Source organism: Dermacentor andersoni, chromosome 5 (genome assembly GCF_023375885.2).
Source record: "Dermacentor andersoni chromosome 5, qqDerAnde1_hic_scaffold, whole genome shotgun sequence".
NCBI classification, from domain to species: Eukaryota; Metazoa; Arthropoda; class Arachnida; order Ixodida; family Ixodidae; genus Dermacentor; species Dermacentor andersoni.
The window spans coordinates 54131969-54276147 of record NC_092818.1 but is presented as its reverse complement, the minus strand read 5'-3'; the positions used below and the strand labels follow the sequence as shown (position 1 = coordinate 54276147).

At 48.8% G+C, this 144179-nt stretch overlaps 2 protein-coding genes across 2 annotated transcripts; one reads left to right on the top strand and one right to left on the bottom strand.

The window, feature by feature from the left end:
* The first annotated feature begins 65355 nt into the window (after nucleotides 1-65355).
* On the top strand, nucleotides 65356-127264 carry LOC129384668 (solute carrier family 28 member 3-like). The gene is made up of 7 exons (XM_055070270.2): nucleotides 65356-65477; nucleotides 67994-68121; nucleotides 87490-87658; nucleotides 109316-109462; nucleotides 113655-113835; nucleotides 121522-121584; nucleotides 126697-127264. The coding sequence occupies exons 1-6, from the start codon at nucleotides 65367-65369 to the stop codon at nucleotides 121539-121541; spliced, it is 756 nt and encodes a 251-aa protein (XP_054926245.1). The 5' UTR covers nucleotides 65356-65366; the 3' UTR covers nucleotides 121542-121584; nucleotides 126697-127264.
* Nucleotides 99818-108355, bottom strand: LOC126530276 (uncharacterized). Its single transcript, XM_050177590.3, has 6 exons — nucleotides 108228-108355; nucleotides 108074-108138; nucleotides 107301-107360; nucleotides 106174-106269; nucleotides 104448-104576; nucleotides 99818-101645 (listed from the first exon to the last, which is right to left on the bottom strand). Exons 1-6 carry the CDS (start codon nucleotides 108353-108355, stop codon nucleotides 101341-101343), a joined length of 783 nt encoding a protein of 260 aa, XP_050033547.2. The 3' UTR covers nucleotides 99818-101340.
* Nucleotides 127265-144179: the final 16915 nt, after the last annotated feature.

The window sequence follows — 144179 nt, the reverse complement described above, 5'->3', positions numbered from 1 at the left end:
TCAACCTCGGCCAGCTCCCGCACCGAACGGCAAGATCCTACATCTGGTTGACAGCGGTGGGATCACCTCCAAATCCTGACAGCCGACACCATTTCAGTGCGCTGTTGAGGTAAGAATTAAGTTTGCCTGTTAGAACAGACAGTGAATGGTCAGTAGCTTGCTTTGTGGTATCATGTGCCTATAAATATGTCTCTGTGCTATTAATAATGAAGATCACTGGTGCTAATTAAAAACAAGATATCTTGGAATGCATTTTTGAAGCAAACTCTTGTGTATAGGGAAGCAATCCGGTAACGTTGTGCGTATAGATATTGCCTGTTATCGACCCGACAGAAAACTTCCAATTAAAGGGAATGCGTACCAGTAATGCCTATCGCAATTAGTTTCGTAAATGAAATGTAACAAAATATTCAATGAAATGCTTTTAATAAGTACCCGAATGTAGCGCCAGCTAAGGTCCACGTGTGTATTGAGCTTTTATTGTGTTCTGTAAATGAGATTAGTGCTAGGTTCGAAGATTATACCTAGTTTAAAGTACAAATTGATGGTATATAAAATATTAAATTTAGTTAAATATTTTGTTAGACATTTTTCAATGAATTCATTTATTGATTTATTCATTTGTGAGGCCATTAAGGTACATAGTTGTACATTGCAGAGGGGAGGTGAGAGAATACAATGTAAGAGTAAAAAAAATACAGGATCAGTTCTAGGAATTTACAGTGCAGAGAACAAAAGAAGCTATTGAAAAAAGTTGTTCAATGATTTCACTCAAATGTGGCAATATTGCGATGGGGCGAGAGTTAGTTTCGCAAGATCTGTCTCCTTTCTTGTATACTGGTATTACCTGGGATGATGTCAGTGCGCTTGTATATGTTCCTGTCTTAAACATCAGGGTAATATTATGCGAAATATGAACAGCTATAAGGAGAGATATTAAATTAACAGAGCCTGGATGTACTTCATCCAGTTCTGCTCAAGTTAGTGTTGACTGTTCTAAAACTGCCAGCACTTCACGCTGTTAAGAACCGCCCGCTGAGGTGCAAGTTTTGCCAGCCTGTTGCGACAGCGGCGTCAACTTTTCTGGGACAATGCGCCACGTCCGTCACTGTGCGTCGCGGAATTGCCGAGATGAGTTCGACGAACCAGGCTTTGTGACGGAACCCGCCACCGCCGACCTGGTCTGCTGTGAACAAGGGAGTCCCCGAGGGAACGTAGTTCGAGGCCCCTTCCCACGCACCGTTCCTGACGTCAGTCCCGAGTTCTGCGAAGACCGGCGGACCTCGGTGGGCTCCGTGAAACCGGTGCGGAAGTGTGTGTGTGTAAGCCCTCCCGCAAAACGGCGGCTCGGCTGCGTTGAGTGGTCGGACGTTTCCCTCACCTGGGGATCGGGGGAGGACCAAGTGTTTATAAACCGCTGTTGTGCGGCTGCTCAGTGCACTTTCTCTCGCAGTCATGCTAGACTGATGAGCTGCAACGTCCTTATGTAGATACTGTAAATAAACCCATATTCCTCGTTCTCGATGAGAAGCAGTCCTTCCCTTCAACAACGTCCTCAGCGTGGATAAGTTGGACGACGGCATGGGCCAGCTACCATCTAATTCATGCCCGACTCCAATCTTTACAACTGATTACGAGCGATGGGATTGACCTCCCAATCCTCACAACGCATTGGCGGATAGAGTGACTGTGGAGAGCGTTGTAGCGATTGAAGAAGGGTTACTCTAGGGATTGTGTTATGGAAGAAAAAAAAAGTTGTTGAAGGTGCTTGCTGTGTCATTAGGACGCTTGCAAAGAGTCCATGAAGTTACTATTTCATTGTTAGTTGTGGCATTACTTCTTTTATTCAGAAATGCCCTAAGTATTTTGTATAGCTTCTTGGAATCGTTGTCACCTTGATTTACTTTGGACTCATGGTATTCTCTTTTTGCTTCTTTAAGAATTTCTTGAGTATATTACAGTAAATAATGTAACGAGACTTTAATGGGGCGGAAAAGGGGATTTTGATACCTTTTTATTTATTTATTTAATTATTTATTTGTAAAATACCTTACAAGGCCCCTACATGGGGATTGAGTAAGATCGGCATACAATCAAGTACATACAATCTAGTAACAACAATAATAAAAGAAAACAGCAGCCAAGTGCACAGCCTAAAAGTCAGAGAAACATATTAGCTACATAAAGCTGCATATGAGTACAATAAAAAGGAACTATTTAAGTTTGTAACAAACGTATAACAGTGCAAGAAAAAGGTAGAAAAAATAACACAGAACAGTGAGTGTGATATTAATGGTTAACAAGGATTAAGCGAGTTCAGTGAGTGCTTGAATTTTTCACGGTCAGTTCCCGCAACGATGTTGTCGGGGACGTTGTTCCAGAGCCGAATGGCACGTGGGATTGCAGACGAGTTAAATGCTTCTGTTTTACCATAGATGCGCGTGAAGCTATGATGATTGTATAATCTGTGCGACGTGTGCGATGACGTTTCTAGGTGTAGGGAACGTTTGTTAGTGTGGTGGGCGTACTTATGAAATAATGACACAAGGGCTATGTCGCGACGATTACTTAGCAGCTGAAGTGAAAGGTGAATCTTTATTTGAGTTACGCTAGAACGGTAGTCATAATTTCGGGAAATGAAACGTGCGGCTCTATTTTGGATTGATTCCAGCATAGTAATTAAGTAATTTTGGTGGGGAGACCAGACTGGAGCGGTGAACTCAAGTCGAGGGCGAACAAATGTGTGAAATGCTAGTTTGCGGATAAGTGGAGGTGAGTTCCGAAGGTTACGTCGCAGGTAACCCAGTGATTGAGAAGCACTGGCACAGATTTGCGGGATTGCGGTTACAGGTTAGTGTTTCTTGAGCGCGCTTCTCAGTAAGGAGTTAGTCAATCACGGGCTTCAGGGAGCACAGGTTCGTTTTTGAAATGGTACATCAGTAGTACACTCATTTATGCAATCTTGTATCGTCGAAGAAAGCGTGTTAGGCTCTTCCTCAGCAGCAGTTTCTTGCTTTATTAATTACGAGTTTAGATTACCCACGCAATAAACGAAATGTTCTTTGTTAAGTATAGCTTGTTTGTATGCGTTGCCTGTCTCATGTGCAAAACGTTCAAAGCGAAAGAAAATCGGGCAGTGGTTAGTAAATGCCGGATTCTATAATGCCGCACTTTTCAGGAATAATAAAGTTAGGCAGAATGTAGTCTATATTTGCGCTAGTAGATCCAGATACGCATCTGATAGGCATATTATTAAGGTGTCACTAACCAAATCCAAGAAAACAGATGGCGTACTGGAAGCAATGTGGATGCGTATTTTCTAACATTTTTACGTCCATACCACGCATAATTACTACATTCTTCTTTCGATAAGGCAAGGTTGAAAGAATAGAATTAAATTCATCACAAAAGCCATTTAATGAAAATGATGGTGAAAGAAAGTGCAACCAAGAATGAGTGATGGATTTGTAAGCTCGATCCACAAATATTCGAGTGGATACTTAGGTCGGCTCTTCTCTTGTACGCAACATCAGACGATAAACATGGCCGTTCTCCCATGGTTATTCGAAAGACATGAGCGGTACCCTGGAATGTAGGAAAGAAAGCAATACAAGTTGTTCTCAATTGATGATAACCACGTTTCCGAAATATCGATAAAGGTTCACTGATGGTTCAAAGAAAGCAAGAGAGACTCGATGCTATCAAAGCTTTTCCTAAGACAGTGGGTGTTTAAATCAATTCTCGATATGCAAGGCACAAGCATGATATTTTAGTTGCTCTGCAGAGAAATAATACACCACGGTTTGAGATAGTTGAAAAAATTGGCACATTAGGAAGAAGAAGGGCCTAATGGAACACCGATACGTCCTCGTTAGAAGAAATACAATAGACTTGGGTGTCACTCGATTGCTTCGCTTTGATGTGGCAGTTATCTATCCAAATATTATGCCAGTTTTTTTTCTTTAAAGATAGGGCCTTAGAGAAGAGCATCTTGCTTTCAGGCGTCAAGTGATCGTTGACGAATGTTGGATAAGTGCGTGGTCTAGCGAAACCGCTGTCATTCGTGCTCAGTTCAAACTCATGGGCCTTGCCAAGGAATTCCTGTTTCTTTTTTTTTTTTTTTTGACGTGAGCAGAAGCGAGAGAAGATGCGTTTCAGCTCTCCTGTTTAGTTTGGACACCGAGAACGGTATCCAAATCAGTATTGCTATTATGACATCCTACTTTAGTAGCTACGGCTTTCACAATGACAGCGCAAATTTTACCTTGCGAGCATGGTACTCCTTTCAATAAATAATTGACCCGGGAGTATTGTTCCATCTCGGAAACGCGCTTTGTGGGAGAATAATTTGTGTTAAAGCCTTGTTGGTAGAAGTCAGACTTGCATTTTCTGCTCGGCATTCACAATGGCATTCAACGCATCGACACCTGAGCTAGGTCACCTATGTCAGCCTTCAGTGCCAGCACCTCAGAAGCTGAATCGTTCAGTTTCATTTTGCACCTTTGATCAAGGTTGTCTGCAAGCTCATCTCGTCTGCTTTCGGACCGTGTTTTCAGTTGGGCAATCCTTTTCTTCATTTCAGCGACAGTAAGCATGGTGACCTACTATCGACATCTCGAAATGCAGCACTTGTAGTGGCAGTCACGACAAAACTATATCCCCGAAACCGGGAACAAGGAAATAGAAATATACTGACCTGCAAGGTGAATAAAAACATCTAGCTACCGAAACGGAATGCCGAAGCTGCTGCTGTCAAGTGATGTAGCGCCAGGGTGAAGTCCATATTTAAGCGCGCCAGGAATTCTGTAGTTCATGGGCTTGGTCCACGCGGCTGGCGCACGCACACAGTCCACGCACTCAGTTAACGGAGGAAGCTCTGGTGGTCGTCGCAAGAAAACAAATCCACATGAAAGATTACGCCGATGATGGCGTACCCTGTATCACTGCAGTGTGAGCGAAAGCGTTTAGCCCCAGAAGCAGAATGCCGAATCTGGTGCTGTCAAAGTTGCGGCCCATCACTGGCGGCGCCTGACCGCCAACGTAGCTCATTAGGTCTAGACATGCCGAACACTGTCTGCGACGTAGAACCCTCATATCAAAGCCAAGCAGCATTGCTACAATCACTTGGATCACTTTACCGACCATTCCAGCAGATCGGGATGGACTTCTCGGGGCCGTCTGCGGCGTCAACATGGGGTAATGCATCGATCATCGTGGCTATCGACTACCTCTTCTGCAAGGCTGAAATGATAGCCTTGTCCAAAGGTACTGCCGCTGTAGTGGAAAACTTTTCTTCAAGAATATCTTGTTATGACATGGTGCCCTAGAAGTCCTGATTACCGATAGAGGAACGGTTTTTACAGCGGAGCCCACCCAAGCCATTCTGCAATACAGCCAGGCAAGACACCGCAGGACAACCGCGCACCATAAACAGACGAATGGGCTTACTGAGCGACTGAATAAAACAGTATGCAACGCACTAGCAATGTACGTCGTCGTCGAACACAAGACGTGTCATGTCGTCCTGCTGTACCTAAGCTAAAAAACTTAATTCTAGTGTTCAAATTCGAAAAAAAAAACTTGAAGGATGCTTGAGCTTCGCCTTTAAGAGTGGAGCGCCATAGCCTTGCGCTAGCTGATTCCAACTTGTGCTTGCAAATTACCTCATGTCATCCCCTCATCTAGCTTTCTGCCGTCCTCGACTGTGCTACATTTTCCTTGGCATCCATTCTGTAACTATAATTGTCCACAGGTTATCTGTCCTACGGATTACATGGCCTGCCCAGCTTTATTTCTTTTTACAGCGTAGCTATCTATGGCTAGGATCCTGGGATTTGTTTGTGGCGTAACGTCGAGAGAAAACAGTGGTGGGCCGATCCCGGCGGCAGTGTAGGGCAGAGCTACGCCTCATACCCCCGTAAGGCAGAAGTTACAAGCAGTGACCCATCGCAAGCAAAAAGGGGTTTGTGTGCGCATTTCCGCGCAACAGAATTGTGTTTTCTCGTGTTGGAAGCTCGCTTTCGCGGACGCCAGTAATACACGTTTTGACAGCTGGAGAACAGAGAGTCGACTAGCTTTATTCTAAAGTAAAAGCAGCTTTGCCGAGTGGCTCTGGTGGCGCCTCAGTCGGGCAGCCACCTCACTTCTGAGAAAGAGCAGGAGACAATGACCCCCACATGGAGGCAAGGCGATGTAAAATGGATTTACCAGAAGTGGGGACAACGTATTGTGACGGACGGTTACTACCGGGATTCCTCCCTAGAATGCCGGAGGCTTAGGTGTGAACGGCGGGAGGTATGGAGAGTTAATGTTCAAGATAGGCTGGTTTCAAGCGATCGCACGACACTGTCTCTTCTTTGCTGCGCACGTGAATCTGCAAGGTTTTCTCTGAACGCGAAACCACACGAAAGTGGCCTTCATAGGAAGGATTCAATGGTGGCTTGAAAGAGCCGCGTCGCAGAAAGACGTGCGCGGTTGTGTCCATTGCCGGGAAACATTGCCGTCACCCAGCAAGGCAGAGTGCATTGCTGGGTGACGAAAAACTGGCCTGGAACGCGGATTGCTGACCTATAGAGCATCTCGGCCACGCTGACTCCGAGGTCATCCTTGATTGTTGTTCGCAGCCCCAGTAGCCTTCAACCCAGTGCTGTCTGTCGAGCGTGTTGATCAATGACGTCTTCAGTTGTCGGTGTGGACGCTCGACCATGCCTTTGCACTGCTGGTGGTAAGCCGTGGTGTTATGAAGGCGCGTACCGAGCAGTTTCACCAGGGCAGAAAAAAGCGAGCTTTGGAATTGTCGGCCTCGGTAAGAAGGTATTCGCAAAGGACAGCTGTGCTGCGACACTTACGTAGCAACAAATGCTTCCGCCGCTGTTTCGGCCGTGATGTCTTGTAGAGGCGTCGCCTCAGGCCACTTTGAGTGCCTGTCGACACATGTGAGGAGGTAGCTGAAACCTTGGCAGGGCGGAAGGGGCCCCACCAAGTCCAAATGCACTTGGTAGAAACAGCTCGCTGGTGGTCGAAAGGGCTGCACCGCTGAACGCGCGTGCAGGGTAACTGTCATGGCTTGACAGGCTTGGCAGCTTCTTGCCCAGCTTCGAACATCTTTTTTGATCCTTGGCCAGGCGAAGTGGTCTGTAATAAGCCTATGTGTCGCTCCGATGCCGGCATGGCTTAGCCCGTGCAATGAATCTAATATTGGCCGCCGATACTGATAGGGCACTAATGGGCGAGGAGCTGCCTGCGATGTGTCGCACGTGACCAATGTTATTCTGTAGGGAAGTGGCACCTCCGCAAGGTGGAGCGACTAGCCTTTTTCCCGCAGTTGGTACTGCTCGGGGTCGTTTTGCTGGTGTCTGTGGTGGCGCCCCAGTCGGGCAGCCGCTTCAGTTTCAAGAAAGAGCAGGGGGCAACGGCCCCCACAGCGAGGCACGGCAAAGTGACAGACGGTTCCCACAGGTTATTTCAGGGACTCCGCGGGATCAGCATTTCTGACGACACTCCCAATTCGGCCATTGGGTCAATCTGTTACTAAATCTAGATAGACACGGAGAGCAGAAAAGACGATGTCATCGAGGAAGGATATGAACGAATTGAGCTGCATGACTTATTGTAAACATATACACTGAGGTTGCTAATGAAAGCCGTCTCCTTTTCAGTAAGTGGTAAGCGCAGCTGCGAACGGCAAGAGAAATCGGCTTTTGTTACGTGCCATTGCAAAAAGCACGTTTTGCTGCTTTTCCAAGTGGAGTACAATGCTCTTCGAATTCTAGAAACTATTAGTGGGGCACAATGTGCATGTTTTTGACTCCTTTGTCCGCCAAAAATCAGCGGAAGACTGCGCGCCGCCTGTGGATGTGCAAGAAAAAGTGACGTGTCCTTCAGCAAGAACCTTCCTGCTTCATCGTTCAGATGCACCAATGTCCTCACCTGTTTATAAAAAAATTCAGTGCCCGAGTCACTGTGAAGACGGGTGACCAGAGGAGCTGTGAATGTGGGCCCCTTAATGGGGAACATGAGCCTACGCCGCGGGCCTGCCCGGTATTGCACTATCTTTGGGATCTGCCCACGTATGGGGCGTGCTTAAAGCCTGCTCCACCTCGGCCGTGGGTAGGCCCGGCTTTGCTCTACTTCCGGATCGGCCCACGTATGGGGAGAAAGAGAGAAAGAGAAACGTTTTTATTGGGGGAATGCAGCTTTGGAGAGGCGCCCTCACCCCAGAATGCCTTGAGCTCAGGCCGCGTCCAGGGCCTTCGCAATCAGCCGTTGCTGATCCTCGAGGTCGGAGCTAGCCAAGGCTCTCTCCCAAAGCTCGTAAGTAGGGTAACGGTTCGGAGGATTTAATGGTGCCGCTTTGCAACCCCCTACTGTGTGCGTGAGGGACCCGGGCTCTGCGCAGAAGCGGCATTGCGGAGAGAATTGTGTAGGGGCTATGAGGTGATTTCTGGTTGGGTGGGGGAATGTAATAACCTGTAGAGCTCGGAGGAATCGTTCCTGCTCTCTAGGTAGTAACTTGTGTGGGGGGTACATATGTTCTGCGGGTTAGCTTGTAGTGTTGTGTGATGTCTTGGTACGAAATTAAAGGGTGCATGCGCTCGGGTTCAGATTCTTCGGCGTCGGCTCGGTGGGTCAGATCTCGAGCCACGTGGTTGGCGACCTCGTTACCAGGAATACCTTGATGAGCTGGCGCCCAGATGATCATGACTGACCTCGTTGGCGGCTTTTGATTGATGATCCGGAGCGTAGCGGTATGAATTCTGCCGCTAGCAAAGTTGCGGCACGCCTGTTGGGAGTCGGCCACTATGACTTCAACCTCTGTTTGGGAAAGCGCGAGGGCTATGGCCGCTTCCTCGGCTTGTAGGGGATTGTTTCGTGTGAGCGAAATGCTGCTCCGATGTTCTTTGTTGACGACTACGGTGGGTGTTGTGGCTGCGCGTCTGGGGTAAGAAGCCGCGTCCGTGTAGGCTGTAGAGGTTAAAGTCCCGTATCGCTTGTGTATGACCAGGGCGCGGGCCTCCCTTCGCTCTGCGTGGTGCACTGGAGGCATATTGCGAGGTGGAGGACGTACGATGATGTTGCTCCGGATGTCATGGGGTAAGCTTAGTCTGAGGCGGCGGATGGCTCAGAGGAGATGAGAGCCCCAGGCATAAGAGAATGAACCTCCCCGCTTCCGTAACCGCCAGCCTTGTTCGCTGACTTGATAAATGTGCCTCGATCAGCTCCTCGGCCGTGTTGTGCACACCTAGTCGTAGGAGGCGTTCTGTGGACGTACTGATCGGCAGGCCTATCGCCTGCTTATATGCCTTTCTGATCATTGTGTTGATTTTCTTGAGTTCCGTCTCGTTGAGTAGTGCGTATGGAATAGCGTAAGTTATTCGAGACACGACGAAGGCTTGGACAAGCCGGAGCGTGTCCGCTTCCCCCATGCCTCTTGTCTTGGTTGTTATTCGCCGGATCATGTGGGTAACGTGCTGTTGTATTCTTAAGCTTCTGAATTAATATTGTATTGGTGCGATCCGACTAGAAAACCATTCCCAATATATTTACGCTCTGAGACGGAACGATCGTGTGTCCCTCCAGTTGTATGTTGATAGTGGGTGAGTCGGATGTGTGCTTCTTTCACGGTGAGACCAGGAGTAGCTCCGACTTTCGGGGGGCGCAGCTGAGCCCGCATGACTTAGCATAGTCGCTCACCACGTCTGCAGCTTCCTGCAAGCGGCTCTCCATTTCCCCGATGGACCCTGTGGACAACCACATGGTAATGTCGTCGGCATATAGGCCATGCCGGATCCCTGGGATGTTATCGAGGAGCGGCGGTAGGCCTATTAGGGCGATATTGAAAAGGAAAGGGGATAACACTGCGCCCTGTGGTGTGCCGCGCCCGCCCAGTAGGAAGGAGTTTGTGGCTTTGTCCCCGACCTTTAGGATGGCTTTTCTATCTGAGAGAAAATCTCTGATATAGGAGTACGTCCTGGCCCCACAGCCCAGCGCGTTTAGCCTCTGTAAGATTGCTGTGTGCTTGACGTTATCGAACGCCCCTTTAAGATCTAAGGCAAGGATAGCCGTGGGGGAGTGGCGTGTCTCTGGTACAATCACCTCCTCTTTCAGCTGAAGTAGGATGTCTTGAGTTGAGAGGCGTGGACGGAATCCTATCATCGTTGTTGGAAGTTTCCCGGAGTCCTCCAGGAATGGTTGTAGCCGGTTGAGAACGATGTGCTCTAGAAGCTTTCCTACACACGAAGTGAGGGAGATCGGTCGTAGGTTCTCAATGGATGGTGGCTTGCCTGGCTTCGGTATCAGACGAACCTCGGCCATTTTCCAGTCCTCGGGAAGGTTTCCTTTCCTTCATACTTCGTTAAGATGAGTGGTAAGCTCTAGTAGCGAGGGGCTGTCAAGATTTACAAGTGCCTTATTGGTAATTTGGTCCATTCCCAGGGCTGTGTGGCGTCTCAAGCCCATTATCGGCGCTGTTACTTCATGTAGACGAATGTCCTCATCTAGGAGCTCGTTAGGGGTGCCGGTGTAGGGTGCAGAGGCTCCGATGGCTGTGTGGGGAAGTACTGGGCTTTGAGAGTCAAAAGAAGGTCCGCCTCGTTTCCAGGAAATTGAATTACTCGGGCCATATTGTGGTGGGATTCAGTTTTGCTGCTGGCCGGGTTGATTAAATACCTCAATAACTTCCACGTCTTGGAAGTACTCAGCCTTCCTCAGCCTGGTTCGCCTCCGCCGCGGGGCGGCCCGCGATTGCACTATCATCGGTATCGGCCCACGTACGAAAAATTGTTGGTCTATGTCCACGGAGACGAGATCCGCCAGAACCTAGTCATAAACAGCTGCGCTGTAAAAACTGAGCAAAATATTAAATACTGGCATCTTCCTTTGCTTAAGAATGAAAACTCGTAGCTGTAAATTATGTAATGGAAGGTGAATTCGCGCTGTCTTCGGGGCACCGGATATCACGTGCCAAAAGTGCAGAAAGTTGACTTTGTTAGTTATTCATGACAGTGGGTAGAGCGTGACGTATACAGGATGGTCTTGTCGATAGTACTATGCACCTATCGCCATGGGGCAAGATAAAATGGATTAAGCCGAACAGGTCAGCGAACCATATAAATATTAAAGCGCAGCTCTTAGGCGTTCGTTCCTGCGGCGAGCGTTGGCGTAACTAAGCGAACGAGCAGAATAACGAAGAATGGAAGAATGAAAGAGCAACGCGGAGCGCAGCAGGAAAAGAAAGGTGGTCATAGCAAAGAGCGCGAGGCAAAAAGCGGAGGAGGTGCATGTAGCGGAATCATGATACGGAAAGCGGAGGAGGAGGGCATGGCGAAACCGTGAGAAGAAAAGCGTACTGCTGCGCAAACGCGTTCTGCGACGATCACTATCAGCTGGAAGCAGAATACAATGCGTCGTCTGTCCACACCTTTATCTTTATTCAGACACTGCTTTCCACCGGCTAACTGACATCAAACGTTATCCCTCGACGCTTGACCCGCCTGCCTGCATGAGAAGTTTCTCGAATGTTGTCGACAGTTCTATTCATTGGCTGTTGTCACCAAAGCTTTTTGTAATCTGATCGTACGCGCGACGCGAATCGTGTAGCACTTTCTGGAAGCCACGGGGGCACCAGCGATTACACCGGAACCTCCGACGAGTCATGTATATGAAAGCCGACGCGCTTGGCACACTGATAAGGTTTTCAACGGTCGCCGGCTCCGCTCGCCGCTGTCGTTGTGCTTGAGGGTTACTTGTTTTGCTGGGCACAAGTTCGCTCAATAAAGAGTTAAATTTGTAACTCAAAGTTTCGACACTGTCGCTCTTCACTGCCACCACGACGTGGCACTATAATCACAATACAGAATAGTGTGAGCCATTTCTTTCTGTACAATGAGCGACGCAACCGATGGAAGCGCTTCGTCTGCCCCAGCTGCTAAACGAGCTGCTCGAGCAGAGGCCCAGCGCCGCCGCCGATAGGACCCTGTCGTTCAGAATAAAATTATTTGCCACTTTCTTGCCAAAATTCTTGCCACTGAATTCTGTTCGATATCGCGAATTCAAAACACCCTTACAGCTGCGCTCAAAATTCGCGTTATGGAGTATCGTAATCGTCGGTGAATTTTTTCGCCGTTTTGTTTTTCTGAACAGGGACTGAACCGGAACTATATCGGAGCGGGTCGAACCCGAACGGAACCGGTATATTTATCGGCTTGACACCGTGACTCGAGCTTATCCGTACGTCATTAGGTGCGCCCTCATTCAAAGCGCATCGCGAAACATGCGAAGAAGGCGACACGCATAGCGATGCGGAACAGAACTCAAGCCGTACATTGTGAGTCATACAGCGCACGATGTTCAGCCGCCGCGCTCGGCCCCGTGATACAACGCCCCGCAGTGAATGCACTAAACCAATCACACTATAAGTCCACATCCCTTAAAATATTTACTCTTTTGCCCGAAGGGCGTATCACTGACTGCGACAGCAAGATTTAGCGTTGCGCTTGAATTTCTCAGGCGGTGTTCGAACCTTACGCGTGCCCGACTAACACAGACGCGATATACACCGGCGCGGCAAAATTTCTGGCAAGCATTGAGGCTTTAACATGCCGTGTAGGCCACGAACTGACATCACGCAGGCGCTACTATGCTGTCCGTAAAGAGTCGCGCCAGTGAAATTAGGTCACTTTCAGATTTGAAGACTGGTATTGTTTTGGACATTTAATATTCGTTTAGTCCCAGAAGATTTAAAATAAAAAAAACGTGCGTTGTGAATGTTATCTTTTATAGAACTTATTTGTCAGCTACCATTCCAAAATTCCGAGGGCAAGTCAAGAATGGAAGACCTGGCATGGCCAAGTTTAACGGCTATATGTAAGAATATAACTGGCATATACGGCATAGATAAGTATATAGCATACATATACCGAAATATATTCCGAGCCCGACGGTGACGCCGACGATGATGACGACGGCGAAATCGCTATAAAAATCTGAATCGAACCATCTGAATGTCGGGTATCCTTTCCCAAAACATATCTATACTAGCATGTGGCGTGACTCGACACTGAATCTCTTTAATCGAAGAGGGTATGCGACACTGAAACAAATAATTAATGTTGAACATCTCCTTGAGTCTTGCAGGCCACACATAAGAGCGGCAAAACACCCCCGATCTTATTTAACTATGCAGTGGCACGCCCTGGCCCTGCGCGGAGAAGACGATACAGCAGGGTGGCTTCTGGCTCTCGCAGCTCCTTCGTCACGCACGCAGGACTTGTCAGGTCTTGACCACGAAGACCCGAAAGTGACATATGATGGCTTTGTTTATAAGAAGTGGAAGTCTTCTAAAGGTCTTCTTTCTGCGAATGGAGACTTTACGTGGTCTGCGAAGGCGGTCTTTACTTCGACTGCGAAGGTAGACTCATGATGAAGTGGACTCTACGTTTAGCCTAGTTTCCCGCCATGAGTGTAAACAGGGCTACGACGAAGACAAGATGCCGTGATGATTAGTGGGGACTTTGCCGTAGTTATTCACAAACCCTAAAATAGGTGCATCCTCAGTTTAATGAGGGCCACTTACGGCCTCAAGTTGATATCTGCTCGTTAACACACCTAAAATTAGCTTGCCTCTCGCAGTCAGTCCGCAGTCGACCACGTCTTTGTTCGTGTTATGGATGCCAGGAACCTCTACCTCTCGTACTACTACACACACCAGCGCATCTACAGCTTTTAGCCGCCATCTGCGCACGCTTTTTTGCCCGAAGACGAGGAGGAAATTATGCAAGGCATGTCCACTGTTTATTCGTCATTTTATCACACCCTCTAACGCGCCTGTTTCTTCGAAGGTGAACCCACTAAAGTAGAAACTCCGTGCCCAGAGGACATACTGCATGTGTAAATATTTCGCTGACGTGAACTGTAAGAAAGACACACCTTACATTATGTTTGGAGATATAACCTCGTACTTTTTTATACACCAAGTTGCGTAAAAAACAGAAGACAATACAAACACGTATACATTGACTTTCAACTCATGGTTCCTGCGTTTCAGTGAAGATCATGCATTTGCAACCATCAGGTTTCTGCGTGCGACCTCCCCAGTCGCCTTGCATGAGCTTGAGTTAAAAAGGCACTAAAACGCCGCGGGACCAACCTAATACCTACTCTACAGTGTGTTCTCGCAAACAACACGATATCTTTAACTGTGAATGAAGATCAACGGACACTCATTATGCAGCTACTTAATGTCTGGACAGAGCGCCGTCCAAGTGAGCTTCGGGCTAATCGCAACACTATTGATTCCGATGTTCGTGCCTTGGCAAATCGCATTACCGTGTGGGTAACACGACATGATAAGACGCTGTCACTTAGCCCGTGGCACCGCGAGAAAATTCAGTTGCTCCGCAAGGAAGAAGTAGCTCCGAGAGGAAAATCAGCGCTAAGTTTTCGAATAGTCTGGCGGGAAACCAAAGGGTATAAAGAATGTCAAATTTTGTTAAATATTTCCTTATGCATCCTTAGACTATTTTTCATTTATATTACCGAAAAATAGAAGTGTGCAAATGGGCCGACACTTATATAATAAAGCAATATCACATATTTTTAAAAGAGGTTTATTTTTCTACGCTTTAGTTTCCGAGAAGAGACACCAGTTCTCAACATACAAATTAATACAAAGAATACAACGTCACAGATTTCATGCACTATCATTTTAATGTCAATTGGATTAATATTGTCCAGTCCAGTATCTGTTACATTTAGATTTCTCATAATACTAAGTACTTCACGATGAGTGGAACACATTGTAGGCCAAAGGTGCTTAGGGAGGCCAAACTAAAGTTCAATATTCCGGAGGACTTTACATGTTGATATCGAACAAGTGTGCGAATTCATTGCTACAGTATCTGCACCAAAAAGGGTTGCATGCATGCATTTATTTGGCGTATTTTGATAATTTTTTGCACTTGTCCCGTGCGGCAAGTCCAACCAAATAAAGAGAGAAAAATGCAACAGATCCAACTAATTGGAATCTATATACAGCGGAGTTTTGTGTGAGTGTATAAAGAGTCGGAACACGAGTACACGCATGCATGCATGCACGCACGCACGCATGCGCCCACATACACGTGCGCCAACACAAACACGCGTGCGCTAGCGCGGGCGCACACAAATTAAACGGAGACTTTTGTTAAGCGTAGTTGTAATACTAGCGACTACAGCGGACGCCTTCAACGCATCATGGTTCTAGAGGCAGCATGCGCTAATGCACGTAGCGTAATTCGAATCCAGTCTATCCGCAAGAAGCGTTTACTACCTTATTACGGTGCAGCCGCGGATGCGCGAAGGCGAGCTTTCTGGTTCTTTTTTGTTTCTTCCCCCACACGGCTGGCGCCGCCACTGCCACGGATGCGGGGAGGCGAGCAACATCTGGAGGTGGTGCAATGAGCCCAGAGGCTCGCACGCAGCGTGAGCTCCGCTGTGATTGGTTCGCCTATTCGGCAAAAAAAAAAAGATAGCCAGGCCGTCGTCACGGTTACGATACCGGACATTGTTCGTTAAGAAAAGCTTTGCTTTTAAGAAGAAAGCTTCGTTTTGTTCTGATGCCAACGCTGCGTCAGGTCTGCATAATTTCTTCCTTCTTTCTTTCATTCTCTCATGCGCCTTCCCGGTGCAGGGTAGCGAACCGAAAGTACGTCTGGTTAACCTCGCTGCCTTTTCTTGTTTTCTGTTGCTTTCGCCTACACCGTGTCGAATATGCGGTAGTGGGTAAGTGTCATTTGCCCGGAACAAGAACAAGAACGGCGATGCAGGACCGTAAGGAACAACCGGCGGCTGCCACCTCTAAGGCCGATCTCAAACCCCAAAAGAGTGACGATCACGGTTTAACGACGTCTCCGAGACTTCGGGCCAACAGAGTTCCTGGCGAACGGTCGACGGTGAGCTCTGTCATGTTGCCTTTCCCACATAGGCCTGCCTCACCAGCCATCTAGGTAGGGGGAGGGGCGACAGAAAAATTGGGACACCATGCACGGTAAGAGTCGCTGCGGACCGTCGGCATACGTTGCAGCCTCGGCCGAGTAAGATCTCGTAAGATGAGCCGTTAGAGCGTAATACGGGAAGAAGTTCGGGCTCTTGTTCGACCTCCGTAGAGAAACACATGCAGCTGTTGTCCGAGGTTATAGAAGGTTAGATTACTGTGGTTCCCCTCCAACTTGTGCGCACGCGGCTCTGCGCAACCGTGGTAACGCAGCACATGCCAGGAGCTGCGGGTGTGTAAACACAGGGGTTCTTTTCGCTGCATCTGTCAACTGGCATGTCTCAGTCAGCTCCTCGGTCGTGGCACATCGTCGTCCGCGTCTCTTTGAGGCGTTAGTTGTGGCGCTTAATCTCCTTGCGCACGATTGACAGTGATTTGTACGACAGACACTCTCCTCTTCAGTACCCGCCCGTCTTCCCGCCGTATTGGCAACTCCACCGCCGGGGAACTTCAAATTCGACCGAACGTTGGAGGAGCCTGAATGTGCTCAGGAGTTCGGTGATTACCGATACGCCACAGGCCTCAACGAAAGAACAGAATAAGTCCCAGTCCGGACGCTGCTTTACGCCGTGGGCAGACAAGCCAGGAATATCTTTCAAACGTTGGGTCTCTCGAAACAAGAATAAAAAATATCTATGATATTGTCTGCAATAAGTTCTCTGTTCACTTCGTGGCCACAAAGAACGTGGTGTACGAAAGCGCCTGTTTCCACTGTAGGCAATAGGAGCCCGGTGAGACGGTCGTCGTAACCCTTCTACATGCCCTGGCAGACTGCTGCAATCGTGCTGGTTCCGCACATTTAAAAATTAATTTGGGGAGTTTTACATGCCAGAACCGCTTTCTGATTATGAGGCACGTCCTAGCGGGGGACTCCGGAAATTCGCACCACCTGGGGTTCTTTAACGAGCACCTAAATCTAAGTACGCGGGTGTTTTCGCATTTCGCCCCCACCGAAATGCGGCCGCCGTGGCCGGGATTCGATCCCGCGGCCTCGTTATCAGCAGCCTAACACCAAAGCCATTGAGCAACCACGGCGGGTCCGTTTCGCACATGGTTTATGCGGGACAAATTCGTCGTGAGACTTGCAGATGCCGCGCTGTCGGAGTCGCTCCAAATGGATTAGAGTCAATCTAGAAACAGCGCTGGCGAAGGCTCGACTGAAGGAGATTGTTCAGTAACGGAGGAATCAACGCTCCACCCCCGACGACGTCAGAGGAAGTCGGGGCTGCAGCTCAACGGACTACGCCTAGGGCTTCGACCTACAGCGACAACAACGTTCGCCAACCTCTTAGTCACGTGGCGCTAGGAAATCAACGACTTGCAGCAGTGGCACTTTTGTGGACGTTCGTACCAACCTAGGTGTCCAAGTGCCCTGCTCTGGCAGTGCGGTGTCATAGTTGTAAACAGAAAGGACATCTCGCTGCGGTTTGCGGGAACAGCCCCCAAAACCATGAGGCAAAAATTTCTGCACTAAATTCAGAGCAAGAAAGTTGTTCTGTTGGCATGTTCAGTGATTCAAAGGCAGTATTTGTGCAAATGACGATAAACAGCGTATCAGTGATGGCTAAGATTGATTCCGGAGCTTAAATAAGTATCTGTTCCTATGCCTAATTTCTCTGAAGTTCCTTTGCAGTTACAGCCGTCACGCTCATTGTCGACGAGGGCAGGCAGGCATCACTTCCGCTTGAAGGGGACTTTTGAGGTGAACATGGTCTGGAAGCAGCAAGCCACATGGCAGACACTACGTTGTAGGTTCGATCCACACATGGCTTAGATATGACAACATATGTGAGCAAAAAGTGCGTAGTTTCACAATGCCTTGTGAGCGGTGCGCTTTCGTAAAAAGTCTACTGCAAGAAGTTCAGTATTCATTTCCACAACCAATAACCAAAGACTCTGCGGGAAAGATTTTTAGTTAGATTTTCGGAAGAGCAGTTCACGAGTATAGCATATTTCGGCATAAACATTGTAGTCCTTCTGTTCCATTGAGAACTGCGATAACGTTTCAGTAACCTGCTTGACGGCTACCTGCCCATACCGGCTGGTCCATCGCAATGACACGTGTGACCACAACAATGACCTACAACAGCTAACGGTACTCGAGATGTTCAAAAAGAAAACTGATTTATCGCGCAGCCTGGAACATACTCACGAATTTGAAGTTTCAGTTTGTGGCTTCAGTTTGTGGCTGTTCTCGCCACCTACACTGCGATCACTTAAACTTGAAGCGCCACCAATTAACCGACTATTTGTCGCGGAGCCCCCTGTGCTCCCCGCATCTTTCGTGACTGACTGCGCAAATTCTTCTCCGGCAGTCGCATACCGCGGCGGCACAGGGTCCTGTCGACGCGTCCCGTCCTAGCGGAGGTACGACGACGCGCGGGAGTGATGCGGTCGCCGTCGAGGAAGGATTCCCGACCACGGCTTCGGCCCTGTTCGCGCCGCTGCTCAAGGGGGCCCAAAGACGAGTGTACACGACCGCGGCGTGCGCCGTGCTCTACCACGCGTACCTGCTGTTCGCCCTCGTCCGCCACTGGAACGCCGACGGGGGTCCCGACTTCTGCCGCCTCGTGTGGATCCTGGCGCTCGTCACGCTCGTCGTGCACGCCTTCTTGGTGGGGCGCGCTCTGGCGCGACGCTTCGCGCCCACGATTTGGGCCACCACAGCGGACGCGCTGCGCTACGACAAAAGGTAGGCGGCACCGCGGGGCGCCTGTACTAACGGACTGCCTACCATTGTGACCCTGCTCGAAGCCAACAAACAACGAAGGCCAATGAAAGCATTGGTGTGTAGGCTGCCGGTGTAGTTGCGGGCCGTCTCTACCTTTATCGCGAGCGTCGATGTCCATTGCCGGCTGGCCAACGGTGCAGCCTGCCGTCCTCCTGACGCTGGCGGCTTGTTGTTTCCTTATAAGCACGCACCCGGCCGGTCACCATCTTCGTAAGCCGACATCGGGGGCGGACACTATTGGCTCCTCTACAGGGGATACCGAGTGTTTCATTGAAACGAAGCATGAATAATGGATGATCAATGATGGTTGGCATTGTGAAAATGAAAATTTCCTTGAACCCCTTCTTTATTAAGAATACAAAGCGTATCGTAAATTTAACCTCCTTAGTTTTATATGGTTGCTAATAGAAATCGAGCCCCTACGTTACCCTCGCTCTTCTCCCTTATTAGAACATTCTGCGTGACATCACCTCTCGCATGCAACTGATGATAGCTTTCTTTCTTTCTTTCTTCCTTTCTTTCTTTCTTTCTTTCTTTCTTTCTTTCTTTCTTTCTTTCTTTCTTTAACCTTTGCAGCCAATTTTTGCTTTCTGAATTAAAGGTTGACGACCGGAGACATCCTCTAGCTGTCCGGCCGGTTCTTGATGTGTGTATATACAGCGTGTCTCGCGAAATGCGTGTTCAATTCCTCAAGGATAACGAAGATGTGGCAGCTAAGTGATTACCCCAGGATTTTTTTTTCACTACAGAGACAAGTGTCTCAATGTAGCATTAGACAATATTTCATGAAAATAATGCACTATAATTAATTTTTGAGCCAACCAAGTCGGACGATTGATGCTGACGCAAGACTTGAAGCCTGATGAGACCAAAATGGTGACTCTGGTAATATCTGAAACATAATATTTCTCGAAAATTACTGAGACTCCTTCAGGCGACGATTTCTTGGAGTAAGTGTGACCAGTCATTGGCTGGCGTCTTTGTCTGTCCTTGTGTACGGGGAATTAACAAGTTAGCTTAGTAATTGCCACAAGTATGACTGAAAATTGCTCCAAAATAGAATTTACGTGGGACAATAATTACGAAGATGGCGACGCCAATAAGCATAACCTTCCGTTTCTATGGTTCATGTAAGGTGTGACAAGCTACTTTGCTAGCCCACATAAATAATGGTATATACTTTGCTGGTCAGTAAAAAGCCCCTAATTTAGCACCTTTCTATTGCAGCGGCTTAGGGAGAAGCATCCTTTCCAGTGGTTTCACCCATTGTCAGTGAGCGTTCGCTTCACGCCTTGATGTGTTGTGCGAGAGGCAAGAAGAAAGCGCCATTTGTGCCCAAATCTCGCACTTGAACCACTTCCCGCCCAAAGCAAAGTTGTGATGATCGTAGTGATCGCTGTAGGAGCGCACATACAGCTATCTGTCACTATACGTGCAGAGTCTAAAATTATGACGGATAGATAGCTCAACGAACTACCTTGTGAGCAATTTATGCGGAACTTGACGCGAAGCTATTCTTTTCTGTTTTCTTTCATAGTATCTTTTGAAATTATTCTCGCAATATTACAAAAGCTCTTATTTTCAACAGAAAACTCGAAAGGTCAGTTGGTAAACAATCATTGGGCTATGAAACTGTGCTATGAAAAACAAGTACGCAATGAAGTATTTGCATACCTTGCCTCACTTCAGCAATTTCACCCATTGAGAAATGAGCTTGTTTGGTCTGCGATGAGGCTAGGCATGTTTTTTGACAGCCATATGTTATGGACTCATCACGTCGACTTCCTTGGAGGAAAACTTGCGCAAGTCGCTGGAGCGCTCTTCAGTTTAAGACCGCTGCCACGTAAGGTCAAACTTATTTTGTACAACGCTCTCTTCCTGAGTCAAGTACACTACTGCTGTTCCGTGTGGAGTACGACGGTTGCTACAAATATAAACCGGTTATTCTTGCTTCAAAAAAATGTAATACGAAGCATCTGTAATGCTCCAGTAGACGCTCACACTGCACCTCTATTCAAACAGTTGAAATTACTCACACTGCATTCTCTGTTAGAGTTCAGGCTGTTACTAGCCTATCGTAAAGAAGTAAAACAAAGCCAGTGATACATAACGTCGTTAGCGTAATTAATTATAAACAGAACAGAATACAGTACACGGTCACCTGAACACTGGTATGTGCCGCATCCTCGCACTAACTATGCTCTTCAAATGTTACACCATCGCTTGCCACACCTGTTAAACACGCTTAAACGTAATAACATAGATGTCACTTCTTGTCCCATACCGCGTTTATATGAGTATTTCAGTGATTTTTGAACACGACTTAATTTGTTGTTTGTGACTGTTTCTGAGGTAGACTGTCGTTACACATCTCCGTTTGATATTAGCCTTTGTCAACGGCTGAATCATGTCTTATTTCTTTCCTTACAATGTTTACTTGGTTAGTGTCTATCACTGCTTTTGTTGCTCTAGTGTACATTGTGAATTGCTCAGCTTTTATTATGGTTTGTAATTTTTTTTTTACATTGCGTTTCTGTTTGCTGGCATAATGTCTAAGCCAACTTGTCATTTCTTTTTGCTTATGTATTGTTTTTGTCGGTCCTGAATCAGTGCCTGTGCCTTCTGCTGCTGCCCTCAGACCGGGTTTAAGGCCCGTCAAGTTGCTGCGAGCAACTTTTTCCTTAAATCCCCCATAAATTGCATGGAAATAAAGGCAAATAAAATAAATTTTGTATTGCACTTAGCCGATATATATAATTCTCCAGATCTGGTAATGTACGCTGGCGACACAAATCTTTTCGTCCCGCTCATTACCCGCCCTCCAAAGTATGGTTACTGAAGTACTGTTACTAAGTACTGAAGCTTCCTAATTGGTTACACGCAAATAAGCTTTGTTTAATATAAATAAAACACAATATATTATTTTCAAGCCGATCAACACCGTGGAACGTTATTTTATACCGATTCATTATGGTAATACAAAAATAAGTCAGGTTTCTTCACAAAAAATTCTCGGCGTGTGGTTCAATGAAAATCTTTCTTGGTCTGTACATACCTCAAAACTTGCTTCTGAACTAAGCAAAATGGTTGCTCTGCTTTTTAGGATTTCTAAACTCTTGCCTGTTTGGTTAAATGTGTTAATGTATAACGCACTGTCTTTCTCAAAACTGTCATATCGTAATCTTGTATGGGGTACGACTACGTCTTCAAATTACCAACTACTACTGCTACAAAAAAAAAGAGCCTTGTGTGCTATTTAGGGCTATTACGGTGCACCACAAGAATTACGTACACAACTCTTGTTTGTTGAACATCGCATTCTACAAACTGACAAAGTGTATTATCTACGGTTGTTGCAAAACATTCATCGAAACCATTTGTACTCTGTTACTGACAGTACTATAAGTTACAACCTTCGTGAGGTAAAACTACGAGATCCGCGAGCGCGCACGAATTATGGTAGACAAAAGCTAAATTTTCAAGTACCCAAAGCCCTCAACAAATTTCCATTTACTGATGATTTCCTTTTATCTAAAAATGTGTTCAAGAAAAACACGAAACGACGTTTGATTGAAGGCGAAATTCAAATGTAAAAAAACGTAATCTACCATTTGTTTATATATATGTTTCTTTCTATCTATCTTTGTTGCGGACAAGTACTGTAGTCGCATTTTTCGTGTCTTAATTCACCAGTCATGTACGCAGTGTATTTGTACGTGTATGACTTAGAGTGCCTAGGTATTACCTTGCACATGTTTGTCTTTTTCCCCAATTAAGTTTCACTGTGTGCATTGTAGCGTTGTTCTGACATATGTGTCGCGCCTTCTATGTACATTTCCTTGGCCTTTATAGGATGACTGCCAACTGTATGGGCACAGGGGCCTCGTCAGGCCTTACCGCATATTGTCCTGGTCCTCTCTTTTCCTTGAAAAGAAGAATATGCTTCACTTCATTTCAGTTCACTTCACTTTTCACAAGTCAATTTTCAAGCATTGCAGCTGTCGGTGTGTGTAGTGACTTTTGAAGGAGAGGAAGAGAGAAGTGCAGTGCCGTAACTGTCTCTCAGAGGAGGACATCTCAACAGCACTGCACAGGGAAAGGGGAGTGGGGAGATAAAGATCAGGGAGAGAAGGAAAAGAAGGCGGAAAAAAAATAACAAGAAGGGTGAAGAAGCAATGCGGGGCTACAGCCGCGCTCTCAGCTGCGTGTCACAGCAAAAGTCAAGTAGGGCAGGAAGAACTTTCTTGACAATGGAAGGGTGGGCTGCCGGAAAGAGAAGTGCTCCCTCCGAGTCACAGGGCAGTCCCACACGACGGTATGATGCAAATAGCGCAGTGCGCTCAACATCGAAGGCCGGGCAGCGGAGCAGAAGGTGCTCAAGCGTCTCCTCCTCGCCGCAATCCAAGCACGCGGTGCTGCCTCTTCCGTGCAGTCTGTGCATTCTGGCGGCCGTGTTGTAGCAGCCGACGCGCAGCCGAAGGAGAAACGAGCGGTCCCAGCGGGAGAGACCCGTGGGGGGAGGAGGCGAGGGGGCGTACCTGTAGCGACGCGCGGATCCGGTGCTGCGTGCGGAGAATGCGCAGTATCGCCGTCTTGCCACGTCGAAACGGGTGACGGAGCTGGTGAGGGGGAAGCGAGTCGAGAGAGCTTGCTTCGCGAGGGCGTCGGCCACTTCGTTCCCGGGCAGGCCAATGTGCGCGGGGACCCACTGCAATGCCAAATCGCAGCCCTGATTTACGAGATGGCGCAGTTTTGATCCCACGCGCTGCACAAGAGGAAGACCGGCATAGTCCTTCCTCAGCATGCACAGAGCCGCACGCGAGTCCGACAGTATCGCGGCAAACGAGACACAGCACTGCTGAAGAAGTAGGTCAGCCGCGAGGTCAATCGCCGCGAGTTCGGCGACTGTCGACGAGGCAGGAAAACGAAGGCGGCACTGTCGAGACGCAGAAATGTCCGGTGCCGTGCACGCGGCAGCGGCGGAACCGTCACTGGACACGGATCCGTCAGTGTACACTAGGAGGCGGTCGCGTAGATGTTCTAAGATCAATGCAGCCGTCTCCTGTTGCATGGCACACAGTGCTCTTTGTCGCTTGCTCTTGACGCCCGGGACAGTGATGTTTACGTCGAGGAGCGCGGAGGCGTGCGGCGAAGGCGGCAGGGGGAGGAGCTGAGGCAAAGAGGCGATGCGAGTGCTGAACTCGGTGGCACGCTGGCCCATGCCCGAGCCCTCGAGGGTGTGGAGGCGGCACACGAGACGCTGACCCTGTGGCGACCGTAGCAGACGCTCGATGTGGTGAAGCGCTTGTTTCCGCGCGCGAAGTGAGGGCGGCCAATTTCCCGCTTCGGCGAGAGTTGCCCCCACTTGCGAGAAGCGGGGAAGCGCGTACATTTGGCGAACTGTGGTGCGATGCTCGAAGTCGACGGCCTTCCAGTTGGCTGCACTGGCGTTGGTGAGTGGGAGCGCGTAGAGCGCTCGCGACGTTGCAATCGAGTTGTAAACTCGGAGCGCAAGATACGGTGTGCAGCCGCGGCCTCGGGCGAGCAGGGAGCGTGCGGCGCCTGCGACTTTCCTGGAGTCCCTGCAGAGTTGTGTGGTGGCCGCGTTAAAGTTGAGGCGGCAGTCGATGTGGAGGCCGAGGTATCGGACTTTTCTCTGTCACGAGAGGGGGCTTCCGCGCAGCGAGAGAGTTGGCACTTCCAAGCGTGCACGGCTCGCGCGGGGGTGAATTAGTAGCGCCTCGGTTTTTGACGCCGAGAGCTGAAGCCCTATGCTGCCGAGATATTCGTCCACGGCGTTGATCGCCGACTGAAGTGACTGACGCACTTGGTAGCCATGGTCCGTGGGCCCGCAAGCAAAAAGAGCGATGTGATCAGCGTAAATCGCCACACGGACTTCGAAGGCTGTCAGCTTCGGGATGAAATCAGGGAGCCTAGCCAGCGCCAAGTTGAAGAGGAAAGAGCTGAGGACACTGCCCTGAGGAACGCCAGAGGTCACGCTACGGGGGGGGGGGGGGGGGGGGGGGTGCTGAGCGCGTCACCCACGCGCACTCTGAGCGTCCGGTCGTTAAGAAAGGCCGAGGCATAGTCCAGTAGGCGGCCGGTGATACGTAGCTCGCGAAGCGCTTGAATGATGGTGCCGTGCGGGAGGCCGTCGAACGCGCGTTCCACATCGAGCAGCACCAGGTATCCGGCTTCGTGGCGGCTTGCCGCGTCCTCGAGCGTAGCGACAACGTCCGCGATGGAATCAGCTGTCGAGCGCAGTCGGCGGAAGCCGCTTTGTTCAGGGGCAAAGGCGTCTAGGGCGGAGGCAATCCATTCAAGGCGGTGCAAAGCCATGGACTCCATTGTTTTGCCGGGTACCGAGGTTAGCGATACTGGGCGATAGGAGTTGATGTTCGAGGCTGGTTTGTCGCGCTTGAGAATGGGAACGACGATCGCCTCTTTCCAGTCGGCGGGAATGATGCCGCTGCGCCAGACCGAGTTGAAGACCTCGAGAAGTGACGGAAGCTGTCTGTACAAAGGGGTGCAGGCATTAGTCGCAGTTATTTACAGTCATATATTCTGTTTTCTTGGGCACTGCTCAAACATTTGCAATCCCATTCCGCCACCTCTCAGCCTTATGCTCTCGTCTCCTATATATGTCTAACTTTTCGCAATTTCTGCACATGATTTCTGACAACCGTACATGTTTTTGTTTTTGATTTTTGACAGCCATACATGGGCAGCTTTACAGGCATCGTTAAAAGACCAAACTATCGCGGTAACAGGACAGGACTGAAAGAGTTATTGAAACGGCGCAAGATAATAATAGAACAGGGTGCAGATCGTTCGTATGTCCTGTTTTAGTCAAGACAGACGCACACTAGAGCCGACGAAGGAATGCTCTTTATTTCACAACGCACGCGCTTATGTAGCTTTCGCCGAGACGCTGGCGGCGCGATGACAATGCACCCCCCCACCCCCCTTTTTTTAAAATTTATAACCCCAACGATCTGGCTGCCGACGCTCTCTTGTGCTTTCGGAGATGGATGGGCCTGGGTGATTCTGCGTTGTCAATGCCTGGTTGGCCGATGTCGGGGGACTGACATGGAGTCGCTTCAGGTGTGTGGCAAATAGTGCCCTTTTTTACAGCGAAGGTGTATGTGGTTAGCCGATTCGTCCGTCCGTCTGTCGCCTGTACGCCGAAAGCTCCTCCGGCGCAACCCCATGCGCATGCGCGAAAAAAAGAAAGAAAGGAGGCGCGCGATTGGGTGAGCCAGTGGTGACGTCGTTGCTCTCCGTGGTAGCCGAGCATGCGCGCAGCAGTTTCTATCCGGCTCCGAAATGGGTAGGCCGCGCGTCATACGTACTTCTGAGGAGCAGGCAGCTTTCGACAAGCAACGCCGCGAGCAGAACCGGGAATGAGCCCGCCTACGCCGTACCGGTGCTGCAGCGCGGGAACAAGAACAGGCTCGTGCGGCGGAGAGCAAGCAGCAACTGCGTACCGAGGATCCGGCAGTCTACCAAGCCGTCGTTTAATGAACCGTCGGGATTAACCCAGTGATAAACACTGGGGCCGCACGTTTCGGCTTCCCTGGTTAACCATCTGTACGGAATGTTTAGGCGGTGATTTTTAGTGGGATAAACTTGCATTTCGAGTCAACAAATTCACCTCTCATCTTTAGGCATATGTGCCAAGCGGCTGACCTGACTGAGGATCGGCATGCTGGAACGTGTGAGCGCACGCACTTCTGAAAAAAATCAGTCGCTACGGACATCACTTGGACATCGAGTGTTGATATCTGCATTCGTCTGTAATTGTTGAACATATAATAGTGTAACGGAGATACGAAAGGCAGTGAGGAAGAAGAGGACGAGAAGAATGAACAGCTTTAGAGCCCAGACTGCGCTACGACCATCATCTATATAATAATAATAATAATATAATAATGATTCCTTCATTTTCATAATGAAGATGAGGGAGGCTAGGAGAAAAGCTGGAAAGCTGCTGGGCTAGCTCCGGCCTCCCGGAAAATAGACTGGCAACCGCAGACTTAGGTCTCGGCTGGTTTCTTTTCGAATCTTATCAGCCGTTACCGCAACTGATCTGCCACCGCAAAGAACTCGGCGTAGTCGGGGATGCCATTCATGCTTTTTCAGTGGGATGAGTGACAATGCGTGTGCGTTCGCCACTGCGCTGCCTTTGCGGTGTGCCACGTGTAGCGATGGGCTGCGATCACAAGCAACCATCTATGTATGCGGGATATACTGTTTAGGTATGTATCAGTTTATCATGCCCGACCAACCCTTTCAGAGGAACTTGGTCCGAGAATATCCTAAATTCGCGGCCAAAAATGAACTTGCGGAAGCATCTTATCCCAAAAACAACAGCCAATGCGTCTTTTTTCTATATATGAATAACCCGTGCCCGCTTTGCGCAGGGCGGGCGAAGCGTATGCATGCTGTCGGCTTCTCGTGGCAGTTCACAACATGAAAGAGAACCGCTCCTACTCCGTAGGTAGATGCGTCTGCCACTAATCCTAGTGCTTTGGAGGCATCGCAGAATAAAAGCGCCGTCGCTTGTTAGCCATTGCTTGCTTTCTTGGAAGCAACGTTCTTCCTCATTTGACCAATGCCAGCTTTGATCGTTTTCAGTACAGGTTATACAATTGGTTCAGCTCAGCAGACATGTACGCAGTGAATTTGGCGTAAAAAAGTGAGCATGCCAAGATAAGCCTTTAGTTCCGTCTGGTTTGTCCAGGAGCGCTTTTCACAGCACTAACCTTCTCTGTTCAAGGGCGCACGCCAGAATTTTCAATAACGGGGCCAAAATACTTCACAAAGGGTTGGAAAAACATTTGTCTTGCTTTCATTTAACTCCGTGGAGCTGAGACTTTGCGAGTACAGCCTCCACCCGATTCTGACATTTCACGACTCGTTAGATGCTCAGGCTATGAGGACATCATTCAGGTCGCACACGACTCCTTCCAGACCCTTCAGCATCTCGTTCATAACAGACTGAAAAATAGCTTGGGTACTTGAACTACCGTACGGCATGCGCAGACACTTGAACAAGCCTAGGTGGGTGTTAATAGTAAGCAAATTCTGCGAATCTTCATGCACTGGAACCTGCTGATATGCCGTGGGTAACTCAAGCACGGTAACGACTTTTCCATCAACCAGCACTGCAAAAGTACACTCTACGAGTGGCAATGGGTAGTTTTCAGTCTTTATGACTGAACAATAAAAAAATTTGCTTAACGTGACTTTATAGTATCCGCATAGTCTCACCTTGTGCGCATTCTGTGGGTCGACTACAAGTCGCTCTGCATGACTGATTGCAAAATCCTCCTTCCTTGAGTGCCAGCAATTCCTGTTCAACGACATTTTTCAGTGCATAGGGAACAGGATGAGCTTTGCAGAATAGTGGATGAGCCTCTTCATTCCATACTATTTTCCCTTCATAGCCCTTTATCAAACAAACTTGCGGACTGAATACGCCAGGGTACTCCTGCAGCAGGATTTTTACTTTTTTTGATCTGCTTGCACATTCAAAACGCGATTCCAGTTCTACTTGAGATGCGCAAGCCAGTCACGCCCTATTAGGCATGGTTGAGTTCCAGTAGCGACAATCACTGGCAAATTTTTCTCTTTGATCTTCATACTCCACACTTAGATGTGTCTGCCCTTTCGTCTCGAGCGGCGTGCCACCATAACTTTCCATTTCGAGAAGGCAGTTTGTCAGACCTGGTGTCCGTGGCAGTCCAGCGTAGATCTGCTGGTTGATAATAGATACGGCTGCACCAGTATCCATATCCTTGCTCACAGGTTGACCCGCGATTGTCACTTCTACCCCATAAGGTCTTTGAATTTGCTTGTTTAATTCAACTTGAAAAAAAAAAACGCATGTTGTCCGGCTCGGACGGTGCCTCGAGCGCAATGACCACTTTGCCATTTTGTTTCATGCGCACGTTACCTAGATGAACTACTTTCTTGCACCGGTGACATCGTGTGATTACGATATTTGCAATCACTTGCGTCGCGCTTGTCTCCGAATATGTGGCGAGTTCCGCTTAGACAGAAACTTTGTGGTGTGCTTACCCTAGGTGTTTATTGTGGGCGGCCTTTCTTGCTGACAGCGTGGATGGCTTCGTCCGTTTGTGTATTTCCATTGGACGGCCGGAAGCTCTTCGACTCCATTTCGGCGAGTTCCGCTGCTTTCGCCGCCTCGCACGCTGTTTCAAAGTTGAGCTCTTTCTTCTTGAGCGGCGTCGCTTGGATGGTCGGGTTTTGGAGCCCCATAACAAGGCGGTCACGTAACGCGTCGTCCAGAACAGTCCCGAACGCGCACTTGACAGTCATGTGTCCGGGGCCGATGACTAAACCTGAAATTCTCTGCTATTACTCGGCTACCTGGTGCATAGTGCTCGTTCAGGACTTGTCCTGAATCTACTTGTCGTCCGATGATCTGCTTGTCCTCCGATGTAGCAGGCAACAGCAGGTCCTTCAGGGTCTTGTACGGGCGTTTTCCGAGGGCAGTGACGAAAGCGGATTTCTTCAAGTTTCCGCCTTCAATCTGCGTTATCTTCCATTAAGTGTCGAAACGCTGCACATACGAGTGGACGTCTTCATCACCGCCTTCGACGTAGGAATCGAATTCCCAAAACTTCGAAATTTTCAGCCGCTTTGCCCACCCTGCTTCGCTCGATGCCGGTGGCAGCCAGACAGGTGCTATACTCACAGACGCGACAGGGCCGCGATCCTATCCCTCGTAGCCAGATGATATAGCAAGGCAGACGCACACTGGAGCCAACGAAGGAATGCTCTTTATTCCACAACGCGCGCGCTTACGCAGCTTTCGTCGAGACGCTGGCTAGGGGCTTTAGCTGGCGGCGCGATGACACTGCACTATACGTGCCTAATTTTTCGCCATTTCTGCACCTGATTTCTGTCAACCATACATGTTTCAGTTGGATAGGCAGTTGGGCAGACATCGTTAAAAGATCAAAATAGCGCGATAACACACGTGACTGAAAGAACAGGGCAGGACTGGCATATGAACAGCGCTAAACAGTCCTTGAAAAAGGCAAGATAATAACAGCAAAGGATGTAGATCGTTCGCATGTCCTGTTTCGGGCGCGTTTCTCCTTATTTGAACAATGTATTTATTAGAGCACTCAGTCTAAGGTTATTGTTGGCAAATTATGATATTTTTGGGTGCTGTAACGGCTGTTTCAAAAATCACGCTAGCACTTCTTCAGATCACAAACATCTCTCCGTGCAACGCTTCGTTTGGATGGCTGCTCGGTTTGGCATTTGAAAACGTCTCTCAGCATGAAAAAAATTGTTTTTCTTGCTTTGTGGCGAAATTCCAGGTTTTGCTGCTGCGAGGCCGGTGTTTAAATCACTGCACCACAGCAGTTCCTTTGCAGGGACGAAAAAGTAGGAGCATTTCACAAACCAGGATGATCTTGTACTGACAATATTAGGCACGCCATGTTGCCAGAGCTTCGCTAAAGAATTGAGCCTGGCTTTAGAAACATGAAAGCACTTGGTGCGACAATAAAAAATGCTGATTTCTTTTTGTATGAAGCCACGAACTTTTGGCAATAAATAATAAGCGTCGGGCAGTTCTGAGAAAATGTCAGTGGGTGAGAATAGTTTCTACGCACTACCATGTAGTTTAGATGCGTTGTATGTACTATGTGTAAAAGTAGTTATAAGAGGAAACGAGTCTTCTCATGCATTGGCTTCCAAACCAGCTGCCAATCAATTGTTACGTTTAACATATTGTTACGAAGAGGAAGCCGGATGGAGAAATGTATTTACAACTATTTACACGGGGGCAAGTTACATGGGGGAAAGATGGGTCAGCGAAGGCGGCAGCGCAAAAGAAAAAAAGAAAGTCTTACGAACGTAGCGTTTCGTGAATTCGGTCCGTCGTTCGTTCACGAAAGCGAAGAGTCTTGTGCGACTTTTTTATTGCCTGAAACAGTTGTGGATCGGGTGGTGATTCCGAGTCATTTCCTCGCACGCAGGATGCCCGCCGTACGGGTGTGTGTTCTAGTGGTCGGCCTGTGCTTGCTGGTGTACGACGCGCGTGATCACCTGTCCCGGCTGGCGTCCTTGTGTGGCATCGTGGTGCTGCTCGCTATCAACTACCTCCTCTCGCGCAACAGGGCGAATGTGAGTCCCACACGCTCAAAGCTTCATGCGTGAAAGCACTCTCTACGGTCTTTCCATGCTCAGAAAAAATAGCTCGATGCAGCCCGTACGAAGAGTAAAAGAAGGAACTGCCGTTGTTTGTTTTGCGCAGTAACAATTAAAGGGAACTTGCTTCACGCTAGTTCAAAAGACCTCCGGGTTATACCCACGTGACGAGCGGGGGCATGTGTATCCGCAGAGCAAGTTCGCCTTATTGCAGGAGCATACCTGCGAGACCAAACCACTTGGCCTATTTTTTTGCGCGAGTCGTCCTAAACCTACACGTGGGCTGGATTTTGGGAATGTGCAGTCATCATAAATGGAAAAGGGAACAGCGTTTTTTTTTTAAAGACTACAATAACTCGTGGTCCATGGGTTCAAATCTAGGCATTTGGTCGCATAACAATACGTTTCCTTGTTGAACTTTTGGTTTGATTGAACACTTTTATGGAGGGCATGTGTCTTTAGCCCCTAAGGGCGTTTGAAAAAAATTAGGTGTTCCCTTCTATATTGGAGACGACTGTACCTTGAAAAATGTGACTAGGGATAATTCTGTCAGCACTTCGGAGGCGCTCTGAGCGCCAACATTAGATTAGCTGCAGTGCCGAATAAAGGTTCAGATAATTTGGTGCTGAAAGGTCTTCTTGCCATTGACACCTTCTCGATTCGAAACAGAGCGTAAGGCGTACCATCTTGTGTCCTTTACATTAGTAAAGTTCTCGCTGACAGAACACCACACGGGACAGAGGGCAGTGACATCCTATTTTTCCATTTTGCCCTGAGGTTCTCATGGGGTCCATACGCACTAAATCAGCCGCAAACATTCAACCCCAGAAACTGACAAGCGAAAGGATTTTTAGTCAAAACGGCTTTTTTCTGTTACTTCTATGCTGCTCACTTTGCTGCTTCATGCACTTGTCCGCATAAGCTTCCCCAAAGCATGTGCCCTATGTCGACCTTTCCCCGTTAGAAGATTCATCAGAGAAAATGAAAGCACGAGAATGTTTTCGCAACGAGAATTTCTTTTTCGTAATACTTGAGAAAACATCCGCGATATCGCAGAACGAGCCCGAATTCGTAAACTTTAAAGCGGAAATTCGGTAGAATTGGCAGGTGCGCCTTTATTTGTTTACGGGCGTACATGTTTACCAGTTCGGCTCGCGCGTGCAGGTTCAGTGGATGGTGCTGGCACGTGCCCTAACCCTCCAGTACGCTGCAGGTGCGCTGATGCTGCGCTGGCAAGCGGGACGCACTGTGGTCGTGTGCTTGTCCCAGCACATCGCGCGCTTCTTCGACCACGCCCAAGAAGGGAGTCGTTTCCTCTTCGGGCACCTGGCCGACGGCTCCAGCCTTTCCTTCCCTAGTGGAGCCCACGTGACAATGCTGCCGGAAGGGCGAAACAGCTCCATAACGTTTTTGCCCATACTGGCCTTCAGCGTGAGCCCGCCGAACGTTTAGTGTTATTTTACTGCGATAACGATTTTATAGCTTGTTAGCGCCATTGGCGTCATGTTTTGCATGGTATATTGACTGCGCGCATGCGCAGTCAATTCCATGTTGCTGCTGCTGCTGCTGCTGCTGCTGCCGCCGCCACCGCACTTGGCGCAGGATGAAGGGCACACTCCCGGCGGTCTCCAATTACCATTGTTTTACGCTAGCTGATTTCAACTTGCGCCTGCACATTTTTAAATTTCGTCACCCCACCAATTTTCTGCCGTCCTCGACTGCGCTTGCCTTCTCTAAACACCCATTCTGTAACTCTAATGGTCCGCCGGTTATCTACCCTACGCATTACACGGCTTGCATAACTCCATTTTTTACTGTTAAAGTCAACCAGAATATCGACTGTCCCCGTTCACTCTCTAGTCCACACCCCTGTTTTCCAGTCTCTTATAGTTACGCCTAACATTTTTCGTCCCATCGCTTTTGTGCGGCCCTTTATTTGTTCTGGAGACCCTTCGTTAAATTCTAAATTTCTACCCCATATGTTAGCACTGGTAGAATGCAATAATTGTACACTTCTCCTTTCAATGACAGTGGTGAGCTCCCTGTCAGGATTCGGTAATGACTCTCGTATGTACTCCAATTCATTTTTATTCTTCGGTAAATTTCCTTTCCATGATCGAGGCCCCCTGTGATTAATTGACTTTGATAACTGTACTCCTGTACAGACGCTAGAGGCTGACTGACCATCATGGATTCTAGTTCCTTTGCGAGGCCTTTGTCTGCTGCATACTAATCCTGAACCCCACTCTCATACTTTATCGGTGAAGGTCCTCAACCATTTGTTGCAATTCATCTCTAGTGTTGCGGAACAGGACTACGTCATTTGCGAACCCAAGGCTGCTGAGATATTCGCCGTTGATTCTTATTCCTAAGAATTCCCGGTATAATAGCTTGAATATTTCTTCCAAGCATGCAGGTAATAGCATTTGAGAAATTGTGCCTCCTTCTTTGACCCCTATCTTGATATGTAAATTTCTACTTTTCTTTTGGAAAACCAAGGTAATCTCTGTAGATATTTCGCAAGGTATTCTCGTTTGACTCTTGCACTCCTTGATTACGCAGTGCCTCCAGCCTGTTGGTATCTCTACTGAATAAAATACTTTTCAATTATATTATATACTTCTCTTACATTCTTGGAGGCGAAGAAATGTTTGTTATTTGATTGGATATTCGAAGGCAGGATATTTCTAATATTCGTTTTGCATTCCATTAATATAATTCGCAATCTCATAAGCAGCCTTTACTAATGGGTAGTGTGCTTTAAAAAAAATTTCCCTGCACATAAACAAAGGGAAAAAAGTATGTGGATCCAACGCACTGGAGAATAGACGAAAGCGAAGCTTTTTATGCTGTTTGCTTTGATTGACGATAATTAGCGATGGAGATTCTAACGGTGAATGTTTCATTTCTACAGCGTTTAGTGCAATACGAAAGTGGTGAGTTGATGGTAATAGTTATGGGCGCGGCACTTCCGGGTTCCAAGTCCTCTTCCCATCTAACAACGGACCCTTGCATGCACCACTGCTGTTTGTCTTCGTAGTACATAAAACCCACAGTGAGACGTGTTTACTTGAGGCGTTGTTGTGCGCCATTGTTCATAACCTCCCAGAGGGTTAGCATTCTCATTGCCTCACACGGCACATCACATTGCGGCAGAAGCGTTAAACTTTAGATGAATTATGGGACTGTACATGCCAAAACCACAATCTGATTGAGGCACGCCGTACAGTGGCAGACTTCGGACGAATTTTGACCTCTGGGGTTCTTTTGACGAGCACCTAAACCTAAGTACACGAGCGCTTTTGTATTTCGCCCTCGTCGTAATGTGGCTACCATGGTCGCGATCGAACCCGCGACCTCGAGCAATGCCTTAGCAGCAAAGCTACCACGCCGGGCACAGATGTGTTGAAGTGCGACGCCGGAACACTGAGGTGCTTTAATGCGGCTTTTAGTCTGCAAGTCACACATCAGTTGTTCGCTTGAAAACAAACTTACATGGTGTTTATTTACAGCGAAGCTGTTAAGCGCTGGTTCCTCCAGGATCGTGTCCGTGTGTTCACACAAAACTGTCATCATCAAGATTGGCTCCTGCGTCGTCGTCGTCTTCCACAGCTGGCTCGTTGGCGGCCCTTTGCGCTACCGCGCCAACGCGCTCGTGGAACTGCCGCCGCGTTCGTTCATCGTCATTACTTAAGAAACACAGAGATGTAACCAATTTTGCAGCGAATTACAGCGAAGCTCTTAAGAGCTAGTTACCCCGGGATCGGTGTCCATATGTAGAGACGAAACTCCCCATACGTGGGCCGATCCCGAAGATTGTGCAATACCGGCCGGGCCGACCCGTGGCGGAGTTGAAGCAAGCGTTAAGCACTCATACGCGGGCCGATGCAGAAGGTAGTGCAAAACCGGGCAGACCCGCGGCGGAAGTGAAGCATGCGTGAAGCACTCCACATACGTGGGCCGATCCTTAAGTTAGTGCAAAACCGGGCCGACCCGCGGCAGAAGTGAAGCATGCGTGAAGCACTCCACATACGTGGGCCGATCCTGAAGTTAGTGTAAAACCGGGCAGACCCGCGGCGGAAGTGAAGCATGCGTGAAGCACTCCACATACGTGGCCCGATCCTGAAGGTAGTGCAAAACTGGGCAGACCCGCGGCGGAAGTGAAGCATGCGTGAAGCACTCCACATACGTGGACCGATCCTGAAGGTAGTGCAAAACCGGGCAGACCCGCGGCGGAAGTGAAGCACGCGTGAAGCACTCCACATACGTGGGCCGGTCCCGACGTTAGCGCAATGCCGGACCGAGCCACGGCAGAGGTGAAGCAGGCGTTAAGCAATCCTCATACGTGGGCCGATCCCGAACGTTGTGCAAAACCGGGCCAACCCGCGGCGGAAGTGAAGCACGCGTGAAGCACTCCTCATACGTGGGCCGGTCCCGACGTTAGTGCAATGCCGGACCGAGCCACGGCAGAGGTGAAGCAGGCGTTAAGCAATCCTCATACGTGGCCCGATCCCGAACGTTGTGCAAAACCGGGCCAACCCGCGGCGGAAGTGAAGCACGCGTGAAGCACGTGCTTCACGCGTGCTTCACCGATACGTGGCCCGATCCTGAAGGTAGTGCAAAACTGGGCAGACCCGCGGCGGAAGTGAAGCATGCGTGAAGCACTCCACATACGTGGACCGATCCTGAAGGTAGTGCAAAACCGGGCCAACCCGCGGTGGAAGTGAAGCACGCGTGAAGCACTCCCCATACGTGGACCGATCCCGAAGGTAGTACAAAACCGGGCCGACCCGCGGCGGAAGTGAAGCATGCGTGAAGCACTCCCCATACGTGGACCGATCCCGAAGGTAGCGCAAAACCGGGCCGATCGCGGCGGAAGTGAAGCATGCGTGAAGCACTCCCCATACGTGGGCCGATCCGGAAGTTAGCACAATGCCGGGCCGACCCACGGCGGAGGTGAAGCAGGTGTTAAGCACTCCCCATGAGTGGGCCGATGCCGAAGATGCTGCAGTGCCAGGCCGACCCGGGGCGGAGGTGAAGCATGCGTGAAGCACTCCTCGTACGTGGGCCGATGTCGAAGATGCTGCAATGCCGGGCCGACCCGCGGCGGAGGTGAAGCAGGCGTGAAGCAGCCCCCATACGTGCGCCGATCCTGAAGATAGTGAAATGCCGGGCCGACCCGCGGCAGACGTGAAACAGGCGTTAATACCTCTCCATACGTGGGCCGATGCTGAAGATAGAGCAATGCCGGGCCGACCCGCGGTGGAAGGGGCAGTTCGCCATTAAGGGGTCCACATTCACAGCTTCGCTGGTCATCCTTCTTTACAGAGTGGAAGTGCACTGAGTTTTTCAGGAATAGCAGGAACGTATGGCACTGTATCTTGAACTTAAATTTATCCAGTGTATCCGCAAACGCTGTCGTGTCTAGCAGCAGCTAGGGTCCCTCGAGGGCAGCTGTATCGAGGCATCCAAGTAGTAGCGTTTCCTCGCCTCCTGACGTTACCTTTTGCCTCTCACGCCCTCTCCCCATGTATGCGAACTGCGAGCGAAGAGTGCCAATAGTTCGTGGTTGCGTTGGTTCTACCCATTATCTCCCTGCTCGGCCTCCTCCTCTGTGCCATTCTATATACCTCCCCTCTGGACTGTTGCTCCTTAGTACAACGGTAAGCGCTGCAGTTTCTTCAATGCTTTTACGGGGAGTCACGGATAACTACAGCCGTCAAGAGGGTATTGTGGTGACGCCCAGGGATCTGCGGAGGTATTGTGCACATTCGGCGTGGTGCAAATGGCCAAACGTCCAAACGAGTTTCTCACGTTGCCTGTCCTCTCTGCCACACTCCTAAGCGGCGGCGGCGGTGGCAGCAGCAGCAGCTGTAGCAGCAAAGATTATGCAAGGACTAAGGACGTAAGCAAGGACTAAGGGCGACAGTACTGCGCATGGGCAGACCCAGACATAGGTGCCTGCGCTTGCGCAGTACTGTGGCCCCTAGTTCGTGCGTACGCAAGCCGCTTCCGTCCCCTAATCTAAAGCTCTCTAATAAAGCTTATCGGTGGTGCGGCATTTATCTTTCCTTTTGTTCTCGAGGAGTTAGCACTTGAGTGACACATTCACTTTCACTCCAGTCACAAGGTGGGGTCCACGTCGAAGACGAATGTGGTGAGAGGCAGCGCATGGCTGCCACCTAATAGAAGACAACCACGGATGCTTCAGCTGCTTTGGCTAGAATGTGCTAGAAATTTCACTCTACTATGACAATATCTGTCATTTCTCCGAACGCAGGCAGACAACCAGTTGCGTTTTTTAGTAGAACATGCATTTGAATTGTTCGTTTCCGGCACTTCTAAATTCTCAGTGTAACGATGATAAGAATGTGACCTGCAAATGAGAGCACTTGACTAACTAATACTGTTTCTACGGGCCTGCGTGTACGTTAGCTACACCATGCAATAGGGATGGTTTTAATGCGGGACGGATGTACTACGAGTTCTCGAACAGGCTACTAAGTTATATACCGGGTGTTTCAGCGAACACTTTCAAAAAATTTTAAAGGTCGCCTATGACAGATAGCACGAATCTTGTTCATGAGCTAGTCTACTCGAAGAGGCGGGCATTACTTGAACGAAATATTTAAATGCACAATCGGCTAATTAACAAAAAAGTATCTAATAAGGTTTAAGCTAATAACTTATGGCGCATATTGCAATTTACAAATTCTAGCCGTGGAATTCCCAAGGCGGATCCACTTCGAACGAATTCTCAGGATGGCACCAGTTTCGAGATGTTAGTTCCCGAACTTTGTGGAGAAACGCGGTGGCGTTCCAGTTACTTTCTTAACAAAACGTCGTTTTGTGCATTGAAGCACAAAAGGAACGGGAACGCCAATGCATTTCTCCACAAAGTTCTGGAATTAAGATCTCGAAACTGGTGTCATCCTGAGAATTCGTTGTAAGTGAATCCGCCTTGCGAACTCCGCCGCTGAAATTTGTGAATTGCGCTATGGACCATAAGACAATCAGTTAAAAACTTAATTAGTGTTTTTTTTTATTAATTAGTCGGTTATGTGTTTCAATTTCTTGTGCAAGTAGTGTCCGCCGCTTCGAGTAGTAGACCCCTCTTGAACTAGAATTTGCTATCTGCCACAGGCAACCTTTAAGGTAAACACGGGGAAGGCGGGAGATGGAAATCTAAGACGATGAGCAAAACTAGAACAACGTTTCGACAAGCGGAGTTTTATTTTTCAAGGTGACATACGCTTTCCTCGGCAAAGTATATATACGTGGGTAAGGCGACTGTAAAGAATTTTTGAAAGTGTTCGCTGGAACACTCTCTTTCCATATCCCCAATCTATGTGCAGGCTATGCCGGTGATCTTCTACGTCGGCTTCTGCGTGAACGCGCTCTACTACTGGGGCATCATGCAATCCGTCGTCACTAGTCTCGGAGGCTTCCTCAACCATGTAGTTGGCTCCACCGCCTACGAGTCCACGTGCGCTGCCGGCAACATGCTGTTCGGATTGGTACGGGAGCACTGTTTGTAATAAGTGTAGCGTAAAAGAAAAAAAAAAAACAATTATTTGCAGCAGAAAAAAAATCGACGCTAACGTAAGCAGAGAATGACAAGAAAAGCGCTCAATAACAATGCAACACACTAAATAAACTCACAAAAAATAAATACAAAAATATATGCTGATCTAAGGTAATGTTGGAGTCTATGTGAAGTTAACCTTTAATAAAGCAGTTACATAGATGCTATATCCTACACAACTAACAACGATGCCTCCGGTAGTGCCTACATTCATCCCATATATTCAACTTGTAGTTGCGTGCAGTGGTTATGCTGATACACCGCGACAGTCACAACTGCTGCATCTCTTGTGTCATATTGTCACGTGGTGGTGACGTAGAAGAACACAGTAGCAATACTGTGAACGAGAAAACTAACTTTTTATTGGGCGAACTTGTGCCCACAAAACAGGCTACACTTATAGCACAACGAAAGCGGCGAACACAGTCGGCGATCGTCGGAAAATCTGATCAGCGGGTCAAGCGCGTCGGCTTTTATAGAGCAGTCATCGAATGTTCCAGACTAATCGTTGGGACCCGCGTGCCTTCCACATAGTTCTACATCATTCGCGTCAGGCGATGAAAATCAGATAACACAAGGTTTGGCGACAACAGACCGCGGATAGAAGCATCGATAACTTTCCAGAAACTTCGGATACATGCAGGTGCGTCCCGCGCTGTGTGATAGCATTTGTTAGGCGGCGAAGCGTGGTCGCCCGATAAAGATAAGTACACGTGTTAATACCCCCCTCTTAAAAAAGCATCGACCCGATGCTGCAAACAAACGAAAGTAATACAAAAAAAGCACTCGTAGCAAAGAAAACAACAAAAATAACGAAGTTCGTCAACGTCCGTAAAAGGGTTTAAGGCGCACCACGTGGACCACTTCAGATCGTGCGCGGCGCCGCTGTGAATGCGAAATGCCGTCTGGCACGACCTCATAGTCCAGAGCGCCAATACGTCGGATGACCTTGTAGGGTCCGAAATAGCGTCGCAGTAGCTTCTCACTGAGTCCTCGTCGGCGTATCGGGGTCCATACCCAAACACGGTCGCCGGGCTGGTACTCGACGAAGCGTCGTCGGAGGTTGTAGTGTCGGCTGTCGGTCCTCTGTTGGTTCTTGATCCGGAGGCGGGCGAGCTGTCGGGCTTCTTCGGCGCGCTGGAGATAGGTAGCGACGTCAAGATTCTCCTCGTCAGTGACGTGCGGCAGCATGGCGTCGAGCGTCGTCGTCGGGTTCCTGCCGTAAACCAACTTGAATGGCGTGATCTGTGTTGTTTCTTGCACCGCCGTGTTGTAGGCGAAGGTGACATACGGCAGGACCGCGTCCCACGTCTTGTGCTCGACGTCGACGTACATCGCTAGCATGTCGGCGAGGGTCTTATTCAGCCGCTCCGTAAGACCATTCGTCTGCGGATGGTAGGCCGTTGTCCTCCTGTGCCTTGTCTGACTGTAGTTCAGAATGGCTTGAGTGAGCTCCGCTGTAAAGGCCGTTCCTCTGTCGGTGATGAGGACTTCTGGAGCACCATGTCGCAACAGGATGTTCTCTACGAAAAATTTAGCCACTTCGGCTGCGCTGCCTTTCGGTAGAGCTTTAGTTTCAGCGAAGCGGGTGAGATAGTCCGTCGCCACGACAATCCACCTATTTCCGGAAGCTGATGTCGGAAACGGTCCCAACAAGTCCATCCCGATCTGCTGAAAAGGTCGGTAAGGAGGCTGGATCGGCTGTAGTAATCCCGCTGGTCTTGTCGGTGGTGTCTTGCGTCGCTGACAGTCGCGGCATGTCTTGACGTAACGGGCGACATCGGTGGTTAGGCGCGGCCAGTAATACCTTTCTTGTATCCTCGATAGCGTCCGGGAGAAACCTAGGTGCCCAGCGGTCGGATCGTCATGTAGGGCGTGCAGTACTTCTGGACGTAGCGCCGACGGAACAACAAGAAGGTGGTTGGCGCGGACTGGTGAGAAGTTCTTCTTCACGAGTAGGTTGTTTTGAAGCGTGAACGAAGATAATCCACGCTTAAATGCCCTTGGGACAACGTCGGTGTGCCCTTCCAAATACTCGATTAGGGCTTTTAGCTCAGAGTCTCCTCGTTGCTGTTCGGCGAAGTCTTCCGCGCTTATTATTCCAAGGAAGGCGTCGTCATCCTCGTCATCTTGCGGCGGCGGGTCAATGGGGGCGCGGGATAGGCAATCGGCATCTGAGTGTTTTCGTCCGGACTTGTAGGTTACAGTGATGTCGTATTCTTGTAGCCTGAGGCTCCACCGTGCCAGCCGTCCTGAGGGGTCTTTTAGGTTAGCTAGCCAACACAACGCATGATGATCGCTGACCACCTTGAATGGCCTGCCATATAGGTAAGGGCGAAATTTCGCTGTGGCCCAAACGATGGCGAGGCATTCCTTTTCGGTTGTAGAATAATTGCCTTCTGCTTTTGACAATGATCGGCTAGCGTAAGCTATCACGTGTTCATGTCCATCTTTTCTCTGGACTAGGACGGCACCGAGGCCTAGGCTACTGGCGTCAGTGTGTATTTCGGTATCGGCGTGCTCGTCGAAGTGCGCAAGTACGGGCGGCGACAGCATGCGTCGTTTGAGTTCTTGAAATGCATCGGCCTGCGGCGTTTCCCACTTGAACTCGACATCACCTTTGGTTAGATGCGTAAGCGGCTCCGCGATGCGTGAAAAATCCTTGACAAAGCGCCTGTAGTAGGCACACATGCCAAGGAATCTACGCACTGCCTTCTTGTCGGTGGGCTGCGGGAACTTTGCAATGGCAGCTGTTTTCTGCGGGTCGGGGCGTACTCCGGATTTGCTGATGACGTGGCCTAGGAATAGAAGCTCATCGTAAGCGAAGCGGCACTTTTCTGGCTTCAGAGTGAGCCCTGATGACTTGATGGCCTCTAGTACTGTGGCAAGCCGCCTAAGGTGATCGTCAAAATTTTCGGCGAATACAACGACGTCATCCAAGTAAACGAGACAGGTCTGCCACTTCAATCCTGCTAAAACCGTGTCCATCACGCGCTGGAACGTTGCAGGCGCCGAGCACAGTCCAAATGGCATAACCTTGAACTCGTAGAGGCCGTCTGGGGTGATGAAGGCGGTCTTTTCACGATCTCTTTCGTCGACTTCTATTTGCCAATAGCCAGACTTGAGGTCCATCGACGAGAAGTATTTAGCGTTGCAGAGCCGATCCAATGCGTCGTCTATCCGTGGGAGAGGGTATACGTCCTTCTTCGTGATCTTGTTCAGACGACGATAATCGACGCAGAAACGAAGGGTTCCGTCCTTTTTCTTCACCAGCACAACAGGAGATGCCCACGGGCTTTTCGACGGCTGGATGATGTCGTCGCGCAGCATTTCGTCGACTTGTTCTCTTATAGCTTCACGTTCTCGCGGCGAAACTCGGTAAGGGCTCTGGCGAAGTGGTCGAGCGTACTCCTCGGTGATTATGCGATGCTTGGCGACTGGTGTTTGTCGAATCCTCGATGACGTCGAAAAGCAGCCTTTGTATCGCCGGAGCAGACTTCTGAGCTGCTGTTGCTTAATCACGGGGAGACTTGGATTAATGTCGTAGTCTGGTTCGGCAACCATGGTCGTCGGGGTAGATGCGGCGGAATCCGAGAGGACAAACGCATTGCTGTTTTCCAGAATTTCCTCGATGTATGCGATCGTCGTGCCCTTGTTGATGTGCTTGTACTCCTGGCTGAAGTTTGTCAGCAACACTTTCGTGTTTCCTCCGTGCAGTCGAGCGATCCCTCTTGCGACGCAAATTTCACGGTCTAGCAGTAGACGTTGGTCGCCTTCGATGACACCTTCTAAGTCAGCGGGTGTTTCGGTGCCGACCGAAATAACAATGCTGGAGCGAGGCGGGATGCTCACCTGATCTTCGAGCACACTCAAGGCGTGGTGACTACGAGGGTTCTCCGACGGTATCGCATGGTCTTCCGACAGAGTTATTGACTTCGACTTCAGGTCGATGACTGCGCCGTGTTGGTTGAGGAAGTCCATGCCGAGAATGACGTCTCGTGAACACTGTTGGAGGATAACGAAGGTGACAGGGTAAGTCCGGTCGTGAATGGTAATTCTTGCCGTGCACATTCCAGTCGGCGTTATGAGGTGTCCTCCGGCGGTACGAATTTGAGGGCCTTCCCACGTAGTCTTAACTTTCTTCAACTGGGCGGCGATGTGTCCACTCATGACGGAGTAATCAGCCCCTGTGTCGACTAAGGCGGTGACTGCGTGGCCGTCGAGAAGCACGTCGAGGTCGGTGGCTCTTTGTCTTGCATTACAGTTCGGTCTTGGCGTCGGATCACGACTGCGTCGCGTTGACTTGTGGCTGGTATGTGACGTCGTCAGGTCGTCTTTCGTCGTCGCATTCTTTCCTTCCAGATTTCGTCGGGACGGCGGCGTGTCGTTATGACGTCGAGGTAGTTTCTTCGGCGTCTTCGTCGGCGGCGGAGGATCTTCGACAGTTCGACGGACAGCAACCGCACCTCCATCGGTTGCTGCTTTTAGTTTTCCGGATATGGGCTCGCTGACCGGCCCCGAGCTGGGCCAGTGTATGGTCGGCGCTGCGGCGACAGGTAGCGGCCTGGTGATGGTGAACGCGACGGTCGTCGAGAACTCCACTGAGTAGCCGCGAGGTAGTCAGCGATATCGCGAGGGCGTTCACCTTGCTGCGGGCGCGGAGCGTTGACGGCGAAACCTCGCAGTCCCATTTCCCGGTATGGACATCGTCGGTAGACGTGACCCGCTTCCCCGCAGTGGTAGCAGAGCGGGCGGTGGTCAGGAGCGCGCCAAACGTCGGTCTTCCTCGGGTAGCTCCGCTGGGCGACGGGTGGGCGCGCTGTCGGCTGCGGCGGCGCTGGTCGACGGAATTGCGGCGTTACAGGGCCCTGGCGCGGTCGCTGAGGAGGGCCTTGACGGCGTACGACGGCGGCGTAGGTCATCGCTTCGGGTTGGGGTTGCGGTAATTGAGGTTGCACCTCCGGAACTCCAAGCGACCGCTGAACCTCATCTTTGACGATGTCAGCGATCGAGGCCACTTGAGGCTGCGACGACGGGAAGATCTTCTGAAGCTCCTCTCGTACGACTGCCCTGATAGCCTCGCGCAGGTCTTCGGAGGCCAGTGATTGAACTCCGGCATAGTTTGTCGCGTTGGTGCGGCGGTCGAATTGCCGGTTTCGCATCTCGAGTGTCTTCTCGATGCTAGTGGCCTCGCGAAGAAACTCGTCGACAGTCTTCGGTGGGTTTCGTACCATACCGGCGAAAAGTTCCTCCTTAACACCACGCATTAGCAGCCGGACTTTCTTTTCCTCGGACATTTCCGGGTCGGCGTGGCGGAATAGGCGGCTCATTTCTTCTGTAAAAATTGCGGTGGTCTCGTTGGGCAGCTGCACTCGGGTTTCCAGTAGTGCTTGGGCTCGTTCTCGGCGTACGACGCTTGTGAATGTCTGCAGGAAGCCACTTCGGAAAAGGTCCCAGGTCGTTAACGTGGCTTCTCTGTTCTCGAACCACGTCCTGGCAGCGTCTTCCAATGCGAAGAAGACATGTCGTAGCTTGTCGTCCCCTGCCCAGTTGTTAAACGTAGCAACCCTCTCATACGTTTCTAGCCAGCTTTCCGGGTCCTCAAATGTGGAACCGCGGAACGTCGGTGGTTCCCTGGGCTGCTGCAGCACGATGGGGGACGCTGGGGCTGCCATTGGGGTTGCCTTGGTCACAATCTTCTTGGTCTTCTCTGGTAGAAGTCCGTGCTCCGGGGGCAGCTGTTGAAGACGGCGGCTTGCTCGATGGTCCGGGACTACGTTGGTGTTCTCTTTGCGGTCCGGGCTTGGGTCACGGCTTTGTGGGGGCGTCCGGTACATGAACGCAAAGCACCTCCACCAGATGTCACGTGGTGGTGACGTAGAAGAACACAGTAGCAATACTGTGAACGAGAAAACTAACTTTTTATTGGGCGAACTTGTGCCCACAAAACAGGCTACACTTATAGCACAACGAAAGCGGCGAACACAGTCGGCGATCGTCGGAAAATCTGATCAGCGGGTCAAGCGCGTCGGCTTTTATAGAGCAGTCATCGAATGTTCCAGACTAATCGTTGGGACCCGCGTGCCTTCCACATAGTTCTACATCATTCGCGTCAGGCGATGAAAATCAGATAACACAAGGTTTGGCGACAACAGACCGCGGATAGAAGCATCGATAACTTTCCAGAAACTTCGGATACATGCAGGTGCGTCCCGCGCTGTGTGATAGCATTTGTTAGGCGGCGAAGCGTGGTCGCCCGATAAAGATAAGTACACGTGTTAATATTCTCGTATACACATACATTTAACGCGCTAGGGGCACGCACAAGCACCGGCTAGCGCTCGGCATGTATTAAAGCATATAGTCCGGGACACCACTGACCTGTCCTGTCTACTCTTTCCGGAGGCCTGTCGAGACCTACGGGTTCGCACTGTCGCTGCAACACTTTTCTGGCCCCTGTGTCGCAGGGGCACATGACCATTCTAGAAGATTAGCCAAGAATGAGCAACACCCAGTGGGACAAGCCGAATGCCTAAAGCATTGGGAATTGAGCAACTCAACGAAGCAGCCGAATATAATGCGCCCTTCCATTAAGAGGTCGGTGGGCTTTAAGAGAGGCTCATGAACCGGCATTATGAATGAGCAGGTTTTATGTCAGAATTCGTTTATTCACTTAAGCAGAACGGAGGTCTGCTTACTTTTGCTAGTATGGTGGTACATACGCGCATTTACTGGTACTTGCATTCCGAGTATCTATATGCTACGTATGTATCTGCACAAATATATCCGGCGAGCTAGAAACCAACGATCCACTCCGAGCAGTGGGAATTGGCAAAGGAAACGGCGCTTTAAGGGTTCCCTGAAACGGTTCGGACAAAGTTTGTATATATATATGCGAAGGGTAAAGCTGCAGTAAAACATTAGCACCACTATTTATGAGAAGCGTTTCATATTAGCAGAGCTAAGGACGATTAGAAGTTACCCTCCTCTCTAGCCATGTTTTTTCTCCTTAACTCGTTCGCCGAGTGATCGGGGCTAATCCCCACCTTCATTGGCTCTGCGTCATGATGTTACGTCGTGTCGTCAACTTGCAATTGTCTTTGGAGCCAGCGCGCGAAGGCTCCCCAACCTCTCTGCTATCCGACTGGCCGTCGATCCCCCGCGAGAACTATCCAATCAGCGTGCGCTGCGAGAAGCGCCGAGCGTGTCCGGTATTCGGCTAACCTCAGGCGAGCTGGACGTTCTGACGGATTGGCGTTAGCGCAAATTAAAGCCCCTCCATACTACTACCGCTGTGATGAAGGGGCATTAGCGAAGACGTGAGTGGCCTGAGCGGCTTTCAATGTGCAGCTAGCTGGTGGCGCAGAGCTTAACCAGCCAAACAAAGAGTTACTGTTGCTGCAACCAAGTGTAAATCCTTTTAAACACTTAAAAAGACAACGTGTTCACGATTACACTCCTGCTGAAAATTTACACCCGCAGCAATGTAGAATACATTTGGTTACTGCTATATATAGCAGTGTTTTTCTGGCTGAGCTCGGCGCTACCAGGTTCTGCACCGTGAAGGCAGTTCTCGCTGGTGCCTCCACTCAAGCGGCCGAACGCCTAGTCAGCTTGAGGTAGCGTTTAGCCGAATAACAGACACGCGTAAAACTCTCCGTTGCGGTCGTAATCCTCTCGCGTGAAGTGAAGGCCACAAACGCGTAGCTGCTGGCGCCGATCGGATACCAACAAGCCGATGCGCTGCATCCACTCCGCTTGCATGCTGCCGTGCAGAGGGACACAATGCCGCACCTTGACATGTCCCCGATTGCTGTATTTGCAGCCCTACCATGTAACAAGATCTATCCGTAGTGCTCGCGAAATCAAAGCTCGACCCCAACAGTGACCGCGTAGCTCGCATTAACACGGCGAACGTTGTAACACAAGCAGACGACACTTGCTCTGCGCCGGAAGCGCTTGAGTGCGGTGATCAATTGTCGTTGTGTATTCCCCTTCTGTTAATTTTTATTGCGAGTGGACAATGGACAATGCAGGCGCATTTCTGCATTCGCCGTCAGCTTCGCCATGATGTTTTGTATGAAGTCCAAGGGTGATAACATCGTCGCCGAGCGCCGTATGCTGCATGTTCGAGTTAAAGACTGCGAAAGTGAGCCGACTATTGTGGTTCAATCTCCCGTGCGTAAGGACGGAAAGCGGAAAAGCAAAGGGGGGGGGGGGGGGGTTTACTCTGGTGGCGGCTGCGTATGGCGCGGCCGCGCGGGCCCTGTCTTAAAAGCGATTTGCGACAAGGACACATTGCCCCGAGTGCTGATAGATTTGTATGCACTGTGTTCTCACCGATTAGCTCGCGTTGAAGCGAGAGGCAGCACGAAGGTCAATTCGCTTGCTGCTGCTGCCGCAGTACCCCACTCCAGCATTTTGACAGCGAGTGTGCGCGGTCATCGAGTACATGTGTTCATGATTGATTGCGCGCACAGGACAGCAGGCGTGTTAATTTAGTTAGTAAGCGAATGTTTACAAGATTAAACGACCGATAGAACTATTATCCTTACTTCGTATAGCTGTCTACTAATTTGCTGTCGCCGTCGATGCTTCGCCTTTCTGGCCAAACTGCGAGTTTTTTATAGAAACAAGTTAACCAACATTCCAAATAGTACGAACCACATTTGTTCACCATAAAAAGGGAAAAAAAAGTTATTGCTGACGCCACCTGTATAGTAAATGGGACAGCTTACCCAACTGACGTCACTTGGGTTAACTGCGTCAATTATGAGGGAGTGGCTGAAAACTGGGGGAGCGGCGCCGCTGCGATAGGTAGCGATGCGCATTATTAAAACCATAATAAATTCTATGCTTGCCACTTAATGATCACGAAATGTGTCACTTAATGATGAGTAGGACTTACCCTAACGATGCAATATGCAATACGTTTTTACATCTTAATGCACATCGTTTGAACTCTGCGCTCACAAAAACTACCAATTCAGAGCTGGGCGCACAGCCGCCAACCCCAACGGACAGCGCGAGGGATTCTTGCCGTGCAAGCCGCACCTTGGTTCATGTGCACCGCTTCCAATTCCTTAGGACAAAGGAAGTCAAGCTAATCAACGACGTGTCTCGTACGTTCGTACAACATAGACAAAATCGTTTCAGCGACCCTTTAAAACACCTGGCAAATATTTTGTGCTATTGTGAAGACAGTATCTACTTCGCGTTTTTCATTTGGAGGTGTTCGGATTACTATGAGCATGAAGTTATTTAGCCTGATTTAACTTACCATTAGTTATTTCACACACAATTGCTGTAACTTATTTGTATTCGCGCTGCAGTGTTGCAAAGTAACAAGGGGTTGGGACCCCAGACGAGCCTAAGCCGTTGCTTTTAGTACCGGCTTCCCTTCTCGCGGAAGTAAAATAAGTTGTCTTGAAAAAAAATACACAAACCAATGAATGTGCGAACAAATTCATCTCGCTCTCCAAAAATTATATATAAGGGACACGTCCATGTGTATAAATCATTACTATATGCGTGTCATGCGTGTTTTGAAAATATGCGTCTGCAAAACACGGTGTAAAACACCTCCAGAATCTCACATTCCTAGGTATCCCTAATAATCTTGCTCTCAAAGGCAACAATCTAGGTGTGGCCTTATCTAATATATTGATACATGCATATTGCGTGTTCTTGTGGACGATGAACGCGGGCGCCCCTTCGAAGACGACGAACGCTCTCTGGCTATCGAGCTGTCGGCTGAACTGGCCAGCGCTGCATTATCCTTTCAAAATATACTTTCTAAATAGTCTTCAGTTCTTAATCCTTTGTTCGCGTAACATTTTGGTCGAGCGTGCCGTTCCCCGTCCTCGCCACGGAGCTCCGCAGCGGCTGCACCGTCCTGCTTTCCGCCATGGCTCCCAGCGACGACACCTTGTCTGCTTGTACTCCTGGGACCCCGCCAACAACCTAAATTACGCTTACCAATCCCCGCGATCCTGGAATATTCTCCGGCCAAGATAATGTCGAAGTTGAGGACTGGCTCAGCCTGTATGAGCGTGTTAGCCAAAACAACCACTGGGACCCTACCATTAGGCTAGCGAATGTCCTATTCTACTTGGGCGGAACTCCTCGTGTCTGGTTCCGGACACACGAGGTTGAGGTCGCTAGCTGGGATGCTTTCAAGAAGCTCAGCGACCCCTTTGGAAATCCCACCGGTCGGCAGCTGGCTGCTAGAAAAGAGCTTGCTACCCGAGTTCAGCCTTCTATCGCTCACCACTGCCACACCTCCTGGAAGTCGCCGTATTCGAGCTCCTTTTCCCCGTTTCCTCGCCCATGTGCCGCCCCGCGCCGTTACTTGCCTCGCCATGTGCCTCCTACCACAGGCGTATACGTCAATGACAGTCGTCCTGCTAACTCGCCGTCACCTCAGCGCCGTCGGTTCCCGTCGCCCCAGCCGCGTCGCTATTCGTCGCCGACCAATTATGGACCCTCCCGGACGGAAAACTAGACCATGCAGTTCCTGGGGGTAGTGCTGCATTATCTTCGTCGTGTCGAGATCCTCCATTGACGCTCCCAACGAACCAGAACTTACTTGATGTTCACGTCGACCGTGTCCCTTTGACGGCATTAATAGATACTGGAGCCCAGGTGTCCATAATGAGTTGTAACCCGCGTTGTTGACTGAGAAAGGTCCTCACGCCTGCTACTACACGAGCCGCACGCGTGGCAGATGGCAGCACTGTTGACGTCACTGGAATGTGTACTTCCCGTATAAGTATGCCAACCGCCACGTTCCCGTTCTTATTACAATGCTGACCAATTGTTCCCATGACCTAATCCTGAGACTCAACTTTCTTACGGCGCATTCAGCATTGATCATCTGTTTTGCCGGTACCCTTTGCCTCGAACTTCCTCTACTCGCGCATATTCGTACCGAACTGCCGAACAACTTTAGTACGACCGCCCTCGTCCGCCTGTGCTTAAATCCTTGACTTTCGTCGATTTGCTATAATATTTTCTTGTGCCAGATGGTGATTTCGCCGCCACACCTGTTCCTGATGTCCTTTTGATGCGAAATATCACTGTGCCCCACTACGTCGTCACCGTCGCCGATAATCGAACATGCCTCCCCGTCGGCAATTTTGGCCTGACAAAGGCAGTTCTACCCCAGGGCATATCGGTTGCAACGCTGCGCGCTATGGGAGATGACCACGTCACGATATTTTCAGTAGACATCTGCTCAGATTGTTCACCATATCCACAGGATGCTATTTGCCCTGACGCAGCATTTTGTCCTATGATTGCTGCGGACCTATTGCCTGAACAAGCAGCAGCTCTGTGTCGCCTTTTGGTTTCCAACCACCACATCTTCAACCTCAACAATCGCCAATTGGGCCAGACGTCAACTGTTAAGCATCACATAAATACCGGTGATGCTAGTCCTACTCACCACCGGTCATATCGAGTTTCTGCTTCAGAGCGTAAGATTATTCAAGGTGAAGTGAACAAGATGCTTGCCAAAGGCATTGTTGAACCTTCGGCGAGCCCTTGGGCGTCGCCCGTGGTACTTGATAAAAAGAAAGATGGCACATGGCGTTTCTGCATAGATTATCGTCATCTAAACCGCATTACCAAGGAAGACGTCTACCCTTTGCCTCGCATTGACGGCGCCCTCAATTGTCTCCACGGTGCCAAATACGTTTCATCAATAGACCTCCGGTCTGGTTATTAGCAAATTTCTGTGGATGAAAAGGACCAAGAAAAGACGACCGCGTTCGTCACCGCTGATGGTCTATATCAATTCAAAGTTATGCCATTCGATCTATGCAACGCCCCACCAGCGTTCGAGCGTATGATGGACTCTTTGCTTCAAGGGTTCAAATGGTCAACATGCTTCTGCTACCTAGACGACGTTCTTGTATTTTCGCCTACATTTGAGACACACCTTAAGCGATTATCAGCGGTTCTTCAAGTCTTCCGCCAGGCTGGGCTCCAACTAAATTCCTCGAAGTGTCACTTCGGTCATCGGCAGATTGAAGTTCTGGGCCACCTCTTCCATGCTTCTGGTATTCAACCAGACACACAAAAAATTCGGGCTGTCACGTTCTTTCCTATATACCTCAGTCTGTCAAAGACGTCCGAAGCTTTGTAGGACTCTGCTCCTACTTCGGACGCTTCGTTAAAGACTTCGCCGCGATTGCCCGACCTCTTACTGATCTTCTGAAGAAGGACGTGCCGGGTACGTGGGGCCCCGCTCAAACTGCCGCGCTTGCCCACCTCACCAACATTCTCACCGCGCCACCTATACTGGCCCACTTTGACCCGTCTTCTCCTACAGAGGTGCGTACCGATGTCAGTGGTCACGGTATCAAAGCCGTCTTAGCCCATCGCCAACAGGGTCAAGATCGTGTTATCGTCTACGCTAACCGCCTCCTCACAGCAGCGGAGCGCAACTATTCCATTACAGATCGAGCTCTCGTCTGGATGGTTTCCAAATTCCGCCCGTACTTGTATGGCACGCACTTCTCTGTAATCACGCACCACCACGCGCTCTGCTGGCTTTCCTCACTAAAGGATCCTACCAGCCGGCTTGGTCGCTGGGCTCTGCGGCTCCAAGAATATTCTTATGCAGTAGTGTACAAGTCGGGCCGCTTACATCAAGACGCAGACAGTTTATCACGCTATCCAGTGGACGAACCACCCGCCGACCCTGACCCCGATGCCAACGCTTGCGTTTTCTCAGTTTCTCAGCTGCTACACGTTGCCGACAAGCAACGCCGCGATGCCACCTTGCGCACCATCATTGATGGCTTGGAATCTTCGTCTTCAGATTCGTTCGTTCATCTGTTTGTTCTCTGGGATGGTGTATTATACCGCCACAATGTACGCCCCGATGGTCCTGCCCTACTCCTCGTCATTCCTAAGCACCTCCGCTCAGTTGTTCTCCAAGAACTTCATGATTTACCAACGGTAGGTCACCTTGGCGTCTCCCGCACCTACGACCGGATTCGCCGACGTTTCTTTTGGCCAGGCCTTGCCCGCTCCGTCCGGAAATACGTTGCGGCGTGTGAGAAATGTCAGCGCCGAAAAACACAATCGACGCTCCTTGCCGGGTACCTTGAACCGCTCGACTTTCCTTCAGAGCCGTTCTTTCGCGTTGGCTTGGATTTACTTGGCCCTTTCCATCTATCCACATCTGGCAACAAGTGTGTCGCTGTGGCGACAGATTACGACACGCGCTACGCCATCACCAGAGATTTTCCAACGAGCTGCGCTGCAGATGTTGCCGATTTTCTTTTACGTGGCGTGATTCTGCAGCATGGCGCTCCACACCAACTGCTCACTGACCGTGACATTTCTTTCGAAAGTCATCGCTGACATCCTGCAGTCCTGCTTACCCAAGCACAAGCTGACTACGTCTTACCATCCACAGACTAATAGTCTCACGGAGCGTCTGAATCGTACCCTAACAGACATGCTTGCGAAGTATGTCACGTCCGACCATACCGATTGGGATCTTGCTCGACCCTACGTCACTTTTGCATATAATTCGTCGTGCCACGACACTGCCGCTTATTCCCCGTTCTTTCTGTTGTTTGGCCGAGAACCCACATTTCCACTGGACGCATTCCTTCCATCCGCCGTAGCAGAGACCAGAGAATATGCACTTGACGCCATCACCAGGGCAACTCAAGCACGTGAAATTGCCCGCGCTCGCCTCCTGACCTGGCAAGAGAAGCAACGGCGTTTGTACGATCGCCAATACAGAGACGTCCACTTCTTGCCTGGATCTCTGGTACTCCTGTGGTCCCCGACTCGTCACTTTGGCCTGTCAGAAAAACTCCTGTCTCGGTACGCAGGCCCATATCGAGTACTGCGTGCAGTGCCTCCAGTTACGTACGAAATCGCCCCAGTCAGTACCGGCGCCTCATCTGCCCCGAATTCCACTGAAGTTGTGCATGTCGCACACCTCAAGCCATACAACTCTCCTGTTATCACCGATATTTAGACGCACCGGGACGGCACTTCTGCCGCCGGGGATAAAGATACATGCATATTGCGTGTTTCTTGTGGACGATGAACGCGGGCGCCCCGACGAAGACGACGAACGCTCTCTGGCTCTCGAGCTGTCGACTGAACTGGCCAGCGCTGCAATTATCCTTTGTACAGTTGTAAGGAAGAAGTGCGCCGTGCCGAGCTCCGTAGCCGGATCGCCAGCGCTACTGAAGTGGGGCTCGGGCTAGACGCTGTTCCTGGTGTGACTGGCTAAGCCTACGCTGCTGCGTCTTCTTGTCCGCGTCCTTCGTGTCGTCCGCAGCCATGTCGGACTTCTTTGCCATAATTGATGGAGGTTTGCTGGGTCTCCTGCAATCCTGGAATTGCCCAGTCGGACTCTCCCTGCCATCATGACCACCGAAAGCGCCACGAGCTTACCACCACCTGCTCCCCAGTCTACCGTATGCCCCGGCACGTTCCGCCTGCGGGACCCTCCTATCTTCAGCGGCACTGACGACCACGACGTTGATGACTGGCTCTCATCATACGAACGGGTCAGTCGGTACAACAAATGGGATGACATCACGAAATTGACCACCGTCCCTTTCCAGCTCACCGGAATTGCCCACTTGTGGTTTCGGAACCACGAAAGTGAAGTCCCAAGCTGGACGGTGTTCAAGACAAAGTTCAGCGAGGTCTTCGGCCGCCCTGCTGTTCAAAAGCTTCGTGCCGAACAGTGTCTGCAGTCGCGCTCTCAGCAGCCTGGTGAGAACTTTACCAGCTACATCGAAGATGTCATCGATCTCTGTAAACGCGTTGATGCATCCATGACTGAGTGCAATAAAATCCAGCATATTATGAAGGGTATCGACGAGGACGCGTTTCAGATGCTCATCTCAAAGAGCCCCTCTACTGTTGCCCAAGTTATTGAACTGTGCCAAAGCTATGACGAGCTCCGCCGTCAACGCCTCCTCACCCATCATCCTGTTCCCCATCAGGAATCGTTGTCCAGCTTGACCTCTCCTTTTCCAGATGCCACCCTCCTCTCGCAAATCAAGGCTTTCGTCCGGAAAGAAGTTGCTCGCCAGCTCTCCCTCATGTCCAACCCACCGGAGTCAAGTTCGTCCCTTAGTCCGACCCTACGACACGTTATAGAAGAACAAGTGTCCGAGGTCCTTCCTCTGGAACGGGCGCCTCAACTCACCGCCCCATTGACTTACGCCGGCGCCGTCGCACGACCACGACCACCGACCTTCCGGGCTCCGCCTCCGATGCCTAGCCCTGTTTTTATCCCCACGCCGCCACGACCTCCAGTCCATCGAGTAATTAATCCCTGGCGTACAGCGGACAATCGGCCCATCTGCTATTCGTGCGGTATTCCCGGTCACGTTGCACGCATGTGCCGCCGCCGTCCACTTCATCCACGTGACGACCCACGCACAGCCGCGTACGACCATCCGTTGCCTTACGCTCCTAACCGCGATTTACCCTTTCCCCGCCCAAGCCTTCGTCAAGTTTCTGACCGCCGTTCTCCTTCTCCTCGTCGTCGCTCGCCCTCCCCGATGCGTCGACGTCCCTCTCCTGCTGACACGGAAAACTAGGTGGCGCAGTTCCTGAGGCAAGAACTGCGTCATCGCCGCAACGCTTAAGCCCTCTTCTTTCGCCGCCTAACGTTATTGATGTCGCTGTTGAAGGTGTCTCTGTGCTTGCCCTCATTGACACAGGTGCCGCCATATCTGTAATTGCCGAAAAACTTTGCCGCTCAATACGAAAAGTCACGACGCCTTTCTTCGGTCCTTTACTCCGCACGGCCACAGCACAGCACGTCCAGCCGGTAGCTGCGTGTACCGCCAGACTTGAAATTCAAGCAGTGGTCTACACAGTCGAGTTCGTCGTTCTTCCCCACTGTTCCCACGATATTATTTTAGGTTGGGTCTTTCTCTCCCGTCACCAAGCTGTTATTGATTGCTCCCGTGCAGAAGTCGCCTTCTCTTCGCTTGGCAAAGCCATATTTGATGACGTTTCGCTTTCCTGCACCAAGTTGTGCCTCACTGACGACATCCTAATACCTCCACACGCATCCGTTCTGGCATCTGTATCCTGTCCCGTTGCCTCCGACGCCACCGTACTCTTTATACCTTCGACTGCTTTCGTTCGTCGCCACCTCTCACCACTCCCAACTGCGCTGCTTGGCCTTCAAGCTGGCGCGACTCACCTTCCTGTATACAATTACTTCCCGTTCCCTATTACGTTGCTTCGCGGTGAATCTCTCGGCACTGTGGAGCCTTACGACACCATTACCACGTTGCAACTTCCTATTGGATCGTCAGAACTCAACACCCTCTACTGTAGTCCCGTGGCTGCCACATCGCCTGAAGACGTTTTCAACCATGTCATCGACAATGCCTTAGACCCCAAGCAACGCCATGACCTTCTTCGTCTCCTCGAGAAATTTCGTCCTGCTTTTGACAGCCATACCACTTCTCTGGGCCGAACGACGACTGTATGTCACCGGATTGACACTGGTTCTCACTCACCGCTACGGCAGCGACCATACCGCGTATCGTCGACCGAACGGCGCGTCATTGACGAGCAAGTAGGTGACATGCTAAAGCGTGGTGTCATTGAACCATCCGACAGCCCATGGGCGTCGCCAGTCATCATCATCATCATCATCATCATCATCATCATCATCATCAGCCTAGTTACGCCCACTGCAGGGCAAAGGCCTCTCCCATACTTCTCCAACTACCCCGGTCATGTACTAATTGTGGCCATGTTGTCCCTGCAAACGTCTTAATGTCATCTGCCCACCTAACTTTCTGCCGCCCCCTGCTACGCTTCCCTTCCTTTGGAATCCAGTCCGTAGCTCTTAGTGACCATCGGTTATCTTCCCTCCTCATTACATGTCCGGCCCATGCCCATTTCTTTTTCTTGATTTCAACTAAGATGTCGTTTACCCGCGTTTGTTGCCTCACCCAATCTGCTCTTTTCTTATCCCTTAGCGTTACACCCATCATTCTTCTTTCCATAGCTCGTTGCGTCGTCCTCAATTTCAGCAGAACCCTTTTCGTAAGCCTCCAGGTTTCTGCCCCATATGTGAGTACTGGTAACACACAGCTGTTGTACACTTTCCTTTTGAGGGATAGTGGCAACCTACTGTTCATGATTTGAGAATGCCTGCCAAACGCACCCCAACCCATTCTTATTCTTCTGGTTATTTCAGTCTCATGATCCGGATCCGTGGTCACTACCTGCCCTAAGTAGATGTATTCCCTTACCACTTCCAGTGTTTCGCTACCTATCGTAAACTGCTGTTCTCTTCCAAGACTGTTAAACAGTACTTTAGTTTTCTGCAGATTAATTTTCAGACCCACCCTTCTGCTTTGCCTCTCCAGGTCAGTGAGCATGCATTGCAATTGGTCTCCTGAGTTACTAAGCAAGGCAATATCATCAGCGAATCGCAAGTTGCTAAGGTATTCTCCATCAACTTTTATCCCCAATTCTTCCCACTCCAGGCCTCTGAATACCTCCTGTAAACATGCTGTGAATAGCATTGGAGATATCGTATCTCCCTGTCTGACGCCTTTCTTTATAGGGATTTTGTTGCTTTCTTTGTGGAGGACTACGGTGGCTGTGGAGCCGCTATAGATATCTTCCAGTATTTTTACATATGGCTCATCTACACCCTGATTCCGTAATGCCTCCATGGCTGCTGAGGTTTCGACTGAATCAAACGCTTTCTCGTAATCGATGAAAGCTATATATAAGGGTTGGTTATATTCTGCACATTTCTCTATCACTTGATTGATAGTGTGAATATGGTCTATTGTTGAGTAGCCTTTACGGAATCCTGCCTGGTCCTTTGGTTGACAGAAGTCTAAGGTGTTCCTGATTCTATTTGCGATTACCTTAGTAAATACTTTGTAGGCAACGGACAGTAAGCTGATCGGTCTATAATTTTTCAAGTCTTTGGCGTCCCCTTCCTTATGGATTAGGATTATGTTAGCGTTCTTCCAAGATTCCGGTACGCTCGAGGTTATGAGGCATTGCGTATACAGGGTGGCCAGTTTCTCTAGAACAATCTGACCACCATCCTTCAACAAATCTGCTGTTACCTGATCCTCCCCAGCTGCCTTCCCCCTTTGCATAGCTCCTAAGGCTTTCTTTACTTCTTCTGGCGTTACCTGTGGGATTTCGAATTCCTCTAGGCTATTTTCTCTTCCACTATCGTCGTGGGTGCCACTGGTACTGTATAAATCTCTATAGGACTCCTCAGCCACTTGAACTATCTCATCCATATTAGTAACGATATTGCCGGCTTTGTCTCTTAACGCACACATCTGATTCTTGCCTATTCCTAGTTTCTTCTTCAGTGTTTTTAGGCTTCCTCCGTTCCTGAGAGCCTGTTCAATTCTATCCATATTATAGTTCCTGATGTCCGCTGTCTTACGCTTGTTGATTAACTTAGAAAGTTCTGCCAGTTCTATTCTAGCTGTAGGATTAGAGGCTTTCATACATTGGCGTTTCTTGATCAGACCTTTCGTCTCCTGCGATAGCTTACTGGTTTCCTGTCTAACGGCGTTACCACCGACTTCTATTGCGCACTCCTTAATGATGCCCATGAGGTTGTCGTTCATTGCTTCAACACTAAGGTCCTCTTCCTGAGTTAAAGCCGAATACCTGTTCTGTAGTTTGATCCGGAATTCCTCTAGTTTCCCTCTTACCGCTAACTCATTGATTGGCTTCTTGTGTACCAGTTTCTTTCGTTCCCTCCTCAAGTCTAGGCTAATTCGAGTTCTTACCATCCTGTGGTCACTGCAGCGTATCTTGCCGAGCACGTCTACATCTTGAATGATGCCAGGGTTCGCGCAGAGTATGAAGTCGATTTCATTTCTAGTCTCACCATTCGGGCTTCTCCACGTCCACTTTCGGCTAACCCGCTTGCGGAAAAAGGTATTCATTATCCGCATATTATTCTGTTCTGCAAACTCTACTAATAATTCTCCTCTGCTATTCCTAGAGCCTATGCCATATTCCCCCACTGACTTGTCTTCAGCCTGCTTCTTGCCTACCCTGGCATTGAAGTCGCCCATCAGTATAGTGTATTTTGTTTTGACTTTACTCATCGCCGATTCTACGTCTTCATAAAAGCTTTCGACTTCCTGGTCATCATGACTAGATGTAGGAGCGTAGACCTGTACAACCTTCATTTTGTACCTCTTATTAAGTTTCACAACAAGACATGCCACCCTCTCGTTAATGCTATAGAATTCCTGTATGTTACCAGCTATTTTCTTATTAATCAGGAATCCGACTCCTAGTTCTCGTCTCTCCGCTAAGCCCCGGTAACACAGTACATGCCCGCTTTTTAGCACTGTATATGCTTCTTTTGTCCTCCTAACCTCACTGAGCCCTATTATATCCCATTTACTACCCTCTAATTCCTGCAATAACACTGCTAGGCTCGCCTCACTAGATAGCGTTCTAACGTTAAACGTTGCCAGGTTCAGATTCCAATGGCGGCCTGTCCGGAGCCAGGTATTCTTAGCACCCTCTGCAGCGTCACAGATCTGACCGCCGCCGTGGTCAGTTGCTTCGCGGCTGCTGGGGACTGAGGGCCGGGGTTCGACTGTTGTATTCATATAGGAGGTTGTGGCCAAGTACTGCACCAGGGTGGCCAATCCTGCTCTGGTGAGAGAGTGCGTTACCGGTTCTGGTCACCGGGATCAGGCCGCACTCCAGGCCTGTTTGTGCAATTTTCTCAACACACGTTTTTTTTTTGTTTTTTTTTGTATTTTCCGGTGGAGAATAGCGCGGCACCGGGATTTGAATCACGGTCCTCTTGCACTGGAGACGGATACTCTACCGTCCCCGTAGGAGTTAAATTAAAAATTAATTTATGGGGTTGTACGTGACAAAACCACTTTCTGATTATGCAAGCCGTAGTGGAGGACTCCGAAAATTTCGACCACCTGGGGTTCTTTAACGTGCACCAAATTCTAAGTACACGGGTGTTTTCGCATTTCGCGCCCATCGAAATGCGGCCGCCGTGGCCGGGGTCCGATCCCGCGACCTCGTGCTCAGCAGTCTAACACCATAACCACTGAGCAACCACGGCGGGTCCCGCAGGAGTTGTACGCCTCATTTAACCTACAGTGGTGCCCTATTTGGTCAGTCAAGGTGGACCAATCTGAGCTCGGTTATACCGCATGGATGGCACTCGGCTAGAGAACCTGGTATTTATGACCTGCACATGTGAGTGTGAGGCCATACATATTTGAAGATATATATCTTTCTTTTTCTCTTCTTTTTTTTTAGGAGGGTACCCGTACAGTGATAAAATAAAGGAAAAGACATTAAAAGAAAGAAAAAAAAAAGAAAAAGGGGCGAAAAAAAAAAGGAACATAACAGGTAATTTGAACTCGAGACCCTTCGATGTTGCCCGGAAAGATAGCTCAGTCGGTTGGTTCGTCAGGCCCCAGGCTACTTTCAAGCGCCACAGCTCCTGCTCCGAGCCTCACACTTACGTGGAAAGAGACTCATGTTGGCATACTTTCTAGGAAAAATGGCCGCTCGAGGAGAAGAGCGAACTCGAGCGGCTTGAGAGGCTAGGAAAACTGCCTTAAAATATTTAGACTTGAGGGAAAGCTTCGTTAACAAACCATAACACGGCAATCAGCACTTGAATACGACGAGAGAAATTACTGAGACGTGGAAAATTCCCTTGAAAAAAAATCTGGTTTGCGAGACAAATGCTTGTATGTATTGAACCTCTTAAAAGATGAGGGGGGGAAATATGCGCTCACCGAGAGGGCATCGTCAGCACGAGACATCCACAAGGCACCTTACAGAGATGTGGAGAGCTTCGCGGCCGGAACGAAGCCTCCTTTCTCCGCCGGCCAAGAGGGGGAAACGCGCTTTCCGATCGCTCAAGGTTGCGCGGACAAAGCATAACTCTAGCGTCTAGGAAAAGCTTAACCAGGTGCTATGGCGGCACGCATAGCGTGGGAAGCTAGCCGCCAGAATAACTATACCAAGGACTGCTGCTGATGAGGGCGAAATACCTTCGTGTAATTATAATAACCCTAATAGGACTACTTTCGAAAAAAAAAAAAGGAAACGGCCCAGAGGGCTATACTACGAGAGCTATGACTGATAGTTTTCTATATATATATATATATATATATATATATATATATTCATCTCATCTATGGGATCGCATGCGCGCGCTGTTGCTTTGTCTCTGCGTGTAGTATAGTTAAGAGAGCCAGTTTAAGGGCGGAGAAGAAGAAAGAAAAGAAAAGGAAAAACTGCAGCGCCGTGGTTTTAAAGCGCACCCGTGGTGGAGAAACGGAATGCGATATAAGCGTGCGTAGCCATGATACGCACACGACAAACTACCTTAAAATATTTAGACTTGAGGGAAAGCTTCGGTAACAAATGATAGCACAGCAATCAGCACTCGAATATAATTATAACCCTAATACTAATTGTAAATATTCATCTCATCTATGGGATCTAATGCGCGCGCTGTTGCTTTGTTCTGTGTGTAGTAGTTAAGAGAGCCAGTTTAAGGGCGGAGAAGAAGGGAGGGAAGGAAAGTCTCTGAAGCAAAATTACAGCGCCGTGGTTTTAAAGCGCATCCCGTGGTAGAGAAACGGAAGGCGATATAAGCGTGCGTGGCCATGATACGCACACGACAAACTGCCTTAAAATATTTAGACTTGAGGGAAAGCTTCCTTAGCAAACGATAGCACGGCAATCAGCACTCGAATATAATTATAACCCTAATAATAATTGTAAATATTCATCTCATCTATGGGATCTAATGCGCGCGCTGTTGCTTTGTCTCTGCGTGTAGTGGTTGAGAGAGCCAGTTTAAGGGCGGAGAAGTGGGAAGGAAAGGATAGTCTCTGAAGCAAACTTGCAGCGTCGTGGTTTTAAAGCGCAACCGTGGTAGAGAAACGGAAGGCGATATAAGCGTGCGTGGCCACGATACGCACACGACAAACTGCCTTAAAATATTTAGACTTGAGGGGAAAGCTTCGTTAACAAACTATAACACGGCAATCAGCACTCGAATACGACGAGAGAAATTACTGAGACGTGGAAAATTCCCTTGAAAAAAAAAAATCTGGTTTGCGAGACAAATGCTTGTATGTATTGAACCTCTTAAAAGATGAGGGGGGGAAATATGCGCTCACCGAGAGGGCATCGTCAGCACGAGACATCCACAAGGCACCTTACAGAGATGTGGAGAGCTTCGCGGCCGGAACGAAGCCTCCCCTCTCCGCCGGCCAAGAGGGGGAAACGCGCTTTCCGATCGCTCAAGGTTGCGCGGACAAAGCATAACTCTAGCGTCTAGGAAAAGCTTAACCAGGTGCGATGGCGGCACGCATAGCGTGGGAAGCTAGCCGCCAGAATAACTATACGAAGGACTGCTGCTGATGAGGGCGAAATACCTTCGTGTAATTATAATAACCCTAATAGGACTACTTTCGAAAAAAAAAGGAAACGGCCCAGAGGGCTATACTACGAGAGCTATGACTGATAGTTTTCTATATATATGTATATATATATATTCATCTCACCTATGGGATCGCATGCGCGCGCTGTTGCTTTGTCTCTGCGTGTAGTATAGTTAAGATAGCCAGTTTAAGGGCGGAAAAGAAGAAAGAAAAGAAAAGCAAAAACTGCAGCGCCGTGGTTTTAAAGCGCACCCGTGGTAGAGAAACGGAATGCGATATAAGCGTGCGTAGCCATGATACGCACACGACAAACTGCCTTAAAATATTTAGACTTGAGGGAAAGCTTCGGTAACAAATGATAGCACAGCAATCAGCACTCGAATATAATTATAACCCTAATACTAATTGTAAATATTCATCTCATCTATGGGATCTAATGCGCGCGCTGTTGCTTTGTTCTGTGTGTAGTAGTTAAGAGAGCCAGTTTAAGGGCGGAGAAGAAGGGAGGGAAGGAAAGTCTCTGAAGCAAAATTACAGCGCCGTGGTTTTAAAGCGCATCCCGTGGTAGAGAAACGGAAGGCGATATAAGCGTGCGTGGCCATGATACGCATCGCCAGTAGTTTTAGTTAAAAAGAAAGATGGCTCTATCCGCTTTTGTGTAGATTACCGTCGCCTAAACAAAATAACCCGAAAGGATGTTTATCCATTGCCGCGGATCGACGACGCCCTAGACTGCTTACAAGGCGCAGAGTTCTTTTCCTCCCTCGATCTGCGCTCTGGTTATTGGCAGGTGCCTATGGCTGCAGACGATAAGCCTAAAACTGCTTTCATCACACCAGATGGCCTATACGAATTTCGTGTGATGCCATTCGGACTTTGCAACGCGCCCGCGACTTTTGAGCGGATTATGGACACTATTCTTCGAGGCCTCAAATGGAACACGTGCTTGTGTTATTTGGATGATGTAGTAGTGTGTGCACCAGATTTTCCTACTCACCTTCATCGCTTGGAGCAGGTTTTACGCTGTCTCAGTGACGCTGGCCTCCAACTAAACCTGAAGAAATGTCACTTTGGCGCACGCAAGCTGACAATTCTCGGACATGTCGTGTCGAAGGACGGCGTTCTCCCTGATGCCGCTAAGCTCCGTGCGGTTACAGAATTCCCGAGGCCAACGTCACTAAAAGACTTGCGCAGTTTCATTGGCCTCTGCTTGTACTTCCGCCGCTTTATTCGAAATTTCGCTTCGATTATGGTACCGCTGACAGAGCTTCTTCGAGGAGACCCCAATCTTTCCTCATGGTCCCCGGCTTGCGATGATGCCTTTGCGACGCTACGTCGCCTGCTCACAACAACACCGATACTACGCCATTTCGATCCAACTGCTCCCACGGAAATCCATACGGATGCTAGCGGTGTTGGTCTTGGCGCTGTGCTCGCCCAGCGAAAGCCCGGCTGCCAAGAATATGTTGTTGCTTACGCGAGCCGCACTCTGACGAAAGCTGAAGCCAACTATTCCGTCACGGAAAAAGAATGTCTCGCGATCATCTGGGCCATCACAAAATTTCGCCCATACCTGTACGGCCGGTCCTTCGATGTCGTTACCGATCACCACGCACTTTGCTGGTTGTCGTCTCTCAAGGAACCCTGCGGCCGCCTAGCCCGGTGGGCACTGAGGCTCCAAGAGTACGATATCCGGGTTGTCTACCGCTCAGGCAAGAAGCACGCCGATGCCGATGCTCTTTCGCGCTCGCCTGTCCACGCCGACATTGTCAATGTGTCCGTCCTAGACGACCCACTTCTCCCATTCGCTTCTGTCGACATGGCTTTGGAGCAGCGCAAGGACTCCTGGATTTCATCTTTGATTGATTACATCTCTAATTCACCTACACGCCCACCATCCCGAGCGTTACGCCGACAAGCTTCGCACTTCGCCATCCGCGACGGAATTGTCTATCGCCGTAACTACAGTTCCGACGGCCGCAAATGGCTGCTTGTAATACCTCGGCAGCTCCGCACTGATGTTTTCATCTTTGATTGATTACATCTCTAATTCACCTACACGCTCACCATCCCGAGCGTTACGCCGACAAGCTTCGCACTTCGCCATCCGCGACGGAATTGTCTATCGCCGTAACTACAGTTCCGACGGCCGCAAATGGCTGCTTGTAATACCTCGGCAGCTCCGCACTGATGTATGCGCCGCTTTCCACGCCGACCCTCAGTGCGCACACGCTGGTCTCTTCAAGACCTACACCAGACTACGTCGTAGGTTTTATTGGCGTGGTATGTACACATTTGTGCAAAAGTACATTCGCTCTTGCACAGAATGTCAACGCCGGAAGCCTGATCCTTGCCGCCCTTCTGGACCAATGCAACCTTTGCCGTGCCCTTCGCGACCCTTTGACCGGGTTGGGATAGACCTCTACGGGCATCTGCCATACACAGCTGCTGGCAATCGCTGGGTCATTGTAGCTGTAGACCATCTCACGAGGTATGCAGAAACGGCCGCTCTGCCAGCCGCGACGGCTCGTGACGTTGCCTCCTTCCTCCTTCAACGCTTCGTTCTACGTCACGGCGCTCCCCGTGAACTCCTGAGCGACCGTGGCCGCGTCTTTCTCGCCGATGTCATTCAAGAACTTCTCGCTGAATGCCGCATTATTCATCGCTGTACCACCGCATATCACCCGCAAACAAACGGATTGACAGAGCGCTTTAACCGAACTCTTGGCGACATGCTTTCGATGTATGTCGCCTCCAACCACACCAACTGGGACCTCATCCTTCCCTATGTCACGTACGCCTACAACACGGCACCCCAGTCAACGACGGGCTTTTCTCCCTTCTTTCTTCTACATGGCCGCGAACCATCATTTCCCATTGACACTATTCTCCCTTACCGTCCCGACTTATCAGGGGGTACACCGGTTTCCGAAGCCGCCCGGTATGCAGAATAATGTCGGCGACTAGCTCGCTCCCTTACAACGCAAGCACAAGCGCTACAGAAATTTCGTCATGACGACGGGCGCCCCCACCACCAGCTTTCGCCTGACGCTCTTGTTTGGTTGTGGGTGCCTCCTACTTCGACACAAGGTGTCTCCTCCAAGTTTGTATCCCGATACCATGGACCTCACCGGGTTCTACGCCAAACTTCTCCGGTGAACTACGTTATCGAACCTCTGACGCCCCCAACGGACCTGCGTCGCCGAGGCCGCGAAATTGTGCACGTAGATCGGCTCAAGCCGTATCACGAGCCCTTCGTCCTCACGACGCCTTAGGCCTCCTGTGCAGCTCCGTCTTCAGCGAGGGGGGAAGTTGTAAGGAAGAAGTGCGCCGTGCCGAGCTCCGCAGCCGGATCGTTAGCGCTACTGAAGTGGGGCTCGGGCTAGACGCTGTTCCTGGTGTGACTGGCTAAGCCTACGCTGCTGCGTCTTCTTGTCCGCGTCCTTCGTGTCGTCCACAGCCGTGTCGGACTTCTTTGCCATAGTACAAATAATTTGTACATAGTCTCTAGTTCTTAATTCTGCGTTCGCGTAACAATATAATGGAGGATAATGTATGTGTAGAACCACCTCTATTCCGCCGGAAATCCATACGGCATGCCTTCCGGAGACTCAAATAGCGTGTGCCTGCGCGTTCCGATCGCAACAGTGCACGCCATTGTTCGGTATTACGTAAGACGTACTGGCGAGTACTCATAGGCGTGATGGCGTAATAAAGAGCAATAGTAAATCATTTTATACCAGGAAATTATTTTTATAGAAACCTGCATTTGTTCAATTGCTAGTAAAATGTTTATTATTACTGGGAAAATGGACGTCCAAATTCCATTTATTCAATTTCGCCCCACAACCTCAGCTCAGATGCGTCACGGTGACGTCCCAGATGTTAAAGTATTTTCGACTGCTTTGGGGCAGGCCAGCTTCTCGAAACTTGCCGCGCTGAGTCTTCGGTTCCTTTTGAATGCAGAGTTGTCCTGAGTAGGTGTGAAAATTCATGACGTTCATGGTGGGCTGGTGCGGGAACTTAAGAATTCTGTCAATCAGCTGTCTTTCGCCATTCCGTCTTGCTTGCTAAGCGCGCCCTCATGCGATAAGCATTTCCACTGAGGTTTTGCAGAACCGCAGTTTCCATATACATAACTTGGCCTAATGTTGCTAGTGTAGGGCAGCCTTGGACATAGAAGGACGCAAGAACTGCAGGAACACGATGCCACCTTGTCGCCTTTCTCGGTATGCCTCTCGTTTGCGCTGTTAATCATGAACCAGTACCAACTCGGCCAGTTTACCACTCCTTTAGTGCTACTCTTTAGCGCTTCCTTTACAACCACTGCCCTGTCATTTCACCACGCAGGAGCAGTCTGCACTGATGCTGCACCCGTACCTTCAACACGTGACCAAAGCCGAGCTGCACTGCTTCATGACGTCAGGCTTCGCCAGCATGTCTGCAGTCATGATGGGGTCGTACATCGCCCTCGGCGTATGTTTCCATCGTTTCTTGAGCCCTGCAATGTATTTCACGATGCCTACTCTACCTTCGGGATTTCCGCAGAACTGAATTGCCCTATTCGGTACCCCGTATTCTACAAAGTTCCTTCACTAAACATTCCTCCTCAATAATGTGGATGGCGGTCAACAGCAGCGCTCATTGCGCTTCATTCACTCTCCACGGCAATTTTTAAGAAACATAGCGCCTTTTTCAATCGAGCCCGGTAGCGCTGTGCTGAGATTGGTGGAGTGAAAAATTTAAACGCTTTGAGTCGGGAACCGTTCGGTAATGCGGAGGTACGTTCTTGGGCATCGAGTTCTAGATTGATTCGTCTTCGCTCTGCGATCAACTGGATCGGCTCAGATGGTAGAGAGACCGCGTCGGAAAGACGTTGGCCCCAGATTAGATCCCTCCGGGCCAAGACAAATTTTTCTTCAACTGCAAAACTGGCTTTCTGCGAAAACGGCCAGAGTTTCCCGCATATCTGCGTGCTTCTAACAACGACTGCAATACTATACGGCAGAATATTCTTGTCGAATCTCACAAAAATAATACACATATATTTGGCAATATACTGTGTGCCTCAGCTAACGTTAGCCAAGCTATTCAATAAAAAAAAAAAAGATTTGGAAAACACGGTGAAAGATTGTACCTTAAAGCGCACCCTCACAAGGTCTGGCCATTTTGAGCTGACAAATGCAGGGCACACGATACGCGCTGACGGTCGTGTCTGCCGAGTGTCACATCCCCACGTGCCGAGGAAAGAGCTGAGATTTCAAACCGAACGCCGTTTGTCCTTCTCCTCGCGGGCTCCCAGCCCGAGAGCCGACGTCAATCGCAAAGGTTCGCCTACGAACGTGGCAGTGCTGTGACATCACTCACAGTGACACATAACATCGAGGATTATTCAAAGCAAAATCAATTATTTGTTTAATCTCTTGCTTCAACAGACAAATTAAACTTTATAGAAATAAAATATGCGCACCGAATGTCTGCGCGTTTTACTTCTTACCGTAGCAATAGAGATGTATGCACTTCCACTTAGTCCGCTTGTTCCCACGTCGTGCAGTCACGCGGGCAGAGAACAAAACTACCGTGTTCAAGAGCCGCTATCATGCTCTTTCATCCTCTAGCGTCTGCCTCGGTGCTCGTGATTGTGGCACTGACTTATACCGCTAATCAGGTGTTCTCTTGCAGAGCGTGCAAAATCGCCCGCTGCGCGGAACTAGACAAACGAAACAGCTCGCGTCTCACAAGACCGTCATCTGAAGGCCGCGACTCAGCAAAAACGCGACAGAGAAAAAACAAACATGCAAGCAGGTGGGGCCCGTGACGTATTCGTCGCGCGATCCTCCGGTTCAGGTGTGAGAGAACGCAGGAAAGGAAAATTCGCTTGCGGAAGCTAGATGGGGCACGTGGAGAGACTGTCTATGTTGGCGGTGACGCTCGCACCCCGAAATCATGGATTCACGGCACTTCAAATATTTCTATCTCTGCTATTAATTAATCAGCCTAGTATAAAAATTCTTACGCTATAACACTCTTTAGGTGGCATGTGAGAACTTCCAGCGTATAAAAAAATTTACTATGTGGCCTAGTGAAGAGCCCTCTAGACCGACGGTACTCGGTCGTCATACTTCCGACGACTGTAAGTCTTTTGCATGTTATCTTTCGCCGTGTTTTTTTTTGAGCTTTTATTTTATCGTTGAACAGCCTGGCTAAAGTTAGCTGGGGTATCCTATATTCGCCTGCAGCAAATAGGATAATTCCTTTCCTTATAAGCCGGAGGTCGTGAAAATGCACGTGGGGTCAGCTCCCGGCCGCGGCGGCTGCATTTCGATGCGACGAAATACAAAAAGGCCCGTGTCCTCTGCATCGGGGGCACGTTAAAGATCCCTTGGTGGCGAAAATTAATCCGGAGGCCCTCACTTCGAATCATAATCAAATCGCAGTTTTAGCACGCAGAACCCCAGGATCCATGTAAACGCACATATTGCGTACAAAGAACATATCTGTGCAATTATCAAATTGCCAAATTCTACAAATTATCTAATAATTTATCAGCTTAAGGCGCATGTTGCAATTGAAATGGTGTGCTCGAGGAACGTCTGTTATCCGTCGCTAGAAAACAATTTTTAAGATGAGCACCCCACAATGGGCCGCGAAATACCTCGGCGTCCCCTGTGCATTCGTAATTAAGGGATTCTTTTAGGGAAAATAATAAACTTGGCGGCATGGTATTTTGGCGCACCTTTCGCGCCGGCCACCTTTTAAGTGTTGTGACATCAGAATTAACGTAGTTTCGAGGACTGACTAGCTTCAGTCCCTTTAGTAGCACTGGTACGCCACAATAAGTTTGTCCAGAATATTGATATTTATTTACCAGAGTAATTTTACGCTCTAATAATAATTCTCTCTTACTGTTACTACTTAATGGGTCCCACTTTTGTTATTGCCGTGAGTTTTCTGTCGGCATTCTCATCACGAAGCCCACGTGGCCCTTGTAGGTGGAGACTCAACACTTGGTCACGGCAGCGGTGCTGGCCGCTCCGTCGTCCCTGCTTTGCTCCAAGCTGCTCTTCCCCGAGACTGAGGAGCTGCGCATCGTCACAGTGCGGCTATACAAACACAGCAGGTACGCACGCGCGATGATCACCGCCACCTGACATCCCTCACAACAAATTACTAATACACCCTGTAGGATCCCTGCGGGGCATTTTGCTGCCAAGTATATAGATAGTCTATGAACAGCCTTCAGACTTGCGGCCTTATGCCCCAACCACTGGCACGCGCTGGAAAGCTTCGGCGCGCGCCGAAGGGTCAAATGCGTCAAAGCGTCGGTCGGGAACTCGCTGAAGCGGAACGTCGCGCAGCGATTATGTCTACTGCCGATGCTAGAAGTTTGCCGGCGCGCGGCGAAGCTGCGCCGGCGTGCGCCAATGGGAGGCTGCGACGCCTCGCAGGCGTCAACCAATCGGAGGCTGCGGAGCCTCTGGCTGCTAGGCCTGTAATGGCCGACCGTGCGGAGACGCCGGCACCAACGATCGTCCGAGTGTTTTGGACGCACGACGCGCGCGACAGTGTTCCTGAAAGACAGTGTTGTAATAGTAGGCCGACAACGACACGATCAACCGACCGACGACCGTGGGTTGTGGCAGTGCGACGTGGATCCGAAGCGACTTCGAACGACGCCGACTAATCCAACCTGCCCACTGGGTTCCGCCGGGCTCGGTACGATCGTCTGCTAAAACAGCCAACCGAATCACGATTGCCGCAACGTCTGTGCTTGTTGTATGTGCATATTGTCGTGCTCAAAACGAATGGAAACACGTTTACGAGCTCCGAAGTCTGGATAATCAACACTCGCCTATCGCCGATGTTTACGTTACGCGTAGGCCTAGCGCGTCCATCGAGTTCGTAACTGGCGAGTGAACGAACTCACCTGAGAAACTCTGTCGAAGGAAATGAGTTTTCAGGTCCGTTTGGTGCTGCAGTGATTTAAAATATGGCACTCTTGACTTCGTGTGACCTGTGATGTGGTGAATGAACCGTGTGGAAGTTGGGTTGGTCAACCGCGGCGTGTTTCGTGTGGTGTCGGTTGACTCAAGTTTAACGGGCAAGCTCTGCGCTGTTTCCAGTGGTAAAGATAACTTCCGAAAGCGAAATACACTAGTAGCCGAACTATTGGAAGTACTTACATAATCAGCCGTGCCGCCTGTTTCAGCTGACACTGCGCTCTTCTATTCGGCATGTGAATCCAGTTCAGTACAAGTTCACTGTACTCATTCACTCACTTCTTTCTAGTGCGTCCGTCTTTTGGGCTAGTTGGGCATAAATCGCTCGTGATGCAATCAAGAACACTGACGCACTGAAGCATACGTGACAACGCAGTCATCTTTGAGTCAGTGTGTCGTTATAGTTGAGCACTGCAAAAAGAAATTATCTGTTTGCAACGTGTGCCCTGTGTGCAGTGCATAGCAGGACCTGCATCATGCAAGACCTATGCATGTAGCAGCGTATACCACGATTCGATGCCCGCTTCAGAAGCAGCAAGTACTGAGTCAATGAAACTGTAATTGATTTTTTATCTCACTTTTTGCTTATGGAAAGTGTAGATGGTGTGAGTGCATTGTGGGGAAGGTGAAAAGGTGTCATCAGTGTTTTGTGCAGTCAGTACGCTTAAACTGCTGGAATCCCTTCAGCCTCTACTAAAATGTTTCTTGCTGCGATACTATAAATTGTAGTCAGGACAAAGATCTACTCAAAACCAAGTTACTAATGCATCTGCGGAGAATGTGTTTGATTAACAAGTTAATGCTTCCACAACAACAATATGCCGATGCACAGCATATGTGCTTACAATAAATACATTCCGTAAAGGCGAACGACTGGGCCTACAATATCAAACTTTGTAGTAGCACCGTAAAAAGTGCTGCCATGCGTATCAGCTACAACGAAACTGCTGCACGTCCAACCTTCTTCCTTGGAGGCACTTCTATAAAGACTGTTCGGGCCCTTCCCATTCTGGGTGTAGCATTTAGCTGTTCTCTCAACTTTTCCGCATATGTCACCAGCACTGTATGTAAGCACCGGCCCTTTCTTGGGTTTGTGTCCCGTGTCTCCCTTCCCTGATGACCTAAGGTTTTCCGAGCACTCTACACTTCTATCATGACTTGAGTACTGCTCATCAGTATAGTTCCTGTACCAAACTCGCGACGCTAACAAGCTTAAGCTTGTTCAGCGCCGGACAATACGCACCCTTTACTCCCGTCTTTTCGGTTGTCACAAGCTCATGCCAGCCTTCGACGATTGCCTCAAACCCCTCAAGTAGCACACCCTGCAATACCAACGCAACATTGCACTAGTCTATACTGCAGGGTGTTTGACGTCTCTCTGGACAGCACTAATCTTTCTTCAGTTCGTCTGAACAAGTGGTCAGCACAGCCTGAGCCCTCATCACGCCTCTATGGCCCGACACCACAACTCCATGATTATATCTGGCATGCAGAGCTTTCTCTCCACCCCCCTGGCGATTTGGATTCTCCTTCCTTGGAACCAGACTTCATTGGCACTCCTGTGTGTTGTGCACCTGTTGAATGCGTGCGTGTGTGCCGTGCTGTGTTATTGAGCAAGTGTGTGTGCACGTGGAGGGGAAGGAAGTGTCTTCTGCATCCTGCAAATTCCTGCTTTGGATGTCTGGTTATCAGATGCTCTAACATACAGGCATCAGCCTTCTCTTTAGTCTAGTGTGCCAAGTTAGCACTAAGATTGTTATTATTATTATTATTATTAGAATCATCACTTTGACCACTTTGATTGTGTTGAAGCCAGCGTGACACATAATTCAAAATATTTCTGGAGCTTTGTGGGCTCTCTCTTCTGAAAGGAGTGCCAAAGATGTACGTCTTCTTCATGAACATAGTGGTGTTGTCTCGAACACTGCTGATGCCTTTGCAGAACATTTCTGTTTGCTATATGGTGTGAAATATGCTTCAAGTAACCTTCCTTCTCAGTCTGGCGCAGTGTATGCTAACAGTCAATGACAAGCTCTTTCCAAGTATATGAAGTGCCTTAAACTTTCCCTTTCTTGTGGTGTTGATGGTATTTCCTCCACAGAGCTTAACCCTTTGAGACGCTGTCTACACAATTGGGCACAGCAGGAGCGTGCATCAATAGCAAAAGCACTGATGAAAGTAATGGTATTTAAAATGTGTTTCATACATCTTGAAACACTTATTATTGGAACTGTGCTGAAATTTTGAATAATGTGCAGAATGTTTTAACAAAATGAGTGGGAAGGTAGACGGCTGGGTGTTGTTACTCTGTGTCAGTATGTTGTATGTAGCGGGTTCACTTCTTTCATTGTTTTTTACAATGTCGTGCACCAGGCATAATTGTCAAGTGGCTGGATAAGTCCTTTTCAAGCTTTTCAAAACACGAATAGTACATGTTTTCATATTTTGTGTTCCTGTAGTGAGTTTTCGCATGGAGTCGAAATTTTGTAAACTTGACAAAACTCGCTAAACAATTGAAAATTCTTAATATTTGCTGCAGCTGTACACTTTCTACGATTCTGAGGTTGCAAGAGATGTGGTGAAAGCAACTTTCAATCAACGGGATAAAGTGGTGTCTGAAAGGCTTAAGACGTATGGAAGCATACTTGTTCCTCGTTCTCACAAGCATCTTCAATAGTTCCCTAAAGTCTAGTACCTTTTCTAGCACTCGGAAGGTAGCATGGACATTGCCCATGCACAAATCAGGTGCTAGATGTGCAGTTACTAACTGCCGACCTATATCTATCCTCTTCAGTGCGTCAGGTGTTCGAATCGATATGGGATTCCTCGCTTTCTGTTAGTGCTAAGAGCATTTTAATAAATGAACAGCATGACTTTGTGTGCCGACATTTCAGACTATTTCAGACTGTCAACAGTGTTCACCACTGCATCGACTTCCAAAAAGAAATTTTTTCACTCTCAAACTGATGCAGAAGCAATAAGTACTCTTAAATGCTTCCAACACTATGGCATTAAGTTATATGCACAAAACGCACCATGTGAAATTTTGATACACCCTACATGATGCTCCACTCCTTAGGGTCGATGAAATGAAAGATCTTGGTGTGTACTTCGACAAAATGCTATGCTAAGCTTCTCTTCACATAGATAATTACACAAGATGCCCTTGACGCTCTTGGAATTGCATGCCGTATATTGCATGATTTCCACTCACCTGTTGTGTTTCTGAAATTCTGCTGTGTGCCTCCAACTACTAGAGTATGCCTCTGTAGGAGGGGGGTGCAATGAGCAAATCTAATTCTGAGCTCATTGAACGCATCCAGAATAAATTGATGTCTATCTTCAAGCACCACTTTTGCCATTCTGGCGACCACAGTTGAGCCTTCTCAAATATACTTCAACTCGCACCTCTAGATTCAAGTCTTAATTAATCGCACCTTTTGTTCCTGTATAAGGTGGTCCATGATATTATACATTCCTTAAAGCTTCTTGATCATATGCATTTCTTTGTGCCACAACAGTATACCAGGTAGCATTCCACATTCGTTGCCTGGGCTTGTTACAAGATTGTGCTAATAAGACTCAACTCCAAAACATACTTCAGAGTTCATTTCCTGTGTATTGTGTATCTGTAGATAATCACGTAGGATTAACTTCCTTTTACTTTTCCGCATTTCCGTTGTTCCCCATTTGTTTCTCTATCTCCCATTTTTTTGTCTACTACATTCATGTTTTCTCTACATTTTGTCTCACATAGTGCTCGTTAAGTGCACCAGTACAAAGGCTCTCTAGCTGTTCCTGGGCACTACAATAAAAATTTGAATGATTGATTATTATCGTAGTATAAAATTGTGCTTTTTAAGTATGTACTAGTATACTATTTTAGTGCAGTAGCTTTCGTGCAATTAAAAAAAGGGCATGAATTAAGAAGAGAGTGAGAAAATGATAGATGAAAGGTAGGGAGGTTAACCAGGACTGAGCCCAGTTGGCTGCCCTACACTGGGGAAAGGGAAAGGGGGACGGAAACATTAAAAGAAGAGAAAGTCCACGATGGATGCTGACCTTGTTGGAGAAGGACGCCTGTGGTCGTCGTTCTGGCATGAATTAAGAAAGTGCAATAATCTGCTATGTGCCTGATCATATGCATTGTGCTATTGATTTCTTCTGAGTTTTAATAATGGCTGGCTACTGTATGCAGTGTTGTGCAATGAAATAATATGCCACAGCAATTATTCCGTGCCTCGCAGAAAAAATTGAATATATCTTTCTCAGTCAAAACATCATAGCAGGCTGAAAACAATAAACTGCAATTTTTCTTTTTGTGGTGACGAAGTGTGTAAATTGTGAAAATAACCTGTTTATATATTTCTTATACTATGCAAATGAGCTGCTCCCATACATTCGAATAAGTGCTTCAATAGTACGACTTGGCAAAGGGCAACGAAATACTCCTATTAAAACCCTCTAATTCTCAAGCTTGTATTATCTGACAGTATGTCATTTCATTAATGTAAAGAAAGGCAAACTTGATATGTGGAAACCAGTTACAATAGAAAATGGCCCTTACACTGTGAAAATGTTTTGTAGCAATACACTCAATGTGAAGGCCTCCGGATGCGGTGTTGATGCATCAAAACAACCTAGAATAAGGGAGGTGCTCCATGGGCTAGATTTGACAGAATCAAGAATTGGGGGGAGACAAGATACGAATTACATACATTTTAGCTATTCTAGTTTTTTTTTCTGTGAGTGCTGCAGGTGTTTCAATTCGTTTGTGCTGATTTTCTCAGAACCCACTTTTTCACGTTTCTTTCATGTACCAACAAGCATAATTATATTGACGCGGATGCTTTATCTGTGTCCGGTTACCGTATTTCACCGGCTAAAAAATGTTAAACGTTATCGCTCGCTGCACGATGCGCCTGAACGTATCGGAAGTTTCGCGAATGTTATCGATGGTTCTGTCTGTTGTCGACGAACCTTGCTAATCTGATTGCATACGCGACACGAATTGTGTTGTAGTTTCTGGAAGGCGCGCGGGCACCAGCGAATAGGCTGTAACTTTCGACGACTGCCGTATGCAAACCGGCGCGCTTGACCCGCAGATGAGATTTTCTACGATTGCCGACAATGCTCGCCGCTATCGTTGCGATTGAGCCGGCACTATTTATTTACCGTCACTACTACGTGGCAATATTTCCAACACAGATTTTTTTCAGTTATACATTGCACGCCTAATTCTTACATAATTGGCTGTGCAATAAGCTACCAAAAAATGAAATGGTGCAACAGTTTTTGATATATGGCATCGTCGTGCAGGTGTTTGGAAAGCGATCTTGCAGACAGACGACGCGCGAGCGCTGATGTCGATATTTTGTACACTAATGTTACTTCAGAAATAAAAAACTGTTGCGGCAGGTGTATATTCATTATTCAAACGTGTTTTTTATATCTAAAAGCACATACAGATCACTAACTTATTGTTTCAAGCTTAGTTTACAGCAGGCTGTATTAGGCCGGACTTTGACGGATGAAGACGAAATAGTCCAGCAACAGTGCGCCGCAGCCGAGGAGCGTGCTTCGGCGCGCGTCGGAGCTTGTCTCCAGTGGTTGCGCGCCCTTTCCCTCCAGCCGAAGCGAAGCGACGCATTCGCTTGCCAGCGCGCGCCGAAGCTTTCGGCGCGTGCCAGTGGTTGGGGCATTACTCTTTCTTTCGCACATTGTCCACAGAGTTACTAAAAGCAACGCGCTAGGAAGTGCGCCGATTGAAATGAACGAAATTTTTCAGAAACGCTATCAACGTGTACAAGAAGGCGAGGTTATATATAACATGTCTGTAGAGAACATATACGCAATTTAACTTCATATGTTACAGGTGGAGCTTAGGCGGAGCCGGAGAAGTGGACGTGAGATTATTCCAGTCTGAGATAAATACGAATCTAGCCATACAAAACTAAGCATGATTCATTTATTTTTTTGGTACTGGCGTTGGTTCCCTTTTAATTAAGGCCCTTTTTTGCAACACAGCCTCCGAACAAACACATTTTCAAAGTTTGATACAGTCTCAACAGACTTCTCATAGGCTGCTTCGCCTTCTCATGTGTACGTACGCACTGTCGATGGCGAAATGTCATCAAGTATTTCTATTTGTGGCCCACAAAGTGCTAAATAGTTTAGATTAAAAAAAAGTCATAGAGATTAGTCAATGAATTTTAGGTCACCAGGATGGCCTACAGTTTATCGGTAATCTCCACAGAAAGATATGACGTTTTTATAAATTGTGTCAGAATTCCTCCTGTGGAGACAGGGAGAATACAATACACTGCTTGACAGCAATTCCACCCCTCTTAAAAAGCCCCACTTAGCAGTGTTCGAACTGTTTCTAGTGTGATCTCCTTAGCAATGTGAACCAGGAACACATATTTCAAAAAAATGTGGCAGAATCCTTTTCACGACGAGTGTCGACATTAGTGCGATTTAGCATTGAATCAATGTATCGACACGCCATATTGCCAATGGCGAAACGCGTGTTATCTCATGGCATGACACGTCATGTCATTCGCGTCCTGTCACGCATCTTATGTCACCTATGTCAAGAATACCTGTCTTCTTGTCATGACATCCTTGTCAAACATGCATGTCATGAATGCGTGTGATTATTTTCATGTCATCATGTATGTCAATCATTCATGTCGTACATGTCATGGCACTAATGCCATTCATGCCGCGTCGATCTTCTGGACCAGATTAACGAATGGGCTAAGGGGGTTGCAGACCCGGGCCTTCGACGTCCATGAGGCCTCATAAAAAAAAAAAGGTTTGTTTGACAGTCCCGTCCGTAATCTTAAAGAGTCCCTCAATAGGGTCCAGTCGGAATTTTAAGTTATGCACTAGAAGCTCTTACACACCATCCAGGGAGAGTTCTATTACAAAAAAATAATAAAAGGGTTTGGTAGTAGAAGCAATCGCTTTTGTGATTGGAAAACGGCGGAAGAAAATGCAAGAGACCACAAAGACAGCGTTGACCATCGAAAGGTAGTTGCCGCATTATTGGCTCGATCTATACTACTCGTTGACACAAGAAAGCCCCAAAACACAAAAAAATCCTGCGCAATTAATTGCGCAGCAATTAATCGCGGGCTTTCTTTAACTTGCACAAACATTTTTGTAGCACGTATTGAGCAACAGAAAGATGGATCGGGAATGTTTGACGATGGCCTACAATTTTCTGATTGGCAATTTTGCTCATATTGTAATATTTGAGATGTTCCTAAATAAAAATAGTTAAATATGTAATTACACGTATTACAAGATATAGTATTACTTGTTCCAAGCATTGGCAAACAGCATTAGCTTGGTTCTGTTCAACTACGTGGTACTCGCGCATCTATATACAGTTTTAAAATTTAGTCACAAGTTGCGTGGGACACCCTGTATATCCAGTTAAAGAAGCGACCATGCGGCATCTTGACGGCGTAGGGGCTAGCTAGATAGACATACTCAAAGCGTCTGAAGCAGGCAATGAATGCCAGTTGCATTAATAGGTCCATGCTGCGCCATAACCGCTGTTTGAAGCGTGCTCGAGTTTAGAAGGTACGTCACTCTACGCTATTATTGCTTTCTCATGAGCACTCATACTCACGGCACTGCAGGTCCTTTGAAGAAAGCGCATGTACGGCACATAGCAATACAGACATATACTATGCCTGACGCTGCAGAGCACATGATAACGCAGTGCGCCAACATGAATAAAAGAGCCAACACTATCATTCTACACTTACATGACGTGCCTGAACACATAAACCTAAGTTTTCAAACATATTATCTAATAGCACTTTAAGTCCACCGGGAAATGTGTACATGCCAATAAAGCCAGTTCAAAGGAATAACTGCGCAGAACGAATTTCCAACGCAAAGTCGGTTAGCTGTCGCCGGCCAACTTCTCCGCGTCTCCACTTCGCTCAAAAGCTATTCGTGACTGGAGTGCCCTAATATAAGCAGGTAAATGCGCACGCCGAAACCTAAAATACATCTGAAAAGCCTGTCATGACTCCAGAGTTAAAGATCATTACCTCGCAGATTGGCGCGCACACCACCCGACCTCAGTGGCAGTGTTATATTCTCACCGTGAGATCTCCAGTAAAGGCGGTTTATTAACACTATTTACAAGGAGGCTATATAAAAGCGGAGACGCCACAATGAAGATGGACGATGGACACCACTTCGTCCTCCTCTTGTCCCCTATAGCTATCCACTTGAGCATCTTATTCTACACCCTAATGATAACTGGCTCATAACACCATCCGGCGGCGACCGACCCGGTGCAGGTTAACAGAGGCTACAGGGAAAAAAGTTGCACACAAATTATTAAAGGGGTTTAGGAAACGATACAGCTTGAGGTGGACAACGTGTACAACTTCCGGGCGAGGATTAGCAGGTGATGATGAAGGCAGCAATGGAGTAATTTCATAAGAGATGTCAGTCACTTAGCGGCACACACGATATGGGCCGGTCCATTGGGAGAGCAGTTTTTCGGAAAGCCCGACATGTCGTGCCGGGGAGACGAGCAATCCAGAGACAAATTGTGTGGTCCTGTGGTGGCTGTTTCAGCGAGACTGCTAATGGATCTAGGACTCTAAAAACCAATTGCAAGTAACTCGGCGTGCATGGTCGGCACGGACAAGTCCCTCTGGCGTATCAGTGAGTGGGCACTGATAACGCACCAGGGTGTCTATGGGTAATATAGGGTTGGGGCCGTATAAGAGGAAAAAGGGAGACTATGACTGAAAGCAGCTGATGTCACATACACTTTTATATAAGGGAGGCTCCAGAAACGTTATGACTAACTATAGACCAATCACAATACTGCCATGCATTGGTCAAACTTTCGCAAAGCATCTACTGCTATGACACATTTCTCTAAATATTTACAGCGTGCTAACACCTTGTCAGCAACGCTTCATACCAGGAAAAGGAACAACAGATCATCTTGAAGAATTATCCGATTTGCTAAATTTAGCTTTTGATAATAACCAAGTCATGTTCTCACTTTTTCTTGACGTAAGCAAGGCCTTTGATAGCATCTGCCACATTCTTCTGCTTGATAAACTTGCAGCACTGGGGTTTCGCGGTTTATTTTTGCAATTGCTTGGTAACTTTTTACAGGATAGGCATCAGTATGTGTCGATTTCAGGATTTCATAGTGATTTCACTGTAATTAAATCTGGTGTCCCGCATGGTTCTATATGGAGTCCTTTGGTATTTAACCTTTATGTTCATGATCTTCCTAACACTGCGCCTGTTTCATTATTCCAATATGCTGACGACACTGTTAGTTTTTCACGCGCAACAAGATACATACATGCACTTATAGCAATACCGAAGGCAGCTATTAAAGCCATGGACTGGTTTAATTTTAGCCTTATTATTGTTAATACGTCTAAAGCGCAGCTTATACGCTTTCATAACCCTTTAAAACAAGTTGAGTTGAGTCACCGTATTTATTTGCACACTTCCGCTCGTTTTCAGTGCAACTGTGAACCAGGGAATCATGCGCAATCGGTTGAATATCTTGGCCTGGTCATAGATTGTGATCTTTCCTGGAACTCGCGCCTTTCTTTTGTATGCCAAAGGCTTCGTGCCGTCTCTTGTGTGCTATATAACATTAGATATTTTATGCCTTTTTCTGTCCACAGATGTGTCATTACATGCTCTATCCTATAGTGTGCTTAGATATGGCATCACTGTTTATGGTCACTGTGCGGGGCTCTTGACGGTTAGCCATGGCAGCGTGTCTCGGTGAAAGGCGCGTTCCCTCGGGTCACCGACATCGGGAACCGAGGTGTCGCAGTGGAGCGCCAGAACAAGAGGAACAGTGCAACAGCACTGCGCGTGCCGGGCTCGCGCCTCAAGCACGCGCTGCGCATTCTTTATTTTCTCCTTCTTTTGCAGCCGGCTGAGAGCGCCGACCATAACGGCCCCGCGTTGTGGCATCGGTGGGCGCTACAAGCGATAGGCCATCGCTGAGCGAAAACGTCGATTCTGTGGGGACGGTGAACGGTCGTAGCTTGGAGTCGTAGCAGGAACATCGAAGTGCGCCGGGTCATTGCGGGCGTGAAACCGCGAGGACCGAGAGTCTTCCGAGCGCTATGTGTACCCGGGACGAGGAGGCGAAGGCAGGCGACAGCGACAATGGCGGGAAATAGGACTTAATCCGCCTGGGTCGTGGTATCCGCGATGGGTCGATTGTACCCGAGGAGGTGTCTAACTGATGCCGACCGCAGGGCAACTTACAGCACAGATGGGATGAATGCCTGTGTTCACCAATTCTTCGCGTACGACGTCTTGAATGAAAGGTACTGCCGGGTGGGACTCGTCGTAAGAACGGGCCTGAGGAACACATGGAGACGCAGCCTGGTACGTAGAGGTATAGCGGTGGTGTTAGGGAGCCTAACGAATTGTGTGACGACGTACGGCTCTTCGCTTCTTCAAAGCGTCTGTAGTCGTCTGTGATGTTGATGGTTGAGCAAATCAAAGTCTTCATCGGCGATACCGTTAAGAATGTGTGTACTTCATCAACTTCGGACATCTTGTCGTCGACCCGCCGACAGACTACTAAGAGAGAGAACTAAGCTATTATTTTCCGAAACGGTAAACCGAGTCAGAACCCGGTTCACCCTAGGTGGGAGGATTCCTTATTCCAAGAACCCTATGGCTTGTGCTGCCTCCTTGGCCCGGGCGACGAGACTGCGTTGGTCGTCCAGGTCATCGGAGGAAAGCTTGGCCTCCCACGTTTCAGTTATCGTATGGATCTGCGGTGAGTTGGGGCGCTCATTTATTGCTTCTATGGGGCGGCTTTCTTTGGAGTCGTCTTGTGGAGCTTGTGAGGTAGGGTCTGCGGCTTTGTCACGCAGTGGGCAATCCTGGACCATATGTTGCAGGGTGTCTGGAACGTCGCAATGGGGGCACGTGTACGAGTACTGCGTAGGATACAGTCTGTGCACGATTATTCCGTGCACGTAGGTGTTGGTCTGTAGGCGGCGCAGGATGATTTCTTCCTCTTTGCTCAGAGTCTTGTGTGGTGAAGCGTACATTCTTCTGTTGAGTCGGTGGTGTTGCAGAAGCTCCGAGTACTTCAGGGGGATGTCATCAACGTTGGTGGCCGGCCTAGTGTGGGATGGCAGGAAAGCCCGGCTGGTATGCTCGCGGGCAGCGGCGTGTGCCGCCTCATTTCCTGTCATGCCCTGATGGCCTGGGACCCAGTTGATGTGGGTGTCGGGGAGCGGGGCGCGTGCGATGTGATTTCTTAGTATCTTGAGCGCGGTTTCTGATACGCGTCCTTTTTGATAGTTGCGCGCTACTGCTTGGGAGTCTGTTAGTGTTACTGCTACTTCAGGGCATGTTATCATTGCCAGAGCTATTGCCGCTTCCTCTGCAGTCTCGGAGGCTCTTGCTCGGATGGTAACAGCTGCAAGTTCTTTGCCTTGGTGATCCGTGACGCTTAGGGCAAAGGCGTTTCGTTTAATATACCGGGCAGCATCGGTGCACCTTGTATCAGGGTCTCTCCCGTATTTCTTGCTGAGTGCGCGGATTCTGCTTTGCCGACGCTTCTTATGATAAGTTGGATGCATATTGCGCGGTATACTTGCAACGCTGATGCAGTCGCGGACTGCAGGTGGGATTCTTGCTTTCTGGTCTGTGTCTGCAATGAAACTTTCACTGTAGTTGAGGTAGCGCAAAACTGCACGTCCGGTGGGTGTGAGTTTGAGCCGCTCTAGTTGGCTGATCTTATGAGCCTCGACAAGCTCTTCCCACGTATTGTGGACGCCGAGCTTGAGGAGTTTCTCCGTTGATGCCATGGGTGGGAGGGTCAAGGCTACTTTGATTGCCTTTCGAATGACAACATTGAGTTTCTTGATTTCTGCCGGCTTGAGCGTCAAGTAGGGAGTTCCGTAGGTGATACGGCTAGTTAGGAGAGCTTGAATTATGCTTAGTGTGTCGTGCTCCTTAAGTTCGCTTCTTTGGTTTGTGATCCTCTTGACAAGGTGCGTAACTTGTGACAGTGTGCGTTGGAGACGCGGGAGAGTGGCCGCCCCTGATCCGTCCTTGTGGATGTGAAGTCCGAGTACGCGAAGAGAGTCTACTACGGGGATCTTGGTTCCGTTGAGCGAGACGCTAGGATCGGGTTCGATATAGTTATGTGGTCTTCCTCGTGTCCGTGCTCTCAGGACGAGAAGCTCCGACTTTTCGGGTGCGCATTGCAGACCGCAGTGCCGGAGGTATCTTTCGATAGTATCGACGGCTTCTTGTAGATTGCGTTCTTGTCGTCCAGTAGTAGGTGCTTTGGTCCAGAGCGTGACGTCGTCGGCGTAAAGAGCATGGCATAGGTTTGGGATGGCGTTCAGTTGTTTCGGTAGCTTCATCATTGCGATATCGAAAAGGAGGGGTGAAATAACTGATCCTTGTGGGGTTCCTTTGTTGGGTAGCCGAAATTCATCACTGCGGAGGTTGCAGACGCCTACTGTTGCTGTTCGGTGTGTCAAAAAGCTGCTGATGTAGTTATAGATCCGGGTTCCGCAGCCTGTATCTTCGAGGTTGCGGAGAATGGCTTCGTGGCTCACGTTGTCGAATGCGCCCTTTACGTCGATTGCCAGGATTGATGATTTGCGTCTGTGATCGAGGTAATCAAGTAAGTCTTCTTTGAGGAGCAGGAGTACGTCCTGCGTGGACAGATGCTGTCGGAATCCGAACATGGTGTGCGGCAAGTGTCCGTTGTCCTCGAGGTATGTTGTTAACCGGTCGTGCACCATGTGCTCGAGGAGTTTGCCCACGCAAGATGTGAGGGAAATTGGACGTAGGTTTTCGATGAGAAGGGGTTTGTTGGGTTTGGGGATCATGGTGACCTCCGAATGCTTCCAGGCTGCTGGTAGGTCCCCCTTTTCCCAGCAGTCATTGTAATACTGTAGCAGTGCTGTAGTGGCAGATTGCGGGAGGTTGCGTAGGAGCTTATTAGTTATTCTGTCCTTGCCGGGACTGGTGTTTCTAGTGAGTTTGGCTAATGCTGCGTGGAGCTCTGCCTGGGTGAATGGTCGATCGAGATCTGGGTTTGGTGCACCGTCGTACGTCTTTCCGCTCGCTGATGAAGTGGGCTTGTCGCTGCTAAGTTTTTGCTGAAGCTCACGAAGGAGATCGTGCACCGATCCAGCATGATTGTGGATCAGTCTGCGCAGATCTTGCCTCTGTTGAGTTTTGGAGCGATCGGTCGCTAAGAGAGCGCGTAGGAGATGCCAGGTTTTCTTGGTGCTGAGTGTCCCTTGTATGCTGTCACAAAAGGTGTGCCAATTTTGCCTGCTAAGTTGCTCCGCGTAATCTTGGGCCTGTATGGTGAGAAGGGCGATTCGTTGCTTGAGTTTTTGATTGAGCTTTTGTCTCTTCCACCTCTTCAGGAGGCTTCTTTTGGCCTCCCAGAGATGAAGGAGATGCGGGTCGACTGCGGGTGTGTTGGTGCTTAGCTGGATGCTCTTGGTGTGGTTTTCTGCGGTGATGGGAAGGCCCTTGAGCCAATGGTCGATGTCGTCGATTGTTGTGTTGCCGCTGAGGTTGCCTCTGAAGGACTTCCAGTCTGTTAGTCGAGCAACTCCAGTCTTGGTTGGTTTCCGGTTATGCGCGATGTCAAGTTGGATAATGTGGTGGTCGCTTCCGAGCGTCTCCGAGAGTCGACTCCACTCGGCCCAGTGGACGTTAGCTGTGAACGTAAGGTCCGGGTTGGTGTCCCTGGAGACACTGTTCCCGACTCTCGTGGCCTGCAGTGGGTCGTTCCAGAGTGTCAGCCTGTGTTGTTGAGCAGTGTCGTGCACTCGCGCTCCCTTCTTGGTGGTGTTTGGATAAGCCCATGCTTTATGTGGGGCGTTGAAATCTCCCATTATGACAACTTGATGGCCTTTCGTGCGTTTCCTGAGTTCACAAAGTGGTCGAATTCCGGAAGTTGATTACGAGGAGGGCTGTATATGCTGGCGATAAAGAGGCTTTGCTGCGTTTTTCTGTCTGGTATAATCTCCACTAGGGTGTGCTCGATGGGAACGCCTTCTATTTCGTGTTCCTGCGTTGTGAGAGTTTTCTTGGTAAGGATGACTGTGCGTTGAGTTTGTGCATGAGCGGTGTATCCTTGAAGTCGGACGTTGCGGGTATTGGTTTCCTGTAGGGCAATTACATCAGGGTCGTCCAGTTTGACGAGTTCTTGTAGGTTTGCATACCGGGGACGGAAGGATCGACAGTTCCATTGCCAGATGCGCAGAGTATTTTGCGGGCTCTTTGTTGTGGTTTTAGGTGTCGCCATCATGAGGCACTTCAGCTTCACAGGCAGCTTCATGGTTGGGTGAGATCGAGCGGGAGGCATTGCGACTGTTCGTGCGAGCCTTCTTTCTACCCTGCTCGGTCGTGTTGAGAAGGCTGTCGAGGTAGGACTTGGTGACATAATTGTTCTTCGCGTGTGCTATGAAATTGTTGACCTGGGCTGTTAGGCCGGTAACCTGGCTTGTGAGAGTGGCGACTTGATTTGCGAGGGTGGTGACTTGGGTGTTAAGGGTCGCAATATTCTCGACGATAGGCTTGGTGATGTTTTCAATCAGGGCAAGGATGTTCTTTGTGAAGACGTCCTCGAAAGCCTGGGGGTGCTTTTGAACTCTTGCTTCGATCGCGGAATCAACTGCCTCCGTGGTTAGCGCTGCGAATGGTTGCTTGCTTCCATGTTCGTATTCTTTGCATCTTTGGAATAGTCTGTCTATGAGACTTTGTTGATCTTGTAGCTTGCTCTCGAGGGCTGTTACGGCTACCGCTTCTGCCGATCCGACGCTGGCACTGCCTGAGCTGCCGGCCACTTCAGCGTAATTCAGGCGTTTTCGGGAACGCGATCGCGATCTTGATCGTGATCTTGACATGGGTCTGTTACTTCTTGCGGTGCCACTGCAGGCGTTACTTGAGTTGGCGGCGCATCCACTGGCCACTTCAGCGTAATTCACGCGTTTTTGGGAACGCGACCGCGATCTTGATCGTGCTCTCGACATGGGCCTGCTAGTTCTTGCGGTGCTACTGGAGGCGTCACTTGAGTTGGTGGTGCATCCATTGGCAGCGCCTAGTTCAGGGAACTCATCGCGGTTGGAGCTTCACCGACTGTCTCGCTCTTGGATCCTGTTTTGCCATTGCTGTCTTACTTGGTAAGGCGGTGGGTTGGGCTTGAGCTTTTTCTTGCAGTCTTTCCCAGCCGTTTCGTGTCCTTCCCGCAAATCTTGCACGTGGGATGGCAGTCATGGTTCGGGGGTTGGTTTGTTTTGCCACATTTGTAGCAGAAATTTGGGGTTGGTTTTGGGCAAACGTCTTGACGATGTCCGAGGTTGCCACAGGTTCGGCAATACTGAACTGATTTGCGGTAGAGCTTGCATCGGTAGTCGCCGCTCTGATAAATGATGCTGTAGGGGACGTGTGGGCCCTCAAAATAGATGACCGCCGCCGTGGACTGTCCGAGCATGCGGGCGTTGAGGACTGTATAGCGTGCTGGCACTCGAATTCCATCCATTAGTTCCGCACTGCAAGTCCCAGGCGTGATACCGTAGATAACACCTTTGCTGACATCTTCGGGTAGGCGACAGTTGGCTTTTACGTTGTAAATGTTGCCTCCAAGCTGTATGTTAGTGACCTTGGCTAAGTTTTGAGCATAGTTCTTGGTTGCTGTACTTGCAATGATGAGGTTTTCTTCTTTTTGCATTTGTACTCGCACGTTGTCGTGGAATTCCTTTTGCAATGTTCCGCTGGATCTTCCGACTGCGTGAGTGACTGCGACGAGTGACCATTTGGCGAGTTCAAGGCCAGCTTGCGGGCGGTAGACAATCTTGATGTCGTCCAAAGGTAGCGGTGGCATTCTGGATTTGCGCGGCGGCGGCGGCATGGCTGGCTGTCGTGTGGATTGGGTCTCTGCGGGGGCTTTGATGCGCGTGATTTCCTTCTTGCCTTTCCTTTCCCATGTCAGCCATTGGTCGTTGAGGTCTATAGTTCTGCCGCTGTTTTTATCGTAGGTCCAAGATTGAGCGACGTCGGCTTCTTCCGCTGAGTCTGTATGCATTGCGCGGGTTTCTTCTTGTCGTTCGCTTGACGTCGCGTCCGTCGCGGGTGTTTCTTGGCTCATCTCAAAGTCTGCTTGTCAGCCGCAGCGCCTGCGAGCGCCGAGCCTCCTCTTCGGCTCACAGTGCACGTGCCACGCACGTGCGGCAGCGAGCGCTGTCGGCCTCCTTCCACGCGCACCGTGTGCCTGTTGCACGTGCGACGGCGGTTCTCCCCGGCGGGCCGGTGGGGTCTCGCGCGGCGTTAGGCTTAGCAAGGCGCGGGATGGTCGGTGAAGATAAAGCTCGAGATCTTGACAAAAACGCACTCACTTTTAAAGTAGGTGGTATCCGCTGGTTCCTTGTTGCTTGCCGATTCTGTCGGTGCAAAATGAAAGGGGTGAGTGGCCTTTCTGTAGATATGAGCGCAAGACGCAGGAGCCCATGTGAGGCAGGTCAGTACTTCACGGCCCCCTAGCGGAGACTCTCACAGACTACTAATACATCTTTAATGCACACAACGTACGCTTCCGTCGAAAATTCCTTCTTAGAAGGCGGCTCGCTGGCGCTCGACTGGCTTTCAAAGTAATTCCCGCAGTTTTTGCTTGCGGGTGTCCCAAACTGGTCAGCTGCTCCTCGTGTGTTTGGAACCAAACGCGAGCCCTTCCCTTGAGGCAATAGATGGCGTTAGCCAGCATGATAGTCGTGCCCCACCGGTTGCTCTTGCTGGCTTGTTCGTATTCGATTAGCTAGTTTGGGACGTCCATGGTGTCCGCGCAGGACAAGGTGCCAGGGTCTCTGATTTGGGTCAACATAATCGGTGTTGTGGTAGCCGAAGCCGAAGCAGCCGGCCTCTCAGTCCACATGACTGAATGGCCCACATGATGTCCGCTGCGAAGTTCCATGATGTTTTCGTGATGTACATCGCACCTCTACGAAAGTGTTACAGAGAGACCTGTAGTAAAGTGGGTTTAGTTACACTATCTGCAAGGAAGCTAAAAGATGGTCGCAGCGAAAGAGCGCGGACGATAGGCATCTCTTCGATCTCATCTTGTCTCCTACAGCTACACACTTCAGTATGTTCTTTTACATCCTAAAGACAACTGGCTCACAACAATATTATAGTAGAATGCATGAATAAAATCTGCTGGTAGTGTGAACTGGCGCCGCCGGTAGCACTTCATTTCGCTCGCAGGTGATGGGTAGTACGTATAGACTTGTGTTAATTTAACGCCTTTAACTTAGAAAAATGTTCTGGTTTCTCGTTTTACCCGAATGACAATGTCAGACTTGCCACATGGTAACGATCAGTATCATTTACACTCTTAATTCTACCTTTCGGACTGAACCGTGCCAAATCGATGTACTAAACCCATCATTTCTATACTGGCTGAACGAGAGCAGCTGGCAGACATTCCTCTATATAGTAATTTTAGTGCCGCAGTTCATGATCAGGGCCTAGCATATGTTAACAAATTGGCACTGTTTTCACTTGTTCACTGAAATAATATGGCGTAGATTTCGCCAAGGCAGCGGTAGGGTCGCATCTGGCAATAGTGAATGATGAACAGGAGCGCCGACTCGCCTATCCTAAAATTCATTTGATGCCTCCAACTAATGGGATGCTTGAAAAATGAAAGAAGAAATGTTATTGAGGACGTCTTTACCCCGTCGTAGAAAAGAACCCAAAAGGAGTGTGAAAGCCTGCGCTATCGGTGGCTCGAGTTTTTGTGTACGCTGAGCCCCTTGGGGACGCGGCTTCTCAAACTCCGTAATGTGTGTAGCCGACTCATCGCCTCTTGCTTTCCAGACTGTTTTGTTGCTCCGCAGGCCTCATCGCTTCCTGGTGGACTTGTAATGGGCTTCCTGCCGTTTGTTATATTTATAGCTGTTCGCACTGAATGTGCGCGCCACAGTGTGGAATATTGAGGAAGTAAAAATGACCAGCGAGTCAAAGGAAACGGTGCCCATGTTGAGCTATGCCATTATCGCGAAACGCGGCATGAGCTTGGCATTAAACGCGTGTTATTGTAGTGTGTTCTTCATACGTTACCAGTATTTGAAAAAAAAAGTCGATAAGCCCATTGCCAAAATTGCACGTTCTCGGCGTGCTGACAGAACGCAGCCGACACCATGCGCGGAGGAGTGGGAGTGGTAGATTCCTAGGCAACTTGCGTATTGCTCCATGAAACCAAAATTGGTGGGTATGGCCTCCGAAATTGGTCGGCGCGAACGCCGATAGATTTCGGAAGCCACTTGGCCGGGCACTAATTAGACTACGTGATCAGTCCCATCGGCGGTACTGCGGTCTATCGTACTTTCCGTGCTTGTGACTGCAAAGCGCACAAAATAATCGTCGCCTTGGTGTCTCTTCTTGGCCTGCTGCGCACCAACCAGCACCGACAGCAGCGCGCTGGAGGCGGGCGCCAAGGGAGCCATGGCGTGCCTGGCCCTGGTCGGAGGCATCGTGGCCAACATCATCGCCTTCATGGCGTTCATACACTTCCTGAACGGCGTGTGTGAGTGGACAGCCGAGGTCCTGATGTTCGAGGGCGTCACTTTTGAGGTGCAGTACTTCCCCTCGAATTCCAACAGTAGCTTTCTGAGAAGCCCTATTAAACCGCGAAGTTACTTTTGACCAATCTTTGACTAGGCGAAGTTTATGCATGGTAGCCGTGACCAAATGGTACAAGTGTGGACACGTAGTTCGCAACTGATAGGGAAAGCTTGGCCGATTAATATTAAAATAATCTATTCACGCCTTCATCGCCAGCACTCTGTCCTATCCGAAAATTCTCTTGAAATTGTCTCAGGATGTCTTCTATCTTCTACTATAGGCTCTCTTACCGCCAAGCTATAACGTTGTTTCTGTTGACTCGCAGTAACTTCCTTGAGTAACGATTTAAACCAGAGGCCATAAAAACTAAGGAAACAAACATTTGATCTTCTGGTTTGAACGCTAGCTTGTCCGCAGTATCCGTCAACTGGCATTATATACGTGTAAGGCAGAAAGAGTATATATCCCTCTTAGACGTTATTAATGCTAATACAAGCGATACTGATGATAAATTAGTTTACTAATTCACTGCCTCATTTATTGTACTCAAAACATTAATTTACGTCCAACCATCTTTCTCACCTTCTTGACCTATAAGGCGACACAGCATAGAGGGCGAATGCAGTGAAAAGAACAACCAAACCTGGGGTTCTCTGCGAAAGAAATTCAATATCTGAATTCGAAAAGCTTGTAAGTCCAAAAAACGTGCCTCAAACATCGAAACAAACCAACCCAACAACAAAAAGAAGGAAGGTTTCCCGTTGGATGGCCGCCTTCGTTAACGTCTCAATTAACGATACAGCACAACATTCAAATGCAAGTGATATTTTGTTCCCGCTAAGGCATTGCATATTTAGGAGAAAGGTGCTTCGGCTCCTCCTAAAGTTCCTCCATGATACTGGGTTAGGAAGTGAATGGTGAGCCGTGTTGGGGTCGTCACGGTTTGGAAAACGCGTAACGTATTGGGCTCGGTGTCAACTTGTTTTCGATACCTGCTCCTGTTAACGGGACTGCGAAGTGTGTCAGACCGTATTCAGGTGGAGCAATTGCCGCCAACGTTTCCAAGGCTATAGGTCCGCCTACACGAATTAACACCCGTCTTCTTCTCCTCTGCAGTGTCTGTTCATGAGAAATTATCCACAATACGAGTTGCTAATGGGAATGCAGGCCTGATATATATATTCCAGCTTGCCAGTTCTACAAAGCCTGGTCTGTAGTGAAGTGTTATGGAAAACCTCGGAGAGCCTGCAGCCAATAGAGAGGTTTAGCTTGTCCGGAAAGCCGCCCCGTGGGCGTATTACCGGATTCCCGGTTACCGTTTTACCGGGTTGCCGGAGGAAAGCGAGCAATCGAGTTATAGCATGCTTTCCGTACGCCCGCACGCCCCAACGCCCGCGTAGCTACGTTCCTAGCTCAGATTTACTGCCAAAAACTGACACTCAATAAGCCATGTTAAGTCGTGTTTTTTTCTTTATGAAGTAAGTAATTTGTTTGCTTTATTATTTGAACGAAGCAATAAACAAACATGTCTTGCGTTTGCTACGCGCCAAAGTAGCCAACGTGAGGCCTTGCCAAGACAAGCCTGAGCCACGTCTGAACGCTGAGTGCTTCTTTGTGACCTACACAGGCTATCAGCAAGCACTCTCGGTAATTTGCCTTTGAATTGTGCGCACAATTGTGTCTGCGTTCATCAGCGATGCCGTATAGCGTGCTTCACGACGAACTGCTGCTGGGATCTCTGCACTGGGACGAAATAGAAGATGTGCACTTGCTCCCAGTGGAACCACGGCGGGATCTTCGGAAGCATGGCCTGCTTAATTTGGATGCCATGGACAGCACGCTGTTCTACCGGTCGTTCAGGTTCGAGAAATCGGACCTGGACGATCTTCTGACCGGCCTCCTGATTCCAGAAGAGGTAGAGAGCGCTCAACGGGTTCGAGTTCCAGGCCGCGAGGCGCTGTGCATGACGCTGCGGCGTCTCGCCTATCCGAACCGCCTGTGTGATCTTGAGGTGTTCTTCAGCCGCCACAGTTCGGTGATATCGAGTGTGGTGTCTAAAGTTTTATCTCACATTGAATTCTACTTTGGACACCTCCTAGCGGACCTCACGGTGCACAGGTGGCTCAACCTACAAAACCTGGAGCTGTTTTCCCAGGTAAGAGCACGCTTTCAGCAGAAGTGTAAAATACACATCCTTCCTGTTCCCTCACCCCCACTTTCCTTTGTGCGTACTTTTTTTTTTTTCATTTAAGCGAAGCCACCTTTGCTCTTCCTTCGACATTCCCGCGGGGATAGCCGAGAGCGTGCAGAATACATATGAGCAGCAGGCTAGAGGGGCAAAGGCGACGCCAGGAAGCATGCCCTGTTTGGGGTCTCTTCAGTTAAAGGGGAAAAAAAAAAATATGCATGTTCAGTTAGGCCAGCGACGCATTTTTTTTTTTTTTTGCTGTTCTGAAAACGGGTAACGAAACGACCTAATCAACAACATTGGAAAATGCAACGCGGTAGCTTCTCGAAGCAAGCAACTCGGGGACATATGGCTGAAGGCTTTAGGGTTTGACGAATTCGCTGTCGACGAGCAGAAGTATGCCTGCATACATCGCGAGTCGACGTCGTCGTGCCAATGCACAATGCGGCTTGTCCACATGCCATGTAGAACTAGAAAAAATTACAGCTTCATAAGGTATGCCATGTTCTTTCTCAGCAAAGGAACCTGATAGCTTATGGATGTAAAGGAAAGCCTTGTTCTAAATTTCGCTGTAGTAATCCCAAAGAACATTGCACTACAGCTTTTGCCTCCATACAGGATTTAACCAGCCGTATGAGACTGCTGCAGGTGAACAGTGTGTGTCTTACGCTTGTCCTGCCACTGTTGCTAACACGTGTCATACTATGGCGCGAACAGGCACACCACGTGATCAGTGTGGTCCTCACTTTCAACTATGTAGTAATGAAATGAGTGAACAGCCTCTTTGCTCTTTGCTCATGGCAGTTTGCAAGGCGAAACTACAAATGTATGAATGCTTCAAAGCAAGTGAATGTGGGTGTCATCTGGAGGTGCATTACGGAATTTCAGAATTCGACACAGCTCTCATTTCATCGGAAATGAGAGCTGTGAGAGTATTAATTTTAAGATGCGCACTGGGCAGTGCTAACTTAATGGACGGCAAGTAAATTGTATTTAAGGAAAGCCGAAATGTCCTGGCTGCCGAATTTTATGGACGAGGCCATTGGTGTAAACATTGTGCGCTGACACTTGAACACACCTTTGCCTACATTCAGAGCTAGTGGTGGTAATGATCATTGTTTTCACAAGGGGTACTTAAATGCTAAACCTCACACAGTATGTTCCATACTTTTCCATTACACAGCCCTTGCTCACAACCAGACCATGACATCAAGGTGACACTAATGTGCAAGGTGCAGTCCAGCACATAAACAGTTGTGCCACGATGCAGTGCGCTGTGTGAGGTGGTGACAGTACACAACTTCCCACTGGATACAAATTGTGCAGGACAAACTGCAATAAAACATCTCACTGTGTATTCTTTCTACTGCATAGACAAACACATTTTGCACCCAAGATAATGTTTAATATCATTTCAACACTGTCATACTTCACAAAACTGTGAACATAAAAATTCGGCACTACTTAATGGTCAGGCAGTGCCAGAATTAAAGGAAGCTTTGCTTCAACTGATTGCCATAGCATGTGGGATATGCATGCTTTTTCACCTATGTTGTGTGCTTGTATGGGTTTGTGTTTAAGAGAGCGAGGGAGAACCTTGCTTTGTTCTGTTATGGTGCTAGAGTTTTGAAGTCATGTCAAAAGTGCAGGCAGTGAGGTATGCTTGTTGCATCTTGAGCAGCAATGCTGGCTGAGCAATGAAGTCTAATCCATGCTGTAAGGCATATATACACTCTTTAGGTGTGTGCACATGACAAGGAATGTAGTCACGAGTGCTCCCAGCTAATGTACCTTCATGTTGCGCTTGCGCATACCGGTCAAGGCATCATCCGGTGAGAAACCGGTACATTGCAAGAGCAAAAAGAAGAATGAAAGGAAATGGTCTTGTTGCCATGGTAACTGGTACACAGTCCGCTCTCTTATCACGCACAAGACCAACGTGGATATTTCTGCCTGGTCAGTGGCAGGGTGGTATTCATTATTTGTGGAAAACAAAATAGTGAGCCAAGAAGATATTTACGTGTTTAAATGCAACAAACTTTTAGTTGTGAGTCAGCACTCGTGTTTGTCTATTCTTCATCCGTGTTTTTTAGTGCACGCTGTGTGTAATAGTTATGAAGAAGTGTGTCGTTTCATTACCTTCTAAAATAGTTTTTTGTACTTCGCACGTAACCATGTGCAGATGACGAAGATTTGGCAAAAGAACAGTCAAGTAAATTTGTTTGTTGCACACAAGTGCATGCATGAAACGACGCCACAACAGCGGACATTACTACTATACAAGAATTGCCACCTCTGACGTGACACACGTATGGTCAGAGATACATTTTCTGGCACGATTTCGAAACAGGGACATAATTAGCTCTTCCTGCAAGGCACAATGTCCACAACTAAAGAGTGTATCTTACACTGTGGTCTAATCCTATTATGATCTTTTTCTCAACACAGAGTTTCTGGCTATAGATAGCTGTTTACCGCTGTTTCTTTTTCTTTTTTTATCAGGCCATTCACAGGAAAGGCGCTCCACTGAAGAACTGCTGGGGTTTCGTTGATGGCACAGCGCGACGAATTTGCAGGCCATCAGTTGGACAGCAGGATCATTTTTCTGGCCACAAACGGCATCACGTGCAAAAATATCAAGCCGTGATGTGCCCTAATGGCTTGGTATGCCAAATGGATGGACCATTTCATGGTCGGCGCCACGATGCTGGTGCGTGAGGTTGCCTCTAATTGCTTCTCTAATGCGCCATGGCGATTAGCTTCAATAACTCAAATACCTAATCTAGTATGGTAATATTCAATGTTATAATTGCTACCAAGCTGCCTATGCATGCCCTGCCCTGGCGTGTTCCATATTTTCAGTACCACTTTACACTTACAGGACCACTTACACCAAATATCAAACTATACATGTTTGTGTTGTTTGATTTTCTTGCGTACTTAGGTATGTCTGACCGAGAATTAAAGAGGTCGTGAACCACCCCTCGCGCACCCGCTGTGGTTGCTCAGTGGCTGCTGTGGTTGGGCTGCTGAGCACGAGGTCGCGGGATCGAATCCCGGCCATGGCGGCTGCATTTCGATGGGGGCGAAATGCGAAAACACCCGTGTACTTAGATTTAGGTGCACGTTAAAGATCCCCAGGTGGTCGAAATTTCCGGAGTCCTCCACTACGGCGTGCCTCATAATCAGAAAGTGGTTTTGGCACATAAAACCCCATAATTTAATTGTTTAACCCCTCGCGCATTGTGAAAAAAACACATTCAGCAGATAGCATACACTCCTCTGAACATTTCAGCAAAATTTTTCAGTCATGGACGACGCATGAAGTTCACAAGGTTGTAAGGTTACCTTTTTCACAAACAAATTGTTTTCGAACAGAGGCCTTCTGCTCACCCATTTCAAAGCTACCAGCACCTTGCATGCTTAATGGTGAAAATGTATACCCTAATAAGTGCCCTTAACTTTTCTTTAGCTCACGCACTGCTTCTGTTTGTGCAAAACAAGTGCATTTGCAAGAGTCTTTTTCTTCTACTCTCACAAGATCTGTAACCTTGTTTCAGGAATTTTGAAGAAGACGGCCCTCTACCGGAACCTGGAAAAAGTCGCCCAAGGCCATGAATATGTTATCTATGGCGACCCAGCCTATGTACTCCGGCCCCTGCTCCTTAAGCCTTTTGGAGGGGCATCATTGCAGCCCTACGAGGCTCATTTCAACAAGCGCATGAGCACTGTGCGGCAGGCTGTAGAATGGGGGTTTGGCAAGGTGGCAGCAGACTTCGCATTCGTTGATTTCCACAAAAATCAAAAAATGACTCAGCAGAGGGTGGGGCGTATGTATAAAGTTGCAACACTGCTGTCCAACTGCCGTACTTGCATGTATGGCAGTCAAGTGTCTACGTACTTTGGCATTGCACCACCCTCCTTCAGAGAATATCTGGTACCTTCCGAATAAGTTGCCCGAGATAGTGTAATGCAGGTTCGATTGCGCAACATTTTGACGGCACACACAGAAGAGAAACACACTACAGAGCGCTACTTGCACCTATCGTTTTATTCCCTTGTCAATGGAATAAATGGGGCAAGATACTGGGGGGAGGGGGGGGGGGGTAGCGACTAAAAACAAATAAAAAAAATTTACAAACATGGCCATCTACCAATGCCAAGCCAGCTTTGTCATGTGATAATTTTTTCTGCAGTCAACATCCTAATAAAGGAACCAGGATACAAAATTTCAGATTAGCACGTGAGGAAATCTATTTCCTTTGCACTAAGGGAGGCTGATGGCATGCTCACGCACATACTTCCCAAACGCACAATCTCAGCAGCTTTGATTATCTCTTGCGTCATTTGGCTGCCATCTTTGCTCACAATCTTGCATTTCCTAAAGAATGGCCGACATCCGCAGTCTCTACAATGTATCCCAAGGTGTCCGGCTACTGCTTTTGAAAAGTTATAATCATGCGCTTTTAATCTTTCGTTCAAAAGCAGTCGCCAGACACCTTGGGATACATTGTAGAGATTGCAGATGTCGGCCATTCTTTAAGAAATGCAAGATTGTGAGCAAAGATGGCAGCCAAATGACGCAAGAGATAATCAAAGCCGCTGAGATTGCACGTTTGGGAAGTATGTGCATGAGCATGCCATCAGCCTCCCTTAGTGCAAAGGAAATAGATTTCCTCACGCGCTAATCTGAAATTTTGTATCCTGGTTCCTTTATTAGGATGTTGACTGCAGAAAGAATTATCACATGACAAAGCCGGCTTGGCATTGGTAGATGGCCATGTTTGTAAAATTTTTTTTGTTTATTTGTTTTTAGTCTTTACCCCCCCCTCCCCCCAGTATCTTGCCCCATTTATTCCATTGACGGAGGAATAAAACAATAGTTACAAGTAGCGCTCTGTAGTGTGTGTCATCCTTTGCGCTGATGGTCTGTTTGCTTTATGTGGAGCGGTCCTGCAAAGTCTAGTCTAGTTAACACCTTGAGTCATAGAGAGCTAAGACAGGTTGTGAAGTCAAGGCTTTCTTAATTTGTTGAAAAGCCTGCTTTTGAGTGGCATCCCAAATGAAATGAGAGTTGGATTTATGCAAGCGCTCCATCAGCGGGTGTGCGGTGTCACAGAAGTTTGGAATGAACCAATACGAAGTCGGTCCTCCTCTGGAAGTGCTTGAGCTGTACCATTTCATGTCATTTTAGCGATGGCTTCTATGTCCACGGAGTTGTTGCGCCGTCTGTGATCGCTTCCAGGAAGCTTTTACTTTCCGGAGATGTGCTTAAAGGGACACTAAAGGTTACCAGAAAGTCAAGTTAAAGTGGTAGAGCAATGTTCTAGAACGTCTAAGGCATCACTATAATGGCGAACAGAGCTTTAGTAACCGAGAAATTGAGGTAAATGCATGACACGATTTGAGACCCCCAGCGACATTCCGGTACTAGCCCGATGACGAAAGCACTCCTCATAATTTGTGTTACTAATACTCAACTACTTGTATTAAAAATATTTCATTCGATTATAAGACGGAAGGAAATGCTACTTGTCTAAGTCTATTCGATTCTAAGAAAAAATTACATTTTGACGCCCTTCACTAGTATGGGTGGTCGAACGGTTTCGTTTTCGCTCGACTCTGCGCCGCGCACGCTTTGGAGTTTCAGTAGTTTCATTATCGCGTCGTGCTGTGCGGGTTCTGCTGGCTCGCGAAACTTTCATTTGGAACAAGCAGCGAGAATGCCACGTCCATGTGATGTCGTGGGAAGCCCTCGTTGCTTTCCCGCTCCGGAGAGCCGGTGTCAAGGCCACCGTCGTAGTACGCAACGACGCCGGCAGCGCGAGCCCTCAGCAGCAGGTCGCGCTCGTCTGTGCTCAAATAGCTGAAGTTGAGCCCAGCATCGCGAGACAATCTGTCGTCAGGGTCCATTGCGACGAGCGACGAAGTTTGCGTCATAGAATGAAGTACCAGCTTATGGTCGCACGTTTCTCCTTCCGCCAGCCACCATACTCCCGCTTTCGCTCTGCTGTCGGCTCTGTCTTGGCTCTGTTTCTGGCCGCGCGTTTGCGTTTTGCGCAGAAAAGCCGTAGCACCGTCTGCGGACGTCGTTCTACTCACCGACGGCGCAACGTCACTAAGAGACCATGATGTCAGTACTCCTCGATCGGAGGGCAGGCGATTTGAACTGCGCTAGAGGTATGCGGACGCTTCAAAACGTATTTTCTCTTAAAATAAGTCTCTCCTTGGCACGAAACAAGCATTTCGAGGTTTCTGGGATGGTATTTCAACAGTTCACGTTGACTTAATAGTAACCTTTAGTGTCCCTTTAATTGCAGATGATGAAGCATGCGTGATGATCAGCATACAGTGGTGAAACGTCCCTTTTTGCAGCACTTTTGATGCTGGACTTTTATTTGGGGTGTGTTCCTTGTCTACCGCACCAATGACAGGAATGCTAGTCTGAGGTTGCTCAACTGTTTTGCGTTTCCTGTCGACATGTCGCGTTGGGCGAGTTGTATGCAGAGATCGATGGTTTTCGATAAGCTGGCAGCATGAACGTGCGGTTGCTGCTTAAAGACTTCCTCAAACTGCTTGCCGCAAAGTACTGCTTTCTTCAATGTGAGGTCTTGTTCAAGCTGTAGTTGTGTCACGTTGCGATAGCATTTTAACCAGCTTACTAAGGCAAGTGAGAGCTGTATCACAGTTATCTCTGAATGCTTGCCCTCTTCCCACAGTAGCGCGACAATATATTCCCATTAGATTTGCTGTTAGTCTCGTCAAATCACTCTAGAGACTTGTAAGTGATTGAGTCGCTTTGCTGAGCGCTACCCATTGCTTTGAGTCAGTCACCAAAAGGAATGCAAAATCTGTGACGTTTCGTGATCAGAAAGACTTGCCACTTACAGTGCACAGACCATCAAGTTCGTATTGCGTTCGATGAATGCTTTGCTTTGACTTCGTCCTTGGAGTGTCCATCCAAAGGTGGAATTTGCTGCGACTAATCCTTGGATATCTGTGCTCCATTCAAGTTCTCCAATAAGTACCTTCCAGAGATGTTCTGACCCGATGACCAAACAAAGTCCGGATTTGGCATTTGCTTCAAAGAAACGCCGCTTATCTGCAAGAAATTTGCCTTTAAGTCTTAGTTGTCCCGCAAAGTTGTTGTCGATGGATGGTGCAGAAACGTAGTGGCATATGGCACCATGATTGCTTGCACTGTGCAGACTTAGGCATTGTACTAGTTACACAAAGCAACTTTCTCGATTCTACGCCTTTCAGTGCCTGATGGAGTGCTGAAACGCACGGACCTGTGTTGAAAGCGATTCTTGTCTCACCAACAACCTTCGGTCGTAACCTTATTGCGAGACTAAGTGAGCTTTACATGACAAGATCTTGACTGGTGAACTCATGACACACATCTGAAACAACAATTGTCCTAAACTAGCTGTTCCTTTTTCTCAGCCAGAGAGAGCTTAGCATCACAGGTTCGTGTGGAATGGTTCTTTGATTAGCAGAAGAAATGCACTTCTCACCGAAGGCGCATCATGCAAAAGTGGTGCTGCGGTCTCGTGACTTTTCGATGTATGTACACCTTCCGAACGCATGCCGCTTATGTGAAGCACTTCACCTGGCTTTCTAATTCTACCCTGGTAAAGTTGAGCAGCTCTTTCAACTTGGCTGCTACCATTTGTCCCGAAACATTTCCCAGAGGGTTGGCAATGCTAAGTCCCCTTAGCGCCTCTCTGCACTTCTCTTGCACAAGATCAAGTACATGTTACATGACAAGGCGTTCCGCATGACGTCTGCCAGCATTTCCGAAAAACTAAGGGCTGGTAGGTTCGATGCAGTAAGGCAATGAATATGCAGTTACGTGGCATCATACAACTTCTGGAAACCTTACATCGTGTTCCCGACATGACATGCGGAAAGTTTCTTGGGTTGACAAATGACACTGTTCAGTCTTCTTTTGGTCACCGAACCTTTACGTAAGAAACTCGACGGCATCCACATAACATTCAGTGGTCAGTAAACCAGCAATCGACGCTGCTGCCTTATCTACAAGGTAATTCCACAAGTAGTGGAACTTGGTCTTGTGCAATAGTGTCGCACTGCGTTGAACAGTTTTCTTCAGACTGTTCCTAAATTCTGCTAATTGGGGAATGTCTCCTCTAAAAATGGGAATGCTAAGCTTAAGCAGTCATAATCCTAAATGCGACAATGCCATGTTAGTTGCGGCCAGATAAGGTTGAGCAGAAACTGCACTGCGGGTCACATTCAAGTCGTTCCAAAGTGGCGGTCTGGCAGAGCAATTCAGCCAGCATACCATGACCCGATTGTTGTAATCTGCTGCAGTGCTGTATTCTGCCTCAAGCTCGTCAGGAACGTCCCCTTGAATACTGGCATTAAGACTTGAATTTCAAGATTGCTGCAACTCAGGCAGTCAAGAATACGTGTGAGATTGGCAATGTCAGTGTTGCAGTTGTTGAGCAGCACTTGGACCCCCCTGCAGCTTCTTGCTGTTCTGGGCATGTCAAGCTGCCCGCTTGTTCTTTAGATGGTCCATCAGTGAAACTCGTCAGCTGTGAGTACACAGGCGTCCGGCTTCCTTGGTGATGCTTGGGATTGTTCGTCGGTCTCTTGATCCTCTCACCCGCAGCGTGAAGTGGTCGAGTATTAGGTCCCTTGAATCGTGTGAAGAAACATAGTGTTGTGCATGGGGTATTCGGCCTCGAAAATATAAGGAAACTGAGCTGACACAAGAAGTCAGACACCGAGCCATTTTCCCTTGCGTTTACAACGCCCTTTTTTTTTTACCCACATGTTTAGTTGGTGCACAATTATTCTTTTTCTACAAAAATAGAACAGTGATATTATTAGAGAGGTTTAGCTTGTCTGGTATTCGGGTAAACGCAGGTGGACGGAGTGTTGGCGAGGAGGCGGAAACGGGAGCGGCCTGCATGGTGTAGCCACCTGGTAGCGCAGAGCTCGAACAGACGAAAATGGCTAATATTGCAGCGACCAAGTGTATTTTACATTGTTGCGGGTGTAAATTTTTGGCAGCAACACGGTTATGCCAGTGCCCAAAATTTACACCAGCAGCGAAGTGGAATACACTTGGTTAAGGCAATATTAGCTGTTTTGTCTGTTTGAGCTCTGCACCATCCAGGCCGCTCACGTTTACGCCTCCGCCCCAACGCCCACCTGCAACGCCCACCTGACATAAAACGGGGAAAAGCGGCAGAAGATGGACTACCAGTCGATTTAATCAACGATAAAGGAGACTTAATGCTTGAAAAACTAGCGGCCCTTTATCTGACTGTCTATGGACTTCAAGGGTCCCAGAGAACTGGAGGAATGGCAATATTATACTAATCCACAAAACAAGACATTAAAGAATTGACAAATTATAGGCCCATTAGCTTACTTCCAGTATTTTGTAATCGCCAAGATAATCTCCAATTGAATAAGGGCAACACTGGACTTCAGTCAACCAAGGGAACAGGCAGGTTCCATGAAAGGATACTCTACATTGGATCGTATCCATGTCATCAATCAGGTTAAATCCGCAAAGCACAATCAGCTTCTCTATATGGCTTTCATAGATTAAGAAAAGGCGTTTGATCCCATAGAGATACCAGCAGTCGCAGAGGCATTACGTAATGAAGGAGTACAGACCGCTTATGTAAATATCTTGGAAAACATCTACCGAGATTCCACAGCTACCTTATCCTACACAAGTAGGAAGATACCTATAAAGAGTGGGGTCACACAAGGAGACACAATCTCTCCATTGCTATTTTCTGCGTGCTTGGAAGAAGTATTCAAGCTATTAAAGTAGGAAGGCTTAGAAGCAAGGATCAATGGTAAATATCTCGGCAACCTTCGATTTGCAGATAACGTCCCGTTCAGCAACACTGGGGACGAATTATAAGAAATTATTTAGGACCTCAACAGAGAAAGTGTAAGAGTGGGGCTAAAGATTAATATGCAGAAGACAAAGATGATAATAAATAGTTGGGCAAGGGAACAAGAGTTCAGGATCACCAGTCAGCCTCTCGAGTCTGTGAAGGAGTATGGTCACCTAGGTCAATTACTCAGGGGACACTGATCATGAGAAGGAAATTCATAGAAGAATAAAAATGGGCTGGAGCGCATTCAGCACGCATTCTCAGATACTGACTGGAAGGTTACGATTATCATTAAAAAGAAAGGTGTACAATCAGTGCATTCTGCCAGTGCTGACATATGAGGCAGAAACTTGAGACTGACAAAGAAGCTCAAAAACAAGTTAAGGACCGCACAAAGAGCTATGGAATGAAGAATGTTAGGTGCAACGTTAAGAGACAGGAAGAGAGCAAACGGGTAGCCAATGCTCTAATTGGCATTAAGAGAAAAAATGGAGCTGCGCAGGCCATATAATGAGTTGGTTAGGTAATCAGTGGACCATTAGGGTCACAGAATGGGCACCAAGAGAAAGAAAGCGCAGCCGAGGCCGGCAGAAGACTAGGTGGGGTGACGAAAAGAAATTCGCAGGTGATAGCTGGAATCTATTGGCACAGGACAGGGGTCATTGGAGATCACAGAAAGAAGCCTTTGTCCTGTATTGGACATCAAATAGGCTGATTGATGGTGGTGATTGTCATTAAGTGTCCCGTGCAAAATCATTCAGCATGTCATTTACTCTTATATCGTGGCATTTCTCGATAAAAATACTTTTCATTCATCCCAGCGTGGCTTTCAAAAGGGGTTTCTTATGTGAGACACAACTGTCCATTTTCATTCATGATTTGCATGTTAACTTTGACACCAACATACAAACTGATGCCATTTTCTTAGATTATGGAAAAGTGTCTGACAAAGTGGCGCATCAACGATTTCTATTAAAACTAAACCAGTTGAAGCAGTGCACCATGATCTGTACGAACTGACTTAGAAAAGAAAAAGAAAATAAATATTGAATAAAAATTGGGGCATCGTGCATTCTGAAGACAAGGCATCCTCTATGCGTGAGCAAAACATTGAACACTTATGGCAGCTCAATAAATCATCGCTAAATAAGCAGAATTAGTGTGGCTGATGAGGAACACATGAATTAAACACAAAACTCGAGCATTCATTCTCATGGCTTAAAAACTTCACAGCAAAGATACTACACCTCAACTTGTGCAAGGTAGTGTACCCTTCACTATCCCATCAGAGCATGCTAAAACAGTGCGCTAAATGTGAAAACACTGTGTAGTTAAATTTAGGTACACGTTAAAAAAATCCCAGGTGGTGCAAATTTCCGGAGTCCCACACTACGGTGTGCCTCACTATCAAATATTGGTTCTGGCACGTAAAACCCCCTAATTTAATTGTTTTAAAATAGTGCACCATGATCTGTATGTACCGAGATTAAGAAAAGAAAGAAAAAGAGCAGTGAACAAGAAATGGTAGCGTCATGCACGTGAATTGAGAGTAAGAAAAGAAAGAAAAAAGAGCACTGAACAAGAAACTGGAGCATCAGGTACAATTAACACTATTTTTGGAGCTTTTCCGCTAAAGCTTTGATCAGCTCCAGCTGGGCAGTCTGGTACACTTGGCTGCTCCGCCTTTCCTCAAGAAGTGCGGCCAGCTCAGTTTTTCGCAGCTCAAGCTCCTGCTCCCTCAGCCTCACGTTGTCGTCATGCTGGCGGATGTGGAGCTGCATCTTGTCGTCGTGCTGGCGTATCTGGAGGGCCAGTCTCTCCCGGTCAAGTTCATGACCGAGCATGCGCATCTGCATTTCTTGGTCTGACCGGGCCTCCAGATACGCCAGGGTGGCTTCATTATGCCCTCGTGTGCCTGCACAAATCAAACAAGGAACATAAGAAATGTTATGAAGCGTTTCTGAACTTCATGCTTTGAAGCACAAGCAGTGCTTTTTTGAAGGCGACAAACGCAGCATTGAGTACAAGGACACACACGTGTGTCTTGTACTCAGGGACACTACAGTAAAAGCTCATTAATGCGACACCCGTTAATTTGGAAATTTGGGTAATTCGGATGGCTCTATTGGTCCTGGCCAAAGTGCATGGTAGTCTATGGGCCCAAACCTTCGTTAATTTGTCAGAATTTGGCCCCGCACCGCTTAATTCAGACAAATGCTGACGGTTGCCGCTACACGAAAGTGTGGTAAAGCAGCGCAGCGTCGCCGAATGTCAGTGTCTTCTTTTTTTGCTCCACTGCGCCTTCGATGCCATTTTCCTTGTGTTGTCGAGTCGGCATCATCTCTTCTTGCGGAGTTGTGACCATGTTTTGCATGCCACCACCATCCTGTGCTACGGTGATGGCAACGCCGGCAAAGCGGGAGAAGTACGAATCCAACAACTTGGCGACTAAGGTGGAAATTTTGCAGGCTTTGAAGAACGGCGAATTGCAACAGCACATGATGACCAAGTACAACGTGAAGCAGAGCACATTGGGAACGTACGTGAAAATGAACAGATTCTTCAAGCCTTCGAAAGCGATGAGTTTCAAGCATCAAGAAAGCGGTTGCGAACCGGAGCTTATCCCCAGCTCAAAGAAGCTTTGCTCCAGTAGGTTACTGACTGCTGCAACGCGCATCTGTCAGTCTGGGCCTGCAGAGAACGCTACAATGGATTTTCATAGTAGCCGACGTGAAATTCGCCATTCTCAGGGCGGATTTTCTGTGCCATTTCGGACTGTTAGTCGATGTGCATAACCAGAAGTTACAGGACCCTGTGTCACAAAGCGATGTAAAAGGCAAGCCTTCAAGACATATGCTGCTCAGCCCTATGCTGATCAAGCCAGCAGGCCCTCTTCGTTTCACTTCCATACTGAGCCAATTTTCTGACCAGACACACCAGCGCCAAGTGGGATCCCCAGTAATACACGACGTATTTCACCACATCACCACTACTGGACCACCGGTTTACGCTCGACTATGTCGATTGTCGCCCGAGAAACTGGTGGAGGCACAACAGGAATTCGACCATATGTTGGAGTTGGGTATCATCCAACCATCTTCCAGTCCTTGGGCATCTCCCCTTCACATGGTTCCTAAGCAATCATCCGGTGACTGGCGTCCTCGCGGGTACTATCGAGCGCTGAACAGTGTCACAATGCCCGACAGGTACCCCGTGCCACATATTCACGACATACTGGCACCTGCACAACAGATGCATTGATGCCTCGTGTACAGTTCGTTAAGGGGTCAACGTGCAACATTGTTGAAGGTACCATTAAAAACAAATAAATGGCCGTATCGAAAAAAATAATAGAACAGCCTGATCAGGGTGTACAAACCCCCACCACCCTCCTTGTGTCGCATGCTAAATACAACGCCCCTTTCTGAATGCATCAGAAGCCACATTGGGCCAGTAACCACTGTTTAGCTCACCCAAAAATGTAAAGTAGAAGTTTTAGCGTGGTCGCAGAACGTGAAATGCAGAAACGCTTATTGAAACTATGTATTACAATCGGCCACTAGGCCAATTTTTATGAAATTTGTTGCACTTGAGAGAAAAAAAGTCTAGTGACTGTTGGAAGCGAAACTATGATTTAAGGCCTGAATCTTTTTTTTTCGAGAACTTCGTAAGTTTGCAAAAAAATAAAAGCACGAAGTTTACAACTTTGTAGCACTGCACCAAGAACAGATGCGCAGTTCTGTAAGCTACGCCCATTACAGCATTCAAAACAAATTCGACATCAACTTATATTGTGCGTGGATTTGCTACACTGTTTATAAGAGTATTGCAAAAGTCCTACTCACATGTTAGTGGTCTATTTCAGAACCATGCATACTATGTCAACTATGTCCGCTTTAAATGTACAGTTAGATGCAATTCACAGAGTTATATCATTTTTCCTTACTGTGCTACATCGCTGTAAACTTGACAGTAACCTTTTCAGAAAATTTTGGATTTTAAGCCATTTTTATTTTTAAAATTGACAGCGGAAATAAAAAATTTACTACCAACAGTCATTAGATTTAATCTTTTTCTATGAGATGCAACAAATTTCATCAAATTCGGTGCAATGGTTGCTAATAAAACTATCTCATTTTCTGTGGATTTAGATTGAAGCTCCTGAGCTAAACCTTCCTCTTAAGGTCGCAAACGTTAACTACGTGATGATTCTATGTTCCTTGCTTGCTGCATGGCTCGGTCCTTCTCTCCTTCCCAATTTTTTTAGTGACAGCTCCTTGCACAGCATGCAGAAAACCAAACAGTCATGTCATGGAACTGGCCCAATCCTCAATGCATTCGCACTAATTTTCAGAATTGTCCACTCATACATGAATAACACTTCACACTTGCTACAATGAAAGCAAAAGAAAGCACCACGCAGGTCGCACCCGGTGTAACACTGCAGAACCACAAGCTCGACCATGGTCGGAACATGCAACTATCTGCAAACAAGTGCCGAACTGCGCAATTCACGAGCCTACGCTATGCGCCAATCCAACTGATGAGTTTGCAGTGGCCACCAGAACCGAAGACTGTGGTAACAACAGTGCGCAAAACATACATGAGCATAACACGAAGCCCTCCACTGCATTCCACTGCACCCTACTGCCAGACTTGGTCAGTAAGGCAGACAAGCGCTTGTGACACCAGGTTCTTTGTGAAGAAAGTTATTTACCTCTCAGTGGTGTCCTTCGTACACGAGGGGTCGCTAGTACAGGGGCAGCAGGTGGCAATGGTCTGTTGCTGCTGCTGCTGTTGCCATGCACGGTCCCATGGCAGGTGCCCATTGCATTTGCAGGAAGCTCTTAAAATGCAAAATTTAATATTGCCTGAGTGTGCATTTAGGAATTCTGTAACATCAGGCAGTACTGGCACTAACTGCAGTAAAGCAGTGCTGAAAATTGGCTTTTCACTTGAATTTCAGACATGCAGTATTCACTGGACTAATGAAGCTTTGCTGAATTGTACATGCTACAAACAGTATGACCATATAGGTGTGACAATACTTTTATAGGCAAGGGGACAGTTATATGACATACACCAATAGTGTGTTTAAAAACTACCATCATTACCAATGTGGCCTCACTTGATGATTATTATTTATGCAAGTGCTGACAGAAAGCATTCGGAATGTGTTAACTAGGCAGTTGGCAGCATCCAATCAGTTATATTATTGAAGCATAAAATACTGGCCTTACTATTACTGGCTGCACTGCTAGTACCACAATGTATACAGCGTGTCTGTGGTGCCAGAGGGAAATGAATGAATGAATGTGTGGTTTTTATTGGCGCAAGGGCCAGGTATGGCCAAAGAGTGCCATGCCAGTGTTAGTGATTTCGCAGTGGAGTGATACATTCTATTAAGTTGATGTGATGTGGCTGTAAAGGGGACTAAAAAATAGTCACTCTAAAGGCTGTAAAATCTACATGTAGTAAGATTATGGCGATGGCTAACGACGTGTACTATCAGCCTTCAAGTACATTACGAAAATGATGATATACAAAGCATGTCAGAATCAAAGACTGGCCACAGCACTATGGCCTCACCAGAGCCCTTGAGACACAAGGTCCTGGAGGCATGTGTTATGCAATGCTGCTATCACAGCAGCATCCTCTGAAGAGAGGGAGCGCTACGAATGTATGGGACTAATAACATGTAGGACAACATCATTGAAGAAACTGAGGACTGCTTTGGCGTTAAAAAGCGGTTCTTTGCCAAGAAACATAGCCGGGTGAAGCGGGATACAATAGCGCTATGCCAGAGGAAAATGTTTCTTTCTCTCAGCTTCGGCTTCCCGACACTCAAGTAAGATGTGGAGGACGGTCACCCTCTCCCAGCATTTACAACAGGTTGAAGGTTCATTTCTAGAAAGTATAAAATTATGGGTCCCAAATGTGTGTCCTATTCTGAGATGACAGAGTAGGAAATCTGTTCGCCGTGTTTTTGTTGCAGAGGGCCAAGAACCTAATTGCGGCTTTATCACCTGCAGTTTATTATTTGTTTCTATGTTCCACATGCATTGCCAGTGGTTTCGCAGTTTCCTTCGTAAGAAAGGCTTCGGATCTGTGACAGGGACAGCAGCGGTAGGATTAACAGCATGTGATGCAATTGATGTGGCCATCTGGTCCGCCAGAACGTTACCCTTGATTCCCCTATGGCTGGGTACACAGCATATAATGATATGATGGTTAGCAAGATAAGCTTTACACAGCTCGAAATAGAGCTAAATAAGTACGAGATTTTTATGCTTACAGATTGACAACAAGGCTTTCACGACACTTAGGGAGTCTGTATACACAACTGCTTGTATATACATACAAGCAGTTGTATATACAGTATATATATACTGTATATACCTTATTTATGGTGCAAGAGGGAGTGAAACGAATCAGATAGTTACCTTGCAATGGCAAACGGGCGTCATTACCACCTGTGCCCACTGGTGACCTCTGTGTGGGGTTTTCGCGTGTGGAGTCATTGGGACTTGCCGGCTGCCCTTGAGGTGTACAAAAATGGAGTATAAGATTTGCACATGAATCAGGTCATTGACAAATCTGCAGAGTACAATCAAACTCTCTATGTGGCTTCCATAGATTCAGGAATATAATCGATGTTATTTGTTTCTATTGTTTAGTGTTTTAACATTTTAATGCTATCTGCATGTTTAAGGGTCTAAAAAAATTGTTCCCCGATATTTCAGAAGTCCCAAATCTGCCACTCACATCAGCAGTTCTATGTTACTGACTGACAGCTAATAATTGCAGTGTCTGGCAATATTTTCTCATTTATGCAGGACTACCGTACTTATTTCAATATAGGTCACCCTTTATTTTCTGGAATGGTATGCAAAATGACCTATTGCCTCATACTCATTGCAAAAAATTTTAATCTACATTCGTGAAAAAACTAACAATATTCATGAGCTAATGGAGTTCCTTCGACGCGCAGGCCATAAAGTCAGTCTGGAGATTATCCAGACTAGCTTCAAGAAATGCTGCTATCCAACGAACTCAGAACACATTATGAGCAAATGCACTGTTCTATGGAAATCAGCAATGTGGGGGAAGTTTCATGAAAGGAAAGAATTGTGTTATCCATCTGAAAGTAGCCTACAGCGACTAGGAACCCCCCCCCCCCTTTTTTTTTTTCTTTAAAGAAAGCTGCACAGTTCGAAGAAAATTCATCCTGGCCTTGGGATTGAATCTTGGACTAATGCCTTTCCAGGAGAGTTCCTCCACCGACTGAGCTAACCAGCAGAAAACAAGATGAGGAAGAATTAATTGACAATTCAAAGCACCAGGATACTGATAGAGTAAATGAGTTCTGCGGAAACCCACGAAGTGGTGCCTATAATATGAGCACATTAACAATGTCTTCCTCAAGACAACAGGTAACAGATTACTTGAAGAATAGAGTACAAGCGGCACTATTTTACTGAGCTTTTATCATATGCACTGAGAATAAGGTACTTTTACATACGACAACATGGCTCAGGCGATGCGGGCCATCCACTTGAGGCCCACCTGCCTGGGTCGTCAGGCTCCTCTTCTGGCTCTGGTACGAATACGTGCACGTCGCTGTTCTCCCCTACAGATAGAAAAGAGCATAAAATTTCATGAAATTTAAAACAAAACCAGTAGCTTTGCTAACACTTAGGGCAGGTTCCTTGTACTGGTTTCGTACAGTGCAATCATAGGGAGGCGCGCGTGGTGAAATGTTTGCCTAAAGAATTTGTGGGAGAAAACTGCACTTTGAAGAGGAACCAGCAGCACAATTCTACATAATTTACACATTTTAAAACGCGGTCCCATAAAAATTGCAGGCTTGAGGCATTTAGATTATGGTAATTACAGTAATTACTTGGCTCTCATGATTCAAAACTGCAGCTACACGGCTAAATAAAATGAACATGGTATGCATACTTGAATGCAAGCTTTCAGGAAGCCACATAGCGACCAATCTTAGGTGTGAAATGAATAATGACAGCAATGCATATGGTATGGCACAAGGGCATGCAGCATTGTATTTAGCAATCGAGTTGAGTGCTAACATCTCAACTCATGCACGTCACCCCCCCCCCCCTCCCCCCCCCCCAAGAAGAATAAAAGAAAGTGAAGTATTAAGTCTCCTACCACAATCAGTAGAAGAGGCAGCGAAGCTCTCCATGGCAGCTGTCTTGCGGGTGCTGGGCTGGCGCTGCTTTGCCCCTGCGGCGCTCGCAGCAGCGCAGACAGGCCTACCCTTATTAGTGCCGCGGTGGCTCCGCACCGCTGATCTTGGTGGTCGGTAGCTGCACTCACGTGCCAGGTCTGCTACCTGCTGTAGCAGCCTGTGCACCACCTCGTAATCTTCCTCCGTCCCTGATCTAGAAAAGCAAACAGGCGCATTTAGAAAATTTGGCCGAAACGTGTTAGCTTAGGATATCGACGAGTAATAAACATCTGGAAAACTTACTTTTTCCTGTTTTTTATGTCATCCCGCAAGAACTGCGCCAGGAGGAGGTCCAGCCGTTCTCTCACGCTGCGGAGATTGCGAACCACTTGCGTGAGTTCGCAAAGTTTCTCGGTGATCTTCACCCACATCGTGGGATCATCGAACGGGTTATGTGTTAGCACTTCTTGTAATATAATAATATCGTCGCTCGGCATGAATCGCCTGCGCGACCGAACGACAGGAGGGGCAGCCATTTTGTAGTTCTTTGTTTTGTTTTTTTGGCTTGTCTTGACTCGGCTTATTTGGTCGTCGGTGTAGACGCGGTCTGGCCACCTGGGTCGGAGCGGACGGTACCGGGATCCGGCAATCCGGTAACGCAACACGGTATCCGGTAAAGTCATGCGCATGCGCAGTTCGCACACGGTAAAACGCCCCAACGCTAACGGGGCGGCTTTCCGGACAAGCTAAACCTCTCTAATGTCGCAAGCGGAAGCTAGCCGGTCCTTTATTTGCTCAAATAGAGTTCCAGGACGCGCATTTGTCTTAGGAACTTGCATTCCCACTTGGAATGCACCAGGTACTTGTAGTCAATTCCCCTATTTTATAATCCACTTATAATCCACTTATAATCCACGAATGTTGCAGCAATTATTGTTCCTATTTAATTGGACATCGAACATCTCCGTAGTGTTGCCTCCTTCAGCTATTCAAAAGGAGAAGGTAAACTTGCTATTTCTATTGTTTTTTTTTTCTTCTTGATCTCCTATTATCTTTCCTTCACGCAGCCCACACGTCTTCCATGGAGCCATGTGTGTTAAAAAAAAACGTTTAGTCCGCTCTTGGGTTTGCTAACGCACAAATTGTTGTGTTTTTACACAATGGCACAAGTCTATTCACTGTCTTTTTAGCTGACATTTCCAGCACCTTTCCTGGTTGGTGATGCGTGCGCAAGCGAGTATATATGTGACGTGTAATTCCCGCAATTACGACGCTATTCAAGCATAAATATTTAAAACGCCAGACTGATTTCCGCGCGAAACGTTCTTTCACAAACGCGAGGTTTGTCCACGCTGCATCCGCGCAACCGGTCTTCCGCTGAAACGCCGCAGAGACTGCTGGGCCGAGCGTTCACTCCTCTGGCGCTGAGCATGGGCGTCCCGTGGGAGGACTGCGCAGCCGTGGGTGAGGTGATCGGCGTCAAGGTCGTGGCGAACGAGTTCATCGCTTACCATTCGCTGCTCGCAAAGTCGCTGGATGTACGTACTTCGTCTTACACGATTTCGTACAAGAAATACTGGGTGAACAATTGTTCTTACCTATCGGCGCGCCATTAGTAGATTCGCGCCATCCTAATACGAATGATGAGCATTACACGAATTTAAGTCTCAACATCTACCACCTTTCTTAGAACAGCCGGGTAGTTTAATTCTTTTTTAAACGTTATCTTTCATCGCAATTTCGTTATGTTAATTGTGATGAAGGTGAATACAAACAACTGCATGAATGACCCTGAAGTTAGGACACGGCGCGCTGCAACTAAGTGACAGTTCTGGCTGTCTATTCCTCGTAAATAGAACTCCTTTAGATTTGTGGTGGTGTGGCGTAAACCCCAAAGCTTTTATCCTTGAACTCCGCACGTGTACGCTAGGGCCAACAAAGCCCGAGGACGCAACGACGCCCCCGCCTTTCTCTCCATGCGTCATCTGCTCCGGGGTGCCTCGCCAGCGACAGCTGGTAGTCTTAAGTGGCACAGACAACAGTGACGTTGAGGACTCGCTCTCGTCATACGAGAGCGAGAGGGAATAAGCGTCCACAACCGATGGCATGACGCCATTAAACTGAACAATGTCATCTTTATTCTCTCGGAGATTGCCAACCTCTCATTTAAAAACGACGAGGCTGATTTTATAACCTGGTCCGCATTCAAGGCCGCGTTTGTAAGACTGTTACGGCGCCCCGCACTGCGGCAGTTGCGCACCGAACAGTGTTAGTTGCATAACATCCGCGTGCATAACATCCGCACGAGTCATTCGCAGGTTATATTGAGAACGTTCTCGATCTCTCGGGCGTGTCACAGCTGCCGTGGCCGAATCTGACGCAATTAAATGATGATGAAATACATCGACCTGAACCTGTTACAGATTCCACTGCTACAGATTAAAAAAAAAAACGAAAAAAGAAAACACGAGCAGCGTCACGGTGATATTGAAGCTATGTCAGAGTTACGACGAGATTCGGAAACAGCCCGCCTTGACTCCTCGTCTTATTGCAAACGATGAGATATAGGTAGGCCTGGCTGTCACCTCGGACCATTCGTGGCAGCAGTCCCAGCTGACGTCAGCCAAGTTGCTCAATGAAACAAAAAGAATGATTAAGGGAACACTGTACAAGATACGATTTTAATTCTTGCGGTGTTTAGCTGTCGCAATGCTTGACGACTGAAGACCGTAGCTCTTATAACTGTATCTTGCACTGGTGTCTTCAAATTATTTTTTTCTTTTTGGTTGAGCAGCAGCAGCAGTGTGACCCTAAGATTAGGATAAGGTGCGCTGCCCTGTTTCAGCCCTCTCTTCAGCTTCAGCCCCCTGAGATTGCTGTGTAATTTCCCATGTAGAGCGTACTTATGCAATGAAAAGTGCGTGGTGTAAGAGGATAGTCGGGAACACAGCAGTGATAAAGAAACGTAGTGTAGTGAGCGCATTCCGCAGCTAAGCCTCAATGGCCGAGAAAAATGTAATCAATCCTCAATCCTAAACAAATCGCTGTATTACCCACGGTTCACATGGGGTTGTGCGACTGCAGTGAGACATTTCTTTCAGTGAACTTTATATGTAAATGCCGTGTCATCAATTCGTGTCATCCGAAATCGTGTAATACGCATGAGCTCACGCCGAGCATTCTTGGTTGCCATGCTTCCTTTCATAATCGACACGTGAGGCTTCGTGTTGATGTTTCTGGCGTTCATGCTGTATGTAACCGTTCCGGAAGCAACGCGAATTACGTTGACAAACAAATGACATTGTGTTCTGCTGCAGCCTGTAGGCGTTGGAGTATCAACGTAATATGGGCAGTAAAACGCGGTAAAAATGTGTCACTGAAGCATTTCAGCCAGTAGGTTCAGCCAGTAGGTGCGACTGTATCTAAATTGACGTAGTGCTAAATACGAGCTACTCAATCATGGGATCAAGGTATGGTGCTTTTAAGGATGACATACTTTTAGCTCCCGTTGTGAGTGACCTTGAAGTGACATTGAGCCAAAAGCCAGAGCCATTATCCGGGCACTCAAACGAGAACATTCGGCCAAATTGCGAGAATAAAACGAGATCCCCCCCCCCCCCCCCAATTTGCACAGAACCGCATTGCATACGCTAGTTACTCCTAAACAAGCTACAAAAAATATTGCTTCCGAGTTCTTCCTAATGTTTGTTCCCGATATCACTCAAGCTCCAACTTCTAGTACGCTGAAGCTTTATTTGTCATTCCCCATAGCGACGTTCAAAAGGCAGATACAGGGCAACGTACACTTGAGTTCTGGGAAATGAGATTTGCTGCGGATCTACTGCGCTTGCCAAGCTGCGGCGTGGCGTGACGCCGGAAGCTAGGGAGCGTACATGCAAGCACAGCGCTTTCATGTAGGCTCCCTACCAGAAGCGTCTCATGCGCTGCTTTTGCCCAAGAAGGTTTAAAGACCTTCTTGTCTTTGCCTTCATGGAGGAATGAAAAAGTTAGAAGAGAGCATTACGTCACGCGGCCAGCCTTGGCAAGCGAACGCTCCGTGAAGCCAGCCCTTTGCTCAGTGGCGGCCCAACACGTGACCTCTTGCGTCGAGATCACGGAGCAAGAATCGAGATTTACTGGGAGGCTTGGTCGCGCATCATTCAGGCGCTTTTGTTCTAGCTGGGTAGAGTGCGCTCGGTCTTCCTGGCGTCTTTCGCTGCCTGACGAGCCTGAAGAATTCCCTTTCTCCGCCCCTCAGCAGCGTAGAGCGGGCGAACTCTACCAGTCACAAGCGGTCTTACAAGCACACACTTGTCATGAACCAATGGTTAACTCAAATCAGCCCAAAAGTTTTCTTTCGGTCACTCCTATTGATTCCTTTTGCTCTTTCCCGTTTTCCGCTGGTCACTCACTACCATTGTGGCCCCCTCACTTCAAAACGGACACAAACAAACCAGCAAAAAGAAGCAGCAACAATAAAATACACCACCAAAAGCCAGAAAAGCATTTCCCTTCTATTTATGAATCCACTCGTTACCCGGCCCGTGCACTCGAGCAAGCTGCACACTGGAAAATGCGCCGCGTAATCGCCTGAAGACGGGCGCTGGTCTCCTCTGTGTGACCAAGACCACCTGGGACACGCGACTCCCATTTGCCCATTAGCCTCACTAGGACCGCTGCCGGCGCGTGCCCTTTTATCCCTTGTCCAACTCCGCCGACACTGTGGGGGCGACAACGGCGACGACGGGCAAGTAAAGCGTTCGTCGGCACCCACTTGTCGCGTTTGCCGGCTCGGAACATCCTGCATGTGGGGTCAACGACCATCGGCTTAGCGATGCCCGCCACTACCTCCAAACGACCTGTCCTGCTAGCTGATAGCGTGCCCACTTCTCGGGTCCACGCACATATGGAAATTTTTCTGCAAAGTCTCCCTATGGCTGTGTGCATGTAAACAAATAAAAGGGACAGGCAAAGGTCGCCGACCTTAAGAGAAAAGAAATGAAGGACACAAGCGAAGGTCCTCGAACTTAACAGGACGCTTGTGGCTTTTTTTTCTTTCCTCTGCAAAAATTGTTTTTGTCCAAGTTGTGATTTCTCTAATGGTGCAAACGATTCTCCTTTCGTGGAGCTTTAGTTTTCACGCGGTAGCATGTCGCATATGGGCTACGTCATAACGATTGTGTAGACCATAATGAAATGAATAGAGATAGAAACATGTATAGAACATTTTCAGATCACCAGTATTAAAATAGATCGCACATCCTTGCAATGCGTGTAAACTAGTTTGAGAATTTCACTACCGTCAGCCGAAAGCGTTTCCATATGAAATTGCTCAAAAAAGGAAAAGACGGCCCGGTTTCCTTGACTCAGCCATTTAATTTACAACGCCCAGTAAGCTTCTACCAAACACCGAGCGCCATTCATCCGCCAAAGTATGTCAGGCAAAGCAGCTCCAATTTCTTAGCAAGCCACCTCTGCTTCTGAATGGAATCTGACATGTAATGTACGTTGTGTATGTTGTCTCGTGTAGCACATTTTCCGCACAGGCATTGTGCCGCTTGTTTCTCCTGAATGAAATCGTCTTTGTCTACCCTATGCAGAACCGCGGTGTACCTTAGGTTGAGCTCATCCCGTGGTTTTGCCGCGATGTGCGGGCTTTTTGAGACGCGCGACGAATAACCGACACGATGCCGAAGCCACTCGAACTCGACTGACGCTGGTCTCGCGCAGGCCCGCTCGGTGATGCTGGCTACGTACGCGCTGTCGGGCTTCGGCAACCTCTGCTCGGTGGGCGTAATGCTGGGCAGCCTGGCTGCCCTGTGCCCCACAAGACTGGCCGAGGCCTCGAGCATCGCCTTCCGCGCGCTGTGGGCTGGCTGCTCGGCGAGCATTCTCAGCGCCTGCGTCGCCGGTGAGTTCGGCTCGACGACGACGACGTGCGAGTGTATACTGAAGAAATGAACGCCAACGATGCGCGGCTCCCGCGCGGGAACGTTATGGCCAGCGATCGTCTATGAGGCATCCGTGCCTCCTGCATACGGCCCATAACGTACCGATACCGGCACGCCAGTAATGTATAAGGGAATCTCTGACGTGGCCGCTGCAATTAATGTTTATTAGACGATTTTTTTTTCTATATGGCACGCGGTTGTTGGAGGTTCGGTTCGATTTTGATCAATCATCTAATGGTAACGCACGCTTTACGCTAATTACAGGAGTACTTTAATTTCATTCCTTTCCGCATTGAGGGACAGCCGAAATGCAGTTGGCGCTTTTGCGGTAACCAGCCTTTAGTTTCACCAAATTCACCGGCGGCAAGGCGGGCGTGAGCACGCGTTCGTTGATAATGGTACGCGCAGCGAGAGCACAGCGGGCCCGCAGCCAACATCAACGTAAGAAATATTCGGGTTTCGCGCGTCTCGTCCGCCAGCAAAAGCGGCGACAATCTGAATCTGTCTGCGGCTGCTATACAGACCCTCGTCGCAAGAGCAGCATGCTCTAAAGGGGTAGTCGCACGACATGACCGATTGCTGATTCAGCAAGCGGATGAACATGACGTCAATCAGCGCCGCCGAACCACGCCGCAGACAAAGGCGACGCATGCGATCTTAACAACTGAATAATGGTAAGCGCGATTCCAAGACGGAACAGAAGGTAGACACACGAGAACAGGACAAGACGCTTGCGTGTCTATCTTTTGTCCCGTCTTGGAATTGCGCTTAACATTATTAAGTTATTAAGCTTCAAACCAACTCAACTAGCCCAACAATAAATTTTGTTAGCATACGATCTGCTGTAGCTGCGCAATTCATTGCAGCTCCGCCATGTCACAGTTGTATGCAGACTGAATCGCCGACCCGTCTCGTCATGTGAATTCGGCTTAAATCGGCGATGTCCTTCTCGAGGTGCCCGTCTCGCATTCGTGAAACGCTGTGTAATCGCAAAGCGGTCGGTGCGGCCGCGAGAATCGAAACGGCGACCTCTCGCTTAACAGCAGAATGTCACAGACACCCTACTACCGTTCACTATTAGTCTGTCTAGTGAGGTACGCAATTACACACAAAGCCTGGTGCACCAGGCCAACGTTGATTATTGTCTGTCTCGTGAGCTACAGAACGACACGTAAAGCCTGCCATTGTAACAGCTCAATCTGAGTTTCAGGATTGCTCGCCCGTGGCTGCCTCGCAAGCGCATATATAATTGCGCATCTCGAAGATTTTGGGAAGAAATAGTCTGAAGCACATTGAGCCTTGCACACAAAGCATGTCACCAAAACTGCCTGCTCGTATTGTCGCGTTGTAAAAACAGCTGTCGCATCTCTAATTTATGCAGTATTAGATAGTTGGAATAATCGCATGTCTGTAGCAATTTTTAAACATTGTTCTTTCCACGAAAAAAAAATTAACTGTAAACATGCGTTTCTAATGCCGTTAAATTCAATAATAGAGCATTCCTATAATTTTCTAAGGTCTACATACTACCGAAATTAACTTGAGTATGTATACAAATAATTAAATACAGTTAGGCACATATGCGGGCCACAAAAAAATTACATTTGTGCCAGCCAACAGCGACTCATACAAGAAGTATCACACCCGCGTAGTACATCAACGGGCGCTGGTCTAATTTGCGTGGCGCACCGTTTATGTGCCAAGCAGAACATTCGCCAAGACAAAAATTCACCGACGATTACGATACTCGCTAATGAGAAATCTGAGCGCAACTCTACACGTGTTTTCATTTCGCGATATATTGGCTGTCTCATGCGGCACGTTGCAAACCGTGTGAAGTGTGGCGCGACTGCCTCGCTAATCTCGAGATCGTGAGAGCCAGCGCCTGGGTGACGCGTGGGCGCGATTCACAGCAGCCGCCGCCGACAGACCTCTTCGGACGATGCACGCTACTCTGGCGCCATCTCGTAGTCATTGTCGCCGCACTACACTTTTGTTCTCACCCTTTCGCCATACCCTTCTCCTCCGCTTTTCTCCTCGCGTCTTGCCATCCCCCGCTCCGCTTCGCGTGCGCTTTCATCTTTCGCTGTGCATGTTCGCTCGGTTACGCCTATGCCGACGCTCGCCTCAGGAACGGGCGCCCAAGATCTGCGCTCTAGGGAGTTCTCCTGTCGGGATCAATGTCGCTGGTACATTACGCTTAGCGTTGGCAACTGTCCACTTCTGTGAAAATCGCGAGCTGCCGCCTCCGTCAAGCTGCTCGGAATAGAAGCATATATACGCGTGCTCCCTCCTTGTTATAAAAAAAAATATTAACTTGAGTTTAAATTACTTAATTCCTTCGGCAGCCGCATTAAGAATAATGAAACACCAATTACGGCGATTGCAGTGAATTCTCAAGGGCAATGATGTACTGCGACCAAGCAGACTCAGATGTGTTTCACCGCTGGATTCAGTAGACGACGATCAAAGCGGGCATTATGAAAACAGAAAACAAGGAAATTGGGCGTTCCTTCCGTCACCTCCTTTTCCTTCCGGTAATTATAACCTTGCGCCACACATCATTCCTAAAGTAAGAACCAACAAGCCCAAAAAATTAAATTCACATGTTATTTCCACGGTAAGGGCAACTCAGAGTATCCAGTCATTCTGCTCTAACAGACCTTCGCGGATTTAAACAGTGTCCCTTGCGTAGTATGGTCGATCACCAAGGCGGTCCAAGGGGAGTTTCATCATGATGTTACGGGGAGATTCGACAGAAAGGTCATCAAAGATAGGCGCGGCCTGGCCTTTTGATGGGCCCCGACGTCAATGTTAGGCTTCTCCATATGCAGCTCGACTCGGTTGTTGTTCCCTGCTCGGGCAACCAGAGGTGTAGCTGGAGTGCGGACACAATCGATTGCTGGCTCCTCCACGTTGCTCGACTCCATTGCTTCACTTTGTGCGGGCCATAGCAACAGTGTGGCTGTGGCTACGCACAATGACAGTAAGACACCGTGAGCGTCATATCGCGAATTCTAGACTCTTGCCGGTATGCGCACTCGCCATCGCTGAGGCCGGAAATACTGCGTCCATGTCACTTTAGGGTCAATGACCCTACACAGAGAGTGTGTGAAACCAGGATAGTTGGTAATCTTTTAAACAAAGTCGCCATTTCACCCGAAGGCGGAAACGTCGATTGCGATAGCAAATTAGTAGACAGCTATACGAAGTAAGGGTAGTAGCTTTATCGGCTGTATTAGCTAGCAAACATTCGCTTAATAACTAAATTAAAAAACATGATGTCACGCGCGCAAGATCAAACATGGACACATCTAACTCGATAACCGCGGAAACTCGATGACGGCGGAAACTCGATGACGGTGGAAGCTCGATGACGGCGGAAACTCGATGACGGCGGAAACTCGATGACGGCGGAAACTCGATGACGGCGGAAACTCGATGACGGCGGAAACTCGATGACGGCGGAAACTCGATGACGGCGGAAACTCGATGACGGCGGAAACTCGATGACGGCGGAAACTTGATGCGCGCAAACTCAATGACAAAACGCTGGGGTGAGGAAGCACGGCAGCAGGAGCGAGCGAATTGACCTTCGTGCTGCCTCTCGCTTCAACGCGAACAAAGCGGCGAGAACGTAGCGCACACAAACCTATAGGCCGTCGGTGCGCCTAGACGCCTAGGCTCTGTCCTCATCGCAGACGGCTGTCAAAATAGGGCACGCACAGCATTTCCTCTAAGCTGTCCTTGGTGTCTTTGTCTGCTCGCTTCTTATCATATGATTAATAAAAATCGGGCCCATCGGTTCCCTTTCTTTTCGTTCATTACATTAAAAGGGTCTCGAATCCGGCAACATTGATGTTTTCAGGTAGCATGTGTGGGTTGCCGTCACCTAAATAGATCGCGTATTCATGACGCCTGCGATAGAAAGGATGTTCCACACCCGTCGCCTAGGTTTATGAGTGGTGGCACTGGCGAACACTCCCGGGTTAGTTCTAGTAGTAAAAAATAAATACCTCATAAAGTAGCGAATTGCCCTCCTCACCGAGCAAGCACAGGCATACGCGGAGAGATTAGGAAGACAGAACTGGCACGCATTTTGCGACAAACTCCAGGGAACCCTGAGCACAAAGAGGACGTGGCATCTCCTGCGCGCCCTTCTCGACAACGGCCCTACGAAGACGCAGCAGCGACAGAACCTCTGTAGGCTCGTGCACAACCACGCCGGATCGGAAGAGAACCTCCTCCGAGAAATTCAGAAGAAGCTGTGCAGCGACCCACCCGTTAATACGACGGCACATGACAAAGTTTACGGTGGGAAACCAAACCCCGACCTTGACCAACCCTTCACGCATGCTGAACTCTCTGCAGCACTATCGACGCTCACCAGAAACACCAGCCCGGGCAAAGATCGGATCATGAACAAGCATCTTCGGAACCTTCCGCAGCAGGCTACCGCAGCCCTGCTCCAGTACTTCAATGCATGCTGGGAGAAAGGAAGGCTACCGGCTGCCTGGAAGCACTCGGAGATTAGCATGATCCCCAAACCAAATAAACAGCTCAGCATCGAGAATTTGCGCCCAATTTCCCTTACCTCGTGCGTAGGGAAACTTTTCGAGCACATGATTCACAACCGGCTAACCTCGTACCTCGAAGACAACGGATATTTTCCAAACACTATGTTCGGTTTCAGGCAGAACCTGTCAACGCAAGATGTCTTCCTTCTACTCAAGGAAGAACTCATTGACCACCTGAGTACCAGAAGCAAATCATCGATTTTAGCCATCGACGTAAAGGGAGCTTTTGACAACGTCAGTCACGAAGCTATCCTCTGCAACCTCGAAGACCTGGGCTGCGGTTCTCGGACATACGACTATGTCAGGAATTTCCTCACGGGCCGCACGGCCACAGTTGGAATATACAACCTGCGCAGCGACAGCTTCCGACTACCGAGCAAAGGCACCCCGCAGGGTTCGGTCATGTCGCCGTTGCTCTTCAACGTCGCAATGATCAAACTACCCAGCCTCCTCGACGTGATACCAGACGTAAGACACGCTTTCTATGCAGATGATATCACGTTACGGACAAGGGCTCAAGGTCTTCAAACACTGGAACACAAGAAACACGCCTACAGGAAGCAGTAGGTACCATCGAGAGCTACTTGCACAAATGCGGCCTCCGCTGTGCTCCCGAGAAGTCCGAACACCTCGTCCTCAAGTCAAGAACGTGAGGCAGACCACCCGGGTACGATGAACCCGATCCAAAAGTCACCCTCAATGGAACGCCCATTCCAAAAGTGGAAACCCTACGAGTTCTAGGGCTACACATACACAAAGACGGGTCTGGGGCGGCCACCCTCCCGCGACTACAGCGAACGCTATCACAGCTCACGCATCTCGTCAGGAGAGTTGCAAGCCATAGAAGCGGACTTAAACAACAAGACACGCTACGCGTGATGCAAGCACTCCTCACCAGTCGAATAACATACGGCACGCCCTACCTCGCGCTGAAGAATGTAGAGGTAGAAAAAATTAACATTCAAATACGGAAAGCCATCAAAATCGCCCTGGGCCTACCATCTACGGCTTCGACCAAAAGACTTCTCAAGATGGGCGTACACAACAACTGGCAAGAACTAGCTGAAGCTCACAATGCCAGTCAATTAGAACGACTGAAGCTCACGCCCACCGGAAGATCAGTGCTGCAACGGCTGAGCTACGGTGAAACCTTTATAGCCACCACAGACCGAAAAGAAAGAATTCCTTCAAACCTCCGCGAATCCCTGTCCATAGCCCCAATTCCACGCAACATGCACCCCACGTACCACAAGGAAAGAAGACAAGCCCGAGTGGATGCTCTACGGCGAAGACACAGGCAAGATCCGGACGCCAGATACACCGACGCAGCCAAATACCCGCAAAGAAACGCTTACGCCCTGAGCGTCGTAGATTCTCAGGGCAGAGTGCTAGCGTCTGCCACAGTCCGTGCACAAAACCCCGAGACTGCAGAAGAGACGGCGATCGCCCTAGCAACTACCACGTGCATGGACGCAGCTGTCATCTCCGATTCTCAAGCAGCCGTCAGGAACTACGCTAAGGGTCGCGTGTCGACAGAAGCACTGAAGATCTTGAAGCACCGCAGTACGCCGATCCCCTACAACTGCGTGACATGGGTTCCTGGGCACGAGGGGCTGGAGGGGAACGAAGCGGCACATGCCGCGGCCCGAGGCCACACCTGCCGGGCAAACCCTTCCTACTCTCGAGACGCCTGGTCTGCGTCAGCGGAGGCAGAGACCGTACCCATCACGTACTCAGGGATCCTTCAACATCACAGGCTGGAACGCAGGGTGTACCCACCACCTCACCCAAAGCTCAACAAAGAAGAAAGCACTACACTCAGAAGACTGCAAAGTAATACTTACATCCACGGAATCATCATGCATAGACTGTACCCAACGCTACAAGGATACCACTGTCCAATGTGCGGCGTACCGGACACCTTAGCGCACCTGATCATCGAATGTCCATGGCATCTAGACAAAGACGCATTGCCTTCACCGAGAGACTGTTACAACGCCAGACAAAGCGAAGACCTCATAGAAACGTGGGAGGCCAAGCTCGTCTCCGAGGACCTGGAACAACAACGACGCCTCGTCGCCAGGGCCAAGGAGGCAGCGAAGGCCAGAGGGTTCCTGGAATGAGGAGCCCTCCCCCCGAGAGTAGAACCGGGGCTTACTCCGGAATACTGTTTCCAAAATAAAAGTTTATTCCTCCTCCTCCTCCTCAGAAAGTAGATGGCAAAACAGCGCCACGGTAGCTCATTTGGTAAGAACATCACACGCGTAATGCGAGGGACGTGGGTTCGTATTGCACCTGAGGCCAGTTCTTTCATCCGCTTTCATTTCCAATAATCTATCACTTGTTCACTTCCATTAGTAAGCACAAGTTATTTCCTCTATGTTGTCGTTGGTGTCCTTGTTTGCTTCTTATGATTATATATATATATATATATATATATCAGATGTTTTAGCGAATACTTTCAACAATATTTAAAGATTGCCTGTGGCAGATAGCACAATTCTAGTCTATGAGCTGGTCTACTTGCAGAGGCGTTGAATGCATAATGTTCTAATTAACAAAAAATAAATAATGACGTTTTTAACCAATAACCTTATGGCACATCTTGCAGTTTGCGAATTCTAGCGGGCGAGACTTCAAGGCATATCCACTTGAATAAAATTGTGCGGATGACACATTTACGCGATATGAGCCGTCAAAGTTGCGGTAAAAATGGACTGCAGTTCCACTTACCGCATAGACATAAAAAAATGAAGCGTAGTCCTTTCTGTGGCCTGCAACATAGAAGAGTTGATCTGCCGCGTTAATGATGCCTAAATATGAACAGCAACGCCGTCCATCTGCTGGATTGGGTGTTTGCTTCCGAACATAGCTTGTGAATCGCCCAGTGTATAAAAGTTAAAATTGCATAACGTTTTACGTTGTATAGAATCGAAGAAGACAACTGTACACATCGCTTTTAGTTGTGCAGCTTTTAATAATTAGCTTGACTGAATTTTCCCTTGGCATTTGCGCTAACATCTGCGTTATATCTGAAAAACCTTCATTTTTCTCTTTCTCTCGTGGTAGGTAGCCTGACCCATATATAATGCAAGGAAACGGATCACCTTTCTTGGAGCTTTTTTGAGCAAGGTAATAAAATCTGTGTTCTTTATAGTTCTTGCAATCCACCGTAAAAAAGGAAGTTGCCAACATCCGACTTTTTCCCCATGCCTCGTTTTACGTTTCATGTGCTTCATGCGAGCTTCATACGACAACCAGCTTCATACGACATGTCTTTCTTTGTGATAGCCACCTGCGTAATTTACCAGAAATCAAAGTTTTCTCGCTGTCATAATATTTGCTCCGGAAGCAATTGTGTTGAAATCACGTAAGGGGAATCAATGTTCAACCATCCACACTCACAAAAAAAGTTCTTTTATGAAGGAACTATAGTTTTTGCGCTGCATCTGAAACAGCTGAGTAAGCAGGAACAGTAGCCTTTCCGTTCAGAGAAGCCGCAGCTCAGTATATAAACATAACGCAGCCTTTTTAGGCGTAGCCGATGCGAAAGATTCGTTGTACGCGATACGCAAGAAAATACTAACTAAACAAACGTGCGGATAAGCTGTCATTTCCTGTCTGCCGGCATCTTACGACTTGTCAGGCCATTCGTTTCAAGAAAATGGACGTTGTTTTATGCCGGTGATACATTTATTGGAAACATTTTTTAGTTCAATATGATTTATCCGATGGGATAGTGGTTTCTTCAATGTCGTTTTCAATATCGTCACCAAATTTCAGCTGGCCCACGCCAACTATAGGCTTGCCCATGCACTTTCTATGGAGTCCTGTGTATGGGTAAGCACAAATGTGATCATATGGGTATTCTCTCTGACGAATTGTATATTTTATCAGTCGCTCCTCATCGGTTTTAAATCTACCAATCACCCACATGTACACTATTATAACGATTAAATGTCGTAGGTTTGGAAATTACGCAATTTTTTGCAAATAAAAGACATTACACTTTTCGCATGACAAACAGATTTTACTGGGGTACTCGCCAAAGAGTGCTTACGCATTAAAAAAAACATTTTACAGACAACTTCACCATCTTGAATACGAAATTTCACATCATACGGCTCTGCTATAAACAACACGACATAGTACAATGCTTGTTTACGGTCTTATGCGACTGCTGTTTGTCGTTACTTACAGCCGGCGTGCATCGGCTCAACCGAAGCCGGTGCCTGGCTGCGTTGCTGGCTCGAATTCAGTGACGGGTCATACTGTGTGTGCGTGTGCGTGCGCGAGTGCGTGTGCGTGTGTGTGTGTACATAGAGTGAGAGAGAAAACCGCCTGTGAAACGTAACTCAGCCTGTTCAGGTGGATTATCTGACGAAGCGGGGATTACTAACTTGATAAATAAAAATGTTCTCTAATTGGTTTCTTGTACCCCTGTCACACGGCAAATCTAATGTCATTTACAACGAATGACATTCGCTGATAATGCCATTTGTTTGCTGTCACACGGTAAAACGTAATGACATTCGTCGAAAATGACATTTACAAACGAATGAGTTCGCCAAACTCATTCGCATTCGTTTGGAACCGAATGTGTATCCTCGACACCACGAGTGTATCAGTGTTTCGCAAACATTACATGCTTCTTATTTTGTTTTAACAAAAATCACTATTATTCTATCAATTTTATTACCTAATTATTGCTTTAACGACATTGAAGTCCATCACGTGCGTAAATACAGAAAACTACTCTCAATCCAGTGACCAGACAGCCGTCTTTAGCTTTCGCTGCAGCAGTCGTGTTGGTTCGCACGGGAGCATCGGCCGCGGCCGCTTCAATTGGCTTGACGTAAAAGCATGCGCGTGTTTTCCTGTGGCACGCGCCAAGAATGAGGATATTAGGAGCCCGCATGCACATCACAACGGTGATGACATGCAACTGCCCTTCTCGTACCACTTTAGCAGATGTAGCGGACGCGCCTATCGTTCTCTTCGCCCTGTTGCTTGCCTTAGCTTTGGCTTGGCTTGACTCGACTTTGTTGGCAATGTCGACAAGTTAGTGATCGAACGCTACGGTTTGAAAGCAACGATCACATATTCTAGTGGAATTTAGCATATTGGAAAATAATTATTGGGCAAAAATGGGTTTGCGGCGTCTTTTTTTTTTTTACTATCGTCATTGTCATCATTTTCAAATGACATTAGTTTTCGCCGTATGACAGCGCGCTGTTATAATGACATTAATCGCAACAAATGTCATTTGTTGGAAATGACATTAGATTTGCCGTGTGACTGGGGTATTATTTACCACTTTATACTACAAGTTCGAATCGGGAAACTGATCAGCAGTGAATCCATGTCTGCCTAGCAGAAATACTAGGACTAAGGCCACTGTCACCGTATGAATCTCCGACACAGGGTAGAAAGTATATCGGTCCTGTTAAGATTCTCTTTAAAATATTTCGTTATTATCAGTCTTTAAATATTATAGTGACGCCAATAGATAATTTAACATGTATTGGGCACGAGTACTCAATATATCTAGGGTCACGTTTCCTGCTTAGCAATTCTGAGTTCGACAGTTCTCGGTTATGATTTTCCACTTTCAACAAGTGAATATTTTAAGTGCATTATTGGTGAGTATTTTTTGAAACCGACATATAAATTTTCATTTGTCGGGCAAGTTACCTCTACTACTTCATACATTCTACCTGAAAGGATGTCCGAAACAGGAGAACCAAAAAAAAATATAAGTATTGTACGGCTAGTATGAATCACAGCGAAATTGTCACTGAAAGTATATGTACACGCGCAGTTTTTCGACGCGACTTAATATGACCGCTGCATTGAGTTGTACCTGGCTTCGTTTGTACAGACGGCATGCAAAGCCAAAGTATTTCACGTCTTGTCCTCTTGATCGATTTTTTTCCCCACAAGAAGCAGGTTCGGCTGCCCACAGTGCGACATAGAATTGACGACCACTTTCTGCATATTTCTTGTAGAGACGTCGGCTGTACTTTCACTTTGCCCAGCACTATTACCCTTGCAGTAAAAAAAAATAATTCCCTCGTTTTCAAGTTCAATACAGAAATGCCACCGAGAGCACCCGTACGTTGTTTCGATTGGGTGCCGCCAGCCAACTAATGCGGAGCACAAGGTCTTATTTTGCCTTATTTCCCATAACACCGGAACGGGGCGCTTCCGGTAGATGGCGGCATTTTCCGTCCTTGCGCCTATAGTGATAATACCCTTTCCTTTAACGCAATGTCTTATTTTTTCGCTTGTAAAATCACCATATAATTTACTGAGAGAATAAATTTTAGACACCTTTGCACTTCAAGAAGGCTTATTCAAACGTTCATTACGTAACAAAAATCTCCAACGAGGACTAAAAAAGGGTTCTTTTGAAGAGGTGGCGTCAGCTGGTCGCCAGCTAAGCTGACATGAAAAAGAAATACATCATTCGACGGAACAATTTTAATAGTTTGTTGCATTTAAAAGGAGTCAAGGTACATTTGTTCTCGGAAGTTCATCAATTATTTAGGGCTTCGAATTTGTTTTCCTTCTAAAACTTACAAAGATTGCAAATGTTCAAGAAACTTTCCGAGTTACCCACTTTCCGAGTCCGGATTGCTGCAGTAAAAAGACGTACAGAACTAGCAGCTGCAGTTTTGATAGTGCGAAGTTTGGCTTCAGCAGGTTTTCTCTTGCTCCGGTATACTGAGAGGCCTCTGCATCGCTGCAAATTTAGTCGAGGCTTTGTAACAGCCAGTTTCATTTCTTTTTTCGTTTAAGCATGTAATTCTTTTAGCTCCCGTTGTCGGCGACCTTCAAGAGACCTCGACCCGAAAACCAGAGCGATTATCCGGGCACTCAAAACGAGAATGAAACGAGAACATTCGGGCATCGACGGGAGAACAAAGCGAAATCATCCGGGCAACCAGTCAAAACTTAAGAATATGCGGTCTCTGTCCCCCAACCCTCTGTAAACAGCCGCATTACATACGCTAGCTGCTGCCCAAACGAGTTACAAAAAATACTGCTTCCGATTTCTTCCTAATGTTTGTTCACAATAACACTCAAGCTGTAACTTCCAGTACGCTGAAGGTTTATTTGTAATTTCCAATAGCGGCGTTCAAAATGCAGATACAGGGCACCATACACTTGATTGTAATCTTTTGGCGCTGAGACCGGGTTGCCTGTGCTCTCTTTAAAGAGACACTAAAGCGAAACAATAAATCAGTTTATACTAATGTAGCATGGTTTGAGAACCCTGCAGGCAGTCATTTAAAAAAAATAGCTTGATTATGAGATGAGAAAATGGAGGTCCAAGTATCAGTATTTGAATTTCGCGCCGAAACCCCAGCGCCGGTACGTCAGCGTGGCGTCATGGATTCCAAAGTATGTTCTTGCATTTGGGCTGTGTTGGCTGAATAAAGGTTCCCGAAACTTGTCATGTTTAATATTTGGTTCCTTTAGAACATAATGTAGTCAATCTGTACCGCCATATATAATTAGTAGGCCGTAGAAGATGCCATCAAAATCCAAGACGTCACAGCCCCCAGGTGCGGGAACTTAAGTAGGCGTCGCCACCCATATTTCGTTCTTGCGCTTTTTCTGGCTTACCAAACGTCTTATCGTTGTAAGAGTGGTGTTTCTTGGTGTCGTAGAACGATAATTTACTGATGCAGAAGAAATCGTTTTTCAATTTAGTGTCCCTTTAACGCCAGTGGTCCACGAGTTCCGCGGCGCGGGTTTTGTGGTGCTTCGAGAGATGGCGCCACGCTGCGTAACCAAGCGGGCAGCGTCCGGAGCGCTGCGAACACCTACCTAAGGCCGCACATTTGCAGCCGGCCACTTCGACGCGGCAACAAGAAAATGTAGCGACAGACGCTGAGCGCGCTGCACTTTTGGAAGACGAAACTGGTTGAAATCGGTGGCACCACAGGCAGCAAAAGATGCCATATGGTAGCCGTTTCATGCTTACATGTACTCACGATTACGGGACAGCCAGCAAATCTTTTTAAACTGCTGCGACCTTTTATGTAAAGCTGTAGTTTAGCTTGACTTATTACTGGAAACAAAAAAATATACACAAACGTATAGCGCGGTACGTTTTCTGTAGTCTAAGAGCCCAAACTTTGAGTGGATGAGTGCTTAGAGGAATTGAAGTTGCTGCTTAGAGACAAAGCAACTAAATGTGAGTTCTATCTCAATGTTTGTTTCTCTTCTTTGCAGATGTTCTATCCCTACATTGTGGAAAGGAGACGAGTAAACCAGCTTTTGCATCCCGGACCATTATCATCCATAGCTTTTCGTTTTTCTAATTGCGAATTTTACTAGACACCGTCCTTAACATAAAAGAACTAGTCCCGGCTTTGTTTCTTGCGTGCTCTGTATGCATAATCATTTCACATTATCACTCATTACTTCAAACATATCACCTTGATTTCTGTCGCTGTTTTATATGGACGGACGTTGCCGTATTTATCTGTGCATAAGAGAAATCGAATTCAGTTGCAATAATACTTATGACAGTCTTTTGAGGTTTCAATATTGTCTTTTTTATGTAGACTTTATGAGCAACGAATATCAACGGTCCCACTCAACATACTCACTTTCATTCTTATTTTTCCCCCTAAGTGTGTATCGCGTATCAGATCTTCGCACGAACACATCACCCACGTTTCGCCCAATGGTTACGGTGTAGAAGAGACGTCTGTACATAGCACAGCTGCAGAAGCCCCTATGTTCGCCAAGTGGCAGATACAGAATATTCTTGAAATTAAAAGTATTATGAAATACATGCGGATTTCGTTTTGTTAAAATAACGAATTAATGCCCCGTTTCAACATCTCACGCAATGAAAAAGCACAGTATGAAATGTTTTAGCGTATTTCTTCAAAGTCTTACTAGGCATGGATCAAAACAGCATCAGATGAGCACCCCCCCCCCCTCCCCTCGTGAAGGCTCACAATAAATCACTTGGGGGCTTTAGGTAAGGCCGCTCGTCCCTCCTCCGAAGAGCCTGCTCTAACCGCTCCTGTAACCGCGACAACGCCTCAGCAGCCCTCGCCAACGGTCATCCTCACTCATCCGCGGGATCCGGGGACATTTTGTGGCACGGACAATGCCGACGTCGAGGAATGGCTTACGATGTATGAGTGAGTGTGCGACAACAACAGGTGGGATCCAACAATGATGCTAGCAAGCCTGATATTTTATCTGAGAGGAACTGCGAAGCAATGGTACGATACACATGAAGATGACCTAACGAGCTGGGATGTTTGCAAAAAAAAAAAAATATGCGAGACCTGTTTGGCATACTTGTCGGTCGTCAGCTGGCAGCAAAAAGAAAAAAAAAAGAACTTGCATGCTGTGCTCAGACGTCCACAGAATCATATGTAGTGTACAAACAGGATGTGCTGGCCCTCTGTCGCAAGGCTGATAACAACATAAACGAGGCAGACAAGATTGGTCACATACTAAAAGGTATTGCAGACGATGCCTTCAATCTCCTGATGTGTAAGGATTGTGCCACTGTGAATGCAACTATAAAGGAGTGCCGACACTTCGAACAAGCGAAGGGCCGCCGAGTCGCTCAAACATTCGACAGATTGCCCAATACCGCCCGCGACATCATCTTGCGAAGACCCGCCGTGGACAGGAAGAAATAACGCGCACCGTTCGCCGTGAACTTGAGGCCATGGCTCCGGCTCCACTTCGTTCAGGCTGCCGGGAAAACGTGCCCGCTATCTTCCTTATACAAGCGCTCGTTCGGGAGGAAATAGCAAGTTTGGGCATTCCATCTCTCTGCTCGGTGCGCCATACAAACACCTACCAGACTACTCCGGCCGTTCGATCCCAGACACAAAGCTTTCCACCACTCCGTCGCAACCCAGCTGACTGGCGCACAGCGGATGATAAAGCCATCTGTTTTAATTGTTCCGGTATTGGACACATCGCCTGTCATTGCCGCAACCACTGGCTGTCGCCTCCTCGGTGGTCGTCTCCGCGTCACTACCGCCAAGCGCCAGACAATCGTACTTTCTCGCCCTATACGCCGACTATAGGAACATCAACACCGACAGTGCTCCACCAAGATCCAGCCGCTCCCCGTCACCGCAAGGTCGTAGGTCCCGTTCGCCTCTCGTTCACCGCTCTTCGTCCCCTCCTGCAACCGGTCGCTTCACTTCGGGAAACTAGGTGGTGCAGCTCCCGGAGGGGAAGCTGCAACTCCGATCCGGCCCACAAATCCTCTGTTGGCCCTGCCTACACGTGGAAACCTACTGGACATTGAAGTTGACGGCGTTCCTGTTACATATCTCGTTGACACAGGAGCGCAGCTTTCAGTTATGAGTGCTGCTCTCCGCCAAAGGCTCAAAAAGGTCCTGACGCCCGCCGTACCGTGCACTGTGCGAGTCGCCGATGGGAGTACTTCACCTGTCCTTGGAATGTGCACAGCACGTGTGACCACTGGGGGCCATTATACCGTTGTTTTATTTATCGTCCTTGAACACTGTCCGCACGACCTAATTCTAGGCCTAGACTTCCTTTCGAAACACTCTGCCCAAGTTGATTGCTCCGCAGGTGTTGTACAGTTGGATCTGCCGCTTCCTGCCGACGCAACAACTTCTGCTTCACATCGGTTATGTTCTGCTGAGTTTGCAAGACTGTCTCCACAGGCGGCTATAAACGTCCTTCTGACACCCTGTCCTCCGGTACCTGATGACGAGTACGTCGTGTCGGCGCTTACTGACGTGGTTTTGCCGCACAATATTGCCCTACCGAGCACCTTAATCCGCATCCGCGAAAACTGCGCTCGCATGCCCATCCTCAATTTTGGATTTTCGTCGCATGTGCTGCCACACGGTATCGCCATAGCGCATATCACACCTTTGGAAGAATTTGAGATTTCTTCTTTGACCTCTGAATCATTCCTCAGTACCTACGAACCTGTCACCGACTACTTCGTACTCGACGCCTGCCGACGATGTTTCTAGTATGATTGCCCCTGACCTTCCTTCCGAGCAAACAACAGCTCTTCGTCACCTCCTGTCATCTTATCGGGATATCTTTGATTTGGACGACCTTCCACTGGGCCAGACATCTGCTGTCACGCATCGCATCAACACCGATGACACCAGCCCCATTCAGAGGCGGCCATATTGTGTCTCCGCAACAGAAAGGGCCATCATACAGAAAGAGGTAGACAGGATGATGGACAGGGACATCAATGAACCTTACAGTAGCCCATGGGCATCACCATTTGTCTTAGTAAAGAAAAAAAGCAACTCGTTGCGCTTCTGCGTTGGCTACCGTCACCTCAACAGGATAACAAAGAAGGATGTTTATCCCCTGCCTCGCATTGATGACGGTGCCTTCACGGATCCCAATACTTTTCATCAACTGACCTCCGCTCCGGCTATTGGCAGATTAGCGTCGATGAGATGGACCGCGAGAAAACCGCCTTCATCACACCGGACGGTCTGTACAAATTTAAAGTCATGCCCTTTGGTTTATGCAATGCGCCAGCTACATTCGAGCGCATGATGGACTCTCTCTTGCGCGGCTTGAAGTCGCCTACATGCCTCTGTTACCTCGACGATGTGATTGTGTTTTCGCCGAACCTTTAGAGCCATCTGCAGCACCTCACAACCGTACTCTCCGTGTTTCGCAAGGCTGGCCTTCAGCTAAACTCCAAGTGTCATTTCGGTTGCCGTGAACTTAACATGCACGGCCATCTCGTAAACGCCGCCGGAATCCAATTTGATCAGCAGGAAGTTCACGCCGTGCGATATATTCCTGTACCTTGTTCAACAAACGATGTCCGTACTTTTCTGGGCTTATGCCTTTATTTCTGGCGATCTGTGAAAAAATTTGCCGACATCGCTCACCCCACTCACCTTCTTAAGAAGGATGCCTCTCTTGGGGACCACTGCAGGAAGAAAGCCTTCTCTACCATGATTAAGCGGCTTACAACTTCCCGATTATGTCCCACTTTCACCCTTCTGCGCCCACTGAAGTACGAACTCACGCGAGTGGTCATGACATCGGCGCTCTCCTCGCTCAGTATCAACAGCGCCAAGACCGTGCCATCGCTTACACCAGCCACCTTCATTCCACGCCCGAGCGAAATTACTTCATTACTGATTGAGAATGTCTCGCGCTCGTATGGGCAGTCGCGAAATTTAAACCGTATATACCTTTTCGGTCGTAGCTTCTGCGTCGTAACCGATCATCACGCCCTCTGCTGGTTCTCTCCTTTGAAGGACCAAACTGGACGACTTGCACGTTGGGCATTGCGTCTACAAGAATATACATGTTCTATTATCTATATAAGTCAGGGCGCCTGCATAATGACGCTGACTGCCTGTCCCGCAATCCCGTGGATCAACCAGTCGATACCGATGCAGACTCGGACATCAGTGTTCTATCCCTCTTCGGCTTCCTCCATATTGCTGATGAGCAACGCCAAGATCCTGTTCTTCGAACGCTTGTGGAACGCCTGAGCTCCTCACCCAATGACCCGTCCCTCCGGATGTTCACTTTGCGCGATGGAACTTTATACCGTCCTATAACGTTCGTCCTGATGGCCCGGAGCTCCTACTAGTCGTTCCCAAGCACCTTCGACTGGCCGTGCTCCAGCAACTTCACGACGCTCCTCCTGCTGGACATCTTGGCATCACTCCTACTTACGACCGCCTGCGACGCCGCTTCTTCTGGCCCAGCATTTATCGCTCTGTGCGCCGTTATGTCGCTTCTTGCAACCTGTGTCAGGGCCGGAAGACGCCTGCTGTGCCTCCCGCTTGTTTGCTTGAACCAATTGATATCCCTACAGAGGCCTTCTTCCGTGTGGGCCTCGACCTCCATGGCCCCTTTCCAATTTCCATCAAAGGAAACAAATGGATTGCTGTAGCAACAGATTATGCCACGAGATATGCCATCGCACGAGCGCTGCCAACCAGCTGCGCTACAGATGCCGCCGACTTCTCACTATACGACGTCATCCAGCACCACGGCGCCCCTCGCCAGTTGCTGACGGATCGCGGCCGCTACTTTCTATCGAAGGTCGTAGATGATCTGCTCCATTCCTGTTCTACAGAACACCAGCTTGCTACCGCGTACCACCCTCAAACGAAGGGCCTCACCGAGCGACCCAACCGCACACTAACTGAAATGCTGGCCATGTACGTTTCCGACGATCGCCGCGACTGGGACGTCGCTTTATCATACACCACTTTCACATACAACTCGTCCCGTCACGACACTGCCGGATTTTCACCATTTTACCTATTGTATGGCCGCGACCCCAGCTTGCCCTTCGACACGTTGCTACTTTCCGCAGTACAATCACCCAGCACTGGTTATGCTCGCGATGCTATTGCCTTAGCCGGCCAGTCCCGAGATGTCACCCGTCATCGCCTCACAGTCTCGCAAGCTTATCAAAAGGAGTTCCAATCAGTCGGCCGAAGTGAACAGACATGTCGCCGGCGCGCTCCGCAACCACCGAGACGACGCGACCTTCACCGACCACCCTTGCCCGGTGGGCCGCTTTCGCCGGGAGTCATATAGACCGTTTTTTCGTAGGCGCCGCCATATTGTGAACGCAGTGGCGCCGCCTATGAGCAGCGCCATACTGGCTTGGGTGAAAGCGGTCTTTTGCATGGCAGGTATACGCTTGGCGGTAGGTTCTGGCGTTTGTTTTCGCGGTCGTGCGGTCTGTTTAGTATGACGTGGGTCTTCTACGTGGTAAACGGTTCTGTGAGACGTGCTGGAGTGGTTTAAGGCGTCATGGCCGGAATTTCTGCTGGCGTTGAGGTGTACACAAGACGCAGCGTGATGTGTGCTCGCATATTTGAGCCTACAATCAGCCTCGGAGATCAATTGTGTATTTCTAAATGTTCCAATCACTAATGTGACCTTATTGCAGTATTATCCTCTATTTCTAAGCTGCGGTTTAGGAGCCTTAAAACATACGCGACGATCGTAACAGCATGCATGGGTACTGTTCTGCTACGAAAGGAGCTGTGCTGTTTGACAAGCGTTCAAACTATTCACTGCAGGTTACATTGCGTGACTACTTGGTTTGATGGGTGAGGTTTCCACCCATGAATAAAATAGTTTTGGCTAGTAATAGCAGCATACCTTACAGTCTGAATTAAGCTTGTCCAACAAAGCGACCGTTTACGAACTGCGCGAGCGTCCTAAGCAGTAGTAGGTGCTGGATTACAGATATCTCTGTTCTATATAGCGCATGGTCAAAGCATACGGCATCAGCGGGTATATATTTACAAACGTTGTGCGGCGTTAGCCCGTTTTCTCGTGCTTTTTAGAGAAAGAGGATGATAACCGAATTTTTTTTTCGCTTGTGTTCGTTCAGTTCTCTACGACGCCCTCACACGTATTACGGAAATTTTGCGCTCAGAAATAGCCATCGCATTCTTTTTATGCGAACCGTCTCATATATTATAGCTGTATACAGGCCAAAAAGGCAATGCCAAAGCACACAGCTTCTATGTGTATCGTGCTGGCTCACCAACCGCAGTGGTCGCTGTGTTGAGAAGCGCCATGGGCCTCATGCAGCAAGGCTAGCGTAGACATATGGTAATTTCAAGCATACTAGACTTGAAATGCGTGAGAACTATGCCAGTGTATCACAAATATTTGATAGCGCCTGCTGAGATGTTTCGTGGTTGCCTTAGGTTGGCCGTGCACGAGCATGCACTCTTATGTTTTATGTTTTACTGCCTACGCCAATTAATCAGACAGTGAGCTGATTTACCATTTAATGTTAGTAATACAGAGACGCCGGTTCTCTTTGTTGAATTAAAATCGATATAAGCAAAATAGTAAACAACACATACACGCACCGCGACTGATAATGCTCGTACACCGCGGCTGATTATGCGTGTCACATTTTTGCGCCCCCAAGACATATTTCTGCCTACAGTAGTTACCGATGCACCGAAAGGCTTCCCTGACGACCTTATATCAACGAACATGGCGTAAATTTCACGAAGTAAGATCTAAAACACCTCGAAATCGTTCCGCAGCACGCGACAGCAATACTTTCAAGCAGCGCCGCGCCGGATCGCCCAAGCCAGAGAGGAGGAAAGGCTCTCCGCGCGCCCTTTCCTCCTCGCCCGATGAAACGGTCTATAGGAAGCGGCTTTCTCGCCGTTTCCCACCGACCGCCTTCTTCCCGGGACTTTTTTGCCGCTCCCCGCGCCTCTACAGCTCTGAAGCAGTTCCAACGCGGCTGCCCCTGCCGGGGCCATAGCTGCCTTGGCGTGTTTTCTACACCATGGACCAAGAGCCCCAAGCGACCAGCTCTTCCGAGGCCGATGTTCTAAACGGGCGTATAAAGGGCCTTCAGCCAATTCACCGTTGTTTCGATGGAGCATTTATCTACCGCAACGTCATTTTCCAACGAGCAGGAGACGCAATCGGTGACGGAGAACGCCGCCGCGCATTCCTCGGCAACAATGAAGACGCCCGAGGTCGATACCGTGGTACTGGCCGCCGATCCCCATCGTCGCCAAATTTCCCTCCCAACAACGAGAGGTGGACACTCCGACTGGGGAAAGGATAGAGGAAGATGCTGCCCCGAATATTTACGACGACAAAGTTGACGACTACGCAGGTGGCTGTTGGAAAACAGTCATACATAAGCGACGCATCGGTCAAATGCACGCTAAGACGCAACCCTCCGATAACATCTTGGGCATTCCGGACGCCTCCCAGCCTACCGTACGCAAGCGCAGTCGGAATCAGAACCTGCCTCAACTTCCTTTGCACGATGAAAAGCTAATTCTGCGGCCTCACGGAGGACTTTGTCTCGATAAGTGGACGCGCCCAGAACTCGCTAGTGCTTTATGGAGTGCAGCCAGCTTGACCACAGAGGATCGTCCGGACATCATATTGCGACTGCGACCTCAGCAGAGTTTGCGATCATCAGCACACCCTAGTCACACGTAGCCGACGCCTTGTACATTGTACAAGGCGTCGAACCATTGTACAAGCTGAACATTGTACCTTGTCAGCGGGTCTATCCCATCACAACATATTTTGCGGCCCCAGACAACTCATGCGAGGGAATTGTTCCTGGTCTTTTGCCCGGTATACCGTCTTCCAAGCTAGTGGATGAACTTTTGGCTCCTGGAACTCGGATACTTCAAGCACGAATGATGGGTCAAACCAACGTTGCGTTGGTAACATTTGAAGGACTGAAAGTGCCTCGCTACGTGCGTTTCTATGGTGCAGAACTCCGCTGCTATCCCCATCGACCCCGCAAACTGGTTTACAAGATATGTCACAAGCTCGGCTATTGGGCTGATTACTGTCCTACGCCGCACGTGGTCATTTGCGCGACGTGCGGGACTGACAACCCCACCCCGTCGCATCCGTGCTCCCACACTGCAGATCCTGTGACGAGACCCACCCTACAACGGATCCAAACTGCCTGCGGCGTGCTAGGCAGACACTGAACAAAGCTTGGGTGCGGAAAGCTCTCGAGAAAGAGCAGCGTGAACTCCAACCGTCCAGTGACCCGACCACAACCACAAATACGGCGGAGACCCGAACGTCACACGCACCAACGAAGGAGACCAGGCAAGTCCGGTCGGAGACCCGTTCGAGATCCCGTCGCAAATTCAGGACCCGCTCCAAGTCTCAGTCCCGATCCCGCGAGGCATCGGTGCGCCTCTCGGAGAAGCGCCCTCCTTCCACATCTTCCCAACAACCCTACAAGAAGGCCCTGCAGACCAACGCCCCAGCCAAGGTGACCCTGGTCCCTTCAGGGGTGCAGCGGACCCCGGTGAAGAAAACAGCAATGGAGTGTTGTAATCGCACCGCTGGCACGAGTTGTTGGGGTCTCGGTGCTGACGCCCGTTATTGCCAATGGGTCGCAAGCCCCAAGGGTAGCGTTGGCCTGGCGGCCTGGGGCACTGGAAGCATCCGAAGGTCCCGGCAAAGCAAGAGAAGACTGGTAACAGAACAACTTGTTTATTCTAACATAGCAAAAGAGCGGCCGGTCAGGTCGACCGAAGTGGAGAGACGGGAGAGCACGTAACTCAACAGTACAAATCGGAGCCTCTCTCCTGGCGTCCGGGGGCAGCTGCTCTTATACTCTCGGCGTCGCGGTCCAAAAGGGAAGGTCACGGGATGAAGGTCACGGGATGAAGGTCACGGGACGGCGGAGCATGAGCCCACGACGGCGCGCACGGTCGAGCCGAGAGACCTGCTGAACCGAGTGTAGTGACGCATCGCCAACCCTCACTTGGGGAGCTCCGCTCCCCGGCTGCCGCGCTTTGACAAGCGTGGGCACACACACACACACGCACACACGAAGACACGTGGCACTGAAACACGCCTGGACACGCTTGGCGGTGAGGCGTTGCGGCGGCGTCGAACGGGCCAAAATGTCCGCCGCTTTGAACGAAGCCCCGGCGTCCGTTGCATCCGCGCCGGCATTACCGCGCGTTGTAGGCGAAACGTAACAGACCGCCCCGCCGGGGGAAGGAGATCCCGATGGTCAGGGGACTGCATCCGCTGTCCGGAGGGATGTCGCTCGATGATGCTCATAACCGTAGTCGGGCGTCCTTTGGCGTTTCTTGAGCGCAGCGCACAGAGAAGGCCTCGTTCTCACGTTCAGGTGCACACAGGACACTGCAAAGTGACTTCGGGAGAGTTGACATTTTTGTTCTCGTTTCCGGCAAGCGTTAGAACTACGCCGAAAGTCAACCGCTCAGTTAGCAAGCACGGCACAACCCTCACTAAGCCCTGCCAGGCCCTTTCCCCTTTTATACTGCTGCCTAGTTCCTTACAGTAGTTTAGCAGCACTCAGAACGCGTCCACAAATCGGAAAAATTGCACTAAAAAGCACATCATCACTTTGAAACACTACACAAAAGCAATAGGTTAAAAATCCTGCCTCAGGAAGAAAAACATCAGTAACAAGCAATTTTGAGGCTGATTCCCACGTTAGGGGCTTCGACTTAAGCCATCGGCGTTACCGTTGAGACTCCCCTTTTTGTAACGCACCTCAAAGGAATATTGTTGCAAAGCGAGGCGCCAGCGCAGGAGGCGGCCATTTTTGGGAGAGATGGTCTGCAGCCATTGGAGAGGGCAGTGATCCGTTTCAATGATAAACCTCGAGCCGGCTAGGTAACATGACAATTTCTGAACGGCCCACACGATACACGCACACTCTTTCTCGGTGGCGCTATACGCCTGCTCACGACTGGTCAGCTTACGACTAGCATACAGGACGGGGTGTTCTACTTCTCCATTTTCCCGTTGGCACAGTACAACGCCCATGCCTCGCTCACTAGCATCACACTGAACAACGAACCCTTTTGTGTAGTCGGGCGATCGTAGCACAGGCTGGCTTGTTAGGGCACTCTTTAGGGCGCTAAAAGCTCTTTCCTTCGTCTCATCCCAGACGACTGTTTGCGGCTCTGTCTTTCTTAGAGCATCCGTCAAGGGAGCCGCGATATCAGAGTACCTGGGGATGTACCTCTGATAGTAGCCGGCGACACCTAAGAACGACCGAATATCGGTCTTCGTGCGCGGTTGCGGGAAGTCTCGCACAGCGGCCACCTTTATTTCAGAGGGGCGGCGACGACCCCGACCAATCACGTGTCCGAGGTAGACAACCTCGGCCTGTGCTAACTGGCACTTGGGAGCCTTGACTGTCAAGCCCGCATCGCGCAGGCGGGTTAGCACTGCCCGCAAGTGCGCCATATGCTCAGGCCAGGATGCGGAGAATATCGCTACGTCGTCTAGATACGGTAAAGCGAATTCTTGCTGTCCCCGCAACACTTTATCCATGAGGCTTGAAAAGCAGTATGGCGCGTTCTTCAAACCAAAACTCAAAACTTTAGGACGGAATGTCCCCATTGGTGAAATGAACGCCGCATACCTACTAGCCTCTTCTGTAAGTGGAACCTGCCAATAACCCCTGACAAGATCTAGGGTGGAAATAAACTGAGCGCTACTGACTCTCTCAAGGCGCTCCTCGATGTTAGGGATCGGATAAATTTGATCCTTAGTGATGGAATTAAGCCTGCGGTAGTCGACGCAAGGACGAGGTTCCTTGCCCGGTACCTCAACTAAAATCAAAGGGGAGGTATAATCACTCTCACCCGCTTCAATAACACCGAGCTGTAGCATTTTCTTTACCTCAGCCTCCATAATATCGCTCTGGCGGGGTGACACCCGGTACGCCTTGGATCGTACTGGCTCTCGGGAGGTAAGTTCTATGTCATGAGTAAGGACAGAAGTCCTACCAGGCCTCTCAGAGAACAGACCTTGAAACTCTTGTAAGAGCTGGTGTAGTTCGGTTTTCTGCTCAGGCGACAGCGATGCTTTACTTATTAAGTCACTAATGACTTGATCGGTGTCTTTCCTGTTTGTCACTGAGCCTAGTCCCGGAAGCTCGACCGGAAGCTCTTCTAACTTTCCCGCATCGGGAATTTCCTCTCCAGTATCTGGTGCCTTTAACGCTACAGGCTCAATTTTATCCCGTTCGGGCGTGCTCTGAATACCAGCTTGCTGCGCCTCTGACCCTTTCTCATCGTTCAACAACGTCGGCCCCGCAACTACCGCCTTTGCAGCGAGCTCCCGAACCTTCGATCTGGTTAAGGCCTGAACGCTAGCCTCACCAAACAAAAGCCCCTTCTCGCGCAGGAGGTGATCGGACCTGTTCGAAAATAGGTACGGGTACTGGGGGGGCAGCATAGATGACACTGCGGCCTCCGTCTCAAGTGCTCCGAAAGGTCCTTCAATAAGCACTTTTGCTACCGGCAGACACACGCTATGAGCTTCCACTGCCTGCTTGATCCATGCGCACTCGCCCGTGAACATATTGGGTTCTACGTAAGAGGGATGAACTACATCCATCGTAGCTGCGGTATCGCGAAGCACTCGGCACTCTTTCCCGTTCACGAGGAGGTCTCGCATGTAAGGCTCGAGAAGCTTGATGTTCTCGTCAGTGCTGCCTAATGAAAAAAACACGACTTTTGGTTTTGTTTCTGGGCACTGCGCCGAAAAGTGACCCGGCTTCTGGCACGTATAACACAGGCGCGCTTGCCTCGCCTCGAACCGCTTTCTGCGTTCGGCTTCGGCTGCCGCCGTCTCCTTACGTTCGGTCGGACACTGCGCCGAAAAGTGACCCGGCTTCTGGCACGTATAACAAACGCGCGCTTGCCTCATCTCGAACCGCTTTCTGCGTTCGGCTTCGGTTGCCGCCGTCTCCGTACGTTCGGTCGGACTGCTTTCACTCGCATCCGCACTACGTGTATCCCCCTTTGCTCTCAAGGGCGTGAACTTTGGCCTCTCAAACTTGGAGCCAAATTCACCCTTTTGACCGTCCTTAGCTCCACGAGCCCGACGCGTCACAAACTCCTCGGCTAACTCAGCGGCTCTAGCCACCGTACTAACGTCTGGCCTATCCAAGACCCAGTACCGCACGTTCTCAGGTAACCGACTATAAAACTGTTCTAGCCCGAAACACTGCAGAACTTTCTCGTGGTCACCAAACGCTTTCTCTTCTTTGAGCCACTCCTGCATGTTTGACATAAGCCTGTACGCAAACTCTGTATATGACTCACTTTTGCCTTTCTCATTTTCCCGAAACTTCCGACGGAACGCCTCCGCTGACAGCCGGTACTTTTTTAGCAGACTCGATTTCACTTTGTCGAAATCCTCTGCCTCCTCTCTCTCCAAGCGAGCGACTACGTCGGCCGCCTCGCCGGGTAGCAAAGTGAGCAAGCGCTGTGGCCACGTTTCCCGAGAGAACCCCTGCTTCTCGCACGTTCGCTCAAAGTTAACCAGGAACAAACCAATGTCCTCTCCAAGCTTAAACGGCCGCATCAGGTCAGTCATTTTGAACAATACTCGTTCTCCTGCACCGTGTGCCTGACTTCCATTACGAGCGCGTTCCATCTCTAACTCGAGACGCTTCATTTCCAAAGCGTGTTGACGGTCGCGCTCTTCTTTTTCTTTCTCTTTTTGTTCTTTAAGTTCGCGCTCATCTTTCTCTTTCTGTTCTTTTCGTTCCCGCTCATCTTTCTCTTTCTGTTCTTTAAGTTCACGCTCCTGTCTTTTTGCCGTCTCCCTCTCCTCAATGGTCTCAAGGCATTCCGACAGCTCGTCATCCTCAGCTTCTAACTCAAGAATAGCCCTTAGCAGTTCTGGTTTTCTGAGTTTGTCTGAGACATCCAGACCCAACTCTCTTGCAAGCTCCAGCAATTTCGGTTTGCGCAACGACTTCAAATCCATGGCTGCTCTGAATGCTGCTTTCTCTACTGCCTACTATTGTCTTGCCGCAAACTAACCCGGCAGCAACGACAACCACAATTACCAGCTCTGTTTCTAACACTAACAAAAGCCTGGCAAAACTCAGAAGAAGAAAGTCCCGCACTCACCAAACCTCGCAGCCAAGACTTCAGCGCAGTCGTTCCGCTGCAGGCAACCAGTCATCACACAGGGCTCGTTGCGCTGCTCCCGGATGGTCGTTGTGCTGCTCAGCATACAGTCAACCGCATCTCTTCGCTGCTGGCCTCCGTTGTCGCGATCTCACCGCTGGCAACCAGATGTTGGAATCGCACCGCTGGCACGAGTTGTTGGGGTCTCGGTGCTGACGCCCGTTATTGCCAATGGGTCGCAAGCCCCAAGGGTAGCGTTGGCCTGGCGGCCTGGGGCACTGGAAGCATCCGAAGGTCCCGGCAAAGCAAGAGAAGACTGGTAACAGAACAACTTGTTTATTCTAACATAGCAAAAGAGCGGCCGGTCAGGTCGACCGAAGTGGAGAGACGGGAGAGCACGTAACTCAACAGTACAAATCGGAGCCTCTCTCCTGGCGTCCGGGGGCAGCTGCTCTTATACTCTCGGCGTCGCGGTCCAAAAGGGAAGGTCACGGGATGAAGGTCACGGGATGAAGGTCACGGGACGGCGGAGCATGAGCCCACGACGGCGCGCACGGTCGAGCCGAGAGACCTGCTGAACCGAGTGTAGTGACGCATCGCCAACCCTCACTTGGGGAGCTCCGCTCCCCGGCTGCCGCGCTTTGACAAGCGTGGGCACACACACACACACGCACACACGAAGACACGTGGCACTGAAACACGCCTGGACACGCTTGGCGGTGAGGCGTTGCGGCGGCGTCGAACGGGCCAAAATGTCCGCCGCTTTGAACGAAGCCCCGGCGTCCGTTGCATCCGCGCCGGCATTACCGCGCGTTGTAGGCGAAACGTAACAGGAGGCGCCTCGGGAGGTAGGTTGGGCGGAGAGTCCCCCACAGCTCGCTCCGGCCCGTAAATCTCTTCCTACCCCTTCCCCTATTACCAATTCGTTATCAACTCCCGATCCTCTAACAGAAATAGCCCGCCTACATCGGGACATGGAGGCGCGCTGTGAGCGCCTGCAAAAACAAATGGACGCGCTGGTGGCAGACATGAGCACTAGTATGCAGGCGGCTATGGACAGGATAGAACGCCAAATGGAGGCCCTTCGAATAGGGATTACGGAGGAAGTGAAATCATGTATAGAGTGCACTTTCGCACGCATGCAAGCTCCTGAGCTTAGCGGTTACAACGAAAGCGGGCTTTCCGACCTAGGCTCTCAGCCGCAACCTTCAAATTTGGGCACCCGGCGCCCGCATCCCTATGCACGACCGCCTGCTTCCTCTCGCGATGACGATGGCGCCGCGTAACGCGGAGCAACTATTGGAGCGGCAGTGGCATTGTAGGGGATTCCGCCGAAAACGAGGTTCCCTACAGCAGTATATCGCCACATCCACGAACCCTCCCGATGTCATCCTCTTACAGGAAGTCAATTGCACCCCTTCTTTATCCGGCTACAGCGCGCTCTCGGTTGTCTCTCCTCTTGTGGAAGCCTAAGTTTCGAAGCATGTTACATGTCGCATGCATACGACTAGCATTGACATTCCTCACCAAATAGTGGAAATAATTACGCAACGCAAACGCAGCGAGAGTCTGTTTATACTCAATGGATACAGTTCCCCCCGTTCGCGTACGCAGTTTTCAGCACCTACTAACACAATTTGGTAGGTTTGGACGGGTTTGTGTGGTGGCCGGCGACTTTAACGCTCCGCATACTGCATGGGGTTACGTTAAATCGCAGGCTAAAGGGACCGGCTTATGGAATGCCATCTGTAACATGAGATACACACCGCTTACCGACCCAGAGCACCCCACTCGAATAGGCAACTGCATATCTCGTGTGGAAATTTCGAGACCCCAAAAACGAGAGCCAAGGCTTCACGCTCCAACTGTGAATAACGTTTTGTCGGCTTCCGTCAGTACACAAGAGCGAAACCCTATGGGCCAACACACTCCGTCCCCGACAACGTGAGTAAGCACTGCATTGATCCTCTCCGGAGAGGTGTCTCATTCCAGGACAAGAGCTTTGTGTGGATGAAAATGCGCCAGGAAATCTGCAGACTTGAGGAGGTCTTTCACCTTGCTGAACGCCCGTTCGTGACTGGAACCCCACTCCCACTTAGCTTCCTTGCGTAACAGCTGATACAGAAGCGCCATGGCCGTATGCGTTAGGAAGAAACCTGTGGTAGTATGTTACCATGCTCAGGTAAGACCTTAATTCTGTGAGATTCCGCGGTACTTGCATCTGAAGAATGGCATCCACGTTTTCTGACTTTGGTTGATGTCTCTGAGCACTAATTTGATGTCCCAGGAAATCCACTAGGGCTTGACGGAACTTGCACTTGTCCGCATTCAAGCGCGCGCCACATTTCCGAAACCGCTACAATACTACGCGCAGTGTGGAGTAGTCATTGTGTTTCTCTGCGATAATGAGGTCGTCTAAGTAGACCTGAACCCCAGGGAGTCTTTGCACTATGATCTCCATGCGTGGTTGGAATACTACCGGCGCGGAAGCCGCTCCAAACGGCACGCGAGTGAAGCTGAACAATCCGTTATGGGTGTTTATGGCCGCAAGTAGCATGGTTTTCTCGTCCAACGGTTGCTGATTGTAAACATCGTACAAGTCTATCGCGACGAAAGCCTGACCACCGTTGAACGTTATCAGGATATATTCCAAGTTTGGCAACGGATCATGCTCAGTGGCATGCTTTGTTTAACGCGAATTTCAAATCACCACGGAGGCGAATGCGGCCGTTACGCTTCACTACGGCAACTACTGGTGCGGCCCACTTAGAATGAGGCACAGGAACAATAACGCCGTCGGCCAAAAGGCGTTCAAGTTCAGCGTCTACCCCTGGACGAAAAGCGTACGAAACTTTGCGTGCTTTCCAAAATTTCGGTACCACGTTGTCCTGCATCTCAAAGTGTACTGGCGGGCCCTTAATGAGACCTAGGCCTGAAGTGAGCACGTCTTCGAAATCTGTTACCAAACGGTGCATGTTAACATCGTCAGCCCCGAGGAAAGGCATTCGCTCACCTTTCGTGTTCACGTTCATGACCGGCGTCTCGACCATGTTGAACTCGTGGATCAGGTCGCGTCCGCACAGGTTGGCGCCAGAGCAACCGAGGACAGTCAGGGATCCGTCCGTCGACCGGTTTCCGCACGAAACCTTGAGCTTGTGCTGTCTACGCAAAGGAAGCCTTCCCAGGAAGCAAATGGGTTTCAATGGCGAACCACGCAGCTTGGCCCACACTGTTTTGCTGATAGGTAGGCCACGTGATGACCAACACTGGTGGCCCTGTATGGACCTGCATGTCACTTGGAACGCCCGCACAATTGAATGTGCGCACAATGGGTTGCGTGATGCCGAAGTGGCTGACGTGACTATCCGCTGCCTCTAGCGCGAATATACCTTCTTGTCTACAGCGGTGCCCTCCTCTGGAGACGATAGGGCGTGTACCTAAAGCGACAGCTTTGGTAGCCCTTCAACGACCTCGCTCTTCTGACGCAAGCAGGCTCGGGCGATATGACCTCGCTGTTAGCACTTGAAGCGTGTTGCCGAACAGAACCAGCACTCCTCCGCAGCGGGTGCATGCAATAATTCGTGGTCCGATTTCTTGGCCGATAAGACTGGCCTCCCATCTGGCCTCCCAGCGTCGTGGCTCGTTGTCTTTTGCGCGCCCACTTTTGCCATTTCGGCTGATAGACGATTTCTTCTGCTTCACTCCTCGTCAGCTGCGGCTTCGCAAGCAACTGCCGACGCACTCCTACGCTTTGCAGGCCACAGACGATGCGATCTCGTAGCATTCTATCCAACGTTGCGCCAAAATTGCACGTGCTTGCTATCTGACGAATGGCAACTATGGAATGTTTGACAGGTTCAGCCTGGCAGCTGGTCGCGGGTAAAAAACTTGTAAGACTGTGCTAGCTTGCTTAGTTGCGGGCAGAAGGGCTGCTGCAACAAAGGTACCACTTGGCCGTACGGAAGTTCGTTCACCTTGTATGGCATGTATCGACCACTAAGTACGTCCGCGGTGTGGGTCGTGAGCGCTGCAACAAACCGGGCCCGCTTCTTGTCTGTAACGCCATTGCCTTCAAGGTAGGCCTGCAGTCGAATTTGGTAAGCTGGCTACTTGTCGCTCGTCTCGTCAAACTGGGGCAGGCTGGCATAACCTCTCATGGTGGCGAATGCAGTGGCGTACTAAGAGGGCGGCCCGTTGTCATTCCACCCTCGTCGCCACTGAAGAACACGCATGATACACAGCGGTGACTAGGCCAAGAAAACGTTTATTGCTCTGATGTGCGTGTGTTAA

Bases quoted from the DNA above. Each gene is read 5' to 3' on its own strand.
- LOC129384668 (XM_055070270.2), top strand. From the start codon at position 65,367: ATGCTGCACCCGTACCTTCAACACGTGACCAAAGCCGAGCTGCACTGC. The intron at 87,659-109,315 runs GTGCAGTACTTC...GAAACGCCGCAG, and splicing joins TCGAGGGCGTCACTTTTGAG to AGACTGCTGGGCCGAGCGTT. The intron at 113,836-121,521 runs GTGAGTTCGGCT...CTCTCGTGGTAG, and splicing joins TCTCAGCGCCTGCGTCGCCG to GTAGCCTGACCCATATATAA.
- LOC126530276 (XM_050177590.3), bottom strand. From the start codon at position 108,355: ATGTGGGTGAAGATCACCGAGAAACTTTGCGAACTCACGCAAGTGGTT. The intron at 108,139-108,227 runs GTAAGTTTTCCA...TTGCTTTTCTAG, and splicing joins GACATAAAAAACAGGAAAAA to ATCAGGGACGGAGGAAGATT. The intron at 107,361-108,073 runs GTGAGTGCAGCT...TTCTATCTGTAG, and splicing joins GCAGGTAGCAGACCTGGCAC to GGGAGAACAGCGACGTGCAC.